Source organism: Mauremys mutica, chromosome 1, assembly GCF_020497125.1.
Source record: "Mauremys mutica isolate MM-2020 ecotype Southern chromosome 1, ASM2049712v1, whole genome shotgun sequence".
NCBI lineage: Eukaryota > Metazoa > Chordata > Testudines > Geoemydidae > Mauremys > Mauremys mutica.
This window is the reverse complement of record NC_059072.1, coordinates 85,372,147-85,516,325: the sequence shown is the minus strand read 5'-3', so window position 1 is coordinate 85,516,325 and position 144,179 is coordinate 85,372,147. Positions and strand designations below refer to the sequence as shown.

At 39.9% G+C, this 144,179-nt stretch overlaps 1 protein-coding gene across 2 annotated transcripts; it reads right to left on the bottom strand.

Annotated features, from left to right (window-relative positions):
- Nucleotides 1-81,400: 81,400 nt before the first annotated feature.
- On the bottom strand, nucleotides 81,401-143,387 carry LOC123367113 (dynein axonemal heavy chain 12-like). 2 transcript variants are annotated; one of them, XR_006578312.1, is made up of 11 exons: nucleotides 143,278-143,387; nucleotides 125,061-125,185; nucleotides 113,073-113,255; nucleotides 108,527-108,728; nucleotides 106,126-106,308; nucleotides 103,209-103,403; nucleotides 102,253-102,441; nucleotides 86,912-87,010; nucleotides 86,253-86,395; nucleotides 81,857-82,015; nucleotides 81,401-81,765 (listed from the first exon to the last, which is right to left on the bottom strand). XR_006578312.1 is itself a non-coding variant. In XM_045011151.1 (5 exons), the coding sequence occupies exons 3-5, from the start codon at nucleotides 86,324-86,326 to the stop codon at nucleotides 81,447-81,449; spliced, it is 552 nt and encodes a 183-aa protein (XP_044867086.1). In that variant the 5' UTR covers nucleotides 86,327-86,395; nucleotides 86,912-87,010; nucleotides 102,253-102,495; the 3' UTR covers nucleotides 81,401-81,446. The 2 variants fall into 2 exon arrangements, 1 of the variants encoding a protein (XP_044867086.1); XM_045011151.1 differs by lacking the exons at nucleotides 103,209-103,403; nucleotides 106,126-106,308; nucleotides 108,527-108,728; ... (1 more) ...; nucleotides 125,061-125,185; nucleotides 143,278-143,387 and having other exon boundaries at nucleotides 102,253-102,495.
- Between the last annotated feature and the right edge of the window lie 792 nt (nucleotides 143,388-144,179).

Sequence of the window (144,179 nt, the reverse complement as noted above, 5' to 3'; positions counted from 1 at the left end):
TGTCTTATTCATGGCTCCTCCACTTGAAGTGAATTGTTAATAGAGTTTCTTAATGGGTTTTGCCAATATGAAAGTTACTTGGAATACTCCCCTGAAATGTCTGTGACCTTCAGCATTCTAAGGGCTTCTCTATATGAGAAAGTTCTACTGCTTTAATTATACTAATGTAATACAAGTGGCAATACCTCCACCCCCCAAGCCTGCACACAGTTATTCTAGTATAAACGTTCTTATACCAGTATAGCTTACTCCATTTCAGGAACTGAAATAAACAATACTAGTGTAAAGCATCTTTATATCTGTAAAACTGTGTTTATGCTATGGCTTTTACTGATATAACCAGGTTAGCCAAAAAAAATCACCCCCACACCCCTCCATCCAACATAGTTATACTGGTAAAACTTTTAAGCAGGGACCATCCAAAGTTCTCCCCTGCCTTTTTACCAGTTACTTCATCATGTTCCATCTGAGGCTTTCCTGCTCTAGCATGGGAGAGCCATGTTAGGTTTAGTCTACACCTAAAATTTAGGTTGACCTAAGTATGTTTGTCAGGGGGGTGAAAAATTCACATCCCTGAGAGATGTTACACCAACGTAAGCCCCAGTAAAGACATCAACTAGGTCAACAGAAGAATTCTTCCATTGACTTAGCGACTGTTTCTCAAGTGGGTGGATGTACTACTACAATGTAAAAACCCCTTTCATTGCTGTAGCACATGTCATAATCATAGCCTTCCCTTAGACAAAAGGGTTGGAAGCAACTGCTACTAAAACATTTCCCCTTTCTGAAGTTGTAGCTCTGCCTTTGAGCATGCAACTGGATCTTTCCATTTCTTTTTGACAACAGTGGGTAAAACCATAAAAGATACATTTCATGTCGACTTCAAATGGACTTGCATGTCCTTAGCACTGCTCACCTTTGGTCCAGTGCTAGGACATTCAATTTCTGCTCTCTCAAATATACCAAAAAAAAAATCATCCTAAAGAAATCAAACCTTTCAAATGATTGCAATGCTTCTTGCACTCAGAATGTGGTCCTTTTTCATTACATGCTACAACATAAACAACCAGGTAGTACAAAAGGTGGCATTGGTTACAATATTTAACTTCTAAATACTCCCACAAAAGATCATTGTGGTAGCAGGAAACAAAAGAGTCTCTTGTCCCAGAAAGCTTGTGGGTGTCAGACAGGCAGATGGAAGACAAATGGGATGGGGGTGATTTGGTAGTTTGAGGTAACAGTAAAATGAAGTTCAGCAGAAGTCTCAGCTTGCCACTTGCATGAGTAGGGTACAGTAGTTCCAATATCTTCAGATGGCTTCCACCAAATGTGAAATAAACAGGACCAAACTTTTATTTGCAATGTTTCAATAATGATTTAATGGATGTTAAGCAAGAGTTAAAGGAATTTCTGTAAATGAAATTTTGATTTCACTCAGTAACAAATGACTTATTTCTCTTTGAGAAATAAATATTTAAGATTTTTTATTTAAGTAAATGGTTTCCATTTGTTATTAAAGTAACAGTGTGCAACTTCCATCTTTGGAACAAATTGTTTTATGTTTTCTTTTAAGGTCACCAATAATAGCTTGATATCCTTTTTTAAAACACATGAAATTACCAGATTGGTTGATAAAGGTAAATAGTGTTGATATAGTAGACTTCTGTAAGGCGTTTGACTTTGTACTGTATGAAATTGTGATTAAAACACTAGAATACAAAATGAACATGTCCCACATTAAATGATTAAAAACTGGCTAACTGAAGGTCTTAAAATGTAATTGCAAATGGAGAATCAGCATAGAGGGAGGGTTGTTTCTAATGGGGTCCCACAGTGATCAGTTCTTGGCTCTACACAAAATGTAATCAAGTTTGCAGATGACACAAAGACTGGGAGAAAGGTAAACAATGAAGAGGGCAGATCACTGATACCAAATGATCCGGACAGTTTGGTAAGCTGAGAACAAGGAAACAATGTGTTTCAATATATCTAAATGTAAATGTATACATCTAGGAACAAAGAATATAGGTCATACTTACAGGATATAAGACTCTATCCTGGAAAGCAGAGACTGAAAAAGATTTGGGGCCATGGTGGATAATCAGCAGAACATGAGGTTCCAATGCAACACTGAAGACAAAAGGTCTAATGAAATCCTTGAATACATAAACTAGGGAATCTTGAATAGGTGTAGAGAGGTTATTTTACCTCTGTATTTGGTACTGGTGCAACCAGTGCTGGAATACTGTGACCGGTTCTAGTTCTTGCCATTCAAGAAGGATGTTGATAAATTGGAGAGGGTTCAGAGTAGAGCCACAAGAATGATTAAAGGGTTGGGAAACATGCCTTAGAGTGATAGAAGCAAGGAGCTCAATCTATTTAGCTTAACAAAGAGAAGATTAAGGGTTGATTTGATTACTGTCTTAAATATCTACATGGGGAAAAATATTTGATAAGCTCTTCAGTCTAGCAGGCAAAAATATAAACGGGTTCCAATGGCTGGAAATTGAAGCTAGACAAATTCAGATTGGAAATAAGGCATACTTTTTTTTAACAGTGAGGGTAATTAACCATTGGAATAGTTTACCAAGGCTTGTGGTCGCTTTTCTATCACTGACAAATTTTAAATCACAGTTGGATTTTTTTAGACTCTATGATCTAGTTCAAAATAAATTATTATTTTGGAGGCGTTCTAAGGCCTGCGTTATAGAGGAGGACAGACTAGATGGCCACAATGGTCCCTTTTGATCTTGGAATCTATGAATTTCCTCAACATTAGACCCAAACTAAAACTCCAGATCTGAACACCTCTATCTTCCTGAAGTTTGGAGAAATTTGGATCTGGAGCTATCTTTAGGTATTGTCTACATCTATGGGCTTTTTTACTTTGATCTATTTACACGGGTCCAACTTCCTGAAGTAGATGCATTGTACCTGTGCAAAATGGAATGTACAGCATTGTAGCTTAATTTGGTAAAACCCAAGAAGAGACCCATTGACTTCAATGGGGCTACACGCAGGCATGAAGTATGCAGAATTCTGTTTGTGGAATCACATGAATTACCCATGACATACATGGGAATTACAACTTTATTCAGCACTGAAATGCAACTACATTTGGCATAGGATGCAGCAATTCAAACAAAAAGCTCCACTATAAAACTGCTTAAGACAAGAAGTGAAGAAGAATCTCTCACCTGAATGAAGTGACAATGGCATTTAGACAGACAGGCTGTAACTGCCATACACTGGAAACTGGCAAGTTCAATGGAGACAACACTCTTACTCTTCTAAAATTATCCTGGGATCTTTAAGGATCATAGATGGCCAGAAACCCAGTTCTATGCCTCATATAAAAGATGGTGCTTCCAACAGGTCAAATCCCCTAGTACCATTCTGAACTATTGGGTAAATGTGCCTCATGATGAAACAGCCACACCACTTTTTGCAGCATCTGGGTTTTTCTTGGTGCTCCACCATTCAAGTGCTGACCTCATGTGACCCTATCTAGCTAGTGAAGTCTGAGGAGAGCACAAGTTAAGATAGTTTGAAACATTATCATTACCTAAAATATCTGCCATCAATGCAAATAGAAATAGTTCAAAATAACTACGTACATTTAGGTAAGATTATCATTCTGATTAAATTTATTCAGACAATGAGTAATGGGAGAAATGGCTCCAACTATTTAATTAATGTGAGACATTTGCTTAAGTGGCGCTTATGCATAAGCTTATAAAACCTGCAGAGATATGAAGCAATATTTGATGCTTTAAAGACAGTGGTGGTAGGGGATGAATTCCACTTGAGCAGCAACTTAGATAATCCTAAAGGGAGGAAATTTCAGGCTCTTTCCAGTTTATTTTGAGACAGGAAAAGGTTATGAATATTCCCCAGCACTGTGAGAAATGACTGCATTCAACTGGACAAACAGAAGGAAATGTTGTCTATGTGAAGGCAAATGGTCTTAGTAATCATGCCAGTTATCATGTAAGGGCCAGGCACATTTCACCCCATAAACTAAGTTAAAGGTTAAACGGCCAAAGCAAATGAAGGGTAAATGGTCAGCCAGGTGTCGTACCTAGTGGTAATGGAAAGGTAACTGAGGTATTAGTATTCATTAGGTATCATGGGCTTCATTTGCAGAAATTCTGAATACCTACAACTAAAGCAAAGGGAGCTGTAAGTACTCAGCACCTCTGAGAATCAGGACTTACATATATTAGGTTTAATGATCAGATTAAAGCAGCTTTAATCAGCACTGACAATTTCATCTCATTTATAAAAGTTGCAAGCAAAATGCTACATATTGGTAGGTGATGGAGTCAAATGCTATTCACTAAGGGCCTGTCTACACAGCAAGTTACTGCCTGGCAAGGCAGGGTGTGAATCTACAGCACACCAGCTTGCCATGCAGTAACAGCCCATGTGGACACTGCTACAGCGCACTGAAAGTCCCAAATGGTTTGCAGGGTAGACAAGCCCCAAGTATAGGTAGCAATAGTATCCCTGTAATGTGGTATTCAGGTCTTTTGGTGCCCCCTGGAGGGGACCCTAAATCCCAGCCACCACCAATTCCACAGGTGTCCATAGAAAAAATCCTATGAAGGCACACAACAGCCAGGGATGTGGCAGAGTAAATTCTAGGCAGATTCAGAGGCCGTTCAGGGAAGCACATCCAGCCAGAAGCTAGTTAAGTGTAGATGAACCTATTTAGGTTCAGGATTTTTACAGCAAGGGGTGTTATCCTCTGAGATGAGAAACGAGGAGGTTCTGCTGACCAGGAGCTAGGGCAGTGAGCTCTGGAGAAATGTAGGAGCTGAACTGTCTGGTTTTCACTCTGTTCTTGTAGTTTTGAGTTTAGCGCTTGTAAAACTCTTTGCAGAGTGTGTGACTTTGCATTCAAACTGGAGCCTCAAGTGAACTTGTGCTCTCACCTTTCTGCTCCTGACCTTGTCACAAGTTTTGGCCTGGTCCTGTAGTTATATAGGCAAAATGCCCATTGCTTTCAATGGGAGTTTTGCTTATCTAGGAGATGTAGGATCAGGCCTTTTGTCTTGAGCTCTGGCTAGCGCAGAAATCCAACCAGATCTCTTTGATTTTATGCATATTTATTACATTTTCACTCACTGGACCAATAATTTAAAGAAGAATCTTGGTGTCAGTATCAGAAAAGGATACTGGACTGTACGGCATACTGTATTATTGGATACATACTCAGATGTAAAATTCATATATGGGCTCAAGTTTTGTTTATGATTTTTATGTAAGGTGCTCACAATTTACAGTTGTACTTCAGAGTAAAAGCTACCAGCTATGCACACAGTCCATTGTAGGGAGAGTTAAATAGAAAGGGAAAAGATTAACCATTCTACACAGGGAAAAATAACTTTCTTCTACATTAATTTTGATTGGACTCTTGAATTCACATTAAAATAGACAGTGGAGGGTCAGTTAAACTGTTTGAATATAACTGGAGAAAATCAGCAGTGAATATAGGAGCTATTTATTGTATCCTAGCATTTTTTTTCTTTCTTTCTTTGGTGAATAGGTGCCTAGCTTTATACGTTCAAGATTTATGTTAATCGTTTAAATCATTATAATATGGTCAAGTTGATACACACAAGCAGTGAATTAGCAGCATCCCTGTTTGGTTATTCTGTTGGGTTGAACCAGAACATTCAGATTGTCACTAATAAAGTGTAGAAAAAAGTGTTGCATTATTTTAAACTACATTGCACTACACAATACCCACCACTTATCTTTTTTCCACTACCTGCTTCAATATATTCTGAACAGGAAAGAAAGGTAAACATTCTACTAAACTTAATATATCTCTCTCCCTGGCCGGAGAGTCTTGATTGATCAGAAAGCCCTTATGAATGTTGTGGTTTGGCAGAAGACTGAAATGAAGCGGAATCATTGACTGATCCCTTTTGGTTGGTCCAAACTACAGTGTAAGACTGACAGGATGGGCATTAGTGAAAAGTATAGAAGTAGTAAAGACATAATGAGAAAAAAGGTTCAAATTTCCTTCTGCAGCTAGTCTAGCTTTACATTTCCTCTAGGATTATGTGATGGAGCAGAGCGGCCCTGCACGGGTCCCACAGGGGTTAATCCTTCCTTCCTAGCAGAGGAAGCCATGTCCCAGAAGCTCTGCTGGGCATGCTCTAACTGGAGAACAGGTATAAAAGCCTGCATAGCTGCTCCGTCTGGGCTGACTGCCAGAGGGGAAGGAGACACGCTGCCAACTGCTGAGGAGGAGCAGCCTGCACACCAGGATCTGGAGTCCAGCCAAGCCGGGATGCACCCTGATGCCCATACGGAGTATGTCACAGGAGGGGAACAGACTGGAGGACCCCCCGAAGCAGAGAACCTGGCGTTTATGGTAGGAAGTGACCCAGGGGAACTTTAGAGGCAAACGGTAGTAGAGCCACACAGATGCTCAGTGTGTTGTGGGCAGATCCCTGCCAAGCTGGTGGCAAGGAGAACTTGCCACTACCAGGGCCCCAGGAAAGGACCTGGTGGAGAGGGTGGGCCCGGATTCCCCTAACAGGCCCCTCACCACACCATGGGGATTGTATGGACTCTGGCCATTAGGCTGAATTGCTCCAATGCAGGGAGCAATTTATATGGACCCTGGCTATTGGCCACACTGCCCTGACACTTGGGGCGAGTTACCTGGACTCCAGCCGCTAGGCCCACTACCCCGACCAAAGGGTGATTGTGTGGCAGGAGAGAGAGATGGGCACATGAACTTGAGAGTGGTGAGGTTCTGACACCCCATCCCACCCCTGCCACGAAGGGGTGGGGCGGTGCCAGGCCCCCCACAGATTACAACACTTACTTCTCATTGTCTGGCTATACTGAAAGAAGGATAAAAGGCACTTGATATGGATTTAATCAATCCACAAGTTTATTATTAGATGTCTGGGACGACCCAGAAGATAAAAATGTACAGTGCAGGCAACTCCACGTTCATTCAAATAACTACCCAAGACTTCCACCAGCCCCCTTCATTTTCCATGCAGGTCCCCAGCCAGCCCATGGCTTGTACCTTACAAGCCACCCCCTCTCATAGGAGGGTTAAGGTGGGCCATAAGAAAGCTGAGTTGGCTCCTTGTCGTACCAAGCATAGGAGCTGCAACCCCCTGTCCACCCTGTTCCATTAACCAGCACCTCCTTTTCTAGTCTCTTACTAGACCACTTATCTGGTCACTGGATGCCTTCCCTATGGAGTACCTGCACTGGACATCTGCCACAAGGAGGCACCAGCAATTAGCTTGGATGCCTCCCCCGCAGACCCAGTCAGGTTCCCAGACACCTCCCAATGGCCTCTTGTATAGCAGCCCCCAAACATGTCAGCCCTCAAGTCTGAAAGTTGATCATTGAGGATGCCCACAGCTGGGTTACCAGTGAGCATGTACCACAACATCCGTCCCTCTGTGATGGGCCCTATTGGTGACCAGCTTTCCAGATCCTGATATTGGAAGAACTCATTAAAACTTCCTTCACAGTTCAGCCATGTGCCCAGAGCTAGGATCTCCATGCCCCGCCAACATCATACACCGAGGCTCCATAGCACCTGTAGCATCTGCTCAGCTTTGTTTCTAGCTCCTGGTGCCAGCTCCCAAACCCTGGCAAACTGAAAATGAGACAAGGCATCTGCTATGCCATTATTTACCCTGGGCATGTGCTTGGAAAAAAACAGATGTTCAAGCTTAAACATTGTAGCACAAATTCCCTCACTAACTTCATAACCGTGTCTGATCTGGAAGTCTGGCGATTAATAACATGTACCACTACCATGTTGTTGCACCAGAAACACATCCTTTTTTTTAGCCAACTCTGGTCCCCAGATAACAAATGCAATGAATATGGGGATGGGGGGAATATTCAGTCAATGGCAGCTGCTCTAAAAACAACCTTACTAAGAAAACTCCTGAAGACTATGGCACCTGTCAAATGCCCTCAGAGGACCATTCCAGTAGCTGGGGAATGCAGAAATCCCCCTGTGCTAGCAGTGGCATGAGGGCAAGGTTGGAGCAGCTCTGGTAGCTGCGAGGCACCCAAGGATTCCTTTATGCAGGGGGAATCCTCAAGTGGCCAGCGAAACTACTGTTACTCAGTAATCTAAGAAAACATTTGCTGCTTTGCAGCAACTATGCTACCATAATATCCTCTTCAATGAATAGGAGACATTGTAGGTTACCATAGGTAACAGAGGTACTGAATTTTTAATTTTTAATTATGCCCACTGTGTGCAGTGACTTGAATACCTGAAGGGCCAAATTTAATGACTTTAAGGGGCAAATTTCCCCTGTCTCTGCTGACCTGAGGCCTCCCTTATTTTTGGTATAGTTTTGTGCCAACAATTAAGGTCTTTATTTCTTTCTAAAGAAAATATCAGCTCTCTCTCTCTCTCTCTCTTTTATACTTCCATCCATCTCCGCAGCATCTGAGCACTTTCCACAAAAAATTGATAGCGATAGTGAAGCCCCTCAAGGACAACATGAATTTCAAAAGATTTGTCTCCAAAGTCAACACAGTTAGGGCAGAAAGAGCAAGCACAATGCTAACGCAAGCATTATGCTCCTGCATGATCCTCAAGCCCAGGATATATATTTATATAAAATTGTATTAAAAATAAAGACCAGGAACTAAATGGGAAAGATTTTTCTCCTGCTCATTTTTGTCACTTCATCCATATTAATATAAAAGAGAGCAATGTTGCTAATGAGTTATCTGACCAGCATGTTATTTTAAACTAATGCATGCTATGACATAATCAGATTGCTCCCTGAACCTGAGCTATTTTATCATACATGGGAACCGTGTTTTAGCTGGTATGATATAGATTCTGGAATGGTAATTTAATGCAATCTCTCATCTGTTTAACTGATTGCAACCATTTAGTGCAATCTTAAAGAAAGATGATTACAACTCACTGGTTCTTAATGTTTAATTTATTTACATTCATGCCTGCTAGAGCGCCATTTCATTCATCCCCTAAATGATGACATAAAATCATTGAAAAATGATGTGCAATAAACATTATTATTATACCACTGTCCTGTCTGGAAGATAACTGCTTCTATCATTCCTAACACTGATTGACCTACATGGCATAGCTCTTAAAATTCTAGCCTTTATAGGGAGGGGAAAAAGCACAGGCAGAAGATTTCTTTACTGATACTTGGCACAATAACAAATTTTTAGTTAAAATAAAATCCAAGCAGGATTGGCATGTCTGTGCTGGTAGCTACAGCAAAGCCACACACACAAAAAAAGGAGGAAAGAATAAATGTCATATTAGCTGAAAGAAAGGGTGAATTTTTGGCGCCATGACTGCATGCTAATTGGCACTTCTTGTGTTGTTGCCTGGTGCATGGGTATTCACATTAAGCTGAACAAATGCCACATTTGCATTTCCGATAAATGTTAGCATTTTTCACACGTCTCATGCATCCCTGGTTTAAATACACATACCTGAAAAGTTACCTAAATTAGTCAGCCACGATAACCTATTATCTCATTCTAATTGGCAGAATTATAGAATTTTTATAACAAGAATCTTGACTCAGCATAAAGAACCCTGCCAACAGCATTTTGGGATTAAAATGCAGCAACAAAAAGTGAAAGTGCTGGGATGGATATCTTCTAACAAAAAAGGCACACAATAGCCTCTGCCAACAAACAGAGGGTATTAAAGTTCCAGGCAGCATTCATGAGTGTAAAACTTTTTTTAAAACATAATACAGACATCATTATGTGACTTCTTTGTTAAAAAGGGCTGTCTTTTTTTCTTAGCAAAAACTTTTGCAAATTTACTGTCTCTTTCAAAATTACATCATTCTGTTTGTTATTATAATAAACATAACACATACATTTTTCTTGAAGGAATTAAGCTAAATGACTAATAAAGTACTGCATCTATTGCAGTGGCTGAAAATGCTTATATTTCAGGTTAAATGTTTTAGAAGAAATCTGAAAAATAACTAAGTATGCATAACATCTTTCTATAATATTAATATATAGACCTCACTTGAAGGCAGCTAACTTTTATGAGAAGTATTAAAACGTGAGGTTCAGCTAACAAGGGACATTGATTCCAAGTGCATCTGCGATCCAGAAACTGACAGTGAAAATGGCACTTTCTGCTTCTTTTCATTGACAAAAATAAGTTTTACTCCTATTACCCCTGCAGCACCAAGCTGGCTGATACAGAGACAGAGATAGATTCTGTTCCTTCAAGGATTCTGTGTATTCTCATCAGAATTGTTAATCAAGTTCCAATGAGTTACGTATGTGCGAAGCCCATGCTGTCAATGTGGTTGCACAGGGGTCACTGAAGGCACAATTTGGCCTGTTGAACCATTATTAATGGTAATGATGCATGAGATAGTAAGAACCCAGCCTGGCTCGGAGTCCAGGCTTAGTTTGCAGGGCTAGCAGTGAGCAAATCCATCTTGTAACTTGCAACTGAACATTTTTTTTATGAAAAACAAACAGATGAACGTGGAACCTCAAAGCGCCATTTTTACAATCACTTTTTCAGAGCAGAACCACAATTTAAGGAAAATAAAACTATCTAATCCCTTTTTAATGGTGGGTTAAATCAGGCTGGTGGCAATTTCTATTATTGGATTTCACTGATGGCATATTTAGTTGTATCTATATTTAAATCTATTTATGGCATGTCTGTGCACATGTTTGGTAGATGGAATATGGGGTTGAGGGTGGGGAAGAGAGTGAGATTATATCTGCTTCCAGATAATTCAGATTGCACAAGAACTTCAGTAGCAGTAACATCTCAATGCCAGATCCAGCACAACAGCTCAATGGTCTCTTGAAGTGTGCAACTACTGGAATTGTTCAGATGTGTGGACCAAAGTAGACCTGTCTTTTTGGGAAAGAAAAGTCAACATACCATGGATCCCCTTAAACAAGAAAGGTCCCTGGAAGGAAGTTTTGGAGTTAACTGAATGAATGCTCCGCCTCCCATGTGCCGCATGTTTCACGTATACCTCTTTTCCTCCCCTTTGCTGGTTCATGGACGAAGTGATGCCATGAACTAGCAGTCTACAGCTCGAACATATCTGCTTTTGAATAAACATAAACACCCCACACAAAGCAGTGGGTTTTCTAGCCCAACATGGATGGCCTTGGAGTGGTACTGGGGGCATTGCCTCATCACCTTTATGTTACTGTTCTTATATCCTGTATCTGATTACCTTATAATACAGGAGGTCACCCCACCCTAGGCTGTCATCTTCCTCTGAATGCCATATGGGGGTGGGGCGGGAGGAGTGGAATGAAGGCTGTACTCTTTTCCCCTTGGCTAACCACTGAAACAGAACTTAAATACCAACGTCTTTTGGATGCTGCCCTCTAAAATTTTTCTCCACCTAATGTTCCATCAACTGAGGAAGAAGATGCCTTTGCTTAAAGCATTAAAGGGTGGATTCCTTGATGTCATTCCAATGAGTCTGACTGCTATACATTGGATGGAGGGACTGGACTAGCAGATCTGGAGCTGTTGAGGTTCTTTTGGCTTTGCTAGGATTCTTGTGAGTGTATTTAAAACACAGTGAAATTTGCTTATAGGAGCCTCACATACAATTAAACATTTTGCACAATGCAATGAACTAAAATTCCAAAACTGCTTCAACACAACTCTTGCGGTATTTCCATTGCATTTGGAATGACACTTCATTCTGTTTATACTGAATTTTGACCACACTACGTAAGCTGATATAACTCTGCTTACCCCTTGGAATGCAGCATTTCAGGGGACTAGCACACCTGTCACCTTCCTCTGCTCTACTCAGCCAGAGGAAGAGCAACTAACCCAATCGTGTTGCTCCCTGAGCCAGAGGAGTTGAAAGGGATGGTTGGATAAGAGGCCCCTGCACTGGTAATCAGGCTGCTCCAGATAGAGTGAAATATAGGTTGCTTGTGATGGTAGGGGATGGGGCTCAACAGCCCTAGTGCTCACTTCTGGTTTGTCTTATGTTCCTAAAAGTTCATGCTTCAGGGCATCAACTGACCACCTGTGGGGTCAGGAAGGGATTTGTTTCCCTCCAATGTATACTGGTTTGATTGGTTTGTTAATCTCTTTCCTCTGAAACATCAGGGATGGCCATGGCTGGAAATGGACACGGGCCAGGGCTCTGAGGTGGCACAGAGCATTCTCTCTCTCAGCTACTTGCCTGGCTGGTTCTTGCTCACATGCTCAGGGTCTAGCTGATCACCATATGTGGGGTTGGGAACAAATTTTCCTCCAGGACAGATTGACAGTGACGGGGGGCGGGGAGCGTTGCCTTCCTCTGCAACATGTGGGTACAGGTCACTTGCCAGCAGGGCCGGCTCCAGGCACCAGCCCAGCAAGCAGGTGCTTGGGTGGCCAACGGTGAGGGGCGGCACGTCCGGGTCTTCAGCGGCAATTCGGCGGTGGGTGCCTCACTCCCTCTCAGAGCGAAGGACCAGCCGCTGAATTGCTGCCGAAGACTGAAGCGGTGGCGATAGAGCTGCAGATTGCAACCACGGCTTTTGTTGTTGTTGTTGTTCTTTTTGCTGCTTGGGGCAGCGAAAACCCTGGATCCGGCCCTGCTTGCCAGGAGTATCTGGGAATATCTCATTTAATCATTTCCCTGCCATCTCAGGGACCTGATGCACTTGTGCATCTCAGTCCCTCCTATTCTCTGCCTGTGGCACATCACAGTCTAGTCTCCTGTGAGCAGTAATATCTTGGTCTAATTTCAGTTTTTGGGTTAGTGTGTGAGTGCAGGGTGGTGGTGGTGGCCTGTGAGAACCAGGAGGTCAGACTAGATGATTTGATGTTCTTAAGCCCTGTGACTCTTTTTTGTGTTTAAAAATATTATTTCACTATGTAGTTTCCATTGTACCATCATTTTTGTATACTCATTATATTCAGCTTAATGGCTCAGACAGTGTAGTTTTGTGGTCCCATCATTCTAATACCAACTGGGGGAGTCTCCTCCACTCTGTTCATATGGAAATGCTGCTCATCGCCCATCCTGTTGTTCTGCCCTCTTTGAGTATTGGCCATTCTCTGCTAGCTCCAGAATAGAGTTAGAACCAACAAACCCTCCTCCCAGAACCAATTCTCTGTTCTGGCCAAACTGTGATTGCTATGTTTCACCACATACAGAGACATTAGAGAAAAACATAAATACTCTTGTTGGAAGGTTGCAATGTAACACTGCACTGTTTCTGAGAATTCAGAACAACAACACACAAGAACCTCAAAATTGAGAGAGAGAGAGAGAGAGAGAGAGAGAATACACCATCTACTCCCTAAGGCAGTGAGGTACAACTCACCCCCACCTTGCTTTAAGATGGCTCCTCCCCAAGAGGGACACTGCTCCCACATTTTGCTACAGAGATCTGTAGCCTGCAAGCTGGATCCACTCCCTTGCCCCCCCCCCACACTTGAAATGAGAGTTTACAATCCCAACACACAGTCCTCCATACACCACAGTGATTGGCAAGGAACGGAGTAGAGAGGAAGCAAAGGTAACTTGAATCTACTTTGGGACCCTCAGGTATTCTGTGGCTCTTTGAGAGCCAGTTTTGACCTCAGCATAAGTTTTGAGCAACCCCTCAGAGCAGCTGCAAAGGAAGGGGTAGTGTATGGCTGTTTCCCTGCTCTACTCCAGGGGTTGGCAACCTCTGGCACACGGCTTTCCAGGCTAAGCACCCTGGCGGGCCGGGCCAGTTTGTTTACCTGCCGCATCGGCAGGTTCAGCTGACCGCAGCTCCCACTGGCCACGGTTCGCCATCCCAGGCCAATGGGGGCTGCGGGAAGCGGTGCAGGCCGAGGGATGTGCTGGCTGCAGCTTCCCACCCCCCCCATTGGCCTGGGATAGAGAACCGTGGCCAGTGGGAGCCGCGATTGGCCGAACCTGCGGACGCGGCAGGTAAACAAACTGGCCCGGCCCGCCAGGGTGCTTACCCTGGCAAGCCGCGTGCCAGAGGTGGCCGACCCCTGCTACACCATCCAGGGATTGGCCCTTACATGGGGGTGAGGGTGAGAGGCTTCCCTGCAGCCATTTCTAACCCCTTCATGGCCAAAGTAGTGTAAAGAAAGGGTCAGGTGCCATGGGGAATTGGCACTGATGTGTTTTAGTTCTTAGAAAACAAAGGAAATTAAAGAACAAAATGGAAGGAGGAAGAGTCAGAACATGTCTCACCAGAAGTAATAAAATTGCAGAACACATTCTATTCTATTCTAGTTTTCATACAATCAACTAGCTAACCAACCCACCCCTTTTGGGCTAATTTTCTCTCATTTGATCTTTACATTCTTTTGGAAAGTTTCAGGAAACTTGGGTAGATATGCCACTTCTGCCTCATGGGGCTGGGGAAAGCTTACAGGTTTCTTTTTTGTCCAAAGCAATGTGACCTTTTTATGCTCTCCCAATAACTTCAGTGGCTTGCTTTTAAAAGTTCAAACTTGTCATGTCGTTAATCTTGGATGAGGACAAGTGCGTATGACACATTTGAAAGGAACTGGTTTAAAAATAAGAATGATATTAGCATTCAAATTACTTAACCTTTTCAGTGGCATCATATTATACTGGTGGTAATTGTACTATGCACCAGGAACCCATGAATATGAATATAATAATATGCACCACATATCTCTCTTAAATGGTTCAATTCACCACCATTCAAATGACTGGGCCAAGAGCAAAAGTCCAGAGCAGAACCAAACCCTAACTGTTTATTTTTAAATACAATCTAGCTTTTCAGTTGCAGATCATACTTTGGTTCTGCAGACCCTGGTTGAAAAAAGGGGCTGTGATGACATCAGGGGCGGTACAAAGCAAGAGAGCAGACAAGACAGGCAGCGGCTGTTATGCTTCAAGCCTGAAAAAAACCTAATTTATCATCCCCCTGCTCAAAGGCTCCACCTTGTGAAGAGAGTGGGGATTGCTTCAGGTGGCTGGGGACTCCTATTCCAACAATCTGGCCTAGGAGCTGCCAGATTGAGTTCAGGGATGAGGTGACAGGGAGCACAGAGAGTAGAGCTAGGGCAGAAGAATGTGGAACCCTGACCTTCTGTTAGATAATTACTAGACTAACTGGTTGAAAAAGACCAATTATGTTTGGCAGGAGATTTTGAAATTTTTTTTTTTGTTTTTTCTTTGAAATTTCTCATGACATTTTTCTTTTTGATGGAAAATCAAAACTGAAAAAAATGGTTTTCAAAAACGTTCTTGGTAAAAATTGCAAAAACTGAAACCCCTAAACATTACCAGAACTAGAATATTTTTAGTGAGCATTTTTGGTTTTCAGTTTCCAGTTTGTAATTGGAAAAAAATGAAAAAAATAATTGACCAAAATAAAAAAAAATCATAAAAATTCTATTTTAATCAAAAAAATGTCTTGATGAAATATTTTTGACCATCTCCAGTTAACCCACTGATCTGTTTAGTGACTGGCAGCGACACCTCTCTCTCCCCCCTTCTGCTCACCCTCCTCCTATGATTTTTGAAGCGCACCAGTCACTATTGATTACACTTTGTGCAGCACAACCAATTCCATCCATAGGACCTTCTGGGGGTGGAGGGAGAAGAAGGAGAAATGGCATGGTTGCTGGGCCTCTTCATTGGAAACCAGCATTCACATGAATAGGTGGCAAATTAGCCAACACTGGTGGTTTTCTTTAATTCCATTTCTGATTCTAGTTACATGGCAGCAATGCTATATAAATCACAACAGCAAATGGCAAGAATGGATACATATCTTAGCAATTGAAATATGCGTTAGTGCATGTGAGCTACCTTGGGAGAAATTATAAGCTGCACCATTTTATGTTGCTGAATATCCTGAAAAATGGAGAATCCAGAGTAAATACATTAAAAATATAAAACTGCATTAATTCTATTTGAAAAATATCATAGTTGATATCAATTAACAAAAACAGATACAGGCTCTACAATTAAAAGTATAGTCCAAGTACCCTTCACCCCCAGTTCAATCTTGCGTACATTTTCTATGAAAAACTAACAAATGGTGTAAATATTTTTGTCTTGATAGAGAGCAGCAGGTATGGAAGCAAAGCAGTGTCACATAAAAGCATTCCACCAAAAACCAAAACCATGGAGGAGTCTTAAAAGGAATTCATGTTAATGTTCAGTCCAGACAATATGACCCACATATTCTGTACATTGTGAGCCAGAAAACAAGTCAAATCCAAAAATGCTTTTAGTTACCATTTAATATTTCTAGAGCTAGTAATCTCTGAAACATGCAGTTTAACCAGGCTGCAACTTTGTTAAATAACAGATCTGGCAATAACTTGCCCAGTGCAGGTCATCCCTCCTTGGTAATCCATTCCACCTGGTGGAGAGCAGCCATCAGCCCCCCTCCCGTTAACCCGGTTCCCATTACCCTCACCTCACACAAGCATTAAGGGTGTGAAGAAGGAGCATAGCCCCTCAATGTACCAGACATTAGGAGCCCCAACCCCACTGGAAAGATGCCTTCTCCTAATCTGCTTCCAGTTCTGGTTTATCAAAGTATTGGACACCCCTCCCCATACACATTTGAACAATTACCTGCACTAAGCACTTGCCACCAGGAGGTACCAGGAATTTGCTTGGTTGCCTCTCCCAAGCTGTATTCCCAGCATGTTAACAATTCTTTCTCTAATAGCACCCAAAGCTATATTCACTCTCCAGTCACAGACATAGACAATCATAGACCTTTCCCATCCATATTATTTAGCCACCAGCTGATTTACCCCTCTCTTGGCCTTGTTCATCTGTGAAAGCCAGGCAGCTCCCCTGCCAGACCCTCCGCTGTGTCATCTCCAGCAAAATTACACTCAGCCCCTGGAAAATTACCTGTATCCATGCAATCTCTTTTTGTCCTAATCCTTAGCTCCACCCAAAAATATTTCTCTTCTATAATTGGGAAAAAACATGTCATATATGGTAATACTCTTTCCATTCCATTGGTATCTCAGTAGGATGTTAAACATCAGCTACTAATGTTAGATGTTTTAAAATTAGCAGGTCTGGATAACTTGCATCCAAGCAGAGGCGATGTGTACGGGGGAGATACAGATTGGCCTGCTGGGGGTGGGGAAGGAGAGGGGCTCTGTCCTTCTCTCCCTATGCCTCTCCCCCAGCACGTTGGGCCACTTTCCCTGGCAGCTGGGCGAGGAGTGGGATGGAACCGCTTCTGCCTGACAGAGCCTGCTCTGCCTCCCAGCCAGGCTCTCTCAGACAGAAGCGGCTGCATCCCACTCTCCATCCAGATGCCATGGAGAGTGGCCGAACATGCCGGAGAAGAGGCACAGGGAGAGAAGTACAGAGAGGCCCCCCCTCTGCAGGTAACATGGGGCAGGGAAAGCGCTGTGGCCCAAGGATGGGCACAGGGCTGGGGTGACTGGGTAGGGAGACACGTGGCTGTCACATGTCCTCCCCTTTAGCTTGTGGCCCCCAGCATGCGGAAGCACCAGTCATCTCTGCATCCAAGAGTTTTAAAAGAGCTGGCTGGACCGTTAAAGCAGATTTTCAGTAAGTCTTGGAACACCAGGGAAGTTCTAGAAGACTGGAAGAAAGCTAATGTTGTGCCAATATTTAAAAAGGGTAAATGGGATGACCCAGGTAATTATAAGCCTTGTCAGTCAGACACTGAGTGGAGTGGCTCATATGGGACTTCATTAATAAAGACTCAAAGGAGAGTAATATAATTAATGTCAATCAACATGGGTTGCTGAAAAACAGATATTGTCAAACTAATTTGAATTTTTATGAGATTACAAATTTGGTTGATAAAGGTAATCAAAGGTTTTGATGTAATATGCTTAGACTTCTGAAAGGCATTTGACTTGCTACAGCATGACATTGTGATTAAGAAAACTAGAAAGGTATAAAATTGATATGGCACACGTTAAATGGATTTAAAAATGTATAACTGATAGGTCTCAAAATATAACTGTAAATGGGGGATCTTTGTTGAACAGGTGTGCTTCTAGTGGGGCCCTGCAGGGATCTGTTCTAAGCCCTGTGCTATTTAACATTTTTATTAATGACCTGGAAGAAAACTTAAAATCATCACTGATAAAGTTTGAAGATGACGACCAAATTGGGGGAGTGGTCAAAATGAAGAGGGCAGGTCACTGATACAAAGCAATCTGGATCATGTGGTAAACTGGGTTCCAGAAAACAATACTTGTTTTAATATAATTAAATATAAATGTACATATCTAGGAACAAAGAACATATGCCATACCTAGAGGATGTGGGACTCTATTCTGGGAAGCAGTGAGTAAAAAAAGATTTGGGGATCATGGTGGCTAATCAGCTGAACATGTGTTAAACTTTAGCCTAAGAAGCTAATACAATTCTTGGATGCATAAACAGGGGAATCTTGAGTAGGAATAAAGAGGTTATTTTACCTCAGTATTTGATACTTGTCAGACTACTGCTGAAATACTGCATCCAGTTCTGGTGTCCACAATTCAAGAAGAATGTTGAAAAATTGTAAAAGGTTCTCAATAGAGCCACTAGAATGATTATGGGATTAGAAAACGTGCCTTCTAGTGATATACTCAAAGAGCTCAATCTATTTAACTTAACGAAGAGAAGATTAAGGGGTGACTTGATTACAGTCTATAAACAACTACATGCAGAACAAATATTTGATAATGGGCTCTTCAGTCTAGCAGAGAAAGGTGTAACATGATCCAGTGGCTGGAAGTTGAAGCAAGATAAATTCAGACTGGAAATAAGGTGAATATTTTTAACAGTGAGGGTAATTAACAACATTGGAACAACTCTCTAAGGTTGTGGTGGATTCTCCATCACTAACTATTTTAAAAATCAAGTGTTGTGAGTTGGGGGTCATCCTCCCCCCTCAGGCTCAGCGGGAGGTGACTCCTCCTCACTAGGTCATAGCAGCCAAAGTCTATCAGCAGGGGAATTAGCACATCACCAGTCTATAGCCCTAGCCCTTTGGCAATCAGTCCTTAGTCTAGCCTCCAAGCTAGGGCAGCCAGCAGATACAGTTGGGTGTTCTGGGCCCCAGGTCAAGGCAGAGCAAGGAGCAGTTTTCAGCCCAAAGCCTGCTGGCTAGGGTGGCATAGAAAATACAGTCTAGTGCTCTGGCCCTCTGGGCAGGTGTGTTGCATGGCCAGAAACGGTTAAACATCCTGCAGGATGAATGACTCAAATTAAACCCTTAAAAACATATGGGGAGATAATGTTTGTTTTTGTGTATTTACATATATATGGGAAATGGTCAATAATGTAATCAACAGTCCATCTATGCTGTATTCTGTTAATTCAGAGATCAAAAGAACTTCCTAGCATTTAAATGAACTATAAACATAGGAAATCACTGTATTAATCTCTCTTTGAAGTGTATAGCAAATCACCTGTGAATGGTGGAAAAACAGGCAATTGCCTTATGTTAATTCATATAGTTAAGTACCGGTGATGAACCTGCTTCAAAATCACCCTAATTACCTATTGTTCCCTGAGGGACTCCCACTTGTCAAAGAAGACCTGAATTGTACAAAAAATGTTTGGGTCCCAATCCTTCTTATTTCAGATCTGCTTAAGCTTCATCAGGGGAAGTTTAAGTCACCAGATTGAAATCCCAGTTATGAAGATGATATTGGACATTGGCTATAACCTATGGACTAAATTCTAAAGGAACTCTTTGCAACTACAAAGTTCACCATCTCTGCTATGAATCTGAACTTCAGGAACTGAACTCATGTCTGTATGTATTTTGATCTTTTAACCATAATCTCTCTCTTTTCTTTTTAATAAATTTTATTTTCGTTAATAAGAATTGGCTGTGAGTGTGTAGTTGGATAAGCTCTGGAATATTCATTAACTTGGGAGGTACTGTGTCTGATCTTTTGGGATTGGTAGAACCTTTCTTTTATATGATGAAATAAGATTTTCAGAAATCTTCATCATATTTGACTTGGGTACCTGGATGGAGCCCTGAGACTGGGTTTTACTTCAAGGGAACTGTGTTGTTGGCTTCTGGGCAACCAGAGAGGTAATAAAGAAGCTGTTTTATGCTGGCTTGGTAAATCTAAGTATTAAAATATCCACCAGCTTTGGGGATTATCTGCCCCATTCTTTGCACTTCACCCTATTTGAGTGACCTCAGCTGGCCCTTAATGGGACCCCGGTCACACTAGGGCAGGCTGCAATCGACAGAGTCAGGGCCCTGACCCTCTGGGTAGGACAGGGCAATAGGCAGTCATTAGCCTAGATCTCTGGCCAGCAATCAATATCATCAGAGCTCTGACTCTCTGTCTGGCGCACAGCAACAGGCAGTCTATGACCCAGCTTTTGGGCTGGGGCAGACAGCAAACACACACAGTCTGGCTCAGTCCTTTGGGCGGGGCAGAGCAACAGCAGTCTAAGGCCCAGCTCTCCAGCTAGGCAGACAGCAGACAAACACAGGCTGTTCAGCCTAAGGTGGGGAAGCTGCCACCCCAAACAGCAAAACTGGACTACTGTTTGTTTTTCCTTGCCTTCTTCCTACCTCACTCCAGGGATAGGGCTCTGTAGTTCGAGGGTCCTCTGTCTCCTGCGTACTTGGTAGCCAGCAGTCCTAGAGTACTCGTCGGACTGCAGTCCCGGCAGCTCCTTGGGTTCCTCCTCCAGGAACAGGGGTTGGTTCAGCGTGGTCCCTGTTCCAGAGGCCAGCAACAAGGTGGAGGTGTCCAACTCCTTTCCTGGCTCTCTCCCAACTGAGCTGGAGGCTCTGCTTCTTATCCTTCCTGTCCTGCCTCTCAGCTTCCAGCGCAAGGGATAATCCTGGCCTGGCTCCGCCCACCAGGAGGTGGAAAGTGGTCCCTCTCACTCAGACTTAGACAGAGGCCACTCTGCCTCTCTACATTAAGATTGGATGTTTTCCTATGCTATGGGATATATTTGGGGGAATTTCTATGGCCTGTGTTATACAGGATGTCAGACTAGATGATCACAATGGTCCCTTTTGGTCTTGGAATCTGTGAATCACTCATTACTGAATCTCCAAATGCACACTGATCCATTCACATGGCCCCTCCCTGGCCAACAAATGTAAGAGGGGCATCCATTGACCCTAGAGCATGTCCCTTCATCTATGCCAACTCACTGCTGAGGCCCAGCTGTGCTCTCCCAGTGGGAACTGGCCATCCCCCTTTGGGCCAAATGAACAATCATGTCCAGAAATCCAATCACCAACTAGTGTGACCTGTTCTCTTGGTCCTGAAAAAAGGGGTAAAGAGGAAGACTTTAGCACATTTATACCACTGAATTATCATTCCCAATAGGGACCTCCATACCCTTGTATGCATTTGGATACCACCACTGACAGCTCTCACCTTTTAATCTCCTATTCAAACCTGTGGTGTGGATGTAACCAACGCAATCTGAAATGAATGGGATACCAATTCACCAGGGGTAACCTCAACAACATGCACTCTTTGACATCACCACGAACTGAATTTTTTTTTCCCCCACAGTAACTCCTTTCCCCTGAAGAAAGAAAGGCCTGATGTCATCCCCACACTCTTGTAGTACTATGACTCACCTCACCATCCCGTAAGTGTTTTTTTTGACACTCAGAGCCAGGGTGTCCGATCCCCTCCCCTATTGCCGATGAAACACCACAGCCTGATCTGAAAGTATTCGACCTGCCACAATTCTTCACAGGGAAGAGGAAGGGCTTATAAACCTTCCCCCCTTAGGTGTGCAGGAGCCAATAGGTCAGTCAGCAACCGTGATCCCCCTCCTCCAACCCATGAGGAGGGGAAAGGAGACACAATCCTTAAAGGAACAAAAGTCTTTCTTTCCCCCGCTGACCCTGACAGAGGCTCCTCACCTGAGGTTGCAGGGGTGAGCGTTGTTCAAATAGAAGGGGAGAAATGAAATAATCTCAGCCATCTCTTAGGCCTGTGTTTATAATACATATCAAAATGACACTTCTGTGGGCAGGACAGGCTCTTGCTGTGCTATACATACATATCAGCAGGGCTACAAAGGTTATTTTTGTCTTTTCTATCAAGCTTCTTCCAGAAATGAAAGCTGGGTGGAGGTTTCATTATAATCTGTGGAGACTTCCTGCATAGTGTAATAAAATGAGACTATGGTATAATGTAACCCTTCTGCCAGCTGGTCTTGGGTTCAGTATCTAGGGGTTTCTCTTAATGATATAAAACTGAGCCAGCTCAAACCCCACCCACTAATATGGGAAAACTAAACAACACCCAAGGGTGCCTCTATGAGGCAATACCTCCCCACTGGCAAGCACTGAGTCTGTGTATAACAAAAGAAAAAAATTATTAAAAGGGAAAGGGAACTCAGCATTGTGGTGTGGGTAAACACCACAACCAGGATTCAAAAGCATGTAACCATAAGCAACATTGACCCACAGTAAATGTCCTTTGCCTCAGTTTCCTACCTTGTGATTTGAATGTCTGATGAATGAATGTCCCTTTAATATGCCACTTCCCTTTCCCTCCGCTGCACCCCACTTGCAGTTGGTCATCCTTAGTCAGCGGTGACCCAGAGTTCAGAGGTTCATTCATATGAGTTCACCTTCCACCCCTGAAAAGGGGCTTGGGGTGCCAAGCAATTCCTTTGCTGCTACCACTAGTGCCTCTGCTGCTAGCTCATTGCTGCTGTTCCCTCTGTCGCCACTTGCCACTGCCATTGCTCTCTCTGCTGCCGGTGATCACTGCCAGTTCTGTGATGCTGCCTTCTGAGGTCCTGCCACTTAGCCCGACTTTTAGGATTTCAGCTCTTAGTAATGTCACTGCATAGCAGGGAACATCGGTGCTGCTGTCTTTTCATTGTCTTTCCGTACAATGCTGCCCCTGGCTCCAACTCACAGCTTCTTATTGTTAATATTTGGGCTAAAATTTTCTACCAAGCAATCCATTTGTCCTTCTAGGTCAGGGGTTCTCAAACTGGGGGTCGTGACCCCTCAGGGTGTCATGAGGTTATTACATGGGGGGTCATGAGCTGTCAGCCTCCCTCCTAAGCCTTGCTTTGCCACCAGCATTTATAATAGTATTAAATATAAAAGAGGTGTTTTTAATTTATAAAGTGGGGGTTGCCCTCACAGGCTTGCTGTGTGAAAGGGGTCACCATTACAAAATTTTGAAAACCCTTGGGGTGCTAGGAAAACCACCTTCACCTTCTCAGCTTCTTGTTCTCTATTGCTCCTTGTACATTTTTGCAGACTCTTGCATAAACAATCTATTTAAACACACCAAGAAATAGAAACACCTATAGTAGTTTGTGATTGTGCTGGTGGTTGTGGGGTTACCTCCATTTTCTCCTCCTTTGCCTTAATATCAGCCATCTTAAATAAGATCTCTGTTAGCTGTTCCAGAACTGCTCTCAATTTATCTATATAGGGGTTTTTAGGAATAAGGGGAACTGTGAGCTACTGTTGGCAAACCTCTCTTAATCTCCCTCTTGCTCTTCTGCAAATTTCCCTCTCACTTCTTTAGCATCTCTGTCTTGCCAGTGCTCAGATTCAGCCAGTCTGTCCTGGAATAAATATACTGGGACCTTTTTATCGAGTGTCTTTTTTTCCCCCTTTGGGAAAGGAATAAGGATGGGTGACAATGAGGCACAGCCCGTCTGACTTTTGAAGCCCACACTTGTTAAAGACGCAGTGATGTCATCAACACTGCTGGTTGCCCAAAGTGGTCTGTAACATCCTGCAAAGGAATTTGCTGGTTTTCCATAAATTAATAGTGAAAATCCCTGCCGCTGGAACAGGTTCACCACACTTTTCAGCTGACTGCTCCATATGATCTTTTGCCCATCTACACGCCTACCCATCTGTTCAGATGGAATGGTGCCTGCTCACAAATTGGACAGACCCTGGCACAGAGGTGCCAGATGTCGAATGAATACCTGAATAGCGGAGAAAAGTAGCTCACAGGCACTCCTGACTGCCAGCAAGATAAGGCTGCATTACAGAAAGCACACAAAAAATCAGCTGGGGATAACGTTTCAAAAAGATATAGCTGATTTACAGGTGCAAAACAGACCATTACCCAACCAATCAGATGTGTGAGTGCATCTGCAACATTTTCAACAGAAAGTGAATACGAATTAAGACTTATTGCATGCAGAAATAAAAAAACAATATTAACTGGGTCATCCTTGGAACATTACTACCTCTATTATTTTCAACATGCATATGAATGGTGGAAGAGGCACTGACCAGTGTCCAGTTATCAGAACAAAAATTCCTTACTGAATTTGCTGAAAATCTAATGATAGGCTGCACACACCACTGGGTCCACTAGGAAGTTTTACAGCTGAACAGTGAAAACACTCTTATTTCCAGCTGCACTAGGCACCTCAGAAAAATGTTATTTGCATGCACTGCTTTGCACACCACTGCCCCTAATTGTGTGCTTAAAATTACTTTTGAAAATCCTTGCCCGTATATGTGTCAAATATTATGTAGCAGAATCCTCTCCATAGGCAATCGCGCCAGAGGGAACCTAACCACCAAGGGGTAAATTCAACAGTGCTACAAAGAAAGGCAATCTACTCCAATGTTAAGTCTGCAGCTATACCAGGCTATGATTATCTTTGTATTTCCCTTGGCACTAGATCGGGACTCTGGATATCTAGGGTCAGTTCCAGGATGTGCCACAAGCTTCCTGAATAGCCTTAGGCAAGTCACTTAATTGTTCTCTGCCTTAGTATTTCATCAGTACTATGGGATAATAATACTTCCTTTGTCTTACTTTTTTGCTGTCTGGTCTCTTTTTTGTTGTCTGGTCTCTTTTTTGTAAGCTCTTCAGGGCAGAGACTGTCTCTTACAATGCATTTCCTTAGCACAATGTGAGGTCTCTAACTGCTGCTCTAAAACAAATTGCAAATAATAATAATGAAGTGCAACTGTTAATACTAAGTGACCTACATTGGGTGGAAATTTGAGACTACTTAAGAATAGTAATTGGGTACCCTGTTAAATGTATGTTTTCTATTTTTATATCTATCTAGATACTTTCATGTTTCTTATCATGATAATATTGAGCCACATCTAAGGTGCAATAACCATTTGATAATTCATAGCAAAAATACATAGCAGTTCAGGGCAGGAAGTAAAGCAGAATAGTCAATCTACTTGAAATTGCAGGAGAAAAAAATTGGTTTGGCAGAATTGACCTAAACGACTGATTTGCTGAACAGTCTGAACTACCACTGAGTTGCACTCTTAGTATAGTGCCGAACGTAATAATCTGATCTAGAAGCGAAATTGCAAGACATGCCATAATGGCCACAGACAGTCAAGTGGTACCTCCAGCAACACCTCATATCTTCTGGGTGCAGAGAGAAGATCACACCCACTGAATTATAAGCTGCTTCATGGCTACTTAAAAACAGCTCAATAGATAATCAGATCAGATAATCAGAAATGGGACATGAGTACTTCAATGAGAAATCTCCCAAAAGAGAGCAGCTGCTGGAAATTCTGTTGATGATTCAGTGGGTGGTGATCATCTTTCTGCACCCAAAAGAAGTCGGGAATAATGTTCCTAAACTAAAGCTTAAATTTGTGTCCTCACTTTTCTTGGTCAGGGCTTTGTTTTGATCAGTCTGCCAGCAAAAGCATCAGACACCTTAGCAAGAAGCCACATAAGTAGCCATGTTAGTGAGTTTGGAATACCTTTGAATCTTTCTGAAGGTTGCAAAATCTGGTTGTTGACAGTACATATAAAAAAATCATCCAGTATTCAAACACAATCATTAATATGAATAAAACTTTAAAATGTATGCTCTGGAAACACAAATTTCAGCTAGGTATCTTCTTCAGTGTTGCAAGCTATAACTTTATTGTTTCTTCTTATGTTGACTGGATCTTTTGATTCCAAAGATACATCCATCACTTTAAATGCTGAATTGTAATTCTGAATAAAGCTAAAGAACTTAAATGTCTCCTTTAGTTTTTTGATCAAGAAAAGACAAAGGCATTTAGCTGAAACATTTGTCTTCAGAATGTAGTGTCTTTATATACTAAGTGGCATATTCTACACTCATTATGTGTGTGGAAAGAATGCTGAATATGCTCCCAAGAACAAGAGGAACAGCCATTTACCTTGTTATTTAATACAAGTCATCTTAGATTGGCTATCCCTGAAAATCAGCCCTTCCTTTTTTGGAAGCCATTCAAGTAGTTCTATTAGTAAATTTATGCTAACCTTAGTACAACTTATAACAAAATATACTCCCCTTCCCAAAGTGCTGTTTCTGATCCTTTCTCTTTTATTTTGGTGGGACCTTTAATTGTTGGTAATGGCCTGTAAGAAACAAATATTTTTCTGTGCCTACATTAATTCTGCAGGCATCAACATCCTAGTATTAGAATGACTGATGTATTGGTTTTCCCTATCATTCATGAGTAAAAGGCGAAGTTGCTTTATCATACCACAAAGTTATGTGGTTTTGGAATGCATGCACATGAGTACGCATTAATTTTATTCAACCTTGAATTGCTCCTTAGCCATATAAAGTGGGTCTTTATCTGTAGAAATGTTTGAGCTGTCAAAACATAGACTTACTCAGAATAGACATAGTAAGAAAGTAGCTTCTGTCATCAACGTCTTTGTTCATTCAATGTCTCCAGCTACACACAATGAAGATAGCTATAATTTATAGCCTATAATAAATTATATAATTTATAATTATAACAATAATAATATTAACAACATTGTTATAATAATAACAACATTTATTTTACATTTTACTTACCATAGAGAACCACAAGAGAAACCCAGGTATGTTCTGTGCCAGACCTAATAGAATACTAAAAGCACAGTACACACTAACACTAACATGAACATTCAACCTAATTGTGCTACATAATATATTGTTTCTTCTTAACTGCACCATATATTTAAGTACTCAGCTAAAGCATTTGTAAACAAAGGAATGAATAACCACAGAAGATTTTGATTCTGTCTACATCAGGAATGCCACCTCTGAAGTCACCAGTGTAACTGAAAGAAGAATCAGGCCCAATAACTCAACAAGACACCTAACATGAAGTGAGTTAGCATTCCTAATGAGAGATTTACCAAACTTCTGAACATCCACAGCAAGCTAATTCACTTCTTAAGAGATCCATCATTTTACTGTTTCATTCTAATTAGCGCAATTTGTGGTTAAGACAATATTGATTTTAGATTATAGCATCCTATTGTATTACTCTAGGCAGCATTTCCCTATTTAACTATGTCAAATGCCACTAAAACCTATTCACTAAAGAGCACTGCAAAAGCAACTTTGACAATTGAGAGAAAAATCACTTAAATTGCTGTTAATTGTTCCACCCAATAAATAAATATAGGATTTAAACTATTAAATTAGGATAGAAAGGGACAGGATGCGCATGTTTGACTTGGCTAGATGTTTTTGCTGCAGCAGTGATGGTTTCTTGGTTGTTGTTTTTTTTTTTTTTTACTATTGCTGTATCCTCTAAGATCATTGTTTGACAAATCCGCCCTGTGTTGAAGAGAAATATTTTTTTTTAGGTTCATATCCCACTGTTAAGTCCTACAGATCATGCTGATCTCAAAGATGGCAGCCTAGTATTTACTCATCAGCATTTGCAGTTGCCAGCTAGGCATGTACTTTCAACACTCCTAACATCTATTGGTACAAAATGTTTGGAGCCCATTCATAAGGGTTCTGATGGAACAGAGCATCCTTTTGGTCACAGCGTGAAGCCCTTCAAGATGCAAAGACTGGGAAGTTAGAGATTGATGTGCTTATGAATGAAAGTACAAGAACAGCACCCTGGGAGGTCAAAAAAGCAGCTGTGCTGCAGTGCATCAGGGTGATGGAAGTGCAGCTGTTTACCTCCCCAGACAGGCTTCATAGCTAGGAAATCAACTTGGGTGTGGACAGATGAAGTAGCAGAAGGCGAGTACCATGCCAAGATCAGCTCTCATTTTACACACCAGGTGCCCACTGTAAGATTGCGAGGGACCAGCACAGGCTACTTTCCCTTGCTGAGGAACAATTCCCAAATGGAGGCGGTAGGAAAGCAGACCTATTACAGCCAGAAACCCACCTCATGCATACACAGTAAGGAGGACAGCATAATTGCCCACTTGGGTGTCAGACTGCCCCAGGAGATTGGTGGGAGAGAAGTCAAGGGGAAAAAGGGTGGGAAAGGAGAAGGTGGGGAAATGAAGGAAAAAGGTTAGCATCAAGTAGGGGAGACTCTTTGGGTAGATTGTGACCTGGTTATTTGAGCACTCATGCAGAAACTAAGAATCCACATGAAAATGGAATTTTTTTCAGCGGTTCTACTTGCTTTAGTTTGCATGGTTACACACACTTGCCATATTGACTGGAATACTTTATGTTTTGTTGCAGCCAGAAAAGAAGCAGCTAGCAAAGGCAGGTTCCTTAATCTTTAGACTATTAGTGCAGCCCAGGCCATGCTTTTCTCAAACAACACATTTAGTATGGACTTATGATTGCTGCAGTATTCATAGAACCATAGAATATCAGGGTTGGAAGGGACCTTGAGAGGTCATCTAGTCCAACCCCCAACTCAAAGCAGGACCAATCCCCAACTAAATCATCCCAGCCAGGGCTTTGTCAAGCCTGACCTTAAAAACCTCTAAGGAAGGAGATTCCACCACCTCCCTAAGTAACCCATTCAAGTGCTTCACCACCCTCCTAGTGAAAAAGGTTTTCCTAATATCCACCTAAACCTCTCTCACTGTAACTTGAGACCATTACTCCTTATTCTGTCATCTGGTACCACTGAGAACAGCCTAGATCCATCCTCTTTGGAATCCCTTTTCAGGTAGTTGAAAGCAGCTATCAAATCCCTCCTCATTCTTCTCTTCTGCAGACTAAACAATCCCGGTTCCCTCAGCCTCTCCTCATCAATCATGTGCTCCAGCCCCCTAATCATTTTTGTTGCCCTCTGCTGGACTCTTTCCAATTTTTCCACCTCCTTCCTGTAGTGTGGGGCCCAAAACTGGACACAGTACTCCAGATGAGGCCTCACCAATGCCGAATAGAGGGGAATGATCACATCCCTCGATCTGCTGGCAATGCCCATACTTATACAGCCCAAAATACCATTAGCCTTTTTGGCAACAAGGGCACACTGTTGACTCATATCCAGCTTCTCGTCTACTGTAACCTCTAGGTCCTTTTCTGCAGAACTGCTACCTAGCCATTCGGTCCCTAGTCTGTAGCAGTGCATGGGATTCTTCCATCCTAAGTGCAGAACTCTGCACTTGTCCTTGTTGAACCTCATCAGATTTCTTTGGGCCCAATCCTCTAATTTGTCTAAGTCCCTCTGTATCCTATCCCTACCCTCCAGCGTATCTACCACTCCTCCCAGTTTAGTGTCATCTAGAAACTTGCTGAGGGTGCAGTCCACGCCATCCTCCAGATCATTAATGAAGATATTGAACAAAACTGGCCTCAGGACCGACCCTTGGAGCACTCTGCTTGATATCGGCTGCCAACTAGACATGGAGCCATTGATCACTACCCGTTGAGCCCAACGATCTAGTCAGCTTTCTATCCACCTTATAGGCCATTCATCTAGCCCATACTTCTTTAACTTGCTGGCAAGAATACTGTGGGATACCATATCAAAAGCTTTGCTAAAGTCAAGGAATAACACGTCCACTGCTTTCCCCTCATCCACAGAGCCAGTTATCTCATCATAGAAGGGAATTAGGTAGTCAGACATGACTTGCCCTTGGTGAATCCATGCTGACTGTTCCTGATCACTTTAATCTCCTAGAAGTGCTTCATAATTGATTCTTTGAGAACCTGCTCCATGATTTTTCCAGGGACTGAGTTGAGGCTGCCTGGCCTGTAGTTCCCCAGATCCTCCTCTTTCCCTTTTTTAAAGATGGGCACTACATTAGCCTTTTTCCAGTCATCCAGGACCTCCCCCGATCGCCATGAGCTTTCAAAGATAATGGCCAATGGCTCTGCTATCACATCCGCCAACTCCTTTAGCACCCTCAGATGCAGTGCATCTGGCCCCATGGCCTTGTGCTCGTCCAGCTCTTCTAAATAGTCCTTAACCACTTCTTTCTCCACAGAGGGCTGGTCACCAGAATAAAGAGGAAATTCTAGTCATTTGGATAATCTTTTATTTTTAATTTTTTTAACAGAGCATGCTTAATAATTATGACTGTCACCCATGTTTTCTTGTATTACATTCCATACAGAGCGGTGCACAGTTCCTGCAGTCTCCGTATCCATTGGAATAATGGGTTAAGCTCTCAATGCCTGATGGGGCAAAAACATTGTCGTGAGTGGTTTTGGGTACATGTCATCACTCTCCCCTCCCTTCCTACCTCCCTCCGTGAAAGCAACTGCAGACAATCGTTTCACACCTTTTTGCCTGGGTTACCCATGCAGACACCATAGCACAGCAAGCATGGAGCCTGCTCAGCTCACCATCACCACTGCTGTTGTGAGCACTGTAAACATCTCGCACATTATACTGCAGTTTGTGCAGAACCTGGCTAAGAGATGGCAGCACAAAGACGATTGTGATGAGGACATGGTCACAGACATTCCTGAAAGCATGGGCTGTGGCAAGTGGGACATCATGGCGGCAGTGGGGCTGGTTGATACAGTGATATGCTGATTCTGGGCCCGGCAAACAAGCACAGACTGGTGGGACCACATAGTGTTGCAGCTTTGGGATGATTCCCAGTGGGTGCAAAACTTTCACATATGTAAGGCCATTTTCCTGGAACTCTGTGAGTTGCTTTCCCCCACCCTGAAGTGCAGAAATACCAAGATGAGAGCTGCACTGACTGTTGAGAAACAAGTGGCGATATCCCTGTGGAAGCTTGCAACGCCTGACTGCTACCGGTCAGTCAGGAATCAGTTTGGAGTGGGCAAATCTACTGTGGGGACTGCTGTGATTCAAACAGCCAATGCAATCACTGACATTCTACTATCAAGGGTAATGACTCTGGGAAATGTGCAGGTCAGAGTAGATGGCTTTGCTGCAATGGGGTTCCCTAACTGTGGTGGGGCGATAGACGGAACACATATCCCTATCTTGGCACCGGACCACCTTGCCAACCAGTACATAAACTGCAAGGGGTACTTCTCAATGGTGCTGCAAGCACTGGTGGATCACAAGGGACGTTTCACCAACATCAGCGTGGGATGGCCGGGAAAGATGCATGACACTCGCATCTTTAGGAACTCCGGGCTGTTTGAGCAGCTGCAAGAAGGGACTTCTTCCCAGACCAGAAAATTACTGTTGGGGATGTTGAAATGCCAATAGTTATCCTTGGAGACCGAGCCTACCCCTTGCTCCCATGGCTCATGAAGCCATACACAGGCAGCCTGGACAGTAGTAAGGAGCAGTTCAACTATAGATAGAGCAAGTGCAGAATGGTGGTAGAATGTGCCTTTGGATGTTTAAAAGCTTGCTGGCGCTGTTTGCTGACTAGGTTAGACCTCAGTGCAACCAATATTCCCATTATTATTACTGCTCACTGTGTGCTCCATAATATCTGTGAGAGTAAGGGGGAGACATTTATGGCGGGGTGGAAGGTTGAGGCAAATCACCTGGCTGCCAATTTTGAACAGCTAGACACCAGGGCGATTAGAAGAGCACAGGTTGTCGTGCTGTGCATCAGAGAGGCTTTGAAAACCAGTTTCATGACTGGCCAGGCTACAGTGTGACAGTTGTGTGTGTTTCTCCTTGATGCAAACCCTTCCTCTTTGTTGATTTTAACTCCCTGTATGCCAACCACCCTCCCCGCATCAATCACAGCTGGCAAAGGAAATAAAGTCACTATTGTTTTGAAACCATGCATTCTTTCTTTATTAATTAAAAAAAAAAAGAAGATAACTGATAAGGTATCCCGGGTGAGGTGGGGGAGGAGGGAAGGACAAGGCCACATTGATTATTGTAGCCACACTACAAATCAAAACTCTTTGAATGACAGCCTTCTGTTGCTTGGGCCATCCTCTGGAGTGCAGTGGCTGGGTGCCCGGAGCCTCCCCTCCCACATTCTTGGGCGTCTGGGTGAGAAGGATAAGGAACTTGGGGAGGGGGGCAGGCAGCTGTACAGTGGATGCAGCAGCGGTCTGTGCTCTTGTTGGCTTTCCTGCAGTTCCATCAGATGCCTGAGCATGTCCATTTGCTCCCCCATTAGCCTCAGCATTGCATCTTACCTCTGCTCATTGCGCTCACTTAGTGCTGTCCTGGACTCTGCCACTGAATGCCTCCATGCATTCAGCTGTGCCCTATCAGTGCAGGAGGACTGCATGAGCTCAGAAAACATGTCATCGCGAGTGCATTTTTTCGCCTTCTAATCTGCGATAACCTCAGGGATGGAGATGATAGGGGGAGCATAGAAATATTTGCACCTGTGGGGGGATAAAAAGGGAGGGTAACATTTAAGATGATACATTTCTGAGAACAAAAGGGAGACTCTTTCACAGTGAATCAAGCAATTCACAGCAGACAGCACATGTGCTTTAGGTACAAGGTCGCATTTTGCCTTTTATATTGAGCGCCTGCCGTTATGGTGACACATCGCACGCAGCTGGACAACAGAATTTAGTTTCCAGGCAGCCATGGTAAGCCAAAGGGTATGCGGGTTTGGCCTTCATAACATGTGGGAATGTTTTCAAACTGCAGCACCCTCCTTTCCCATAGCAAACAATGCCGGTTTAAAAGGACGGGGCTGTGGTTTTCAGGTGGATGTGCAGCACATACTTCCCCCCACCCCTTCACATGGCTATTTGGGATGATCCCTTCACCCCTCCCACTGCCATGTGGCTAGTTTCAGGGATGATCCCTTTTAGCCAAGCACAAACAGCCCAGCATGAACAGGGTCCTTTTACTGTTCCCTTACAAAAATTCCCCTATTTCAATCAGGTGACCATGAATGATATCGCTCTCCTGAAGCTAACACAGAAAGATATAGACTGAATGTTGCTTGAATGCAACCAAAACCCAGGACCATTCGCAGCCATGCTTTGTGCTGCAATGATTCCAGACTACTTGCTACTGGCTTGGTGTGATAAAGTGTCCTACCGTGGAGGACGAAATAAGGCAGCCATCCGCAGAAACTTTCTGCAAAGGCTTTCAAAGTACTTCCAGGAGAGCTTCATGGAGATGTCCCTGGAGGATTCCTGCTCCATCCCCAGACACGTTAACAGACTTTTCCAGTGGCTGTACTGGCCACAAATGCATCCCAAGTCTTCAGGGCAAATCAAACATTAAATACTATTGCTTTTAAAACTGGTACTGTAGTTACAAATGTACACTCACCAGAGGAGCCTTCCCCTGCCTTCTGGGTCGGGGATCCTGCCTTGGGAGGGTATTGGCTCCAGGGTGATGAAAAGGTCCTGCCTGCCGGGGAGAATGGATTCACCACTTGCCTGCTGTGCATTCTCATCTGTTCATCATGCCCTGTGCGATTTTGGCATATATGTTAGCATTTCTTCTTTTTGATAGGAGTTCTGCCTGCATAGATTCTTCTTCCCATACAGCAATCAGATCCAGTGTCTCCCATTCACTCCATGCTAGAGCTTATTTGCGATTCTGGGGGGACTGCATGGTCACCTGTGCTGCTGAGCTCACCACACTGACCAAACAAGAAATTAAATTCAAAAGTTCCCGGGGCTTTTCCTGTGTAACTGGCTAGTGCATCGGAGTGGAAAGTGCTGTCCAGAGTGGTCACATTGGAGCACTCTGGGATAGCTCCCAGAAGCCAATAACATCAATTTGTGTCCACACTACCACAAACTCAACCCAGCATGGTCGATTTTAGCGCTAATCCCCTCACTAGGGAGGATTACAGAAGTTGATTTTAAGAGCCCTTTAGGTTGACGGAACAGGGTTGCTTGTGTAGACGCATTCATTATAAAATTGACCTAACACAGCTAAAATTGACCTAGCCCTGTAGTGTAGACCAGGCTAAGGGGAAGAAATTTTGGAGGCCCTGGTGTACAGCATACTGTTTCTGCATTTAGTTTTGTACTTCCTATCAGAGAGAGTGTCCTGTTTCAGAGGCTTTTGGAAGAAGGTAAAATTATTACACCAACTCTAATTATGATAACTATTAGCGATATCTTTTTTGTTGCATTTTTGATTAAGCCCACAAACACTAACACACATTACCAAACATAAAAGTTGCTGTAAGAGAGAATCTTTACTGGGTCTTCAAGTGTATTTTCATGTTGTCCACTTATAGTATTTAGGCCCAGATTTTTAAAGGTATTTAGGTGTTGCTCCACTCAGCTTTGCAAGGCCTAAGATATGGCTAAGTCCTATTTCCACAATTTACTTAGGTAGTTAGAGGCCTAGGACCCATTGAATTTCAATGATCCTCCTAAGTGCCTAGGACCCAGATCTTCCAAGATATTTAGGTGTCTAACTCCCACTGGGCCCAAGTCGCTTTTGAAAATGAGACTTATCCATCTAAATCACATAGACCTGGCAACACTGAGCAGCACAATGCCTACCTCTGGGCCTTAGATTTTAAGTTAATTGTAGCAGAGGCCAAATTTTCTCTAGCTGTAAATTGTACAGTCCCAACCACTTTTTTTTAAATGCTTGACAAAGAAATTGATATTCAGATGAAATTTTTGTATGTAGAAGTGAGGGGAATTGGCTGCTGATCTTGGATTTAAATGACCCTGGAAAAATGAGGTGGGAAAAAGGTGATGGACGTTAAAATTAAGCTATAAATTATGATGACTAAAATACTTAAAAATAACTGGGGTTAAACTTAAAAATAATTTGGGTTCACAGGGTTGAAAAAGGTTCCTAATGAGTTGTAATATAGCAATGGTGGAACAAGATGGCTGGTGCACTTGGAACAAAGAACAGGGAGAAGAGGAGCTTAGAGGAAAACACTAATGTATGTAACTTTTGGCATTTTGCTTATCTGTTTTTTGTTTTGTTTTTTGAATGTCAGTGTTTGCTTGTTTTGTCTATTTAGAGTTGTAAGTTAGAGACTGTCTTCGTTTCACTCACTTATAGGGTGCCTGAATAAGGGTCTGAATATCTGTTTGGGACTTGTAGACTGTACTGCAATATAATATAAATAATAATGACAGAATCCTTAAATGATACAGGAATGTAAATATTAAACAATATATTTTTCCAATTCATATTAAAGTATAAAAAAGCCATTGTAAAAATGCTGCCATATAACATGGATGGTACTACGCAGCAGGAACAGTCACTGAGAACTCTCACACCATTAAGTGCTATTTTATTATAACATTTAACATTAGGAAATTGTTATTCCCAGCACTAAGAAACCAATCTTGCAAGCCTGACTTCAGTGAGAAATGTACCTAGAGACAGATTGCAGGACTAAGAATAATGGGGTTAATGTGGTATTATACAATTACTTTAAACATTCCTAATATCAACAGTAAAAGGCAGGAGAGAACTGTAAATGGGCTAGACCCAATAAAATTACTTTAAAGCCATCCCAGGATAAAAGTCTATGCTTTGAAGAGGCAAACCTGGAATAAAGAGTTGCTTTCACTCCTCTGACCATACAGGTTAACAAGCCTGAAGATGATCTTTGACACCAGCTATCTTCATTTCAGTAGCATTTTTCCTTCTTCCAATTCAGCTGAAATGTCCTCAGCAGGTAAACAAATTGTCAAAATCCTAAATTGATTGCTGGACGGTAGGTGGTGTACAGTATGAATGGGTGGACTTCCAGATTAATACAGACTGGATAAAATCTTCAAAAGTGCCTAAATGATTTAGGAGACTAAGTCTCACTGACTTTCAGTTTTGCCCAGCATGGCACCCCCAGCTTCAAAGAGAGGCACTGAAGGTGACCACTATCCAATAAGGGTTGTAAAAGGATGTTCCTTTTTTATGGGATTAATTTTATCACTTGAAAATGTTCTGTCTGACAGAGCTTGAGAGAGTCAAAATACAGTGCAAATCTGTTTTTCTTGGATCAGATTGGTGAGGAGCAGAGGGTTTGGAAAGAGGTCTGGAGTGTTTCTGGGCCTGGGGTTCTACTGCATGTCCAAGAAAGCTGGTGCATCTTTCTCACTGATGGATTCAGGGAGAACCTCTCTTGCAAATTATTTCCTGTGAGAGAGAGACTCCAATGGATAGCTAACAGTGCTTCCAGGTGGACCAGCAATTGAGAAGGAATGAACTTTGTTTTATTTTCAGAATAAAGTCCAATTGCATGAGAAGATTCAGTGAATTACTAGCTATGCTTCTGGAATGATGGCACCTTTACCAGTCAATTGTCCAAATAAGGAAGGCTGTGGCTTTTTCATTGACAAAGGTCAGAAGAGTATCTTTGACACATCACTGGGGGTTGAAGCAAAGTCAAGGGACAAAGTACTGTACTGAAAATTTTCTTGAGCTAGATGGCACCTCAGGAATATCCATTGTGCTGGGGCAATTGATAGAAATGCAGAAGTTTATTGATGCTAAGATACATCTTAGTTCAACTGCAGCTTCAATTGATTGAATTATCTATACCTCATACACAAATTGAATCTCTTCAGGTCTAGGACAGAACCAGCTTCCCTTCCCTATATCCGCCATAGGAGCAGTAAACAAAAGTGTATTCCTGAGAACCAGTCCTGTTATGGTTGTCATGAGACAGGACATACTGGGTTCACATCTGTTAAATCATTAATATCCTGCCATTTTACCTCTTGCTCCTTAGAGTAGTAAAAGATGGAAAAGGCACAGGTCTCTCTCTTTGCTGGCAAAATTCAAGTCCACAAAACATCTTACATTTATCACTGACAATAGCAACAATCTTCCATTATACAATCTCAACAGAATCTCTCCAGTGGGTGAGAGGAAAGGTTTACACTTCCATGGGAAGATGTTACGGAGGAATGAAAAAGTGATTTTTCTTGTGGGGGAAAAGGGCAGAGTTAAGGAGCACAGGACTAGAAAAGCAAAAAGATACATTGCTATGAAAAAATTCTGGACAGTAGTTTCTAAAATGTTTATTTGCAAAAGTAGTAAAAAGTTGAATGAAGATTTCTGGGTGGTGAGAGAACTAAAAAGAAAAGGAGAAAGAAGAAAAATAATCTTAGATCTTACTTTTATTTCTTGTTACATTTGTGGGAAAGAGATGAAAGTCTTTTCCACAACCGTAACAAGAAAAAAAAAAAGGTAAGTCCTAAGATTAGCCAGCTGTTCCCAGGTTCAGGTTTTGTTCAGTTCAATGAATTGACTTGCTCAATTGTGACTAAAGTAGATTACTGTTAATGGGTTTCTTGGACAACAGCACATCTTGATAACATTTTAATTAAAATGAATATATGTGTAATTTGCTTTCTGGAGTCTCTTATGTGACATTTTAGAACATCTACCCTGTTAGATGCCAATTTTTTTATTAATTGGTTTATAATTGTACATGAGCGGCTGGGAAGAGAGCAACTTTTTTTTATTCTTGGTTTACTTTGATTCTTTAGTCTCAATTGCTGTCAGTGGGTGCAAGACGAATACTTTCCCCTTGCAGACAGGACACTACGTTTAACTTACTCACTGATATTGTGACTTTTCTCAGACTCAGGATGCCTCACAGCATTACAGACTCCATGTACACGGGTAGAACTTCACTCACCGTCAGAATACAAGCACCCTTGTGGAGGCTACTCCCCAGCAATTCCAACGCCACACAGTAATAATCCATAACTGTTTGGAGCCGAACATACAGACGAATACATTAACCCGTCAAACCCACATGGAGCCTTAGGGAGAAAAATCTACCTAAAATAAATTTGGCCAGGACCCCAAGGGTTATAGCCCTACTTTTTGGAAAAAAAGTTCAATGGAAACTTTACGTCTGTTCTGCTTAGGTACTTGTATGACCCTGTGACCACAATATCTGATCACTTCATTATCTTTAATGTATTTATCCTCACAACACCTGTGAGATACATAAGTACTATTCCCATTTTACAGGTGGGTAACGGCAGCACAGAGACTTGCCCACGAGAAATCTGTGCCAGAGCAGGAAACTGAAAGTGGATCTTCCAAGTGCCAATCTCATTAACCATGGCCCAACTCCCCCAACAGGGGGAGGGATAGCTCAGTGATTTGAGCATTGGCCTGCTAAACCCAGGGTTGTGAGTTCAGTCCTTGAGGGGGGCCACTTAGGGATCTGGGGCAAAAATTGGTCCTGCTAGTGAAGGCAGGGGGCTGGACTCAATGACCTTTCAAGGTCCCTTCCAGTTCTAGGAGATTGGTATGTCTCCAATTATTACCTTTAACTTTCCTTCCAATTTTAACAACTACAACTGATCAGAATCTATTTTATGTCATCCAAAGGATGCCTTTTGTAAGACACATCTAGTGAGTGTTCATCTCTTCTTGGCCTGTTCCTACAACACGACCTTTCTCCCCAGATACACAGTAAGAAAGACAAGATACAAGAGATGTGGTTTAATTTGGCCATAACTTTATTAACTTAACCCATCTGGGGAACTATCTAGTGAGAACTAGGACAGCACAAGTCATCATTCTTCCTTAATTGTTTCCACCTTTAAACATCAGCCCCCCCACCTCTAGTGCTACTCTGATCCCCAGGTTGGGAGGTGGAAGCACCAATCTGGTTGTTAGAGGGGGATCTGGCCAGAGAAACAGAGTTTATAGAGCCTCTTTCTATGTACAAGGGGGTTAATGGCTTATCTGAGTCTCACTGGCCAGATCAGCTGATCCTTCCAGCCCATTCCCAGCTCACCCTCCTCCCAAGTCTAAGGATACCATAAAAGGAACTGCTACCCTTTTTTCCCAGCACTTCAGTCAAAGACTTTGAGGTTGCCGGGGTGCATGCTTTCCCTTTCATAGTTAATTGTGTAGAGCTAAAAAAAAAAATCCTCTGAGGGTACATCTACACAGCAAGTCCCGGAGTCTGACTCTACAGACTTCGGCTTGCTCTACAGTGCTAAAAATAACTGTGTAGATGTTTGGAGTCAGGCTGGAGTTCAGGGTCTGAAGTCAGGTTGGGCAGGGGTGAGAGGTGGAAAAATCAGTCTTGAACTCCAACAGGGATAAATGCAATTTTTAAACACAATGGTTTCCTGAGGAATGATAAATTAATTGAACCCAAACATTTTTATCATGGATAATGTTTTAGGTCACTGTTTAAGAGTTTTATGATTCTAATCCTTCAGATTTGTAACCAGATCTCCTATTGAAATCAATGGGAGTGAGGTTTTCAAAAGACAGGCTGAACTCACCCTAAGATGATATCAGACTGTGTGTACATCACAGCTAAGAAATATGCAGAACACTACTCTCTGTTGTGCCCCATCATAGATGTAGGTTTTAGGTGAACAGTTTATCTTTAAAATACTTTTGAAGTGAAGCAGAAACTTTGAAGATTCTATCAGAATAAAATCATGTTCTCTATCAAACATCTGCATGTGCATTTGGCAGATGCCACACACCAATAATTTAAATTAGGGCATTTTTCATTCTTCTGCATTGTAATAATTTCAGGGCATTTTTTCCATTATATTTGTAACCTATTTATTATGTCATTTTACCACCTAATGATGATAAATGCCAACAGTTTAGCAACAGATTCGAGCAATGACAACATGCACAGTAATACAGAGTAATATTACCAGACCTGCACGTTCTAATTGAATATTTTTTCTGATCCGTACTCCATTAATCTACTTTCCTCCTGATCCATGTTTAAAGCCATGTTGCTTTTACCCTTCAAAGTGCAGGTACAAAATGTTTTAAAGAAACAGATCCTATGTCTATTGTGGAACTGGGTTTTTTCCTTATCAATATGTGCTGTTTATCTGACGATGAACCATTGAATTTCTGAGGGAGGGAAGAGCACATAACCTAGACATGGCACTTAATTGGTATGCTAGCCCACACAAAGCTATCTGCTTGCATTCAGTAACTGGCAGGGACAGAAAGCATTTCCAAGGGAAATAATATCTAGCTGTGAATGTGGGAATATGTGTGCAAGAACTGAACAGTAAACACTAGCCTTAATTTTAATATCTCACATTATGCAAAACTTAAAAAAGATGAGTGCTCTGATATTCGAGCAGACCCCTGTGGGATAGAAATGTTATCATAAGAATATGATGGGAACCAATGTCAAATACCCAACTGCTGTGAAAAGCACTGAGCATTTTAGTGGCATCAAACATTCCTGAATCACCATTTTCTTCAATAAAGGAAAGTATTTACCTATTAAGAGCAGCAAAAGTCTGTTTCACTGGGCTATATGACTGCAGGCAACAGTGCCTTTCAGGTTAGGCTTTTGATAGGTTAGCATTTAACGGCCTAAATAGCCCTTAAAAGCTGCAAGGTGGAAATGTAAAACCATAATCCAGCTCTAAATGGTCATTTTACAAATGATCAGCCAAAAGCTCAGGAGTGCCTTTAGCTGTTTATGAGGCATTCCAGTTAAAATAGTTATACTAGAAATGTGTTGAGGCTGATATCTATTTAATTTTATAGTGATTTTGTTCCTCTACAAAGAAAAAAGATGGTTAGAACTACAGGAAGAGCCACATTCTGCTCGCCTTATTCACACAAATAATCACACTGATTTACAATGGGACTGCCCATGTAAGGCAAGCAGGATGTGGCCTGAACTCTTATTGCAGTCATAACTTACCATCAATTATTTTACCTTTCAAGCAGATTCTCCTTTTGTCCTTTGAGCTAATTATGTTTTAGCCAAAATGTTACTGTTGTGTTTCCAAATAAAATATGCAGTAGACCAGTTGTTCTCAGCCAGGGGCCTGGGGCCCCCTGGGGGGCCACGAGCAGGTTTTGGGGGTGGGGGGCCTCCAAGCAAGGCCAGCATTACACTTGCTGGGGCCCAGGGCAGAAAGCTGAAGTCCCAGCGCATGGGGCTGAAGTCCAGGATCCTGAGCCCTGCCCCCCGGGGTTGAAGCCAAAGCCTGAGTAATGTAGTTTTGTGGGGGCCCCTGTGATATGGGGCCCCAGGCAATTGCCCTGCTTGCTACCCCCTAATGCCGGCCCTGACTTTTAGATACAGAAACCAGTTATTGTGGCACAGATGGGCCATGGAGTTTTTATAGCATGTTGGGGGAGGAGGGGGGCTCAGAAAGAAAAAGGTTGAGAATTCCTGCATAGACACCAGCAAAGATTGGACAACAGCAAAATGAAATGAAAGTTTAGAGCTGTAGTTTCATATTTAAGCCTAAAATAGCCTGCTGACCACCATTTTACCCTAGACTTCGAAGGAAATGGTAGGGAGAGATTTATATGCACAGAACAATTCAGACCATACATGCAAGACAGAATCTTTAGACATTCAGATATAATTATATGGAAATCCTGACACATTCCTAAAGCTATTGCAAATGTCAGCAAGTATTTATAAACTTTGGTTTGGGAGCTTTTTTTTTTTTTTGATTGTGCAACTAAAGATAATTAAGTGCTTATCTGATTGGACAGTACTTCAGACAAATGAAACAAGTAAGCACGAACTGCCTGCAATATATAACTTGTTGTTTAAAGCCTGCCTGGTGTACAGTCATACCAGCTTATGCCGTGAGCTTTCCACTTCTCACAAGCTAAGCAAGGGCAGGCTGGGGCAGTACTTGGCTAGGACACCTCTAAGAAAACCTACGTGGTGCTGTTGATGGTAGACTGACTCAGCACTTAATCCAACATAGCTGCAAACCCCACTTTTTGGAAGATCCTTACATCTGAGGTCTTTATCACTTTTGATAATTAAAAATCTCACTGTCCCTGGTTGAAAGAGTAGGGGTGTTAACCAGTGTCCTGGAAAATTCCAGTTTGGGTAGCTTCAACTCTACCTGTCTAAATTCCCTCTGGAGGTTTAGCTGAAAATGGAAAATTTGTTCCTTGATTCTTTCCTTTTTAGGCGTGGACTCTCCCCCAATCTAGCACCAGTGGGCTTTGACTCTCTATCGATTATTACTGGATGAGGAGGAGAATTGCCCTGATTTGTACACTTTTTCTTGGCGATCTTGGCCCTTCAGACTTTTTTTAATTTCCTTGGATTTTTGGGGTGGTCGGAGAACCTCCACATCCTGGGGAGAGGAGTGACTCCTTTTGGCAATGTCTAGTTCCCTTGTGGATCCCTTATGTTGGGAAGAAATATTATGAGCCTGATCCCCTTCCTCTGACATATAATTAAGAGAGGAAGGCAAGAGGTCAATTTCCAGAAGAGCCCCAACCCTCATCTTGGGAGGATAATGAGTCAGATAAAAAGGTGGGCTCTTCTCTAGGGATGATGGGAATGAGGCAGACAGCACTCTGGAATTTTTTCCCTTAGAGGAGGGTTGGTGCTTGGTATGGTTGAGGATTTCCAGCCTTACCTCTGTAGAACCACTCAACTGAGCCTTAAAACCAGAAAAAGACCAACCAGCTGAGAATTTGGACAAGTGTATCTAAAGAAGCGGCAAAGAGTTCTGTGGCACCTTATAGACTAACAAACATATTGGAGTATGAGCTTTCGTGGGTGAATACCCACTTCATCGGATGCATGTCATGCATCCGACCATGCATCTGACGAAGTGGGCATTCACCCACGAAAGCTCGTGCTCCAATACATTTGTTAGTCTATAAGGTGCCACAGAACTCTTTGCCGCTTTTACAGATCCAGACTAACACTGCTACCCCTCTGATATGTATCTAAAGAGTTTCTAACTTAAAAGATTTTTAATATTTCAGATTATTCATTTCTTTAGGAAAATCTATTAGTTGGGGGGCGGGGATCCAGGGCATCCTCAGAATCTCTTCTGATACCTAAAGCTTTGAGGAGCACCCAACAAATCTCCCACTGATTACAAGTCTAATAGATTTTAAGGCCTGAAGGGACGATTATGATCATCTTGTCTGTCATCCTGAGTATCGCAGTTCACAGAACCTCACCTATCCATTCCTGTAATAGGCACATAACCTCTGACTGAGTTACTGACATCTTGAAATCATGATGTAAAGACATCAAGTTACAAAGAACATACTCTGTAGACTCTACACTAGCAAGTGATTCATGCCCCATGTTTCAGAGGAAGGTATAAACCCACAGGTTCACTGCCAATCTGAACTTCTGAAAAAGTCTAGTGGTGATGGAAAAGATCCTAAACTGATATGATAATGGGGAGTTCTTTAGAGGATGGGTGAATAACAAACCTCTCCTTTTCTTCTAAAACTGTCCGTTAAGGTTTACTGGAGATACTCTCTGTGCACTATTTTAGAAGCGAATATTTGCCTGAGAAAAATTCAAAATGTCAGGCTGTGTCAAGGCAAAAAGGAATGGAGATAAATTGTCACCCTGCGTCATAACTTTGCTTATTGCAAACTAAGCACAAGTACAGTCCCTGTATTCCATGTAGTGCCCTGACATTTCAATAGGTTAGGTTACATCTTTGAATAAAAGAAAGTTTCCATAATTAAAGGATTATAGAGGTGACAGAAATTCTTAACCTTCTTGCAAAACACTTTTAAAAAGGCTGAAGAAATGGGAGATTAGATTTGTCTAAGCATAGATGTACTGTAGGTTATTTGTCTGATGTTTCCCTCACGCATTTTGCCATGGAATGCCCGGTAGTAAATTGGGAGAATATGCTAATCTTCAAGATAAAATAATATTGTTCCTTGAGTGATTACTTTTGAAGCCAAAGGAGCAACGTTTTCTCCTTGAACATCTGCATTGATCAAGTACTTGCATTTTACATGGTTTAAGGTATCTTCCTGTCTTGTCCAGCAGAATCCTGGGAGTATTGTGGTTTTAAAAGGCAATTTCTTTCTATTCTATGGGCATATTAACATTTAAGAGGAAAGCATCCTTATGAAGGTCTTCAGAAAATCCATTAATCCCAGACATTTTTGTCCATAGTTTCTTGCAGTGTTATCAAAGTGTCTAGCTATTGACCTATAATCCATGAATAGGATTTTTAAGAGTTCTGTTATGGTCACACTTCAGGAGACAGTGAACAGATGGGTAGGATGGTCACCTCATTGCTGTAACCTTTGCCTAACAAAGCTGATTAATTCAGCCTTTCCAGTTGATAAGGTATCAAGTGTGGTTTTGTCTACAGATAATTGACTAAGATATGAGGCAGGGAAAGTCAGAGAAAGTGGACAGCAAAGTTATCTAGGTTAAATCCTTGAGACTGAGTATTAAAAGAAGAGGTGATTTGTATGGTTCACGAAGTAAATCACCATACATTGGTGTAAGTGTATGCTTTCTTAAGTTAGTATAAATCACACAAAGGTATGGAAGGGCAGAATGATAACTAAAAAAACCCCAGAGAGAACAGGAAATGACTGTTTCCAGTTACTGGAGTTCTCCGAACACATTACCTTTCCAGCCTCACATTTCATTTATTAGCTGCAAAGGGTCCTGTGGCACCTTGTAGACTAACAGACGTATTGGAGCATGAGCTTTCGTGGGTAAATACCCACTTCATCCGGTTAGTCTATAAGGTGCCACAGGACTCTTTGCTGCTTTTACAGATCCAGACTAACACGGCTACCCCTCTGATACTTGATTTCATTTATTATTGACCATGTTTGTTATAGAGGTGCAATCTGAGAATTGGGGGGCCATTGTGTGAGGCACTGTACAAACATGTAATGAGACACAGTCCCTGTCCTAAAGATCTTACAAACAAATGTAGGGAAAAGAGAGAGAACATACAAGGAGAGTGAACAATGTGATGGCTGTAAACATCATGTTAGTTCTATGTTTGGTTGGTTGTTGTTGGTTTTTTTTGTTTGGTTGGTTGGTTTTTTCCAGGGGGTGTTTGTTTGATTATTTACATCATTTCAGTGGGATTTATGTTAGAAATGGGGTTAGCAGTTGTACGCCTCGCCTTATAAGACATGAGCCATTTATAGCAGTGGGGGGTGCATGCGTTTCCCCTCTTAAAACAATCAGGGACACTCACCTGCAAACAGACTCTCAGTTCCTCTGAACTTCAAGGGAGGCAAAATACAATAAAGCCTGAACAGGAGGGAACAGTGTAGCTCTGCAGAGGATATGTATATTCAAAGCACTCACTCATAAATAACCTTCCTATCTTCCTCATAAACTTACCTCTATGTGCCCCTTTAGACCATATTAGCTAGAATGTTCTAATCATTTTTTTATCATCAAGACAAACCCTAGGAGACTAAACAGTCACAAATCTCAGGAGGAGGGCTGAGGTCCTATCGCTGTGGAAAAAAGTTGTTCATTATAGGTGTTAATTATATCCCATTTACTGAAGGGGGAAACAGAATATTAAACTCATATCTTGGCAGATAAATGGAGGATAAACTGTTTTTGAAATATTTAGTTTTACAATATACCTTATAAATATCCAATCCTGCAAACTGCTCTGCACCAGTGACGACCTGAAGAAGAGCCCTGCGCAAGTTGGAAAGCTTGTCTCTCTCTCTCACTAACAGAAGATGGTCCAACAAAAGATGTCACCTCACCCACCTCGTCTCTGCACAGGTAGTTATTTTTTGCAAAAAATGCCATTGAACCAAAATCACAATCGCCTGTCAAAAAACAGTTTAGATGGAAACATTCTGACCAGCCCTAAAAAACAAAACACGCCTATACAAAGGCTTTGGGTGCCTGGACATGTCATTAAAGTATGATATCCCTGGGAGCACTAAAAAGCATATATTCTGAAATGGACAACAACTCAACTTGAAGTAGATGGCTTTTGCAGCATTGATGGGCTACTTCAGACCAAGAGGTCCGGGAGCAAATTCCATAGCCGTGGATACCCTGCCAGCTGCCTCTTTTATAACAAGGGGAATCCAGCTCAAGCACCATTAAGGTTATAGTGAGAGGATAAGCCATTGCCCACGTAGTTTGCTTTGCTCACCTCTGGAGTAGGAGTGGGTGCTATAATTGGATTTCTTTGGCAAGGGTTGTATTTCCCTGGCTCCATCAGACATACGCTGGCATGGATCTGAGTATTCTTTATCCATTCTGAGCAACTGCCTGGCTTTTAAATACACCCATAACATCAAAAAAAATCATAAATGCTAGCACTATTTGGCCATAAACTGCATCCTGCAAGCAAGAAAGCTTATCTGCAAACCAAGATCTTGAAACTTATACTTTATTTATTTAAGTCGCTCTTATCGCTTATATTCATATTGTACCTTACTAACTGTAACAAAGCCAATTTCCAAGACAGAGGTTAATATTTTGGCATATTGCCGTCTTCATAAGCAGAGAAATATGCAGTATTTTGAAATGTTTAACTTAGCCGTAAAAGATTTACATAACTCGATTTCATCTAGGAAAACAATAAAATGTCTTTGTCTGGCAAACATAGCTGCACTCCTTGTGTTACAAACTATTAACTCATTTGAGTCCAGTGCTGCCATCCACTGCATGTGGGCACTCCTAGGTACAAGTCAGTGGGACTTTACAGGGGGGTGCAGCAGTGTACCCATGCACTGTGAATTGTAGGATTGGCGCCTTAAAGAATGATGCCATTTAGTAGTGGATAGTTGTGTGCATGACATACCACACAGAGATTTTGTGTGTGTGTGTATGTATGTGTGTGTGTGTGTGTGTGTGTGTGTATTAAAAGGGGAATTTTAGGAACTAGAATTTCAAGAAACATGCATAGACAAGTGATGTTGGCTAGTAAGTTATGTATAACATGTTTGGAAAGGGGAGCATTTGGAGAAATTTTGTTCTCTTTACTCAAGTGAGTAATACCACCAATGTCAGTAAGGCTACGCATGTGAGTAAGGCAAGCAGGATTAAGCCCAGTGTCTTAATTTTAAAGCATGTAATAATCAAGAAATGAGCTTGAAAATTGGGGTAGACTTGAATATTTATTAGCACAATTATGTTTGCAACCATTAATATATTAACCACTGTTTTTGCTGCAATTTTCAACTCATTGGCACACAATTTTAGTAGCATCTTATCTTGGCTATTAGACAGATTCTCCTTAAATGGAAGTCATTAGCAAACACTCCATTATAATATTGTTTTGCATTATGTGCTCAGTGTATTGGTTTATTTTGTAAAGTAAATAACTACATACAAAACAAATCACCATGCATCTAGAAAAGGTGATTTAGAAGTCTGACCTAATCTAGTCCATTTTTGTATTATGTTAACAAATATTTTCAGCTTTTCAACTAAATAGTGGAGTTTATTGTAGATCATTAACTACAACAACTGATTATTCTCAGACATCCACACTAGAATATGATATTTTAATCTTCTAAATCACATCAGGAATGAAATGATTATCCTATCTAAAAATTAGTTTGAGCCATATCTTTATTGGTTCTGTGTGTGGCTCATAACTTATTTTGAATTATTAAACTCATCTAGAGTCCTACAGCAAAAGGAAAACCAGTTCAATGCCCTGTCCTGCAGTCCTCCTTCAGGCAAACCTCCCACTGATTTCAATTTTGTGAGAGATTTGCATTCTAAGTAGTTCAGGAACAGAACCATATCACTAGGCTTCCTTAGAAGAGCAACTCGAAGTTGCCAAAGATTTTTTCAGGAATGGTAATTTTCTTGGTCATTACAGCTCCTATATGATTTATTTGTCAGAGTTTCTTACAGAGAACCAAAATGATGCATGGTCTCACATTCTGAACTCCATTGAAGGACAAGTTCTCAGGTTAACAGCTACTCTTTTCTATTTCAGTGGTTTCAAACATTTCCTCGCTGGGACCCCAAAACCACCAGCTTCGGTTTCTTGCTGAGGCCCACCCATTTCTCAGCCGGTGGCTGCAAAGAACTGTGGAACTAGGGTCAAAATAAGAAAACATGGCTGTAGGGATGGAGTAGGTGGGGGCTGTTAGTGGGTGTTAGTACATCCTGGATACTATGGCTGCTGGTGGGGTTGTTGTGTAGGAATATTAAAGGGCTAAGGTTTAAGGGCATGGGAGACAGGTGGTGCTGAGTGGGAGCGGGTGCTTTCTTTTCCCCTCCTCCACCTGCTTAGCACTCAACTTTAGGTCAGTGCTGCATCAAGTAGATGTGGCACTCTCTTGAAGTGCCTCTTTTCCTCCCCTAGGGCTGAATGATGTGCAGACAGGGGAAGAGTGAATAGGTGACAGCTTCACTAGCATTAGTTAGCAGCAGTAAAGGGTCCAGGGACAGTGTGGAGCAAGTCACCCCTTCCCTGGTTCCTGCTAGGCCCTGGCACCTATAGGACTTTGGGGTTTTTTTTTGTTAATCCATGTGCTTTGAAAGACACTTGTGGGCCATGCCCTACTGACTGAGAAACACTAGGGTGACAGTCTGTGCTGTGCTATAAGAAGTGCAGCACAGAACTCACAGCCCAGGGGAGGGGAGTGGCTAATGTGGCTTTAAGCCACCTTTGAGACCTCCCAATCCTGGGCTGCTCTGGGAGCTGGAGAGACCCTGGCAAAACTTAGACAGCCTAAGTTATGGCTGTCTCCTTGGGTTGCCCCATGTGCCTCAGCACTGCCCAGAATCTCTACTACAAGCTGCAGCTCTGCCCCAACATGCCCCTAACCCCAACCTCAGAACTCCTTCCATACAAGGTCTTGTGAGGGGATCCTTGGAAGACAAACTTATGGCTGTCTTCCATAGAGCCTGCCCCAACACTCATCCTGCGAGCAGCGGCACAGGAGCCAGCAAACAGGGCTGCTAACAGGGGAGTTTGAGTGGGAGTTCCCATTGGAGGAGCAGGTGAGTGTCTTTGCGTCTGTTTGTGTAGTGTTTGTATCTCTCTGTAGAGGCCCGGAGGGGCAGACTGCTGAAGGGGCAGCCGAGCCCGGATTGGCTGAGCCCTGATTAGGGGGTGGAGCCAGGGTAGGAGGGGCCTATAAAAGCGGCCGCCCAGCCAGGCAGCGGCATAGCTGCGAGCAGCGGCACAGGAGCCAGCAAACAGGGCTGCTAACAGGGGAGTTTGAGTGGGAGTTAGTTTGCAGGGGGAGGTGGAAGGGGGCGGCACCGTGTTCCCTGTGTTCCCCAGGTAGGAATGCCGAGTGAGGCCGAGACAGCAGCAGCCATGAGCCAAGCAGCAGAGGACACACCAAGGATGAGAGCATGCAGCAGCTGCGGTATGTACCTGGTTCTAGCGGGGGACCCAGAACAGTACTATGTATGCTGGAGGAAAAGATCCAGGGCCTAGAGCTGCAGGTAGAAACCCTGATAGAGAATAGAAGGGAGTTCGAGCAGCTGATGGAGCAATGGCAAGCAGTAACTGAAGGGGAACGCCCAGGGGCACAGGGGGGAGCAGGGGCTAAGGCCAACGAGGGGAGACCACCAGACGAGGAAGATGGGCGGTGGAAGCATGTGACCGTGAGAAGCAGGCCGAGGAAAAGGAGAGCCAGTGATGGGGAAATAGAGCTAAGGAACAGGTTTGAAGGTTTGGAGAATGAGGAAGGGGTAAAGCAGATGGTAGCTGACGGTGGGAGGCCAAGGAAAAAGAGACGAGCGGCCAGTCCCATAGAAAGAGGGGAGGAGTCTATGGAGGCAGCACCAAGCTTGGGCCCAGGGAGGATACAGGATGGCTTAAGGGGAACCACAAAGGAATGGAAGGAGCTTGCAACCAGGGGGAACGGGGGATAGGTTAGAGGACCGCACTATCCCCAGGCAAAGGCAGGTCTATGTGATTGGGGATTCCATACTGCGAAGGTTGGACAGGCCTGTGACCAGGGCCGATCCGGAGAACAGAAGGGTGTGCTGTCTACCGGGCGCTAAAATACGGGATGTGGACCTGAGGTTGAAAAGGATCCTAAGAGGAGCAGGTAAGAACCCTTTGGTCATCCTTCATGTGGGAACGAATGACACTGCTAGATTCTCGCTAGAAAGGATCAAGGGAGACTATGCCAGGTTGGGTAAGACGCTCAAGGAAATTGAGGCTCAGGTGATCTTCAGTGGGATCCTACCTGTCCCTAGGGAAGGGCGCCAAAGGGGTGAGAGGATCGTGACAATTAATAGTTGGCTGAGGGAGTGGTGTTACAAGGAGGGCTTTGGGATGTATGGGCACTGGGAGGCTTTTGGAGACAGACAACTGTTCTCACGGGATGGACTCCACCTAAGTAGGGAAGGAAGTAGACTTCTAAGAGGGAGGCTGGCTCATCTGATTAAAAGAGCTTTAAACTAGACACTGGGGGGAGACGGTTGGGAGAGGTCCTGGTGCTCTCCACGCCAAATTTATACGTTGGGAGTGAGAACAACAAGATAACAACAGATATAGCCAGAGGGGGACGGTTAGGTGTAAGGAAGAGGGCGGAGACGGATACTAGATCTATGGGTCATACTGGTAGTACTGTGTCCCTACCGAGTTGGGTGAAAAGAGTGAGAGGAGCCCATCAGCAAAAATTAGGATGTTTGTTCACCAATGCGAGAAGCTTAGGTAATAAAATGGAGGAACTGGAGCTCCTGGTCCGAGAATTGAAACCGGATATCGTAGGAATAACCGAAACATGGTGGAACGGTAGCCATGACTGGAGTACAGGTATGGAAGGGTATGTGCTGTTTAGGAAAGACCGATGCAAAGGTAAAGGTGGGGGAGTAGCATTGTATATCAATAATGAGGTGAAATGTAATGAAATAACTAGCAATGCAATGGATAATACGGAGTCTGTCTGGGCAATGGTCACATTGGGGAAGAAAACTACCAGAGCCTCACCCGGGATAGTGATTGGGGTGTGCTATAGACCACCGGGATCTAGCTTGGAGACGGATAGAGAGCTCTTTAATGTTTTTAAGGAGGTAAATACTAACAGGAACTGCTTGATCATGGGGGACTTTAACTTCCCGGATATAGATTGGGAAACAAATGCTAGTAATAATAATAGGGCTCAGCTTTTCCTAGACGTGATAGCTGATGAATTCCTTCATCAAGTGGTTGCTGAACCGATGAGGGGGGATGCCATTTTAGATCTGATTTTGGTGAGTAACGAGGACCTTGTTGAGGAAATAGTTGTAGGGGACAACCTTGGCTCGAGTGATCATGAGCTAATTCGTTTCAAAATAAATGAGAGGATAATCAATATTGCATCTGAGACTAGGGTTTACGATTTCAAAAGGGCTAACTTTACTAAATTAAGGCGACTAGTTAGGGAAGTGGACTGGACTAACATATTTAGGGATCTAAAGGCAGATGACGCCTGGGGTTACTTCAGGTTGAAGTTGCAGGAGTTGTCAGAGGCATGTATCCCGAGAAAGGGAAAACGGCTCGTAGGTAGCAGTTTTAGACCGAGCTGGATGAGCAAGCGTCTTAGAGGGGTCATTAAGAAAAAACAGAAAGCGTACCAGGAGTGGAAAATGGGAGGGATCAGCAAAGAAACCTACCTTATTGAGGTCAGAGGGTGTAGGGAAGCAGTGAGAAAGGCAAAGCGACGGGTGGAGATGGACCTAGCGAAGGGGATTAAAACCAATAGCAAAAGGTTTTTTAGCCATATAAATAGGAAGAAAACCAAGAAAGAAGAAGTGGGACCGCTTAAAACTTTAAACGGAGTGGAGATTAGGGATAATCTTGGAATGGCACAATATCTGAACGAATATTTTGCCTCGGTCTTTAATGAGGCTAATGAAGGGTTAAGGAATAGTGATAGAGGGACCGATGGGAATGAAGATATGGGGGTAGACATTACAGTATCTGAGGTAGAAGCCAAACTTGAACAGCTTAACGGAAGTAAATCGGGGGGCCCCGATAATCTTCATCCTAGAATATTAAGGGAATTGGCGAGTGATATTGCTAGCCCGTTAGCGATGATTTTTAATAAATCTCTAAATTCGGGGATTGTACCGTTTGACTGGAGATTAGCTAATGTAGTTCCTATATTCAAGAAGGGGAAAAAAAGTGACCCGGGTAACTACAGGCCTGTTAGTTTAACATCTGTAGTATGCAAAATCATGGAAAAAATTTTAAAAGAGAGAGTGGTTACGGAGCATGAGGCCGATGGCAACTGGGATAGATTACAGCATGGATTTACGAAAGGTAGATCGTGCCAAACCAACCTGATCTCCTTCTTTGAGAAAGTAACAGATTTTTTAGACAAGGGAAATGCGGTGGATCTAATATATCTGGATTTCAGTAAGGCGTTTGATACGGTACCGCATGAGGAATTACTGGTTAAATTGGAAAAGATGGGGATCGAAATGAAAATCCAGAGGTGGATAAGGAGCTGGTTAAAGGGGAGACTGCAGAGGGTAGTATTGAAGGGGGAACTGTCGGGTTGGAGGGGGGTTACCAGTGGAGTTCCTCAAGGTTCGGTTTTGGGTCCGATTTTATTCAATCTATTTATTGCTGACCTGGGAACCAATAGTAGGAGTGGGCTGATAAAGTTTGCGGATGACACCAAGTTGGGAGGTATTGCCAATTCGGAAAAGGATCGGGATATCCTCCAGGGAGATTTGGATGACCTTGTAAACTGGAGTATTAGTAACAGGATGAAATTCAATAGTGAGAAGTGTAAGGTTATGCATTTAGGGATGACTAACAAGAATTTTAGTTATAAGCTGGGGATGCATCAGTTGGAAGTAACGGAGAAGGAGAGGGACCTAGGAGTCCTGGTTGATCGTAGGATGACTACGATCAACCAGTGTGATGTGGCCGTTAAAAAAGCTAATGCGGTCTTGGGATGCATTAGGCGAGGTATTTCTAGTAGGGATAAGGAGGTGCTAGTCCCGTTATATAAGGCGTTGGTGAGACCTCATTTGGAGTATTGTGTGCAGTTTTGGTCTCCCATGTTTAAGAAGGATGAATTCAAACTGGAACAGGTACAAAGAAGGGCCACTAGAATGATCAGAGGAATGGAAGGCCTGTCGTATGAAAGGAGACTTGAGGAGCTCGGTTTGTTTTCCTTAACCAAAAGAAGGATAAGAGGAGATATGATTGCACTCTTTAAATATATCAGAGGGATAAATACCAGGGAAGGAGAGGAATTATTTCAGCTCAGTGCTAATGTGGACACGAGGACAAACGGATATAAATTGTCAGTCAGGAAATTTAGGCTTGAAATTAGACGAAGGTTTCTAACCATCAGGGGAGTGCAATACTGGAACAGCCTACCGAGGGAAACAGTGGGGGCGAAGGACCTCCATGACTTTAAGATTAAGCTAGATAAGTTTATGGAGGAGATGGTATGATAGGATAACGGGCTTAGTCAATAGGTCAATTAAGTGCCACACTGGTAAATAGTACAATGGGTCAATGATATGATATTCTTAACCTTTTTCCAGAGGGTATGGCTGGAGAGTCTTGCCCGCATGCTCGGGGTTCAGCTGACCACCATATTTGGGGTCGGGAAGGAATTTTCCTCCAGGGTAGATTGGCAGTGGCCCTGGAGGTTTTTCGCCTTCCTCCGAAGCATGGGGCAGGGGTCGCTTGCTAAAGGAGTGGGTGGATCGGCTTATGTGGCCTGCATCTTGCAGGAGGTCAGACTAGATGATCATAATGGTCCCTTCTGATCTTGAATTCTATGATTCTATGATTCTATGATCCCCCGACTGGATTCTGCACTGTTAGGGTACAGCTACACAGCAATTAAATACCCTCAGCTGGCCCGGGTCAGCTCACTCGGGCTCATGGGGCTCAGGCTGCTGGGCAGTAAAACTGCTATGTAGATGTTCAGGCTCGGGCTGGAGTCTAAGCTCTAGGATCACACGAGGGGGGATATTTAATTTTTAGCCCTGAAGCTCAAGCCCTGTGAGCCTGAGTCAGCTGGCCTGGGCTGGCAGTGGCTGTGCCACGGGTCTTTTATTCCAGTGTAGATATACCCTTAGAACATATCATGTCAAACCAACCTACTGTCTTTCTTTGACAGGGTAACAGGCCTTGTGGATGGGGGGAAATGATAGATGTGGTATAATCTTGACTTTAGTAAGGCTTTTGATACTGTCTCGCATGACCTTCTCATAAACAAACTAGGGAAATACAACCTAGATGGAGCTATTATAAGGTGGGTGCATACCTAGCTGGAAAATCGTTCCCTGAGAGTAGTTATCAGTGGTTCACATTCAAGCTGGAAAGGCATATTGAGTGGGGTCCCACAGGGATCATTTCTGGGTCCGGTTCTGTTCAATATCTTCATCAATTATGTAAATAATGGCATAGAAAGTACATTAAAAAATTTGCGGACGATAGCAAGCTGGGAGGGATTGCAAGTGCTTTGGAGGATAGGATTAAAATTCAAAATGATCTTGACAAACTGGAGAAATGGTCTGAAGTAAACAGGATGAAATTCAATACTGACAAATGCCAAGTACTCCAATTAGGAAGAAACAATCAGTTGCACACACATAAAATGGGAAATGACTGACTAGGAAGGAGTACTGTAGAAAGGGATCTGGGGATCATAGTGGATCACAAGCTAAATATGAGTCAACAGTGTAACATTGTTGCAAAAAAAAGCAAACATCCTTCTGGAATGTATTAGCAGGAGTGTTGTAAACAAGACACAAGAAGTAATTCTTCTGCTCTGTGCTGATTAGGCCTCAACTGGAGAATTGTGTCCAGGTCTGGGCGCCACATTTCAGGAAAGATGTAGACAAATTGGAGAAAGTCCAGAACAAAAATGATTAAAAGTCTAGAAAACATTATCTATGAGGGAAGATTGAAAAAACTAGGCTTATTTAGCCTGGAGAAGACAAGACTATGTGGGATCATGATAACAGTTTTCAAGTACATATAAGGTTGTTACAAGAAGGAGGGAAATAATTTGTTTATATTAACCTCTAAAGATAGGACAAGAAGCAATGGGCTTAAATTGCAGCAAGAGCAGTTTAGGTTGGACATCAGGAAAAACTTCCTAACTGTCAGGGTAGTAAAGACGGGAATAAAGTGCCTACGGAGGTTGTGGAATATTTGTCATTGGAGACTTTTAAGAGCAGGTTAGACAAACACCTGTTGGGGCTGGTCTAGATAATAATCCTTACTCCTGCCATCAGTGCGGGGGACTGGAGTAGATGACTCTCGAGGTTCCTTCCAGTCCTACGATTCTATGATTCAAGTTCCCAGCCCAGTGCTTTAAATACAGGAGAACATGCTCTCTTTTCTTCCATTGGTTTGTCTCACTCACTGATCAGCCTATGCCTTGAATGAGGCATGGGTCTGAGAGAGCAATATGTGATCGTGTAATTAAATACTGTATCATAATGCATATGCACAATAATACTTACCTCTTATATAGCACTTTTCATCAATAGATCTCAAATGTGGATAAATTACTGATAACATTAATTTTGTCATTTTCCGAGCACTTGCCTTTGTAACCTTAACTTTATTTTAATATCATCTTTAGTTTATAATTTTCCAAGTTTATTTTTTTAAAGGAAACTGAAAATAAGAAATCCCATCATATAGAACCACAGTGATCCTAGTAGTGGTCATCAGCAGAGAGGAAGCCAGAACATTTAGCTTCATAGCATGGGCATCTGCCACCATAGGTGCTGACTCTGTGGGTGCTCCGGGGCTGCACCACCCATGGGGAAAATTGGTGGGTGCTCTGCACCAACTGGCAGCTCCACGCCCCGCACCCCTGCCCCAGCTCACCTCCTCCTCCCTCTGCATCCTCCCCAGCTGTTTCGCACAGCAAGCACTGGGAGGGGGAATGTGGTGCACTTGGGGAAGAGGCAGAGCCGCGGCTGGGATTTGGGGAAGGGATTGAATAGGGGCAGGGAGGGGGTGGAGTAGTGGCAGGGACTTTGGGGAAGGGGTTGGAATGGGGGTGGGGAAGGGTGGAGTTGGGTCAGGGCAAGGGGGGAGCACAAGCTTCCACTGGCATCGGACAAAGTTGGCACCTATGCCTGCCACTTGAACTAAAGGAAGAATAACTGATAACAATAGTAGGCTGTATCTTCTCTCTGCCCCACTATCTAGGGCCATGGCAGCACTTTGCCAGTGGATTACATAACTATTTGCTACCTCGGAGAGATGTGTTGGGAAGCAGGGATCCTGGTTTACATTCTTAGCTGTGGAGGGAGGGTTGCCCTAGTGGTAAGAGACAGAATACACAAGCACTTATATTTGGCATATTCATTCTGAAAGGCAGTGTAGATCAATGAACAACAGTTGCCACATTAGAAACCTGGGTTTTATTCCCAGCTCCACCAGAAACAACTTTGTGCAACCTCTCAGTTACCTTATTGTAAAATGAGTGTTACTTCCTCACTTCCTACAGTAGGTGTTATGAGGACTTGCTTGGTAATGAAGGCTGCAAAGTGCACAGAATTAACATCAGTCAGTGGAACTACTCATGGTCTCTTATCCAATGTACCTTCTACTGGGTCAAAAAGGTTGGGAAGCTGGGGGATGGGCTGCTGCACCCCAATGTGTAAATATCTTGTACCGTCCATGCAGCGAGCTCTGTGTTACTGGAGCATTTAGGGAATAGTGTGGGCATGCTCAGTGCAGGTAGACTGTTCTGAAATTTCAGCAGCTTCATCTTCAGTTTCAAATCCCGCTCCTGGAGGAGCTAGAGCTCTTCAAAGAAACTGTTGGGGAAAAATTATCTTTGACAAAACTACTTAGTTTTCATTAGGCTCTTTCTTGGAAATGACTAAATCATTTTCACTGAAACTTGAGGGAAAAAAATCAGCCTGCGGCAGAGAAGTAAAAAAGATTCAGTATGAACCATTAAAAGTCTGACAAAATTATATGCAATTTAAAACTGGAATTTATAACAGAAAGTTATCAGGTGTGCTTAACTAGAGGCATCACTCCCAGCTCCACCCGTAATACACAGGCCAGCATCTTTCTGATAGGTGTAAATAAAACTCACCACACAAATCATTGGCTCTAAAAACAGTCATGAAAGAAGAGATTGTCACATCTGCCATGCTTACCAGCATGATTCAGAGGAACTAATCTGTAAGAGTTCACTTTATAGCTCTTAGAATTGTTACAATATCATCATGTCATATGAAATGCAGGCAAGGCAACAACGCCTATCACACAGCTGGTTGCTTGTAGAACAACTCCTATCACATTGCTTTCCATTTGAAATGTGTTTTAACATACCTGTTATGTTCAATAACTCTTGGCTGATAGTTTAGGCGCAATGTGAATTTTCCAGTATATGTAGGCTTCTGTGTGCTTAAATGCTCAAAGCAGCCAAAATAGTTTGTGTGTCATGGTTTATTTCCCTTTGTTCCTCTTCAAGGTCAAACAGACACTTAATTGTATTCTTGTAGGTGAATTTTCCACCTAGCATCTTTCTTCCTGAGCCTGTGTGATGGTGTTTTTCTTGTTAATCCAACTGCTAGGAGGCAATTTCCCAACCATAAAGTGAAAATAAACTAAATTCAGCTTTTTTTTTTAATTAACTTTTAAACAATGTAATTTGAATTCCTGGTAGGTTTTCAATGAGAATAGGCTTTGCCAATGAATGTTTTCTTTAAAGATTTTACTTGCATGCCTAGATTTATAGCTTTGAATGGTCTCCACCAATTTGCTGACAGTGTATGCAAAGAAAGGAAGAAGAAGATGGTAAGAAATGGAAGAGATTAAGTGAGGTCATGCAAAGATGAAAAATGGAGAATAGAGAGAAAAAATATTTTTTTAAATCCAACCTGTGTTCCTACAAGCTTTCCAAGAAATTTATGAAATACCAATGCAATGCAATAATATGTTTAATATGCACCTGTATGTCAGGTGTCCAAAGACATTAATTTATGTTAATTATAATGAAATTATCCTCATAGGATGTGTATGATTATATTAGTAGTTTTACTTTATTCCAGTTTGGGTTCCAGTTTGCTTTCAAGCACTTTACACTCTTGTACAACATGGATATTGAATCCATTTTGACTCTGCCACCAGGCAATTTAATCCTGTAGCTACACAATGAGCTCATGAAGGTTAACAGTCATGTCAGATTTTTTTTTTCCTAGGGCATCCTCATGAACTTCCTACAGAAACAGGGAAAACAATATCACATCAAATTACAGGATATTGTTCTGCTACAATATCTAGGGGTTAGAGTCTCAATCCCTCAGACATCAACAAGTGTTTAATCATCATTTACTCATTAGTGGCTTTTTTTAATACACTATATCCCAGACAGCTACATTTTTTCTCTAAGAAACAATCCATTAGAAATTTTATTTCAGTTGTTTACTCATTCATACATGATTCAGCTCTAGGCTTTCCTTCCTCAAAGGCAAAATTGGGAAGTTGATCTAGGGATGCAAACACCACCATTTAATTCCACATGATCTATTACTGCACTTCCCCATCTGTCAAAACCACTGACTGCTGGCATTGCTTGTAAGTAGGATTTTGGAATCCAATCATGAATTTCATCTCCCCGGGGATTCCCTAATTTTCCCCAGGTCTTCCTTCCCAGCACTAGTTTAAGAGATACATTTTGCTATTGCACAAAGTTATTCATTTATAAACTGTTCTGCTTGGCTAGAAAGGCTCTCTTAATTTACTGGCCTAGAGATGAGGCATCATCCATTAAAGTTTGTCTTAACTTAATCAGATACACCCTCCCTTTGGAGTGTTTCACATAGACAGATACAGGCTTACCATGATAAATGTACTCTTGCCTAGGATGACCCCAAATGAACCACTACAAGCAATTTTATTTCTTCCTCTAATAACATGAGTGCAGTATTCAATCTTTGTTTGGTAGATTTTGAATACAGCTAAACAATGATCTATTATTTTGGTTTTCTATGCTACATAAATTGCATATGATGTGCCTAACATGGCTACTTCTCAGGACTTCATTTTCCTTTCTGTCATTTCCAACAGGTCTCCCAATATCATTATCTCCTTGGTGCTCTATTCTTCATCTTTTTATCTTTGCTACACTATTCTAAATAGTATGTATAATTGTAGATAGAACAAAATGGAACAATTGTTAGTTTTTTAAAAAAATTATAAACAAACAACAGTCATTTTTCAACAGAAGCCAGCAATTTTCCAACTCATCCTAAGGGGCTGGAAGTTTCAGTCTTTAACTTAGTGAAAAAACAAAGGCCGGATCATTCTGTCCTGTGGTAATAAAGCATGGGAGGGGGTCTGAGGAAAGCCATTTTCACAAGTAGGATGAACAATTTTGCACATCAGTGTCTCTCAATCAGCCAGCTGAAAAGGGCTGGGGGGGGCAGGGGGGCTGAAGGGGAGGAATAATCTGTTTAAAAGAAGGAAAGTATCTATCTCTGCTGACAACAAGAGATCAGTGGTGTGACGTTGCACTCCATATGATTTTATGAAAATATGCTAATGAGTGTGAATATAATGCAACTGGAATATGCTTCATGCAAAAGGTCTCTTGTAAGGTATCATTATAAAGCTTAGAGTTTACTGAGGGTGGTTATCCAATTGGTATAAAAGTATCATTCTTGTATCTGTAAAAGCAGCAAAGAGTCCTGTGGCATACATCCAATGAAGTGGGTATTCACCCACGAAAGCTCATGCTCCAATACGTCTGTTAGTCTATAAGGTGCCACAGGACTCTTTGCTGCTTTTACAGATCCAGACTAACATGGCTACCCCTCTGATTCTTGTATCTGAAACTAGAAATATGAAATATAACTCTGAGGTCCTATTGTAATTATGCAAAGGGTGGGCCATTAATGGTGGTTTGGAATCTTCATGGCTCCCATTAACCAGGACAATTGACTGTAGCTGGCTCTGTTTACTTGCACGCCTTCCTGTGAGTTAGGCTGGGAAGAATGAAGGCTTGGGGTCTCACAGGCCATGTGACCATGTCACCTGGTACTGGAATCCATCTTAAACCTGGGGCTTTTCCGTTTAGAATGAGGGATGGGGACGCAGAGAGACAAAAGATTCCCGCCTTGTGCCAAAGCTATATAAGGGGGTGGAACAGAACAAAGGAGGCTGCAGTCATGAGAAATCCCCTAGCTGCCACCTGAACTGGAACAAGAACTGTACCAGGGGAAAGGATTGGGCCCAGACTAGAAAGGAATATAGACTGTGAAAGAAGCTTATTGAACATCTTTGAGGGTGAGGTTTCATCTGTAATCAGTTTCTTACTGTGTTAGGCTTAGACTTGTGTGTTTTTGTTTTATTTTGCTTGGTAATTTACTTTGTTCTGTCTATTATTACTTGCAACCACGTAAATCCTACTTTTTATATTTAATAAAATCACTTTTGTTTATTAATTAACCCAGAGTAAGCGATTAATACCTGGGGAAGCAAACAGCTGTGCCTCTCTCTCTGTTGGTGTTATAGAGGGCGGACAATTTAGGAGTTTACCCTGTGTAAGCTTTATACAGAGAAAACGGATTTATTTGGCGTTTGGACCCCATTGGGAACTGGATATCTGGGGGCTAGAAACAGGAGCACTTTCTAAGCTGTTTTCAGTTAAGTCTGCAGCTTTTGGGGGACGTGGTTCAGACCTGGATCTGCGTTTGTAGCAGGCTAGCATGTCTGGCTCAACAAGACAGGGTACTGAAGTCTCAAGCTGTCAGGGAAAATGGGCTCAGAGGTAGTCTCAGCACATCAGGTGGCAGTCCCAAGGGTCTCTGTGACCCACCGAACAAGTCACAAATGGCATTTACAACATAGGTAGGACTGAGGCAGCAGTCTCATTGGCTAACTGTCCAGTTTGTGCAAGAATAGCTTGGCTTGAATCTGTGCTACTTGTAACTACTTAACTTTTAACTATTTTTTTACACTGTCATTTATATAGTCTAATGGGTGGACTATCATATGCCATGGCATGTCGCAGTTGGTAGATAACTCTGAACTTCTCAGTGACTAAAGGTACTAAACATCAGCACACCAGCACACCAACTGTTACATGCTATTACTCACAATGAGGACCTCCAAAGTGTTTGTAAAAGTACAGTGTTCTGTACTTATTAGACAAGCACGGTATGGCATAGCAAAATATCGCTCAACTGTAATCAGAAACAATGTATTCTGTCAGCCAGTGGTTAACCTAAGTATCTAAGGCTACATTTTATCAACTAGTTTAAATCAAAACTGATCAAAATTTGTTTTCTTCATTCAAACTTTTTGCCACCTCACAAAAGAACCCCAAAATATAGCAGTTGATTGAGAATGCACAGGAGTGGATGGGATCAAATGACAAGAGTCTGTTTTCATGTCAAGATTGCCATCCCCCCGACACAGCAGTGTGACGACACTTGAACTGTGTCTGCCTATGCTATGATTGAGTCTAGTTAGTAGTAGCAATCTCTCACTGTTATAAGGACTAAATTGGCACCAACACTAAAGGAACAAAAATCATTGTGACTGATCTGATTGGTAAGGATTCCAGTGTCTCCGCTGATTAATTTGAACAGAGAAAAAAGAAGCTAAATACTAATATTGTGTGTTGACTTGGCATTTGAATTAATCTCGGCAGGTGCTGTACAAAAAACCAGCGTTCCTGGAGAATTAATAACACATCATCATTGTAACAACTTTTTGCAAGTCTCATGAGAGTGTGTAATTAACAAGTTAAGCTGTACTTAAAATGATATAAAGTATCATTATACTCGGGATAAATAATTCCTAATTACTGAATTATTTGTCAGTAAAATTACTGAGGTAATTTTCCAAACTTTACTAATAAAAGGTTTCATGCACTGGATAGAACGAGAGCTTTCACAGTTATGAAGTATTGCCTTATAAACCTAAATCCACACTGCAAATGCTATTGGAAAAAAAAACAAAAAACAATATTAACACTGGACTAAATTCTAAGGCTTCACTCCAAAAAGAAAAGTCTCTATAAGATAGCTTACTCCATCTTCCATAGAGCAGGGGGGACACACCAGGGCTCAGGACAGAGAGAGCTTGCAGCAGCTGCTGTCTCAGCAAGCTGATCTAATTAACAAGGCAGTGTACTTAAAGGGAAATGCGCATATCTCTCTCTCACACATATGGTGTGTGTCTCTGTCTGCGATGTCTCCCCTTCCTCCATTCCTGCTGCATTGTAGAGAGAGAGTTAACCCTTGGGGGCTCACCCAATTGCTAGTTCATCATTTAGCAGTAAGGGAAATATCCCACCCTCTGACTCCTCTACCTCAACCACGCTTCACTGCCCCAGTGCTATGAACAGGATCTTATGGTCTGTTGTAAAGGTCACATCAAGTTCTTTAAATGTCACTGGTTCAAAGCATTCTGAATTGCTTGGTAAACTGGGCATAAGCAAACAATATGCATTTTAATACAGCTAAATGTACATTTAGGAACAAAGAATGTAGACCACACTTACACAGCGGGGAGGGACTCTATCTTGGGAGGCAGTGACTCAAAAAGTTTTGGGGTAATGGTGGATAATCAGCTGAAGATGAGCTCCCAGTGTGACACTATAACCAAAAGAGGTAATGCAATCCTAGGATGCATAATCACGGAACCTTGAATAGGAATGGAACGATTATTTTACCTCTGTTTGGCACTGGTACGGCTGCTGCTGGAATACTGTGTCCTGTTCTGGTGCACACATTTCAAAAAGGATGTTGATAAATGAGAGAAGATTCAGAAAGGAGCCACAAGAATGATTAAAGGATTAGAAATCCCAGCTTGTAGTGATAGTCTCAAGGAGCTGTATCTATTTAGCTTACAAAAGATGTTAATGTGGATTTCAATTTATAAGTAAGGCCATGATTTTGTCATGCATATTTTTAATAAAAGTCATGGAGGAATACTTCCAAAAGTGGGAGCTGAGAACAAATCCAAGCAAAGCTGCAGTCTCTACTTTCCACCTTGACAATTGAATCGCACAAAACACTCGGTCAAGTTTTTTGGTGAAGCTATGCGTTTTGACCCAAAGCCAACATATCTTGGTGTCATTTTTGACTGTACACTGACCTTTCATGAGCACCTCAAGAGAGCAGCCTCTAAAGTGAAGACTCATGTCTCTGATAGCAGGATGCCCCCCCTCCCTTGCCAAATTTCAAATCACTGCTCCAAAGCATGGAAGCACTAGAGCATCTGAATGAAATGCTTGTAAGACATTTTTTAAGATGGGAGGAAACAATGTATTGGTCCCCAAACTCATTCTTTGAAATGTCTGAACCATTTTTGCTAAACTACAAGAAATTTAAAAATAAATCAGCATCAGGCAGACACTGAACATGGAAAATTTCAGCCTAAAAAGTTAAAAGTTAGCAAAGTTATTAGCAACTGAAAAAAGAGTCTTATAATGTAAAGTGTCAGGCAACCTTAACGAAAGGCTTTGCTACCTGTGCCGCTTATCCTTATACCAAGACTTAGCTCTTATATAGTGCTTTTCAGCCTTCGATTTCAAATCCCTTAATACACAATTGTGTGGCCCCTACTGGTTGGGATATGTTTTCACTACAAAAAAGGCGTGTTCTTAACTTGGTTAGTGATACCCGTAGAATTCTTTACAAGACTTGTGAGAGATGGCAGGTAACTTCCTCAGTGGAGAACTGCAGAGACAATTTCATGAGGGTGAAGCATGAGACTCAAATAGTTTATTAATGTTAGAAAATCCTTGAGACTGAGATTAGTCCTTCTCCACACCACCGTCGGGGAGTTTCGTCATTGAAATGCACGTTAACAAGACTCTAGTGTCAATTTGTCTGTGCGCTCGCCACGGAGCTCCAGTATGCCTGTCTCCGAGCAGCACTCTGAAGCAGAGCAGTATGTACAGTTAGGCATCCTCCGTATCTGCAAGTTTTTAATAGAACAAGACTTCACAGCTGAAGGGAGAGCAGGAGCTCTTTCCCCAGCTGCTCCTCATTACCTGATGTTAAATGTATTTTGATGATGCACTGGCTCATCAGTGTTGAGCTGGTAAATACAAGTGACCTTCAGCCCATCTTGCAACATCTAAGCTGGACCCATTACATTGTCTACATAAACACTTGACATTAAGTCACCTACTTCTTCCAGTGACAACAGAGGACAGCAGAAAATTGAAGTTAAAAATTGTTATTAACCTACTGGATTCACAGACACATATGCGCCTCCCCCAAGCATTCATTTGACAGGAAGCCTGGAAAATACCAGTCATGTAAGGGTTAAGAACATTTCTGACAACATATAGCGAAGTTCAATTCTTCTATCAGCACCAAGTGATAGGAATATAAATGTCTGGGCATCTTAAGATGACCTCTCTTCATATGTTCTATTGAAATGATAGAGAACTGCATCGATACACCAGGGGATGTTTAGAAGGAATGTGACACTACCGGTAAAAATGTGAACTGAAACAAAAATTACTCAAGAAAGAAGCATCTACAACCTTTGTTTCAAAGAATCTACATTAAGCCCGAAGAGAGCAAATAATAAGCAATGAAAGGAGTCTTTGTTATGCAGTGATTTCAAAGCTCTGCCAAAATGTCAAATAATCCATTTAATCAATCAGAAAATTAAAGAATGTTGTAAATTCTCAAGGTAGCTTGAGGTTATAGCTCTGCCAAGTAATTCCACTACTTGCATCAAGCTTATGTCACAATAGCAATTATTTAATAATTCATTTTTGTCTAACTGCACTGATGTAAAAATACAATTCAGTTTCCAGATTATTTGCAGCTGTGCTCATATTTGAATCCAGCACACGCTACTCTAAGGAGAGTTTACATCAGCTGCTTGGACCACTGCTGTAATGAATTAGATTTTTTATTAGCAAACCACACCCATCAGAAGTGCTTGTTAACTGAAGAGAACAAGAAAAGTATTCCTTAAAACATAGCTTCAGGTGATCATATTACAGAAGGGAGGCATAATCTGTTTTGTCAATGTGGGCTTGATCCTGTGCCTTTTGAAATCAGTGGTAAACACCCATTCTACCCTAGGACCAGGCCCTCTATGAATGCTTACATTCCCAAATAATTTACTCATTTATTTTAAGAAAGAATGTATATCTGAGTCTTGTAACTGTCAGAATCCTAAACTAGCCTTTATACAATACTCCGAGTAATACTTTTAATATGCAGCGAGCCCCCCAACTTGGTAAGGCAACTCCCATCTTTTCATGTGCTGTGTATTTATACCTCCCTACTGTATTTTCCACTCCATGCATCTGATGAAGTGGGTTTTAGCCCACAAAATCTTATGCCCAAATAAATTTGTTAGTCTCTAAAGTGCCACAAGGACTCCTCATTGTTTTTGCTGATACAGACTAATACGGCTACCACTCTGAAACTTTTGAGAAATCTCCTGAAAGGAACTAGCCTCAAATAAATATTTATTGGCATATAAACAATTTTTATTTTCATATGTATTTTTTAGTTTATTTTTGCACTATCCCAAAGGGCAAATTGTACAGACTGGTTCCCAAAGTGTACTGTTGCTTCTAACATCCCCAGTACAGTTACAGTTCTAATTTGTCAAACCTTTAGTTAAATACAAATAATCTATTAAATAAAAAGGGTCAATGAGCAGTTCAGATTCAGTAGTATATATAAATTATCATAACTGTTGACCACACAAATACTCCGCTATTATTACCACAAAATGAAATTTCCAGCCTACTTTTCCCAGGTCTTTCCCCCCGCCAGCCCCCTTCAACTTTAAATTAGGTTTTGTTATCCAAACATTTCTGAATATGTTTCCAGGGACTTTCTATTTGAACGTGTATTTGTTAGTTGCATGGAACACACACACTGTCTTCGTATTACAAGATGGGTATAATCAATCTTTCCTCCCACACACAAAAAACCAAAATGGCACTACAGTCAGAAAAGAGCCATACATTCTGACAATTGCATAACTCTGCTTGAATTTTTAAGGGAAACCATTTCAAAACCAAACAAAGCCTGACCTGAGTTCATAGCAAAACTCATACTCTGTCCCAATGGCAAAAATGAAAGTGAACCTAAAACTGTAAGGGTACGTTTATACTTACCGCGCGGGTCGACGCGGCGAGTTCGACTTCTCGGAGTTCGAACTATCGCGTCTGATCTAGACGCGATAGTTCGAACTCTGGAAGCGCCGCGGTCGACTCCGGTACTCCACCGCAGCAGGAGGAGTTGGCGGAGTCGACCTTGGAGCCGCGGAGTTCGCTTCCGCGGCGTCTGGACGGGTAAGTCATTCGAACTAGGGTAGTTCGAATTCAGCTACGTTATTCACGTAGCTGAATTCGCGTACCCTAGTTCGACCCCGCGGCTGTGTGTAGACCAGGGCTTAAATACATGCACTGAACATATTTAATAGCAATATACCCCCTGTCCTATAGTGTTAGTAGAGAATGGGATTGTCTCTATAAAAAGTCAAAATAAATGTTAATTGAAAAATAACAAATGCACACGTGGTGATAAAAGTTGTTCATGCCTACTCAAGCAATGATCATTTGAAAATATATTTGCAACTGATCCTGCTCCACTGAAGTCAATAGCAAAAACTTCTATTAACTACAGTGGTTCCCAAACCTTTTTAGTTGGAAGCAAACTTGCTACAGGATGGTTGCTCCCCCATTCCATCTATAGAATCCCTCTCCCCATACTCTTATCTGATCCAGCTACTGTGCCTCTACCTTTTAATGTCCATTCCCACCCTCTCATTTCCCTTTATGTTTCTATTCGTTTTTCACCTCTCATTTTTAATTCATTTTTCATGTCTTTCTTTCTGTTTCCCCCTCCCCACCCATTCTCTCATGACCAGCTTTGTGCTGCTCAAGCTGGGGTGGCACCAGGGCCGACTCCAGGCACCAGCACAGCAAGCAGGTGCTTGGGGCGGCCAATGGAAAGGGGCGGCACGTCCGTGTCTTCGGCGGCAATTTGGCAGCAGGTCCCTCAGTCCTTCTCAGAGCGAAGGACCCGCTGCCAAATTGCCTCCGAAGAATGAAGCGGCACGGTAGAGCTGCCGCCGAAGTGCTGCCGACTGCGGCTTTATCTTTTTTTTTTCTGCTTCGCTGCTTGGGGCAGCAAAAAAGCTGGAGCTGGCCCTAGGGAACATTCACTGGTAGCTCTCCAGGGAGCTGTGTGCTGTGCATTGTGAGAGCAGAGATACAAAGTTCAGGCTGGTGAACTGCTTCATGATCTTGTAGCCCCATAAATGTGATCTGCTCCTGCGTCTAGTTTTATTAGGGACCTCCATAGCAGCCACAGTGAGTGTTACAGAAGCACATTTGTAGGGGCCAGGTGGACTGGATCCAGAGCCATGCAGCTTTCCCCAACTCCACTGCTCCTTTCCTCTGCCTTACATCCCTACAGCTCTCTCTCACTTAACCCCACATCTTTTGGACTAGTCTGGCTTCCACCAGGGAAGCCCACTACTTTGATGATATAAAAAATGACTTACAGTAATCTGTTGAAACTGTACATACAAGTTGAGAGCTACTTAGGGCTGTCTTATGCTTACACATCACAACTTTTCCAATAATTCATGCCAAATTTGTTTAGTTTGGCCTGTTCTTGCTTTGATTACATGTAGACACAAACAATCTCTTAAAACTGACAATTTTCTTCAAATGCATATTTGTTTCCAGCTGGAAGAATAGCAAAAACAAACGAGAAGCACTTTTACATTTTCCTCATTCTAATTACTTGGAAAACTAACATTGAATATGAGGCATAGAATCAGAACTGAAAGGGACCTCGAGAGGTCATCTAGTGCAGTCCCCTGCACTCAAGGCAGGACTAAGTATTATCTAGACCATCTTTGACAGGTGCTCTTTAAAATCCCCAAATGATGGAGATTCCACAACTTCCCTAGGCAATTTATTCTAGTGCTTAACCACTCTGACAGTTAGGAAATTTTTCCTAATGTCCAGCCTAAACCTCCCTTGCTGCAATTTAAGCCCATTGCTTCTTGTCCTATCCTCGGAGGTTAAGTAGTATAATTTTTCTCCCTCCTCCTTGTAACGACCTTTTATGTACTTGAAAACTGTTATGTCCCCTCCCCATCAATGAGAGCAGGTAAGAACAATACCTGTTATCCCAAATGAAGTTTTATAGTCTTTATGAGCTAACCAGTCGTCTGTAGGGGTTGTTCTGATGGTACTTTGATACAGTTTCAGAAGTAACCTAGAAGTATTATAATGTAAATGACATCATAGTGAGAGTTTTAGTTTTATGTGATACATGAGCAGATAGTTGAGGTGTAGCAATCTAGAAAGAAAAGCTTCACATCTCTATTCAGAGGAAGGAAATACTAAAATTAACTGCAATACTTCCTAAGTAGTCAAATTATAAGCTGGGTGGATTGATTTAAATCAAAATGATTTTAATCATGATTTAAATCAGCAAGCAGGGGGCCTTGATTTAAATAATTGATTTTAATCTCATTCTGTATATTGACTTTTTAATTATTTCCCTAAAAAAAGGTTCATTCTCATTGGCTGGAATAATCCTTAAAACATGTTGATTTGGAATCAAATATAGCATTTACAGTAAATTTGATGTTTCTTTTTGTTAACTAGAATATACCTTGTCCATACGCATTTCTTTAAGCAATCACCTAGCTTAACATACATGTAAAATTAATCTGAATACATTTGTTTATGTCTGAAACCAGGGGAGAGAAATGGACAGGGGGCTGCAGACAGGCGAGTTTGAGAAGGAGTTTGACAGAGGGAGGCCTACGATGGTTAGGAAGACCTGCAACACCTGTGCCAGCACTGCTTCTGTCTCCTCCACCTGCGCCTGTAGCCAGACAGAGCGCCTGAGCATGGATGCTTCTACCCAGATCCTGGTGTGGTTTTGCAGAGTCTGTGATTTGCAATTTCCACTTACTGATATCCTGGCTGTTGGGACCATCCAATGTGAAAGGTGCCTGCTGGTGAAATCTCTCAGGCAGCAGATGGGGGAGCTACAGGAGGAGGTGGAGCATCCAAATCCACGAGCAATTCCTGGACAGTGTCCATGTGGAGACAGCTGAGGTAGCTGTCGCAGCACACAGGACTGCTGACACACCACTGGTGGAGGAGGAGATGGCTCAGAGTTACTGGGAGCTGGTTACTTCTGGCAGCAGGCAGTGCACCAACCCTGCCCCAAACCCTCTTGCTGTGGTAATAGGAAACCGTTATGCTCTTCTTGATACAGGAGAGAAGGAGAAGCCTTGTACCCCTAGGGCTGGGAAGATTGCTGCCACCACTGCGAATAGGAAACGTAGGGTAGTGGTGGTCAGAGACTCTCTTCTGAGGGGGACAGAGGCGCCCATCTGTCACCCTGACATTTCATCTAGGGAGGTATGCTGCCTGCCGGGGGTCCGTATCCGAGATGTTACGGAGGCATTGTCGAGGATTATCCAGCCCTCTGACTACTACCCCATGCTACTCATCCATGTGGGCACAAATGATACTGCGAGGTGTGACACTGAGTGGATCAAGAGTGACTACAGGGCTCTGGGAGTACAGATGAAGATGTTTGGAGCGCAGGTGGTATTCCCTTAGATTCTTCCTGTCAAAGGTAGGGGCCCGGGCAGAGACAGGTGCATCGTGGAGGTGAATGCCTGGCTGCGAAGATGGTGTCGCCAGGAGGGCTTTGGCTTCCTCAACCATGGGATGCTATTCCAGGAAGGACTGCTGGGCAGAGATGGCATTCACCTTTCGAGGAGGGGAAAGACCCTATTTGAACACAGACTGGCTAACCTAGTGAGGAGGGCTTTAAACTAGGTTTGATGGGGACAGGTGAGCAAAGCCCACAGGTAAGTGGAGAACATGGAGTCCTGGGAGATGGGTCGGAAATAGGAGGGAGCATGGACCATAATGGCAGAGAGAAAGGAGGGTCAGGGCAAAACTGGGAGGCAGGATCAAATCAGTATCTTAGATGCCTATATACAAATGCGAGAAGTATGGGTAATAAGCAGGAAGTGCTAATAAATAAATACAACTATGACATTGTTTGCATCACCGAAACCTGGTGGGATAATACACGATTGGAATGTTGGTGTGGATGGGTACAGCTTGCTCAGGAAGGATAGACGGGGGAAAAGGGAGGAAGTGTTGCCTTATATATTAAACACGTACACACTTGGACTGAGGCGGAGACGGACATAGGACACGGAAGTGTTGAGAGTCTCTGGGTTAGGCTAAAAGGGGTAAAAAACAAGGGTTATGTCATGCTAGGAGTCTACTACAGGCCACCTAACCAGGTGGAAAAGGTAGATGAGGCTTTTTTTTTAAACAACTAACAAAATCATCCAAAGCCCAAGATTTGGTAGTGATGGGGGACTTCAACTATCCAGATATATGTTGGGAAAATAACACTGTGGGGCACAGACCATCCAATAAGTTCTTGGACTGCATTGCAGACAACTTTTTATTTCAGAAGGTTGAAAAAGCTACTAGGGGGGAAGCTGTTCTAGACTTGATTTTAACAAATAGGGAGGAACTTGTTGAGAATTTGAAAGTAGAAGGCAGCTTGGGTGAAACTGGTCATGAAATCATAGAGTTCACAATTCTAAGGAAGGGTAGAAGGGAGTACAGCAAAATAGAGACAATGGATTTCAGGAAGGAGGATTTTGGTAAACTCAGAGAGCTGATAGGTAAAGTCCCATGGGAATCAAAACTGAGGGGAAAAACAACCGAGGAGAGTTGGCAGTTTTTCAAAGGGACACTATTAAGGGCTCAAAAGCAAGCTATTCCGCTCGCTAGGAAAGATAGAAAATGTGGCAAAAGACCACCCTGGCTTAACCACAAGATCCTGCATGATCTAAAAAATAAAAAGGAGTCATATAAAAAATGGAAACTAGGACAGATTACAAAGGATGAATATAGGCAAACAACACAGGAATGCAGGGGCAAGATTAGAAAGGCAAAGGCACAAAATGAGCTCAAACTAGCTACAGGAATAAAGGGAAACAAGAAGACTTTTTATCAATACATTAGAAGCAAGAGGAAGACCAAGGACAGGGTAGGCCCACTGCTCAGTGAGGAGGGAGACACAGTAACAGGAAACTTGGTAATGGCAGAGATGACTTCTTTGTTTCGGTCTTCACCGAGAAGTCTGAAGGAACGCCTAACATAGTGAAGGAGGTAGGTTTAGAAGATAAAATAAAAAAAGAACAAGTTAAAATCACTTAGAAAAGTTAGATGCCTGCAAGTCACCAGGGCCTGATAAATGCATCCTAGAATACTCAAGGAGCTAATAGAGGAGGTATAGTCTCTAGCTATTATCTTTGGAAAATCATGGGAGACAGGAGAGATTCCAGAAGACTGGAAAAGGGCAAATATAGTGCACATCTATAAAAAGGGAACTAAGAACAACCCAGGAAACTACAGACCAGTTGGTTTAACTTCTGTGCCAGAGAAGATAATGGAGCAAGTAATTAAGGAAATAATCTGCAAACACTTGGAAGGAAGTAAGGTGATAGGGAATAACCAGCATGGATTTGTAAAGAACAAATAATGTCAAACCAATCTGATAGTTTTCTTTGATAGGATAACATGTCTTGTGGATAAGGGTGAAGCGGTGGATCTGGTATACCTAGACTTTAGTAAGGAATTTGATACAGTCTCGCATGATATTCTTATCAATAAATTAGGCAAATACAACTTAGATGGGGCTACTATAAGGTGGGTGCATAACTGGCTGGATAACCGTCTCAGAGAGTAGTTATTAATGGTTCCCAATCCTGCTGGAAAGGTGTAACAAGTGGGGTTCCACAGGGGTCTGTTTTGGGACCGGCTCTGTTCAACATCTTCATCAACGACTTAGATCTTAGCATAGAAATTATGCTTATTAAGTTTGCAGATGATACCAAACTGGGAGGGTTGCAAATCAAGTTTATCAAAACGTTTTATGTTTAAAACTAACTGATTTATTAAACACAAGAAATATTAACTATGGTTTGTGAATTGACAAATTGTTTCTGGTCACCATGGGCCAGATTTTCAAATGATTTTAGATGTCTAAAAAAAGCAGACAGTTGCTTAACACCCATTGAAACAAATAGGAATTAGGTGCCTATCCTGCTTCTTAAGTGCTTTTGAAAATCCCACTAGGCACCTATCTGCATCTTTAGGTGTCTATATTCCTTTCCATCTTCCATTACAAAAGATACTGGATACTGAAATCAGCCCCAGAAGAGCAAGAGAGAAAGACACATTCTGGCATCTGATGAGATGGGCTATAAATCCAAAGACTACATTCCGACTCTTAAAAACTAACGTTTGGTCTGTGTTAAATTATGACTGTGAAACACAGACGTTCAAACAATCAGTAATAAAGAAATTACAATCCTTTGAATTATGGTGCTATAGAAGAATTCTGAAAACATCACAGAGAGACACATAACCAACAAAAAAGTACTGGAGATGTTTGGGACTTGGCAAATGCTAGTCAGAGATCTTATGAAAAGAAAGATTTGATTTGCAGGACATATTTTAAGGAGTTCAAGCAGATGAGGAATGTTTACAGGCACTAGAAGGGAAAATTGATGGCAGAAGAAGACAAGGCAGAAAACAAGGTCTTGGATGGACATGTAGTATCTTGGGTGGATCAAAATGACTAGTAACCCACAAAACGTAACAGAGAATTGTACAGAATGGCCTACCACAGTTGGAAACCTCTAGTAATGAAGATGTCACATAAGAAGATGATCCTTTTGAATATCTGGCCTCATGTCCTTCAAGTTTTCAAAATTACTGGTTTTCATCCTCTACCAGACAGCTTTTATTCATAAATTGGAAGAGGAAAACAAGCTTTCCTGCCTTTTCAGCTCCAAATTGGTTTCTCAACTTTGAATGAATTAATCCAAATGATGAAAATACTCTCTCTAAAACTGCTAGCTAAACTGAAACTAAAAGCAGTTGAGGCAAAAGATTTTCTACAGAACAGAAACTGAAAGTACTTAAATTTGGAAAAATGTAAATACCAACATTTGCTCCATTGTAAAGACTGAAAATAATAAATATATTTAATATAATACATAACATTGTGAAATCTTTATAAGGCTTAAGTTGTCCTCAAAAGTAAAAGATGTTTTCCTCTATTTTTGTATATAATTAAAAAAGCAATACCCCTTAACTTATTAAAATTTGAGGATGGTTCATTCATGCAGCATTTTTAATGGTTATTTATTTACATTATTTTAATAGATTATGGTAAATTTAGACCCTAACATAGGTTGTGATCATTTCAAATTTAATTTTAAATGGGATTATTTATATAAAGATATTAAATAAAACATTGATTTAAATTAAAGAAATCATTGATTTGTATCCACTCTGTGAAGTGGTAATTCACGAAGATTACAGAGTAGCTATACATATTATATACCATGCATATTATTTTAGAAAATGATTTAAGCAACATAAAGCTACACTGTTAAATAATGCCAAGAGCAGTGTCATATCAAGCTCACAATGTAGCAACCACTCAAATTAAACCCATTAATGAATAAAAGTCACTGAATAAACAAATCATAAAACTTCAGATCAGTATTTTAAATACGGTATATATATTATTATTATCAGTCATATAACTGAGATACCATATGAACATTTTGTTATATAGTGAAGTGCCTAGTTTTCCAGTATCTAGCCAGTATAGGAGTTTGGATGGGTTGGGGGGATGGAAATTATTCCAGGAAAGACACAGGTAATGATAGCAGGGCAATGAAATAACAAGGTAGTATCAATGGCCAGAAGTTGCCTCTTCAGTCTGCATTTATATGGATATTTGCAATGCACACCCCCTCTCTCAGTATGGTCCTTCAAGCCATTAACAATGCCTTTGTTACATCCAGCTTGGATAACTGTAATATATTCTATATGTGGTTACCCTGAAAGGCTGCTCTGAAGCTACGGCTAGTGCAGAATGCAACTGCCCTTTATTTAGTGGTGTTGGTGTGATATTTCACTCCATATGATTTTATGAAAATATGCTAATGCATGTGAATATGATGTAACTGGAATATGTTTCATGCAAAAGGTCTCTTGTAAGGTATCATTACAAAGCTTATAATCTACTGAGTGTGGTTATCCTATTTGTATAAATGTATCGTTCTTGTATCTGAAACTAGAAATATCAAATATAACTCTGAGGGCCTACTGTAATTATGCAAAGGGTGGGCCATTAATGGTGGTTTGGAATCTTCATGGCTCCCATTAACCAGGACAATTGACTGTAGCTGGCTCTGTTTACTTGCAAGCCTTCCTGTGAGTTAGGCCGGGAAGAATGAAGGCTTGGGGTCTCACAGGCCATGTGACCATGTCACCTGGTACTGGAATATATCTTAAACCTGGGGCTTTTCCATTTAGACGGAGGGGTGGGGACCCAAAGAGACAAAATATTCCCACCTTGTGCCAAAGCTATATGGAACAGAACAAAGGAGGCTGCAGTCATGAGAAATCCCCTAGCTACCACCTGAGCTGGAACAAGAACTGTACCAGGGGAAAGGATTGGGCCCAGACTAGAAAGGAGTCAAGTCTGTGAAAGAAGCTTATTGAAACATCTCTGAGGGTGAGGTTTCATCTGTAATCAGTTTCTTAATGTATTAGGCTTAGACTTGCATGTTTTATTTTATTTTGCTTGGTAACTTACTTCATTCTGTCTTTTATTACTTGGAATCACTTAAATCCTACTTTTTATACTTAATAACATCACTTTTGCTTATTAATTAACCCAAGTCAAACAATAATACCTCGGGGAACAGACAGCTGTGCATATCTCTCTATCAGTGTTATAGAGGGTGAACAATTTATGAGTTTACCCTGTATAAGCTTTATACAGAGTAAAATGTATTTATTTGGGGTTTTGACCCCATTGGGAACTGGATATCTGGGTGCTGGAGACAGGAGAACTTCTTAACCTGTTTTCAGTTAAGCCTGCAGCTTTTGGGGAATGTGGGTCTGTGTTTGCAGCAGGCTAGCATGTCTGGCTCAACAAGACAGGGTACTGAACTCCGAAGCTGGCAGGGAAAACGGGCTCAGAAGTAGTCTCAGCACATGAGGTGGCAGTTTACAAGGGGGTTTCTGTAACCCAACCCCTCACTGTTGGCCTCAGAGAGTACATTACACTTTCTTTCAGAGATCTATATTGGCTTGTTCTTCACTTCCATGTGAACTTCATGCTGTTTTTAGTGATCAGAAAGACCTACAGGATAGTGTTTAAATCTTGGATACCTATAAGATTACCTATCACAGGGTTTCTCAAACAGGGGTCGCCGGAGGTGCCGCTTCCAGCAGCTCCCATTGGCCCGGAGCAGCGATCCGCGGCCAGTGGAAGCCGCGATGGGCCGGACCTGCGGATGTGGCAGGTAAACACACCAGCCCAGCCCGCCAAGGGCTTTCCCTACACAAGCGGCGACCCTTGTTTGAGAAACTCTGACCCATCATGAATGCTGGATTATGACTTATTTGCGTATTTTGAACAGCATGAAATATTGTTGATATTAAATCATTATTAATAATAAATATCCTGATAGGCCACACTAGGTAAGAAACACATACTGGACTCTATTAGCATGCAGAACTTGCATTTACATCAACAGATTTTCTGTGAGCAAAATAAATACAGACTATAGCTAAACGTCTTTATATTTCAGATCCGCAGTAATTTTTTTTAAATTAAACTGTTTCTACTGGAGAAGGCTGGAAAGCTCTAGCCTAAGTAATATTTTTCCTGGGTTCAGGCTCAGCAATTAAACTACATGTAATAGACAGAATGTGTACACTTATGGTATAAAAAACAACGTTCAACACTTTACTGGAGGAACAACTTTCAGTCAGCTTTGAATTTAACATTTCACCCCAACGACAAAACATTCCTTTTTTCTGACAAGAGACCACATTTCAGAAAATTGACTTGCTACTCAAATTGACACAGAGGAAAATACTTTATTTGCCATCAGGCAAGGTGTTGCTTAGGACTGGAACACTGAGCCCTTAGAGTGCAGAATTAAAAGATGGATTCTGATGCAGGCCTAAAGGATTCATGAACAAACAAATCCCTTCCCATGGGGGAACCAAACAAATATCCACATCCTTGCCAGACATGTAGGGGGGAATAATTTGGTGAGAATAGTGAATTCTATACCGTAGTTACCCACTTCCTCTCTTCCACTCCCCACAATCCCCTCTGAATAGATTACTAAGGTATCCCCAAATTGTCCAGTTTGAACTTAATTAAAACCTACATCTACAAGACAACCAATATTTTGCTAATTCCTGGGACAGTCACTTAAAATCAGTTTCACTCCCTATCCACAGGTGAGTTATTTATAAACCACAATCACAAACAAGTAAATACAAGAGACTCTCTGCTAGTGTAACTCTATTGACATCAATGGAGTTATGCCAGCAGACAATTTGGCCCATGTATGTTACAGAAAGGGAAAGGTGCCATAGTGAAAAGGTACTATAGGGTCATTCGGGTAGCTTGGTCACAGGAAGTAGTTTAAGATTAATGTTGTTTCATCATTTTATAACTCTCTTGGCATTCCTCTGTATTTATTTCTGTGGACAGCTTTGTAACTTTAATATGGGGGAACACACCATAGATTTTCTTTAGGTAAATCCAGGAAGCCACACTCTCACTTTTTAAATCTTGTGCTATGTCTCAAATGGCACACACAAACCTGGCAAGGTGAAACCTTCTACCACTTATAGGAAAAACACTGTCTTCTTCCTATTGCATAAACCTGCTCCATGTGTCAAGAAATGTATATGCATTTTTCTGAGAGTATTTGTATCCCCTTCTGTGCTCAATCCACAGAGGCCAAGAGCCTGTTACAGACCCCAGTTGTAGAGTCTGCCCCTTTAGCTCAAGCTGCAGGTACTTTCCACTCTGGAAGTCCTGAGTTCAGCCCCTCTTGTTGACAAAAGATGGAGAGAGGCCATTACATGTAGTGGGGTTTATACTGCACTCAAAGCAGAAAGTGTCAAGCTTGGATTACCATAGTTTTGCACTGCACCAGATTGCCTATTTAAAAATGACATATTTTTACTCAACAAATCTGTACCCTGTGTGTTTTCAGAGTCACGTGTACTTAACTTAATGACAAAAATAAGAGTTCATGGCTTTTCACCCTGTAGAGCCAAAACAGCTAAGAGAGACTGATCTGGATTCTGTTCATTCTTGTGAGAGTCATCAACAGATTTATTTATGAAGTTCCAATTAGTCACACCTGTGCAAACCCACTGAGAGCAATGTTTTTGCATAAGCATTGCTGAGGATATAATTTGAAGACAATGGTGGTAGGGGGTTGCACTGCTGTAATTGAGGGCATGATTTAGCCTAAGAAACCCTTTGTTACTGGTGATGCTGTGTGTGTGAAAAGGAAAATAATCTGCTTTATTTTCAGATCCCAAGTTCAGTCTGCAGGGTTGGCAGTTAGAAAAAATATATTTTTTCTTGAAAACTGAGCACATTTAGATCTTGAAATCATTTGGAGGCAATACATATAGAGCTCTATAATGTCATTTGTAGAGTTAATTTTCAGAGTATAAGCACATATACATTAAGAAAGTCTGCCCTGTGATACTGAAAATGAAAACAAATCCTCAAACCGCATATTATTTAGAAGTGACAAAAATGAAATTCAACTACAATTTATTCTTAGGCAGGGAATAGGGAGGAAGAAAGACAAAGAGGCTAATATGTTAATAGTTAGTCCATTTGATACAATCTTCTCCCAGATTACCAAAAATGAGCTGCCATATCCATATTCTGAAAACATTTGGAGGTAAATGATGAAGACAATTTTTATCTGTATAATTTTTCTTCTATTTTGGTTAACAAGCTCAGTTTACAGTCTAGGTAGTACAACCTCTATAATCTTGGAAGCAATTTCATTAAAACACAAGGAAGCAGATATTTTGCCTTTTAATAGAGGTCTGATTGTAACTTGCTTTGCAAATTCCGCAACTATTGCTCCACAAGACAGTAATGATATAAACAACCTCTAAGATCTTTGTAAACCAAAACGATAATTACCAAATTCAAACTGCACTCGTGATTTAATTAAGGTTAAAATATTTGGGGTGTTATTTTATTCACACTGACAATTATTTGTAAAAAAAAACCCATGTAAGTTACAAGTGAGAAACCCATTGAAATACAGGGGGAAATATCTTTTCTATTTAATTGTCTCCAGTGTTTTATATCAGAAGAAGATTTGCCTATTTATAATTAATGGAAGTATATCCCTTTTTGAAAACAGACAAGAAATCTACAGTTTTTCAGAGAAATAAAAGAGGCAAAGTAACAAAAATATTTTTATTAACGTGCATTAGAGAAAGAATACAGAAAGAAGACTGTAAAAATAAATTAGTTATATAAGAATGCCTCACATTCACAAAAGTGTCCCACAGACAAAATGACACCCAAGACAGAAAGATATACAAAGATTGACAAAACTTGGATAGTGAAGCAATATATGGGATGTTGGCACTATTATGAATATTCTCACAGGTGATTTTTCTGCCCTTGGAGCTATAATCCCTTATTTTATTTCCGGAATAGGAAAAGAAGAGAATGTATACTTTGAGAAAGTCATGTCAATAGAAAAAGAATTATTATTTACATGCTAGCTCATCATTCAGGTCTATTATTGAGTGTGGGAGTAAAAAAAACCTGGACCATGGACTAATGGGATACCTTAGTTTGTTTCATTCTTAATTTAGGTAGCAATAACATGAATTTGGAAATTCACAAGTTGGGTTTTTGTTTTGTTCTGTTGTTTTTACAGTATTAACTAATTAGTTTAGTGTTTCATGTACAGTGTTATCTTGAGTAGAAAATAAAAAAAGTATAAACAATTTAAACATTTAACACTGATGTAAAGGTGATATCAACCTGTTATAAACTAATTTCCTTACTTGCCAAACTACATGGGTGAGGGATGAAGAAATAAAATGCAAACATGGTCATCAACATGGTGACATACTAAATCATTTTCCAACAATTTTCAATAGCTCTACAACTATACCTTTTTCTATACTCATGGCCCCATCTTAGTTGATGATTTTTCACAGTGTATTTCATGGCTTCCATCCCTACATGAGACTTTATTACTATCACATAGGAATAAAAAGCCATAAAACACTAGAGTGAATTTATCTTGATCAGATGCAATACTTATTTTCTTCACATGATTTCACAACCATTTCACAACTAACCAATAATTTCATGCTACATTACTGAACATTTTAAACTACATTTCAATGACGAGAAACACACTGAAATTGTTACATCACAAATTAACAGAACTTTAGCCTTTAAAGACATTCCTACCTACAAAGATCAGGAAACAATCACAACACAAAACCAAGTAAGTCACTGAAAAAGACAGGACACCACAGAAAAAGATCACTTCCACATACATCTTTAAACACAGACAGAAAGACAAGAGACAAGAGAAGCACTGGCACAAATCAAAACTATGAGAAACACTACCAGAATCCTTTGTTTAAAAAAATCCTTTCCCAAAGTAGCTTCCTGGCATGACCATCGCAAGGATGGACTTTGCATTGTAAAGAATTCAGACACCAGCACCATGGAATCACTAGACATCTGAGCTTAATTGGGGAAAACAAGCAATTTTCCCCATTATGGCACTTTACAGGCACAATCACAGGGCCAGTAATGTGGCAAACTGATCTCTAGAACTTATACATCCTGCCTATGATAAGTTTACTAGGCATCCAATGCTCATATTTCTACAGATCAAATACCGAATAAGACAAATTATAATGTACTATTATATTCTAAACCAGACTGATTCTCTAGGTCCTGGGCTGAATACCATTAGTTATTAATGTAATTACTATTCATCTTCTGATTATCTTATTACTACTAATTGGCCAAGTTGAATCACAAGTCTCTAGGGTCATAGAAATGTCAATACAATAATTTAACTGCCTTTCATGGCCTTTTGAAAATAATTTTGCTTGTATATATACAAGCATACTAAGCAATATCCAAAGTGTCTGAAAAGGCTAAGAGTATATACTTTAACTAAAATATTTTACATTAACCCAATTAAAGTAAAACAAATATTAATTTTTATTTACAGTTGACATTAGACCTAAAAATTAACTCAGTTTTATTTATATACTCCTATCCTTGCTTGCCTATCAAATCCTATTTCTTGGATAGTACAATGTAGATAGCACAGGAAAGAGCAGAAAATTATTAAATGAAAGGAAGTGCATAAATAAATTCAATTATCATGCATAAAACATGCAAATGATTTAAAGACTGCATATGAAACTGTATTTTATATTCATCAATCTCAGGTTGCACTTTTGAGTGAGAAAGAGATGCTAATTGGGTCCAGATTAATGCACTCCCAAACCTTTCCATTTGTTTTTAGGTGAGGGTTAAATGAGATGTATTAAAATAAACACAGCTGCTCATCTCCCTCTCTCTCTCTCTCTCTTTTGTTGGAGAGACAGAGAGAACTAAACAACATACTGCAGGTTTTTCAGTATGGTGAGATCTGCCTTTCCTAGGTTCCTCATAACTGCATATCTCATACCTACCACAGCACTCTAGCTCCAATGTTTTTCCAAAGAACATAACATTGTACTGAAAATGAGTACAAAAATAAAGTGTAATAATTTTCTTTGGAGAGTAGGGAAGGAAGTATTTGTGCCTAAATAGGCTCTGTCCTTACCCTCCCCTGACTAACCGTGATGAACTGTTTTAAATTGCGTGCAGTCACTTTAAAAAAGATTAATTCTAAGTTGGCATGGTGATATGTGGCTCAGTTATGTGGGAAACATGGACTCATGAGAGGACTTGAGCTGTTTTGTTTTGCTCACCCAGCCAGCAGAAACTCGGCACATAACAGAAGTAATACTCTTAGCGAAAGTTCACTCTCAGTTCCTTTGACAAATTTTTCCTCCTCCCCCGCACCAAAGAATCCACCTTGGAAAGAACATTCTGTGTGTGTTTTTTGTTTTTGTTTTGTTTTTCCTTTTCTCCCTTTCTAGTATAAGGTATTGCTTTTCTCAGTTGTATACCCTGGTTGGCTGATAGCCTGAAGCGAAGAGAGGCAAGAGGTAAAGGGACAGATTTAATGGGGCAAAAGCAGTGCCTGCAATGACAACAGAAAGGAAAGATGTGTACCTGGGGCTGATTCTGTCTTGAAAGAAGGAAGGAGGGATTGGAAGTGGACTTGGCCTAGAATTGTATATCAGAGGAAGGACCCACTTTGATTGTGTAACAGAGGAAGGTAAAAATAAAGCAAACGATAAAGGTCATCAAACTAATTTCACACTGAAACGGATTAATTTGGATCATAGGCCCAAAGGGAAACATTAGTATATTGTCAAATAAATATTTCTCTTCCCTTTGCTTAATATGTATTGAAAATTAAGATTTTTTTAGGGGAAGGGGGCGTGTAAAAAATCTCTTCACGTTCCTTTAAACTACTTTGTAAAAAAATCTATCTTTCCAAACTATAAAGATTACAGGGAGAAGACAACAAAAATACATATACATAGACTTGAACATATAGTCACATTTATGCTTTCAGACAAACACACTTTTATTAAGTGTCTCACACACTGATAACCTCTTTATTAAAATTAATTTTTGCATGTTTGCACATGTCAATTAGTTGTAATAAATAACAACAATAAGGCTGATATTCAATCTGTCAAATAATCTGATAAATTCTCAGAGAGCTATTTACTTAGGAAATATGCTTATGATATTCCTTGCTCCTAAAAGAGAAAATGATTATACAGTAACTAAACCCTAAGTAAGAGCTAAAGATATTCACCTCATGAAGCCATTTCTCAACTAGCCCCTTGGCACTTGCTGGAATTATACGCAGCACGAGCTCTACTTTTTCATTTTCTGCTGACTCCATGTGAGTAATTTCTTTCTCATGATTAAAAGTGAGCTTGGCAATTCCTTCAAAGCATTTCTTTAGGTGTGGTTGGTCTCGGAGTGGATCCTTTGTCTCAGAAAGGATTTCTAAGAGCTCATCGTTGCACAGAAAGAAAAACCTAAAGGTGATGAAAAACGAACTTTATAGATATTTATATAAACACATTTTATACCAATGCCCACAGCCAACAGATGAAATGGACTGTTTACCTTAGAAAGAATAGTCTTTTCTTCTCCAAATAATCATTCAGGCCTTTCTGAATGTCATCCAAAAGCGATTCTGCCTCCTTCAACTTATCCAGCATCTGGGGCTGTGAGATAACCCTCATGCCATTGGCCTCCTTCACTGACTCCTTCATTATTAGCCTCCTGGTGGGTGAGATAGAATACAGTGAATGTAATAACCATACTTCACACAACAGGCTCTCTCTCTCTTTTAAATTGAAAATCCCCTTATTACAAAACAAGGGGTGTTCTTTTTCTTCTACCTTTAAGTAGGACTGCCACATTCATTGCTTTTTACAAAAACGCAGCTGCTTTTTAAGCTACAGATAAATAGAATCTGCTAGGCGGTAATTCCACTCAGTCTGAATGCATTATTTTCTAAGACACTTTGGTGAGGGACTTTTTATTATAAACTGGAATGAACAAGGAAAGTCCTTTTCTCATCTAATTATGACTGTGCTTTGTTCTGTACTATTAACCTACAATGCCAGATTGATCTGCTATTTTTTTGCTTCAGCCAGTTCAATAAATCAACATGTTTTTCTGGCAAATTACAGAGCTAATTATTAAGACTTCATGGATTAATGATAAAAATAGAAATAGCATAAGACAATAGAGAATGCTGTATCAACAACAAAGCCAGACAACACATCAGTCCTTTGCTGTGCACAGTGCAATCTCATGTTTTAGCATCACTGATTAGTATAGATGGATGCTATTTGAACACAATCTACAGAATTTTCTTTCAATAAAATATTGATCCACTAGGTATATTCTTCTCTGGACTGAAGAAAAAAGGTAAAACTGAAATGCATTATTTTGCATATATGTATGACTGTCCATCATTTTATCGCTGCCACCATCACATCTCACTATTGTAAATCAGGAACAAAAAAATAAAATCAGCTCCGGTAATATACTAAAATAAATGAAAATCAAGACTACTTTTATTGTTTTTTTCCTTAAGAATATATTTATATAATTTGGGATTTATAATAATACTATGAAAATATATTCACTGAATTTAAAGAATGGCTTAGTTTCGAAAGAAAAGTTTGCTATTTCCAAATAATGCACTTAAATAGGCCATGACCCAAGGCTCCTGAAACCTAATTGATCCAGAATGTTTTACTTTGACAAATTAAAAATATATAACTGCATTTCAAGTGCACAAAAATAAATTCTACTCTAGTACTGGCAATAAGTCAAAGCTGCTGCTACACAAACACCTCCAATAAATGAAATTTACAGATTTAGACATCACCGCAAGTTTTCTTTTATGCAACAGACAGTGTCAACAACTGACAAAATGTGATGAATTGTGTGAAAATGAATGAGAAATCCTTTCTACTTATTAGTGTAAGTTTATTTTAAATTCTTATGAGGCTGAAAACTTTCAGAGTGGTAGGAAAAGTTCAAAAACCCCTCAGAACTGTATCTGCACAACATTCATGGTTATAAAAACAAGCTTGATAACACACATGTGCAGTAAAAGAAAACTCATATTGTGACAGGCTTAAAATCTTATATTCACTCAAAATAATGCCACCCCGATGTATTACAGTTTAAAATATTATGAGAGGGATCATAATAAATAACTGAGTTGTTGCCTACATTTTTCAAAGCACATATTGCAAGACGATATATAAATACAGCCAACAGTGGTGACCTTACTTTGAGATTCTAAAGCTTGCTACTGCCATAAGGCATTTCTCAGTGTTCTGATATTCTTGGCAAACAATGGGTCCTTTAGGTTGCTGGTCTCAGTATCAGGAGGCAAATCTAATGCTATAGTACCAAGAGAAGCCTAATTTGCTCAGAATAAAGAATAGCAAAGCCTTTCCATGAAGAAATAAACCTAAGTGTATTACAGAAGCTTCAAAGCTGTGAGATTAAACAAACATATCATCATAAAAATCAATTTAGCTGACTTCACTGAGCAAATATTATCTTAAATGAGGAAGACATTCAGTTGTATTTGTTTTTTAAAAGTTTCAGTTTAATAGCAATTAGTTTAGGGTGGTAAAATACATGTTCTCTCTGTGTGTATGTGCCTGTGTGTGTGTGTACACATTTATAAGAACTGTATTTGATGTTATATTTGTAGCAAGGATATTCACCACAGAGTCTAGATTTAGATGAGATAAACTTTGCAGCGAAAAGAAAAAGTAAGATGCCACTGTGTAATCTTGTTTCCTTACAAAATAATTTTGGACTATCCATGTATCCAGCCTTCTTTTCTTAGACAGGAAATCAAGACCGTAAAACAATTACCATGGAAAGAAGGAAGTTTTACTCAACGGGGAGCGTTATTTTGTTCAAACTACTTTCAAAATGTAAGAATCAGTGTGAGTGGACTATTCTCATCATGTTTTCTGACTGTTTTCCAGAGTAATTTGGAAATAAGTGTGTCCTACAGATTAAAATATAGCCCACATATCTCTAACATTGCAAACATCAGTAGTATGCAAGCAACTGGATTAAAAATAAGGTGTAAAATCTCCAATTTTTCCACAAAGCCTCAGCTAAGCTATAGAGAATGAACTGGTTACTCTATACTCTACACTAGTCCAGACTAAGCCCCATTTAGTAGAAATTGACAGATGCCAAAACATCGAGTGCTCATTGCAGTGATAGTTTTTAGATACTGACCACAGTTTACTAGATTCCATTTTGAGACCATTAAACATATGTTATAGGACATAAAACCATAGTAAGATTTGACTTGCGGTTGTAATGGTGAAATGTGAATACTCTTTTGACACGTCGAAAGAGGCTTCAAAACACAATTGATTATTAATCATGTTTATTAAAGCAGTGCCTCAGGGCCAATCAAGAATGAGGTCCCATTGTGCAAGGCACTGTACAAACACAGAGCACAGACAGTCCCCGCCCCAAAGAGACAAGACACAGTGTGGGGAAAAGGGGGATCACACACAAGGGAATGAACTATGTGATGCCAGCAAAAGATTCGTTATAGCAATGAAAAGTTTAGGGCGAGGCTTTTTTTTTTGTTTGTTTTTTAATTTAAGAAAACGTTTCATGTGAAATACTTTAGAAAAATCATGTTCCTCAAAGAAAAATACACACTTTTCCTTATAGTGACTTCATATTTTTTCTTCAGACTTTCACTTGATGTTCTTATTTACCCACGAAAGCTCATGCTCCAATACATCTGTTAGTCTATAAGGTGCCACAGGACTCTTTGTTGCTTTTTTATTTTTTTTTAAGTTATCTTGTTTGCAAAAAAGGGAAGTAGATTAAACAATTGGACATGCAAAATATTTTCTTACAAATCAAGAATGCTTTATAATACTACTCTACTCTTCTATATTGCCTTCCAATGGAGGATCTCAAACCATTTCAAAAATATTAAATAAGTAAGTCTCGCTACAACCCTTTGAGGCATGGGAGCATTATAATAATAAAAATAGTAATAAGAGTAATAGCAACAGTAATGATAATAATAACTATATACATCAGTAAAAGTATTATCCCTGTTTTTACTGATGGAAATACCATGCCATAGAATGACTAAATGATTTAACTAAGACACACAACCACAGACCTATATACAAGACACAGATTTCCAAATTCCTAGTCCTGTGCTTTATTCAGTAGACCGTGTTTCCCTTCACTTCAGAAAAAATCACCAAGATCTCCTAAAGCAGTGGCTGTCAGCCTTTCCAGACTACTGTACCCCTTTCAGGAGTCTGATTTGTCTTGCGTACCCCCAGGTTTCACCTCACTTATAAACTACTTGCTTACAAAATCTGACATAAAATACAAAAGTGCTATTACTGAAAAAATGCTTACAGTCTCATTTTTACCGTATAATTATAAAATAAATCAATTGGAATGTAAATATTGTACTTATATTTCAATGTATAGTATATAGAGCAGTATAAACAAGTCATTGTATGAAATTTTAGTTTGCACTGACTTCGCTAGTGCTTTTTATGTAGCCTGTTGTAAAACCAGGCAGATATCTAGATGAGCTGATGTACCCTATGGAAGACCACTGCATACCCCCATGGGTTTACTAACACTGGATGAGAACCACTGTCCTAAAGAACGCCTCAGAAAAAATCATGGTATAAAGTTTGGAAGACTACTGTTCTATACTATGCATATATAGAACTAGCTATATTTACATTCAAGAGAAAGTCTATCATGACTGAAAATTAAGGTAAGAGTAGTAAGTGTTTTAGACTGATACAATTAAAGATTAAGCAAAGCTAAGGAGGACCTACTGCAATAAGGGCCCAGTTCTTCATACCCACTTGCATGCAGAATTTTCATTGAGTCTAAAAAGCAGCTCTGGAAACAGAGGATGTGGAGAGGGAATCAGACCCTAAGTAGCTAACAACAACAAACTTACCAGTTCCTACTGACAACTTCAAAGTGCTTTCCTTCTACCGATATTTGGTTACATGTATCTTGTGAGCAAAACATGGGTTCCTGGCATCACCAGGGCCTTTTGAACTTGCAGCCAGGTTTCCATAATCTCCTGCATTAGTCGCGCTGGAGACAACAAACATGAAATTTCATTTGTTGCAAGCAATGAGGAATGTACGTGTTCCCTTACCACATCCAATAAATGCCACTTATACCACATATTAAAAATAAAGTGAGCTGTTACCAGATATAAAATCACTCAACACCACTATATTCTTACAAAGTTAAAAGAAAGTGGTCTCAACTTCTGTTTTCGGCTCTACTTTGTGAAGCATAATGAAGAATGGGCCAGCACAGCTGCCTGTTTGTGAGTCTCACTTGGATGATTCACTTACTTACCGGATGACTGTGTCTATTGCATTTGGGCTCACATAATAAAAACTAAAGTGAAATCAATTTAACATAAAGAACTTTATGCTGCATTCTACACAGTGCAAGTAGCACCGCAAACTTTGAAAAGTTGTATATAATGAAAATTACTGAAGCATAAATCACATAGGGTGGTGAAAACTGAGAAGTAGCATGGAGATGAAATCTAAAAGCTAATTAAATTCAACAAGAGCTTCTCAAAAGGCAACATACCAGCTTAGCCTCCCATGCTAATATTTCGTTTTTGAAGGGTGCAATAAATGGAGGGCCTTTCATGGCTGTAGTTTTCACAATGTGATCCTCCAGCAGAACCTGAGAGGGGAGAAAAAAAGATTAGATGCATGGATTACAGTACTGAATGGATGCCAAGGCCATGATAAAAAGAATAGATAAGTTAGGGCTTCTGAGGAGCTAAATTTGAAGCCAACCAGCAAAACGGATTGAACCTTATTACCTCTAGTCACTGAGAAATTCCCCAGACAGTTGGATGTAATTTGAAAAGGTCAGAAAAAAATTTCCTGCACAGTATTACGGCTTCATGGTTTAAGGGTGTACATTTGTGAGATGCCTGCTCTAATCATTTTTATCGACTTGGTATAGAGAGATAGACTGACATACGAGGAGGCAAGACAGATGGATCAGATAAGACCTACCATTTGTTTCCTATTCTAAAATATCTTACAGTTTTAGGTAACTTTTTAGTTTGAACCATTTCAGCTTGTCCTTTGCTTTATTGAGAGAATATGCCTTATTTCTCTACGGCACACAAAAAGGGAGAGAATGCATATGTCTCCTACAGAACCTGGTGTAATTTTTTTGTATTTGTATTCAGTGAACTCCCTATGAATTGGAAATATACAACTGAAGCCCAGTAAGTACAATAAGATTTTCTGGACAATTTTAGGTAGATTTTATTTTTGTTTGTTTGTTTTTGCTTTAAGGTGACAGTCCTCTCTGCAAAAGATTATAACAATGACCTTCAACATATTCATAGTACAAGCTTTGTTAGCAATATGGCTGTTTTGCAAAAAAACAATCAAAACATTTAATTCTTTGGTTTAGCATACACAAGAGGCTTGTAATCAATATGAACATTTGCTAACATTACACAGTCCATTTTTCATGCAATTAATATGACAGGCGATTTACCACCACAAAAGTGGTATTATTCACCCAAACCCTGAAAAAGTTTTAATTTACATTACACTTTCTTTCACTAAGAAGTCATTCATCTTCCAGTCATAACACAAACACTATTCACTGTGCACTTGCTTGGCATCCACTGCAGAGACATTTTTAACAGGCTTTAAAGTACGGCTGTGAGAGTTCATCTACTGTATTATGTTTATGGGACCTACTTAAAGGCTCACTAAAACTGTTTCCACTTTGATAGGGAAGATATTTCCATATGGCCATATTCCCTCCCCTTAAGCCCAAAACATTCAGAACAACAAGAAATTGCAACTGAGAGTAGCATACATCATCAGACCAACAAAACCTTTAAAGCAAGTCAGAAAGGGTTAGTTGTAGCAAGGAATGAAAAGGACTGTGAATTGTTCTGCTAATGGAAGTTGATACTCTCTGCTGAACTGGGGCTGTTCCTTAGAGGAAAAGAGATACATGGGTTCCTAAACACAACACTTTTGTCAATAATTTAGGAAGCTTCAAAGGAAGACAAACATTCTTGCATATACTGGAGGAAACAAATCACATACTAGGGTTTAAAACAACTTAATTGGACTCCTCAAATTCAGTCTTAAAACTTAAATTAGTATTTTATTAGCTACTGTTGTCTTCTGGGTCTATGGAATACGATGAGAATCTAATACTTTAATGGGAGAGACGTGTAAAGGCATGGGAGCCCCCCCAACATTCTTTGTGGGCTACATACCAACAGTATTTTGATTTTCTCTAACATTATTTTGCAAACAGAAGGACTACACAGAAATTAAGTGTGTTACTCTCTTGCTTTGAGCTCAGCCAATGATGAGGTCATCTAGCCTAGAAATTTCTCCACAAGAAAGCTCCTGCATGCTGAAAATTAGGACTATTTAGATATCACAATTTGAGGAGCCAAGTCTCAATTTTTTAAAAGAGTGTCTTGTCTACATATTTTAATGCCATATGTAAAAGCAGCAAAGAGTCTTGTGGCACCTTATAGACTAACGTTTTGGAGCATGAGCTTTCGTGGGTGAATACCCACTTAGTTATGCTGGCTGTCCCTACTTGGGGACCACCTTCTAGCCTACTTCTTCTGGTTCCAGTACATTTGTCTTGACTCCTCCAACAAGCAGTGTTAGTAGCTGCGAAGAACAACAACTTCTAGAGGAGCAATTCCGTGCACTAGATGTATTAAAAGAGCTAATGGCATTCACTATTTTTAGAATTATTTGTTTTGAGAGCTTTGATACCATCAGTAATGAGGTACTGACTTGTCTTTGGACTTCAGCAGGAATAAGTTGTGCAGCACATTTATAGTGTTGTTCTTTTCTTGTTGAGCATTCCCCAGAAGGCGGTGTGGGGCAATTGCTCCTATTCCTGAAAGGGCACTGTTATGTGGAGTTGCATACAGTCCTATCTCTCCTATTTCCACAGGTATTTGGCACAAGATAGGCTTATGGCATTTTCAGTACGCTGCCAGCACCGATCTTTCTCTTTCTCAACTGAGCAAGCTAGCCATTGGGAGACATGGATGGGAGCCATCTTGCTGAAGCTTGATCCAAAGAAGACTGAAGTGATGCCATCTCTCTAGGCTTTTACATACTTGCCCATTGCCATTGTATCTGAGTGCCCCCATACTGAGAGAAGCAACCAGAATAAATGGTGAGGGTGAAACTGTGCCTGCCATTTGTGATTCACACTGTGATCCCAGTGTTGAGGACTGGAAGTTGAACTCAGCAAAGTTCAAACTGGAAAATGTGACTCCTTAACAGTGGGCTTAATCCATCACTGGGATAGATTACTAAAATTTGTGGAAGATTTTCAATTAGTTTGATTCTTTAAATCAAGATTGAATGTCTTTATTTTTAAAAGATATGCTCTAATTCCGACGCAGAAATCAGATTGGTCCCTTCTCGACTTAAAATCTGTGAATCTGGGAGCAAAGTTAGATCCCCAGATGCTGCCAGATGATCATATAGGATCAATGGTCAGGCATGCTTTTTTCACCTGTCAGGCCAGGAAACTGCAACCATTTATTTCACATGCAGACCTTGTGATCTATGCCTTTGTCTCCTGAAGACTGGATTACTGAAATGTGTGCTGCATAGCACTTCACTTTTAATCAATCCATAAACTGAAAGTGGTGGAGGTGGTGAAAGTGAAGGTCTGTTTAGTAGGTGTGCTTCCTATTGGCTACACATCACACCAGTGCTTGGCAATCTGCATTCGCCGATTACTGGTTTCCAGATGGAGTTTAAGGCATTGGTTTTAACCTATGAAGTCCTAAATGGCTTGGGACCTTCCTACTTGAGGGATTGCCTCTGTCCTTTTGATCAGTAGAGATTCCTGAGCTGGATCTATCTTGATTACCGCGTCCTCTATGAGAGACCTGTGGGTTGGAACCAACTTCCTCCACTGCTCTAGCCCAGTCAATGTTGTTCACTACAAAGAATATCCACTTACTCTGCATGTAGAGGCAGGGGGCTGAGGGTTATGTGTGGGTGGAGAATCTTTGTTGAGAGTTGACTCTGATGATCAGGGTTAGCTGTTAGGTGCTAGTTTTATTATTTCTCTCTTGTTAAAATCCTATAGATGGAAATAAATAAATGGCAAACCCTTTCAAAATAAAATGAAAAGTGCTCAAGGAAAGCACAGAAGAGACATGCAGCTCTGGGTATTATATTGGGAATAGCTCAACCAGACTTGACGCCTTCAAAATATGTCCATTCAAATATTCACCATCACCAAACCTTTCTATTTTAAAAATCACTCTAAGAAACACAGCTTTTTGAATCCCTGGTTATTTTTTATCCGTGATAGTTGACTGCTCTGAAAAAAAGTTATCATTCACTGGTTAGCTGTAATGTTTATGTTTTAAACAGCAACTCACTCTTAAAAATAAATTACATCTTCCTAAAGACAGATAATAAAAGTAGTTAGAAAAAGCTGGTGGACTTATTGTGTATAAAAATTTCATTTTACCAAATCTCTCATGTGAGCACTGATTCAGCTCAGGCACTGATATCATTAGAATTAACTTTCAACAAATTAGGTTTGGGAACAATGAAATGCAATTAAAATATTGTATGTGCTTCAGCGGGAGCTGATAATGTTTCATGCATGTTTAGAGGGGAAAAAAACCGAGAGAAACCTCTCTCCTCCAGTCATTAAAGGAACTAATTAAAGCTCTTCTAACAAGGTAAAATAAGATTTTGTACACAGTTTCTTCAGCATTTCAATTTAAGATTCATATGCTTTTATATGCATACCACAGCTGTGAGAACAAGAATTCCTCCATCCATGTAAGATGAAAAACTAAAATAAACACCTTTCCAATGTATTTTCATTTTGTTAAGGACTTTCTCCAAAGCATGTTCTTTACTGGCTTGGGGGCTAAAATGGCTTAAACCTTCCAAATACTTTTCAAGGGCAATCTCTAAAACTTCCTCCAGAGAAAATTCTTCCTGGAGGGTCATGTTGAATCCAACCTAAGTAGCACAAATTGAAACTATAACGTCTTAGCATGAAAACAATTGAAACTCTCTTCAATCTAAAAAATAGTTACTACCAAATACAATTGACAGAGAAAAAACTTCAGAGATTCACTGCTTTTCACTGAAAGCAAAGAAACCCCCAAAATGTAAGACCAGAAAATAGACTAGCTAAGGAAAAAAATCCTATATGGAGATCTGAAGTTTGGCCCTAAATTTGACCAACTGACAGGTAAATCATTTTGCCCATTCATTGTGGGCCACATTTTCAGAGACCTCAACTCAGCCTCTAAATTTATGCACCCAAACTCGCACAATTATTTACACAGGGAAATAATGTAGTTTGTGAATGCAAACTGGATGTTCAGCTACCCAGTCTGTGTGCCTCTATCTCAATTGTATGTCTAAATTCTATTTGCCTATGCAAGTGAATGTGAATAATGGCAGATGAACATTTAGAGGCCATTTAAAATTATCTCTCGGGACTATGGGTTTGCATCTTCACCATGTGGAAAAAAATCTACAGCTTCAAAAATGATAGAAATTACTGGGCTTTGTGCTCTATTGTGAGGGAACCTGAAATGACAAATTTTAAATTATTCTTACACTATGAAATGTTTCACTCACACTGCCACTGCCTTACAAATGTTTTTAAAAATTCATTTTTCCAATTCTAAGCCTACTTTAGCTACCTGGAATTGGGTTATTAGTTCTATCAAAGTCCAAACGATAACATTTTACATCACATATAGTATTATTTACACTTGTGCAGCCTGAAATGCCTGTCTTTTCTAAAATCATTTGTGGTTGTGTAGTTTTGACTCAAATTCATGGGTCAGATTTTTCAAACACTCCCTGCATTGGCCTAATTCTGCTCCCATTGAAGTCAGCAGAATTCTTACCCTGGGAGAAGAGCACATGACTGTGACATGCACCTTGAATAAGGCACAGAATAAATACATGTGGTAAAAATGAGGCCCTAATTTTATTAACTCTTAACATCCAATTAGAATCAGAAAATGCTCAATCACCTCTTCACCCCTATGCTAGCAAGCAGATAAATACAACTGCACTCCAAAACTGGCCTGTACACCAACTGCAGGACCTGCAAAACATCAAAGAGGGAGCAAGCCAGCTGCACCCCTGCAATGATAAGGAAATTGGCCTTGCAGCCAAATTCCTACCTCACAGTGAAGTGATGGCTGAACTGATGAAGGGAGGCCTTAGAATGCACAAATCCTAGAGAAACACCCTGCTTAATATACCAAGCCCTCCAGCTGCCAGAGCCTAATGGGTCTGTCAACCTGCCAGCTGGACTTTGCAAACTCCTATATGCTGGACTCCTGAAAATGTTATGATAGAAACATTTAATCTCACTGTTTTCAAGACTTAGAAGTTAACTGTAGAACCATTTACCCCATAGCTGTGGCAAAGAGACCTTTTTGATCCCAACCTTTTTCTATCGTCTAATATTAGTGGAGGAATTTGATGTCGATGACTTCATTTCTTTAATACTGCTGAAATACATTGCTTTTTGTGCCTTCTCAGTTGATAAAACATTGGCTCCTGGTTTAGTTGTATCATTATTTCGACAATTGTAATATTTATTTCCTTTTAGCCAGCCACCCTTTTTTCTTCATGCACAGCCTCCAATCTTACTAGTATTACATTATTTAATATTTGTATTACAACAGCACCCAGAGGCAATGATCAGGATCAGGGAGCTGTTGTACTTTGTACTGTACAAACAGAAGTAGACATGGTTCTTGCCCTGAAGAGCTTGCGATGAAATTTTAAATGATGCTGTTAGATAATTTTCCTATTGTTCTTGCTATTCTCATGTCAGTCCATTATTTGTTCATGTACAGTATATTTGTTGCTGACACGCAAGCATGAAGTTTAAAGTGGTACCGCTGGCATTTAAAGATATTTATACCTCTGTTATATATCTCCCCATTTATGTGAATTATCGTTATTTTTTATTTTTTGTATTTCAGCAGTGCCTAGAGCCCCCTACCTAGATTACTGGCCCATGGTAGCAGTGTACAAACTCATTAAAATATATCCTTTTTTTCAACCAGCTCTAACAAAGAGCTTACAACTTAAATAGACAAGACAAAGAAAGGATAGAAGTGAAAAAGAGAGGTAGTGAAGTGACTTGCCCAAAGTCCCTTTTTAACTGAATGAAGGAGATGCCCTGCAGGGAAAAATAGTATGTGATCATGTAACTAACGACCATATAATGCATATGCACAAGGTGCAGAATTAATGTTGCATATGTTTATTATGTGTTACTACACTCGAGTCCAATTGTACAGGCCATAGAGGGAGATAATTATAATCAACCGCATTTAGAAATATTTACAAATTAACAAAAACAGTTTGTCTCTATATTATAATGCCCAGATTTTGTGTTTGACATCTCAGGGCCCGATAAGGTTAGAAGCAAGTATTTTGCATTCCATTGGGAATCTCTTTTTTCTACTTTCTAAAGATATAATTCTCACTTGGTAGGCCTGGTGGGTGGAGAGATATTGGATTTTATAAGTGTAATTGATTCAGACCTGAACATTTCCTCATCCTGCTCCCGAGCCCAATATAACTAAGGAGGGGGAGATCCCCATGTAAGGGGGAAGGAAAAACACTTCTCTGGCAGGTTATTTTGTGAAAAGAAAATGGTTGCTCTGGAGCATTGGAATGTTAGTAGTCCTAATTAGATGAACTAGAGGAAAAAGGGCAGGTGAGGTGCTTAAAGGGACAGCATAAACACAATTTTTCACATGGTTGCTACCATCACATATATGTTGAGGGTGGGTGGGGGTGAACATAGGTATATCACAGAGAGAGAGGAGAACATTTGCAAGCACATGTTTGTGAGCACGTACACACACACACAGTACACTAGTGTAAAATAGCAAAACTATGTAGACAGTTCTTTCATCATTCTAAACACACCATAGCATAATTGAATCTATGCTTGCAATATTGTTTTTGAAATTCTGTCATTTCAGAAAATTACAATTATACTAAAATGGAAAAGTTTGAGCCTATCACGGTATAAAAATGCTACATCAGAACTTGCTCACAACTGAAAAGAAGTTCTTTACAGAGATATGGTATGTAAATCTCTATAGTCTGATCAGCTACTAAAATGAAAATTCAAAGCATATGCTAACAAACACAGCCAGCTCTAATCTCAATTCACTGAGCTGACAGAGGAAACATTTCAAGTGTTTCATTATTAGACATTTCAGTCTATGGATTTCTGAAAGAAAGAAAGAAAGAAAGAAAGAAAGAAAGAAAGAAAGAAAGAAGTTGGGGTAGTGAAGGGAACAATAGGAAACAAGACCCAAGATAAAGACTGGAGTGGTTTTACGTGAAGTCTTGAAGATGAGGATGCAAAATTTGAACTTAATATGGTATGCAAAGGAGAGCCAAATAGACTGATTAAAGAGGGCAATTGTGGCACATTTAGTTACATAACTAGTTTACTTTGTATTAGACCTTTAAATACATATGAACACTGCTGCCTACAGACACAGGGAGCCACTGTGAAAGGCAGAGTTGATGCAGAGTCTTAGGAGACACATTCTCTCATGGAGACTATTTTTGTTCTTTCTTCCTGTTTTCCATAATCTAAAACAAAAGTATGTTTAGATTGAAAGCATATGTTTCCCTCTGTGTACAGAAATGCAACATGAATGGTGTGGTTCGATCAAGGGCTGAAGAAGATAATTTTAGAAACTATCTTTTGAGCTGGTTGTGAGGTCAAAGAGGACAGAGATGAAGAAGTTGCAGCAATCAAGATGTGAGATAACCAAGACATGGACAAATGTTTCATTTGCACAGAGTTGGACCAACATTATGCAGATGATACACAGCTCTACTTATCCTTCACTCTATATGACCATACCATCAAGATGGCCCAAAGCTTGGACAAGATTAGCTCCTGGATGAAGAACAGGTGGCTGAAGCAGGTTACACCAGTGGACAGAGAAAAGCATTTGGAATAGTGTGCAGTCATGGTGCAGTCTCTTCTCTTTGAGTGCACATGCTCCTAGTTGGTCAAATCACTCCATAGTTTAAGAGAATTCCTGGATTCAGCATTGATGCTAAGCACTCACATGGCAGCATCCCAAAACAACACTTTCTATCATCTGCATCTGGCCAGGAGATTGTCTGATCCTTGGCCTCAGTTACACATGCCTTCATCACCTCCCATCTGAACCACAAAGATGCAATACACCTGGGCATAAAGCCATCAGCCCACAGGAAACTCCAACTAGTCCAGAATATTGCAGTGAGTAACTTCAGCAATACAGGGTATCGTAGGCACCCATCCTCCATTCCCTACACTGAATATCGAGTCAAGTTCAAGGTCTTGGTCCTTAACTTCAGGGTGCTCAATGGTCTGGGCCCTGCATTTTTAAGCTCCAGGATGAGGACCATGGTCAACAACTCTCCTGGGAAGAGGATGAGTGAAAGAATGATGTTAGTCATGCCATTGAATTCACTAGTGGAAGGCACCCAGAGACTATGGTGGTGGGGCAAGCATAAGAACCTATATAAAACAGGCAGAAAGGAGGATTTGGGAGTAAAGGAGGGTACCCAGAACAGAGGCCACTTTTTCCTCTTTGATATTCTGATCTCCCTTGGCTTTCCTGGCCCCTTACTCTCCAATCTCTCAGATCACTCTGCAGAAAGATTAAGGAGAATGAGTACAGAGTAGAGGCCCTCAGACTTGTCCAGGAAGAGGTAACCAAATATTTCACTGACAGACATTTCAGTAGAACATAAGGAATGCCAGGAGGGAATCAGGAGAAAAGGAAATGCTTTGTGACAAGGTCAGTACCTTCTTTTAAAACTATTAAGGTGCTAGCTAGCAGAAACAAACAGCAATAATACTGGTAAATCAAGACAGAGATTATGCATTGCCTGACAAGGAGTTTAAAGATGAAGGGAGGAGCAGCAGCAGTTTAACAGACAGGTGGGTTCAAAGCTCAGCATTTGGAGGAGGGATACTACTCTGAGGGTAAGGAGAATGGAGAGAAGATGCTGAGAGGATTAGGATGAAGGAGAGGGATGTGGTTAGTTAGTGAGGAGATAAGGTCAGGGGCATGTAAAGGAAATGGGGTGAAAGTAATTGTGAGATAGCGCAAGGTTAGCAACTGGAGTGAAAGGAGAAACACAGTATTGAACGATGTTTCCAATCTTCTTAATGAAGTTGGTGAGATCCTGGGAAAGGAGGGGCACAGGTCTGAGGATGGACTCGAAGGCATAGAACTCCATATAGGGAAAAGGAGAAGTGTTGTTAAACAGACATACTCAGTATTATGCAATACTCAGTATTATGCACCTCTCAAACATACCTGGAGAAAGGATGGTGATAAAAACAAAGACAGGAAATAAAATTTTAAAAGTCCTTATTTTTAATTATGTAATTTTATATATTAAACCCAAGAGTAAGAAACATGGAAGTGCCTAAAATTATATAAATTGCAGGAGGACTATCTCTATTCCCTCACATTAGCAAGAAGAACCTATGTGTTTGCTTTGGAAAAAGACAAATTTAGACCCTTATAAAAAGACCCTTATAAATTTAGGAGACAATCCCATGGAAAAATTAATCCACAGGGACACAGCTGTTATTCTTTTTGATACTTCACTGTGGAACAAGTTATTAATAAATCTACAACAAATAGATGATGATGGATTAACCTGTGTGTTGAAGATCTGAAAGGTTAAAAACAGAGGAGTTGTTCTATGTTGTATGTTACCAATGAAAGCAAAAGCTCAATACCTATAGCCTTTGCATGAACAGCTGTAGGGCCCAGCTTTCCATGGTGTTGAGTGCCCTCAACTCTAATTGTTCTCAGGAAGTGCTCAGCACCTTGAAGGTTTGGGCCATTAATGAATTAAAAATTAAATACAGAAAAGCCTTTATCACTTTTGTCTATCCTGCTGCTAATGAATAATTATTTCCAACAGTATATTTTTGAGTGCTATGGTTCAATCTAATTTGAAATTACTCTTGTAATAATGCTTTCAACACTTCCCTCAAAAGACTTCTTCACAGGTTAACTAACCTCACCATTTGGAAATATCCCCCAACATCTGTCTAAAAAGGTACTTCTATCTGATTGCCATATACAATACTCAGACATTTCATCCTAAGCTTTCTGAGATGCATTTGTCTTGGTGAGCCATGGATGAAAAGTAGTCACTGATATAGCAGAGTACTGGCCTATTTCTAGTTCTGAAGATCACAACCAAGGCAGTGTATTGGCACAGAAGAGGCCTGAGACCCAGAGCGGGAGATCAGAACACAGTTACAGTAATGCAGCTGCTAGATAACAAATACAGATCATTATGGTCAGATCCTCCTGTGCACAGAAGGGATGAAGAAGGCTGTTTTCTGCAACTGATGCAGGCTGGTCTCCTGTACTATATAAGGAGTCAAGCAGGGCTCTGAGAATGCACATTGCTCAGTGAACGGATTGCATTTTGCAGGAAAATTGCCAGGTTCAATTCTCTGAAGGAGCCATTGATAATTTCCATTAGCAATGTACATACTTGTTCTTTCCTGGCATTCACCAGCCTGGACGAGCACTGATGTGTTTTAAAGGTGGTGGGTCAAATATTCCTAAATCTTCTTGAGCTTCACCTCACATGATGGGAGCAAACTGCACTGGGGATGGTGGCTGGTTATTGCCAAAGGGTCTGTTATGGCTCTGTAAATTCCTGTCATATTTGATTTATCTCCCCTGCAAAGTAACATAAGAGCTCTTCACAGCAGTGGCACCAGTTAGGAGAGGCTGCGGGAGGGGGAAAAACATCTCAACTTCCTCCAAGTTTTTGCACTTGCTCAAAGTTCCACAGGCTGCAGAGCTGGGGGGCCAAGGTCCACCGCTTTAAAGCAGCGTTCCCATGCTAAATCAGTACAGCTGCTGCTGGAATGGTCGGAGCATCACTCCATCTTGCATGGTCACAACACCACTGAAATTTGACTCAGCTGCCCCTCCATACAGATGGAGGAGATGCCAAGCTAAATTGCACTGCAGCCTGATGCACAGGATCTCAACACCTCTTAAATTTGGTCTGGCTGCCAGTTTGGCCAGATGACAGAGGGGCAGCTAGGCCAACTGGTGTTGCAACTTGGCACACGGGGAGTCTTTTCCAATACAGCAGAGCACAGGGAAGCCTTTGAGAACTCGACTCCAGGGGGCACAGACTCACACACTGTGTGGATAAGAGAGTCCTTGTGGGAGGTGCGGGGGGGGGGGGGCAGAAGAAAAAAACCAGAATGGGGTCCCTGGTGCGGGGAGGGCTGGAATTTTCCCCCCTCCCCAAGAAATATCTGAATTTGCAGTAGTTAGTGCTTGGGTCAAGTATCTATATTATAGAGTCTGGACTGAAGAGCCACTTCACTATACAGAATAGGTTAGCTAGTCATGATTTTGGAGTGATGGTGGTGGAGTAGAATTTTTGCTTCACTTCTATTACTGCAGTGGCACAGACTTGGCTTGCATCATTAGCGTTCTACTCTTTTGCCTCAGTAATTTGTCAGTGGAAATCTTCATGGTTGGTGAGAAAGGAGGGCCTTGCAGCTGGATAATTTGCATTTCTAGAAAATATTACAAGATAGATAGATTCAAGAACCTTCAGGGTGAACCAGCTTTGTTGATCTTCTCTGCTAATGGAAGGGGGAAAGTAATGATCTCCATCTAGATGAGGTAGTGATTCTAGGCTAAAAGATCAGTCCAGCATCTTAAACATATACGACCAGATATATTTTGTGTGAAACCTATTGGCTCCTTGCAGGAGTGGAGTCCAGATGCTAGAGTCTACATGGTGGCAATCACCAAGAACAATGTACTGGGGGTTTACAGGTTTTGGGTTTTGTATGCATTTTAAGACAAAGTGAAAGTACATATTTAAACTTGCCAGACAAGTTTAGAGTATTATCTTTCAACTCAGTCTCTTAATTTTTCATACATACACATTTATTGTTAAAGCAGCAAAGAATCCTGTGGCACCTTATAGACTAACAGACGTTTTGCAGCATGAGCTTTCGTGGGTGAATGCCCACTTCGTCGGATGCAAGACATCTCTTGCATCCAACGAAGTGGGCATTCACCCACGAAAGCTCATGCTGCAAAACGTCTGTTAGTCTATAAGGCACCACAGGATTCTTTGCTGCTTTTACAGAACCAGACTAACACGGCTACCTCTCTGATTTATTGTTAAGTTGCTTGTAAAATACTCAGTATATTAAGCACACGCTGAGGAAAAGTATAGGAAGTAATAATTAGATATGCTGGTTTTATGTGAGGAGAGCCTACCTAAGTAAAAGAAGGCTTGACTGAAGTTTCCTGGTACAACATCTAGTAAATTATTAGAACATATAGTGACGTAGATAATGCCTGCCTGGTTGACAACATAATTAGTAGCACACGTTTACTTGTGCAAAAGCAAGACTGTTGTACCTTTGAAAATAATATTGTGCATCCAATACACATACAATACTAGAGACAAATTTTGCTCTCCATTACACTGTTGTAAATCTGGAGTAACTTCATTGAAATGAATGGAGGTACTCTATATTTACCCTGGTGTAACAGAGAACAAAATCTGGCTCACTCGCCAGGAATAATAATTTGGCAACAATTTTTAAAAATACAACCCTACATGTGTAAATATACTAGTCCTATTATCAAGGTTGAGAAATTATGGCAGAGATGTCTAAATCTGTCAGGCCATTACAACTGTAATACTTCTTTTCATATTAATAATATGGCACAATATTTGTAATCTGTGCTTTGAGAAAGCTTATGAAGAAATTTTTGGGCTTTGTATTGAAGCTGATGGGGCCCCATTACAGACTTGCTGACATTTTAGCTCTCGCGCAAACATAATAATAAATAGGCTGGAGAATGCGCCTATAGAGTACACACATTATTCTAAGATTCATTCTTCACTTTGGTTTAAGTCATTCCATATGTGCTTAATGCTCTTTGGTACTAGACTGCAGCATAGTTACATTGTAGTATCCACTATAACTAGTGGACAATACATTGTCTGAATACCAGATTTTGCATTGTTGAAATTAAAATAAAATAACATAAAATACTCTTGTGTGTGACTTTTGTAATATAGTTTAATGTAATCCCATTTCAGGGTCTACAACTGAAATCAGTCACCCATGTTGTCATTACTGGTATTCTACCATTTTGTTTCTCAGGAACACAAACTGTGGTATGAGAAAGGGGCTCATATTTATAATATTAGGGGTTTCTGCTCCAATGTATATATGTAACTCCTACTAACAGTAATGGTAGTTATTCTCATGATCAATGGAAGAGAACCTCAGACAAAAGGTAAGCAAAGAAATAATGAATTTTCACTTGTTTGTGATATTAATTCTTCAATACTCTGTCCCATGACAACAATTTAAAAGACAAAGAATGTGTATTTGCTAGCACACAGAACTCTTAGACTGAAAGCTGACAGGTTGTTGTTGCAAAAAATGAAAAAAAAAATTCATTGAGAGCAGCCTGTTTAAACTTTCTGTTACATGGTGTGATTAAATTTACTAACTGGTTTTATTAAATTTGCAAGATAGTATATTTATCTTCATTTTGGGGACAGTGGGTGGATAAAATTTGCAACTACATTGGTCAAAAAATAGACCAGTCTCAATGCACTGGGTTGGCATATGGTCAAAGCACAGAGTGAGTTTCTCTCTCTCTCTCTCTCCCCCTCACACACACACACACAAACACACACCATGAATGTTGCCAATAGAGTAAAATTTTCACATTAATACTGGAAGCAACTCAAAAGAACCCCGGCCGACATCCCATCTGTTCCCAGGAATTAAATTTAGAAATCATATGTAATATAGACATTTCTGTCTGAATATTATAAAGCTCTGACACATCCAGGCTTTCATTAAAAAGCTCTGAGATGTGACATGAATAACAATTTGTCTTAGTTAATTAGTATTTTCAGTTTAGCATATTCACTTTCAGACGTATTGCTGTTTGCACATGGTAATTTAGGTAAACAGATCCCATCCACAGCTGCATCAATTAACACTGCTAATCAAAACTGAATTCAGGTAATTAGGCACATTTATGCAAAAAGTGTGTAATTTGGGGGGAAAGCTAGATTCTTCAGTAATATTCCAATAAGCATGAGTCTCTTTTTGCAGATAAGATGAGGAAATAAAAGGTAAATCAGCACTAATACATACCTGATGCAGCCTCAGTGAAAAGTATCTAAATTAAATCTCTCTGTTTAATTGGCCTGTATTTTCAGAAATAGGACTGTATTTTTTGTATAAATGTATTTCTCAATGTTTCCATATAGAACAGTTGTTTCATGTCTGAGTAGAGGTTTAATGATCATCAGACAGGACTTGCAAGGTTAATGTTTCTTCAAATATTTGTGTATTTATGGGCTATGCTGGTCAAACATGCTCTCATATCCTGTCTAGCAATTTCTTAATGAAAATGCCCTCAGCGCACTTTCATTTTATTTTCTTCAGAGAAGGTATATGTTAGTTATCTGAAAGAAAACACCACTCTCTTTACTCCCATTCATGGAAGAGCTCTCTTCCCATGTTCATCTCATCTTAACAGTGTAAAATAGTAAATACCAAATTACATCAAAATACTCCCTGGCACAAATTACTTAACTTTTAAATTTCTACAGCTCTGTTTTCAAAGCCACTTACTAAATACCAGTTCCCCTGGGTTTTTTTCTACATTTTCACCAAACAACATTTAGTAAAACACAGGGACAACTGTATATTAATGTCAAAGGCAATATTTAATTTGTACTAGACAATACATTCAAAATAGGAACACACATTATGACAATAAACACATAGTCTTTTACCTTTTGACTCATCATATTCCAGAGTCGTGGCTAAATCCCAGGTGTACACAGAGCTTTTATAAGTGACATGTTGATTTTAAATTTTTCAGCTTTTGTTTTCATAGTTGTGGGCACTTTCAAAAGGCTATGCAAGTCTAGTTGACAAAATAGCTTTGTCAGTTTGTAGCTAGTCTTCCATAAATTCTGAACCTGATGAAAAAAAATTGACAAAGGGAATTATTGATTTTTAACAGATGTCTAAAATTAATCTACCATTTTGCCTACCTCAGGCTAATTCTTGTTCTCATAAGAGACCAATATAAAGCAAAATTGATTTCTCTTCAAAATAGCATGTTATCTTTTCTTAGACTACAGCAGATCTCTCCTATCCTGTAGCTCAGAAATACTCACTTTCAAATAAACTTTTTAACATCCACAATGTATACTATGAATATTATAAAATTATTCATTTCTACTAAAATATTTATGTTACTATATTAACTCTTTGTAATTATCAGTGTAAAGACTAACCCAATAAAGGCTTTGAAAATGCACAGCATTTATTTGAATCAGAACACACACACACATACACTGTACTGCATAATTTGTTGTTGTGTAGAACTTATGAAAATGATAAATTTTCAAGTACCATAGTTAAATGGGTTAACAAACCTCCAGTTTTAATTTAGCTGTCTGAGTTGAATACCACTAAAATGTATTAATACATTATCGAGTGCACCTCATCCACCTCACAAAGAATTCAAAAGAAAACAAATTAAAGTGTATGGTAGAAAATAGGATTTTGAAGTATTTGGCTGTTAAAATATCAATTAACCACACTGACTGCTGTTACTATGATCAAATCTTGGAATTTAGGATAAGGCAATTTCTAACTTTTACCAGAAGAAACTAAAAGCATATAAAGTTCCCCCTGCCATCCTGTCTGAAGGCAGTATGAAGCAACGATATAACCTCACCTCTTTTCCACTTCCTCTGCATTGACTTGTAAGAGAAGGACATTCACCCACTTGACATACAAATGTTAAACTGAACAGCAGTTGTCGTCCATAGTCTCTCAAATAGTTCCTTTACATTGACATACAGTGTATTTCATCAAAACAGCTGATTTGACCTGTCTCTGAAAGAACTTCCTTCTACTTGATTAATGTTTTCTTAAGAGAGCAAAACAAAAGCTGTAGTCACTAATGCTGCTTTAAACAGTACACACTGTAGCGAAAACACTACAGTAGCAACATAAAACCCAACTGGTGTTTTCCCCCACCCTAAGTCATTACAGAGCTGGTTTTGATGGAATGTATGCAAGTACTGTACACAGTTGGCTTGGCTGTTATGCCCTGACTACATCAGTAAATATAAACAAATACAGTTCAGAGCTTCTCTTCACTGAGCACCATCACGGCACAATTCACCTTTCATTGGAAAAGTTAATACTCTATTAGAATACCAATATTTGTTGCATTTTGCATTTATTAATAGGTATTGAGATTTACTGAAATTTAAGCTGGTATTAACTAATATTGATCAAAGAATTATTGCTTATTTGCATAAGTAAAAGAGGTTCACATTGACGTTGACTAGGACATGAAGAATTTCTCACACATGCACGCTTAATTCATCTCCCTCTCATTTATCACTTAATTTTACAATATGGGAGGGAATGGGCATATTTAATGGTAATGAAAAGAAAAAATGCATGAGATTATAGAGGTACCTTTTATTAGCAAAATGTGATGGATACCTAGTGTTAAAAGAAACCTTATTAAAGAAACTCAGGTCTGAGAAGACCAAGCTTGTTCAATTTACAGTAGGTAGTACTAAATATCATACTCTATGTATTTAAATGAATTCGGACATTATAATTTCAATATTTATTTGGTATACCTAGTGTGGATTTGATTATTCATGATATTTCAATACAAATTAGTTTTGCGAACATGGGATCGTTATTTTTATACAGTGAGTTTGAGAACGGCAGAGGCAAAAGCTGATAGCTAACAATTAGTAACCTACACCCTCACAAAAGAGAGACAATGAGTTGTTTATAAATGTGGATTGGAATGCAAGTCCCATAATTAAGAATCAGGCAATGATCCTTTTAGCAAATGGATCTCTTAGTTAAACATGCTGCTAATCCAAGCCTCAAGGTATAATTCATTACTCTGGAGGATCCCCTCTATATTTTTGCCAGCTGTTCCATCTAGGTCACTCCACCACCAGTGTAGTTTTCATCTCTGCCTCACTTTCTCCGTGGGGTCCCACAAGCAGAAGCCTGTCTTTCTGAAGGTTGTTTAAAGTGTAAATGAAAAGACTAGACAGCAGTGAGCTGCTACCTCAGGCTCTTTAATTTCTGTACTACAATGCCTTGGACTGCTGTACCTTGGCAGTTTCAGTATGAGTTCTTCTTTGATGAAAGAGAGGAAAAAATGAATATGGAATGGAGATAGCACATTTATTATAATTTTAATAGTGTAGAGCTATAGACAAGGATAGGAACTTTTTACTATGCACTGAGTCACTAAGGGCTGGGTTAGTGAAGTGGCCCTTACACAGCTGATCCAGATACCTGCACTGTGGCTAGCCATGCAGGGGGAGAAGCAGGTGGCCTGGAGGGAACAGAATAGGGAAGGGAATGGGGGAAGACTTGAGCCCTGCAATCTACTGGCACACCAGGGAACCTAAAATGCACTGGATGTTAACCTAGTACAGTTTACTCCTTCTCCAGATGAGTGGGGGGAACTGGGAGGGAAACAGTGACCTTTTGAGGGTTTGTCTACACACAAACTGGATCCAAAATAACTGTACTGGTTTTAATTCACACATCCTGATATTTTGGTGAAAGCCTCTTATCCAACATGTGAACATCCCACATGCAGATTTATACCGAAACAATGGAAGGTATGAATTTAAATGGATTGAATTATTTTGGTTCCAGTTTTGTGGCAGCAAGCCCTCAGACAATCACTATCTTCCTCCCGAACTGCTTTGGGGCAGCCCAGCAATACATAGATCCTTACTGGGGGTGATTTGTTAAGACACAATTTAGCCATAAATGACTACAAAATTATTCACTAACTTGGAGTTACTGTTTATTTAAAAACTAAATAAGAAGAACAAGTCAGATAGTTCTGAAGCCATTTCTGAGCCAAAGAATGCAAAGAAGGTATGTAAAAATCAAGACATTACCGTTTTATACAAATAAAGTAATAGGGTTTAAAACTCTTTGTAACACGTAATTTTAATGTAAAACTAACCCAATGCAAAACCAAAATCTATCAGAAATTACATTGGAGACTGCTGAAATTTTCTAAGGCAGTACAGTGGTCCTTGTAACCCAACCCACAATCCTGCAAACAGTTAAGCAAACACAAAAAATTTTATGCATGTGACCAGTCCCATTGGTTTCAATGAACTACTCAAGTAACACATGTGGTTAAGTGCAAATGTACTTTTGAGATCAATCCTGCCATATGATTTTGGCCTCTTTGGAACTTAAGCATATTCTTAATATTAAACAATGTGAGTAATACCACTGAAGTCAAAGCATCTAAGCATGTGAGTATATCTTAACTTCAATGGGACTACTCATATGCTTACATTTAAGCAGGCGCTCATGTGTTTATTGATCTAAAACCAGATTTCTCAGTCCCCTGCAGGATCAAGATCGAAATGCTTGTGTGTTAGATAAAAGTAAATTTATTACTTACAGATCAATCTTGCAAAGGGTTGCGCAGGTCAGCAACATTACTTATGAGAGTAGTCCTGTTAACTTCAATAGGACTACTCACAAGAGTAATGTTGCTTACTTGTGTAAAGTCTTTGTTGGATCAAGTTCTAAGGGAGACAAAACACATCAATATGACTTATATATCATACCTCTTTAATGAGTTCCCATTTTTTTCCATTGATACCATCTAGCTCCTGCATGTAAAGATTAGCTTCAGACAGTGGTTCTTTATTCAGGAATTCCTTTACCATGACAGCCACATCAGTTCTGCACTTTGCCACTGGACTAGTTTTGCGAGAACTAAATCCTCCTCTTTCTGCAATCGCATCTCACTGACATGCAAAAATGAAAATTAAAACATTTTTTTTAAAATCGTGAATGACATACCACTCTTTTCTGTGTTTGCATTTAAATTGGACAGAATAATTTAGCCCTGGCTTTTAATTTAAGAAGGGTTAATCACCCTAGCAAAGGTCAATAAAACTTTAATCTACAATAAAATTGCTGCAGCTCCAGTCACCTGCAGGACATTTATTATATTCTTATTTCCATGCAAAAGAATGCATTACTAATCTTCTAACTCTTTACATTAGCACATTCACCATTAACATTTTACTAACATTATTAATTCCTCTAAAACTATTACAAGAGTTCATTTCTTCACATCTCAGGAGATAATCCTGTTAAAAACCAGGCACATCTGCTGCGACATTGCTTTAGTGGACCCCTCTAATCCTCATAGAGGTTTGATACTCCAACTGAGTTCTAACAATGCACAAAGTCTCAATTACATAAAATATTATGGGGTTTAGGTTAAAACAACAATACACTGTTTTAGCAACTTAATCTTGCCTATTGTCTGCAATTACATCACTAATCTATTTTGCTGCTATTCACTACATTTCCTATTCGAAACAAAATATTGATTTGTAATTTTTTTAAACTGCTCTTGAAAAGCAATAAAAATACCAGGCTACGTTAAAACCACTGACAATAGGAAATTGATGATAGGAATAACATTTTCCAGCCAGATCAATGTCCTATTTTGATAGGAAGGCATTGTCCATTAAAAATGAGGGTTTCAGTTGCCACTTCTTATTTTGTCTATTAATTAAAAGTAATATCTTACTGCATTTAGTTTGGCTGAGGACTGCAAAATATCTCTCTAAAATTACATTTTAGAATTATATTTCATTATTAATGATTTTAACGTATCTTGAAAACCATACAAGACTTAGCTGCTAACAGAAAGGGACTGCATAGATATTTCCATTTTTTATCCAAAATAAAAGTCAATCATATTAGCTAATTTGTAATGCAATCCTTCCAGTTTCTAGTCAAACAATATCATTTGAATGCTCCTAACTGTAAAGGTAAAATTTACCTTAAGTATGTAGAAGTCCAAAAGAACACCTAATGAAGACTTGATATAAAACTAGAGTGCATCACAAGGAATTCACTTCCAAAATTCCGGAAATTGACGTTGAAAAGTTACAATTACTTGTACATACAAAGAGTAATAAGCAAAAGGCTCCTACACTGGCCTTACTAATCCCTGAGAGGAAGTGGAGGAACCTTTGTATACTACCCCATTTATATTTCATATTTATTGTTTAACTATAACAATAGCATTGTCACACACTGTAATATAAATATAATATTCTTTTACCTCCCAGTATTTCCTTTTCTGTCTCTCTCTCTTCCTCTTTTGTTTTTTTTATATGGCACACAGACACACATACACAAACGCTCCTGTCACTGTCAATATTCACACTCATTAGCAATATGTCAGGCTGGCATTTTCAACACATACTCTGGCACATAACTGAACAACCAAGTAGAGCACACAAATAAATAAAAATACAGTTGCAAAGAAGAAAAGGCTCAATGGAATAATTTTTAACTCTGAGAATCAAGCAAATATAGAAAAGAATAAGTGAAATGCTTACACAGTGTTTTATAAATGCAATGTGAATTGGGTCTCTAGATAGCAGCTCAGACATTGTTCTCAGTTTTTACATATAGACTTAAATACAAAGGTATATTTTAGCAATACCATCTATTTAGCAACAACATTCCTTAACATTAAATTACAAATGGAAGAGCCCTGTGCTGTAACTGTTTCCTTTCATCTTTTAATCAGATTCAAACTAAAATAAAAACCTTAAGGAAATATCACAAAATACAAATTGAACAATATTTTTAGTTTCTAAATGATAAGCTGCCAACATTTTTGTAATACCTATAACTGAGAAAATCAGCAATGACAACAACCACATTCACGGTTTTGACAAACCATGTCTGATAAGATAATGAGTAGTATAAAAATAAGTTGCACAGTGCCAGACTATATTTTTGATTATTCATCTTTTTATTTTTGGGTAAGATTTATTCTTGGTTTCTATTATAACTGCTTTAAAAATCCAGTGATAAAACAACCAAATTTCTCCATGTGGCACCATGAAATGACACCTCAAAGTCATAAGAACATTTGCCTAAATTAACGAGAGACAATTAGAGCAAGTGCTAATGTGCAAAGAACAAACATACCTTTAGCTGTACAAGTGCACCCCTTCTCAGCACATCTACATAGTTCTGCAGCTCCCGAGTGCAAAAGTCGACTCTGCAATGCTTATGATCTTGTGACAATGGCATCACACTGCTGGTAAATTTTTCGATTATACTTCTCAGACGTGGTAGCAACTTTGTTAATTATGATATTAGCCAGCTGGCGGGTATGATCAATCATCCACTGTAAGAAAGCCAGACAACGAGACATCTAATCATTGCAACCAGAGCAGATAAATTTTGTTCCTTTCTTATACGTGTCACAGATTCTATCCCTCCTGACCCTCTACACAGCCATCGACTGTCAAATTTAGATTCAGCAAGCTCCCAGCTTTTCTTTATCCCTGCCTTAGATCTGAAACTCCTGGTTATCAGGAAGACAAGCGTCACCAGCTGTCTCAGAGCAGGAAGGCAATCAGGTGAATAGTACTTATTATCTTTCATTGCTTTCTGAGGAGTGACAAGATTGATTTGGGACCAAAAGCACATCCATATCTCTAGCACAGTGACTAGGGCTTCAAGTTCTGACTGTGGTGCATATGTAAAGCTGCAGTGAGGAACTTCAACCCTGACCTTATTAATAATGTATCTTGAAAGTTTAAAGAATCGAAAAAAATAATTTGAAAATTTACAAAACTCCCTTTTTTACAGCTACACTGGATATTCCCTTCCATCCTCCCCCCAAAAATATGGGTAGGATGACTGCACTGTTACCCAAGGGACTGTGTTTCACAGTTGGATAGCCTTAATTGGGCCCATAGAAGCAGTTAGCTGCCATTAAAGGCTTCTCTGTAGACATCATCCTTCTCAACTAGTTTGATTGTCTATAAATTCCGATTAGTGGAGCCTACACTGTGAGAAGGTTAAAAAATGCAAATAAATTATAACCTCATAATATAAAAGCATCCTAACTAAATTTAATCTGATAGTTAATTTCAGCCTTGCTCTAGGAAGCAACACTATGTTTGACCTTTTTTATTTACTAGAAAATTGGACAGCTTTGCATCCTGGCTTCAAGATTGTTGTTAAAAACTAAGCATATTGTGAAGTACCAAAACGTGAATTAAATAATGTGGAATTGAAAAAGTAAACAGTATACAAGTAGTGAAAATAAAAAAAACTAATACTAAATACGGTTGTACAATAATAAAGGTATGGTGATATTACATTTAACAAATTAGGCGTAAGTACTATCCATGATGATGGTCAATTTATAATGACATGCAAACATTTTTGTGGACTCTTCTTTTTATTTTGTACCATTTACATAGGAACTATAGTAAACCTCTAGGACGGACTTCAGTTTTGGCTGAACTGTTTGCAGTGAACATTTGACTATTTGGATCAGAGCCGGTTTTCCAAAAAACATATCCTTTCAGAGCTCATGTACTTAGCTTTGTTTATTCACTTTCAGTGATCATATTGAAAGTCATTTCTTTGTTTATCTTTAAAGTTTTCAAAGATTGATAAAAATGGCACACACTTTTGATCATCAGGGAGAAAATAGCTGCGGATAGAACATGTAACAGCTTATGAGAGTATCAGGTATAATCTGGTTATGCTGTCTTGAAATTACAATGCTATCAGAGCTTGCTTTGTCCTTCTAAGTGTGAAATTCTGCTTTTATGCAACTCTCTGATGTGCAGAGTTTAAGGGCTCTGGATGTAACGATCATTTAGATATATCTCAATAATCAAAACACAAATTGCCCAAATTGATCCTTATAATAGAATTTTATTCTGCTATTTATTGGACTAAAAGTAGGCAGGAAAATATTTACAGCCATACAAAATGCTGAAACAGGGACCTCTGCTTATAGAGGTAAACCTTGAAGTAAATGGCAAAACTCCTTTTGACTTCAGTGGAGCCAGGATTTCACTCGTTATTTAAGAAACCATTTGTGCACTATGTCTTTTATTATTTATATGTATTTCCCTACTGCATATAGGGCCTAATCAGTATCAGACCCTACTGTTCTAGGCACTGTACAAATATGAAGATGAGACCGGCTCTAGACCCAGCATACAGCTTGGGTTTAAGACCAGATGCAATAAGCGAGTGTAACAAAGAAACAGGGGGAGCGGTGGGAGGCTGCGGCAACAATAATATTACTTTATTTTATTCTTTGCACAGATGAGCTATATGCACCATATGTTGGTAGCTAAGTCTTTCTCATTTTTAATAATATGAAATATGCAAACATATCGGTAGTGGCATCCCCACTTGGCTACTTTCCTAGGCATTGTCAGCTGTCTGTATACTGTAGGCATCACAGCAGAAGTGAGGAGGGATGTGACGGAGAATAGGTAGTGGTCTAATTGCTTAATTTGGGAGAGCTGTACCATCTATAAAGGGCAGCATGACAGAATGATCAAAGTAATACATGACTGGCATTTAAGTTTGGCCATTGTGTATAAATGTGACAAACTTTTTGATTTTTTTCATTCACTGCACAACTGAACTCTAAGGCTCAAATTCTCAAAGGGGCAAAGGAAGTTAGGCACCCAACTGCTATTGAAAATTAGTGGGATTTAGGCTTTTAACTCCCTTAAGCCTTTGAAAATCTCAGTCTCAGTTGTTCTTCCTATTGACATCTAATATCAAATTGTATCTCAAGAAAATAGCAAATTGGCAAGGAGTGTATGGGGCTTGGGGCGAGTTCACAAAGGGGATGCACAAGGAGGAAGCAGAGGAAGAGCACTTAGTAGAAGGTGCTAGACATTATGCCTAGAACAGGAGGAGAAAGAAGTATGGTGGAGTAAAGGGCACAGAAGATGCACAGCAAGAAAAGAATTAAAGAACAGACTCTAAGGAAAGAATCCTCAACCAGGAGGAAGCCGCAGCATAATTACTGTGCAGCAGCTCCAGGTTCAGAGAGTGGAAGACACATCCACTAACATCTCACAGGGACCATAATTGTGACCGCCCAGATCCAACGGAGACACCCGCTTTGAGCAAAACACACTCCCGAACTTTCCACAGAGATTGTTGTAGCAAGCAAGGTCCCAGATCACAAAGAAAAGGCAAAACAAGATTAAACAACTTTATGAAGGTGCAGGAACAACCAACCAAAGCAAAAAAGCTGTGATGAGTATTTTAAGTTGTTTGGATCAAGATACCTGTCAAAACTGCACTGCACAAGCCAGTTTAATATAAGAGCATTTTCTTTTAAATAAAATAAATGTACTTGGTGGTTTAACTGTAAAAAGATAACTATAATAAACTTCCATTTGTTACAACTCAACACTGTATTACAGAATATTAAGTGAAATGTAAATGATATAAAATGAAGTATGTAAATGCTATATTCAAATAAAAATGAAAAATGTAATTAAGGGAAAGCTCTTAATATTCAAATACAGTAGTTTTATAAATTATGTCTTTTTGTGTCAAGTGTCTGCCAATTAATAAGGACCCTAAGATGCTTGACTATGATAAAAGGTACAGAGGGGAGCAGAGGAGCCATATAAGGGCAAGAAGCCAACGAAGCATGGTGAACTCTGTAGATTTGGAGGAACATATGGGGCAGGAGCACAGGCAGATCTAAGAAGGAAACATCTCTTCATGGTAAATGTCTTTCCAACCCATCAGGAGTTAGAACAGCTCAGTGCTGCATTAATTCCCTCCTTTAAAGTTGCTATCCTCTGTGTGCAACTGCAGGGAAACAACCTATTAGAGGTGGTCAGGACTTTTTTGAAAAAAGTTGTGTTTTGTTGTCAGAAAATGCCAATACACCGAAATCAAGTTTTGTAAAAGCAGCAAAGAGTCCTGTGGCACCTTATAGACTAACAGACATATTGGAGCATGAGCTTTCGTGGGTGAATACCCACTTCGTCGGATGCAAGTTTTGTAGAAATGTATTCGTTTTGACAAAATTTTCATAGGCAAGGCTTCTCAGGTTCAGGATAGAATTTCTGGTCAAAGTGAGACAGATGGCGACCCACCTCAGAATAGTCAATAGCCAGTGGGTAGGGCATTCACCTAGGATGTGGGAGACCCATATTTAAGTCCCTGCTCTCAGGGTCTCATCTTTCCCTTATATTGCTCTGTACCTTATAGCTATTCCAGGGTGGGTCTCTGTGACACACACCCAAATGCACACACTTTTTCATGAAAAATTTCAAAAGATCTGTTTCATTCTAGAACAAGAATAAATGTTAAAATCGACATTTTTTTAAAACAGAACTATTATTTTTCAGCCATCCCTAGAGCCTATAGCAGTTTGGTTCCTGAGTGAGCCAAGAATCAGGCTTTTGTGGGGGGGAGGGTATGCAAGGTATAAAAATGGATATTGTTTTTTTACTACTGCAGATCATGAATCATCTTGCATGACAAAATGTATGTATATTTTATTGAACAGAATGAAAACTTCAAATTTTTTACAAAACTCAACCACCTCTGAAATAAATCACACTTGGCATCTTCAATCATAAGCGCTGTGAGGGAGGCTATATGTTTGGCTAGCACCTAGCCCATTGTGGGCATTACTGTAATACAGATAAATTATAAGAAAAATAATAATACTTACATTCTAGGGTTTGTTTTTATAATGGCAAAAGACTCAACTTTATTCAGTAAGAAGATTGTTGGCTTGAAGGGCTTTGATTTTATTGGGCTGTAGCCAAGATGATAAAGGAAAAGATGAGTCTGAGAGCGGTGAGAAGAGCTTCCTTTGCCTCTGTCAGCCACTGCCTTTCTTGTATTGATAAACCTGTTGAAGAGATTTCCTTGGTTACTCTGGATATTCAAACACTGTTTGCACCAGACACAATATCAAGTTCTACTACACTGAAGCAGACTACGAGCACCAACTGTACTACCCATTCTGGCTTGCAGGCATAGGATAGGCCCCATCTATCCAGGAGGTGGATGGGCTGATGTCTATTCAGCCGGTAGAAACAACGTACACCTTTTCCCCAACAGGGCAAACAAGCAATCTCACTCCCACTGTACTTATCTGCAGAACCACTTTCTTGCCTAAGTCACTGCATAATGCAAGAAGGATTTTAATAAACCCTCACTATGGCAGAGAAAGACAAAACTCAGTAACAACTGCACACAAGAAAGCAGACAAGTCAGCACATACCTGTGTTATAGGAAGATTCCATGTGATACAAAAAATGAATTGATGCCTACTAAAATAAACACATCCAAGCCAGAAAAGAGAACTCTACCTCTGATTCTGCAGACATCAAACAGTCTTGCACAAAACAGACGCTACCTGTGCCTTATACAATGAAGAGTGGATGGAAAAGATTTGCATCATCCTCAGGAAGAAGAAATTATGCTTTCCACACAGGGGAAACTTTTATCGGGAATCAAGCATCAGTCCAAGTCAACTTGTCACAGTCCTATGACCGGAGGCACTGGCATTACTTCTTCCTATAATGGTAGGGCTTACAGCATTGTGTGTGGATTGGTGGCTGGAGAGTCATTCTCCCATGCCCTTCCCCACAACTTTTGGGTTCTGGCACACTTCGTAAAACCTGTGAGCCTCTCCTGATTAAAGGCCAGGCCCACAGCCATTGATAAGAAACTGGAAAGAATTATACTATGTGATGGTAAATATGCACGGTGAACAATAGCTGCACCTAACCTAAATTAAATGGATATTTTTACAGAGATAATGAATATAACCCATTTTGTTGGGGAAAAATACTGAGCTGTTCAAGCAACATAATATTCTATTTTAGATATATTACTTAATTTTCAAAGCAGCATTTTATATTTTTCCAAAAATAAAGGTGCATTTTACAACAGAAGCCTCTTCTCAAAGAAGACATTTTATCTCTACTAAACTGGAACATGCATAATAATACAACAGAAACATGTTCTAGTACATGACTGTTAATAAAACAGTTGAAAGAACACATCTGCAGTGTTCTGAAGCAAATCAGTATAAATTGAAATACCCAAACCATCAGGAAACAAAAAAGTATTAGAACAGCACATCTGTTGTTCACAAGGATTATCCTCTGAAGAGAAAGCCGAGAAAGCCCAACTACTAATATTTAGGACCTGGATGCACCTAAAGCTTCATCTCAATGAAAGCATCAATCTGCCCAGCTCTGACCAGTCAGGGACTTAATAATTTGCCAAGTTATTTTAATGGACTTCTTAATTTTAAGTCTATTATTTAATTTCCTTAAAGATAATATACTGCACCTGATTAATCTCAGAGAAGTTAGAGCAGCAGCACCAAAGGCACAAAAACGACCAAATGGGACAACTCAGTAGCTATTTTCTTGAAAGCCTCATTTTCCTTTTCATAAACTCTAAAATGAGGCTCACAGAGAATGAACACATCTAAGTTACTCTTAGTGACTGGGGCCAGCAAGCATTTGTAAGATTCCAAGGTCAAGCAGTAACTAAAAGATAATCAAACCATAAAAGGAACAAAATTGGTTGAAAGATGATTATTATACTGTGGGAAAATACACATTTTTTAAGCATGTCTAATTTCAAAATAACCACATTACAGCACTTTCTTTTCTACAGACAACTATTCTTATGATGGGGGGAGGGATAGATCAGTGGTTTGTGCATTAGCTTGCTAAATCCAGGATTGTGAGATCAATTCTTGAGGGGGCCATTTAGGGAGTGGGGGCAAAAATCAGTCTGGGGATTGGTCCTGCTTTGAGCAGGGGGTGGACCAGATGACCTCCTGAGGTCCCTTCCAACCCTGATATTCTATGATCAGCTCTACCTATCCATGACACAATGACCTCAAGTAAGCACAAAGCAAAATATGATTATCTACAAAAATTCAGATATTTTATATATATATATACACATAAGCATTCAGAAACATCTGTGATGTCTGACCAGTTTTATAAATGTGTGTACTGCATTCAAGGTCCTGGCATACATATAATGGACGGTTCATACGTATGTACTATGTGGCTGAGATTTTCAGAACCATCTAGAAGATTTGGATAACCAACATCCATTAGTATTAAAGCAACAGGTGTCCTAATCAGTTAGGTGTAAGCTATATTTTTAGGGGAAAACATATCTGAAAAAACAGTAAAAGTTTTAATTTAATTAATTTATTTGTGGTGTATAAAAATGAACTGTTCACAATATCTCATGTACAAAAATTTAAAGAAGTATCAATATTCAGTTGATATACTATAGTATAGTATACTATATTATACTATACTATAGGCAACATTACTGAAGGACTAACCCATTAGTCCTAAAAAAATCCCCCGCTCAGACAGGAGCCTGGGACTTTACAGATAGAGCTGACGGCTGGGCTTTGTCAGACCAACCGAGGAAATGAACTTCAGCATTGGGAGCACTCCACTAAGAAATTCAGTCCCCAGTTGTTGCCTATTTCCAAGAGATTTCTTAAATCAAACTAGGTTTATCATTCTGTGTGGGTGGACAAAAGCAGTAAGTTCATTTCCCTGTAGGTGAGACCTGACTTCAGGTCATTCAAACATTTTTGTATATGCTGTTTGTGATACATATTTAGGACAGTGCATGACAATCAAATATGCCAGTAAACCTCTCATGAGAAAAGACCCTTTGATAACTCTCTTGAGCTTTTGCCTGTGGAAACCCAACAGCTCTTTGCTCACTTGTAAAAAGCTCTTGCAGCACTGTACATTACCCACGCACACAACAACTGGACTGTCACAACTGAACATTGACTAAATATTATAGAAAACAAAAGAATTCACAAACTCTCTGGTGTAAACATAAGAATCAAACATACAATTACAAAATGCTACACTTCTACAGACTTTCAGTTGAACTAAAAGAATAATCTAAATTGCACATTTCTTGGTTTCATTAAAACAACAAAAGGAATCCCCTATTGTCCGTTGTACTTGAAGCTAAAAAAATGCTACCAATTATATGCAATTTAACAGAGCTACTACATGGTTTTATGAATATTTTTAATCAGAATTGTGTGACGTAGATTAAAGCCATGATTCAGAAAAGCGTCCCTATTCAAGACAACACTTAAGCACTTGCTTAATTTTAAGCACATGTTTAAGTGTTGTCCTGAATAGGGAAGGACTTACATCTAAGTGCTGTACTGAATTAGGGCCTATAGCCTCAAATGTTAATGGGAAATCTCAAGAATGCATTATATGATATTAGTTCTAGTTATACTTCTAAATACTCTTAGAAATCCAAACTTACGAGACTTTTTAGTTCGAGTGGTGGGCTTTTCCAAATGTGTGTGAAATTACATCTTCTTCCCTTTCAGTATTGGGTCTGTTAATTACACACATTGTATACAATAATTTTCAAATTTGTAAAGATGTTTATGTCTCATTTAAAGATTTTGATCAAGTCTCTGGAAATGTTTCTAAATAAACATGGTTGTCTTGGTCTTCCTCTGTATTTTTAAATACAAATACCAACTTAATTATCATTATATTAAAATTATGCAATCAAGTTCATTGCACATAAAAAGGAATGCCAAAAAAGGAGAACAAAGTGAAATTGATGGATTCAAGTGGAAAAAATAAATAAATAAATAAATCACTAGCTGGAGTTGTGAAGATCATGCATTAAGATGAAAGATGAAACAGATGCAATACACAGAAAGATCAAAGAGCTCTATCAATTCATTCTGAGAGTCAAAATCCAGCTGAGCATCAGAGCTCTGTCCGCATAATAAGAAAGGTTGACTAAAACATAAGGATTAAACAGATGAGCTGTCTCCTGTGAACGCACGGCAGAGAAGCCCTGCTGAGCCACTTTTAAAGACACTCTGGAATTGTACACCTGCTACTCCACAGTCAAGCCAACAGGAAGCCAGGCTGGCAGGAAAAAAAAATCCCCTAATGGACTAAATAGCTATCTTTAGGAGAAGGAAAAATGTCCCAAATGCACACTTTTGATAAGAAATTTTCAGCTCAGGAAAATTGCAATTTATAGATTTGTTCTTTTTACCTTTAGAGTTAGTTGGTTTACCAAACATTTTCATTAAAACATGGGTTTAAAGCAAATATTACCATCATCTTCACATTCACTTATAAAGGAAACAAAAGCCTACTAAGTATTGTTCCTGTGATAGAAGCCTAAGAAACCACATAATAGGGTTAGCCTAGGACTATGTACAGAAATATCAGCAACAATATTTCTAGTTTAGAATCCATTTGCTTACTCTGTAAATATGATGCTAAGTGGCAAAACTACCAATGACTTCTTTGGGGCAGAATGAAACTTCAAGATCACTGAAAAATGACCTAATTTCATATAAAGGAATCATTTTAAATAGTAACATACATAGTCCCCTTTCTTGTCTTAACCATCAGATAGACTAAAAAAATAAAAATTAAAAAATTAAAAATTCCTGCATAGGACACTGATTATTTTGCTCTTATTTTTTCTCATTGGTAATGAGAAATAAAACCAGGAAAAATATTATAATGTTAAATAGTGGTCATGACAACAAACCAATTAAGATAACATTTTTCAAGTGATGCTGGGATAGAAACTAGATTAATTTTAGTATTAAAAACCTAATTTTAAACTATTTCCTATATTGTCCACTACTTTTAGTTCCAAACGCAATCCCTATATATAAAAAATTAAGTAGTAACAATAATTTCAATACTTGGAACAAAGGGTAAATTGCTGAGGCTTTACAAATTTGTGGCATCATTAACATGCTATTCCCGGTCTTAGAGTAAAGCCTGCAATCCATAAACTGAAAGTGAGTATTGTACAAAGCAAAATAAACTTACAATAAACTTTTTTAAGGCTTTGATTTTATTTTCACCAACTTTTCAATTAGATTTCAACTGATTGCCATAGATGGCTTCTCTCCCTTTTTTTCTTTTATATAAATGTCACTAACCTGTTTGGCCTATGAGTGTTATTTACAATCACATCTTTCACTCTTGTTTTAGCTGACAGGACAATCTCTTCATGGATCTGTGTAGAGCTGATATATTTGATTTCTAGGTTATCTACTGCCTGCAGATACAGGCACTTCGATTGTTTACAATGCAGGAGTAATTGGTAACAGCTAAATAACTCCACAGAGACTGATTTAAGAGTGCTTCACCTATTACATGAATGCCGGGCTTGATCCTGCAGTCCCTATTCTGGCAAAACTCCCATTGACTCCAATGCAAAACATAATTAATTTTAAAAAAAAGAAAGAATGAATGAATACAACAATAAGTTAATTATCAATCACACACATTCATTATTCATAACTTTACTTACGGTATGTAAAATGGATTTATATTCACAAAACAAATTAAAATAAATGACCTGCAGTTTCCAAAATTTCACCAGATTTCAAAATATGGCTGTAAAAATAAGCAGCTTCTGTATGAAACCAATAAATAAAATGGAATATTGACAGTTTATTTCAGAACACAGCCCCAAAATTAAAATGTTCATGACAAATTACAGCAAAAACAGCTGCAAAGGATTAGATGGCCCTATCCTCATTCTTCAATAGTTTTGGGGTACGTTTCTATCAGATCCCTTAAACACAGAATATGGTTTTTTACACCTCTTATTATTGAAATACCTACATTATTCAGTTTCAGTTGAATTATTCCAAGCGTCAGATTCTATGGGTAGTAGATAACACTTCTTTTTTGGCCATTTAATGTATTGCTTCTTTATTGCAGGTATTAGTTCGAAATTAAATTTTAAAAATAACTTAAAAATTGTCACTGAGGCATAAGCAGCTAAATATATTGCACTGCTTTTGTTAAAAAACAGTCTCTATTTTAAAGGGGAGTAATAGAGCTTATTTTAACTTTCACTCTCTGTAGCCATTTTATGACCACCAAATTTATTGCTTCACAAAATGGTGTGGATATGCAATTTTTTGAAGACATTATATTAAGAGGCTATTAAAATAAAAAAGGGAACATAACATATTGTACTGTATTATCTGAGAAACAGTAGGTGATCATGTAATTACAGACTGCATAGTAACATGTATATTTAAGGAGGGATAAACTAAGATTGTGCCTGCAACCTCAATATAATCATTTCCTGAGTTTTCAGAGCGTAAACTTGCAATGTTCATGTACCCCTAACATCATCATATAATTGACTAGTTTATGTTTTTCGGGCTGGGAGGGGGGTGTATTTTAAAGAAAAAGATTTCCTAATTTTGGCTTAGTAGAAGATTATATCTGGCTACTTTTACCACTGAAATATCCATCCATTGCATCCTGTCTTTCTTCTGGTGTAGACAGACAATGGATAAATTCTTTCACTCTTCTCTCCTCTGAAAACAGCAGGACCTTCTTGTTTAAACTTAAAAAAAAATCCCCTTTGGGCAGAGACCAGGCTTGGAAAATGTCAATCTAATACGTGAAAAGAGTGGCTAAACACATAAACTGGCTTCATTGTTCTTTTTAATTATTACTGAAGTCCCAAATAGGGGTGTTAGGAATAGTGGGTGTTCAGCTCTTGGCATCTGCTACTTATTGACAACCAAATTTTCCATTATAAAATTATATTTGTGGCAATTTCTTCAACAGATGGGGAAAATCTGACATGTGACTCTTTCAATGGTAGTTCCTCTACAGCAAAAGAATTTGAACTTGTTAGTTTTAAAGTTATTATGTTTTGACTATATTGTGAACAACAAAAAAGAAAATCGGAATCCACTTTTTAATACTAAAAATTGGAGAAACATTGTTCATCCATATACCATAGCAGGCTTTTCTTTTTTTATATTTGGTATCTGACTATAATCCATCTACGTACCAATGCTTTTTTTAAAAATGCACATTGATTTTGTTTGACAGAAAGTAAGAGCCATGATTAGCTTTCAGTTTGTTAGATAGGCAAGACTATATATTTTTTGAAACCTCATGTTTTCCTGTGTCATATGTGCAAAATGTGAAAGTTCATAATTTGCTTGCACTATGACCAAGTGTGCCCCTGGATATCACACACATCCTTTTGAAAATTTAGCTCAGTCTCTAGATTTGTAAATGTAAAACTTTATTCAAGTACAGTTGTTATTCTTTACATGTTTTTCAGTGATAAAATAATAAAGTTTACTGCAAACTACAGTAATAAAAACACTTTTAATAAAGGGGGAAGTAGCCATTAACTAGTGTGACTTTTTCCCCCTTGTCTTATTTTCAGCCTGTGATTCTCAGCTAAAATGCTATTCAAACCTCATTTTTTAAAAATGTGTATGTATAGGAAAAGATAAAATATTTTCTAAAATGGAAATAAGAAGGATGAATATACAATCATTTTAAACATGTTTTTACTTTTACAAAAGGTAATCAATAAGAGATTATTAGCAAATACTACATTACTGGACTAAGACAACCAAACAAATAATACACACGTGAAATTTCAAATCCTGTGAAGAGCCTCACCTAAATGCCCAGCATAAGTTTTGTTGGTATTATAATTCACTTTACTGTGGCGTCAGTGCCATGAATAAGCTAACTTTGTGTCAGATTTAGATGCCCAACCTCATTTATACACCTTGCCCCGCTGTGGCTCCACTGAAGTTAATAAGGGAGTAAATTGCTAAAATGTGAGGGTATAAGGGTTCAAAGTTAACATGACAATCAGTATCTAAGAACATTTGTCTACGGTAAATGGAAAAAGCCTTAAAGGAATTGGTAGTTCTTTTTATGCTTAAAATGAATCACACAGCACAAAACGCTCAAAATTTCCTCACTTTTTCAGATTTATTTTGTATCAATAAAGATACGACTTTGATCCTACATTATATAATTACGTGTGCTTTAACAGACAAAGAAGATTTTGAAGTCACGTTTAAGTTTGGGCTCCTAAAGATTGCAAATGATTTCAGACACCAGCTGCTATAAATACATTTAAGCTCGCCTCCCCACTCAGCAATGACCATGCATCTACAGTTTCATTATCTCAAAAATGCTTTGGCTTCATCAGCAACAGATGAATTCATTAATTTCTTTATTAATTCAAATGATTTTTTTCAATTTTTATATGCCCCAAGGTTGTCTCTGCAAGATCAGCTCCCTCTGTGTTCCATAAAATTGTAATCAATCTCTATTATAGTCATGAAAATGGTATTTGTCACTTTGCTGAGAAAAAAATAATCAATATGTCTTGCAGGGCAGAACAGGCATTTAATACAGCGAATTGATGCCTGTTAGAGAAATTTAGCTTGCCAGCCGTTTGGGACAAGCTAATAGAAATCCAGAAAATTCACCCAAGGTTGACAGATGAATATACAGACATGCAACAAAAATTAATATTTGGGCACTTTGAATGGTCTGTCATTTCATATGTTGGAGAGAACATAGATTTAGACACTTAAATCTCAAAGACAAAACCCCAAAAACATGTACATAAAAGGAATTTTTGACTCTGTTATCATTTTCTTATTGTATCAATACTGGAAGAATAAATAGTCTCCTCTACTTTAAAGCATAACTCCAGACAAGAGACTGTATCAAAAGCACTGTTGAGTTTTAAGCAGTAAGACAATACAAAGATTGTGTGGTGGCACTGAATACCTGAACACTTTGGAGTGCACTGTAAAGCATCAAACAGAGCAAAGAGAGGCCTGCGTATTGATGAAATAGCAACATTCTGCACTGTGGCACTGTTCAAAGTCTTCTGGTGGACAATATGAAAAATCCACAAGTAAAATTGTTGTAACTTAAAGTTCTAGAAAAGGTCAAGCTGTAAGTTTAATAATAACTAGTGTCAAATTCTCAAAAGACAATATGTAAAACACTCCTTAATTTTAACAAAGGTATCAATAACTACTTTAGGAATGGGGTCTCCCTTCTTCCCTCCCTTCTACTGCCATCTGCAGAACTGTCAAAAACACGTCACCCTTGATTATGCCTGTCTGTTTAATTCCCTTGTTTTGTTGTTTTTAATAAATAATGTTTAAAGTTGCAGCATACAAAGCAAAAACTGCAACTGCGTGGAACATTGCATTTATGTGAAACTATATTTGATTTTCAATGTATATTAATCTGCCTCATCCTTTGCTTTACTCTATCAGGCTATTATTGCCATCCTGTTTAATACTGAAAGTTGTATTTCAGGTTGTAATCATGTTAGAGATTTTGTGCCTCGTAGTTAAGTTTGTACAGTGGGTTAAATGTTAGTAGAATTAGTAATGTATTTGGAGGAAAGTGTTTTTGTCTCCTTGTATGGCCACTAAAATGAAGAAGAAGAATGTATGTGATGGCATAAAGAAACCTACCAGAAAATACTGCCAGAGTTGGAGTGATGGCAACCTGATATCCTCTACAATGGTTATGATTTGTGAGTTTACAGTTTAAAGCCCCCCAAATGAGAAATGGGCAGACTTCTGAGTATGGGCATGGGGGTCTGTCTAGGCACATGCACTTGCAGGATTGAGGCCTAAATCAGCTATACAGGCCTGAGTAGGCTGAATGCATGAGGCAGTCTGTTATGAGGAACTGAGGATCTCTTTAATTGCTTTAATTGTATTATGTCTTCTTTTATCATTAAATCTGCTTCTGCAAAAAAAAAACTCATTAGAAGGTGCAAGCATTCCATTTATGGCAAATCTGAAGCATCATCCCATACATCGCAGGAAGACAAGACAAGACCCCAGGAATGTGGTTTAACCAGGCTGCAACTTTTAAGTAACACATCTGGGAACTATCTGGCATTAACTTGCCCAATGCAGGTAATTCTTTTGTAATTTGTTTCATCTGGTGGAGATCTGATAGCAGCTAGCCTGAGACCCCATCATCCTCCCTTTGTATGAGGGCTAAGGATGGTGGGGAAGAGGGGGCTATCTCCCTACTGTAGCCAGACATTAGGAACCCAATTCCCCACTTTCTTTAGGAGATGTCTTCTAATCTGCTTCCAATTCCAGCTCAGGGAACCAGACCCCCTTCTGACCAAGTAACTGCATTGGGCACCTACTAAGTTGCAACAAAATAAATTTTACAACCTAACCTAGCCACTGGGTCCCTGGGCCGCTGAGAGGAAGATGAAAAAACCTCACACCACTCTGGCCAACCTGGTAGTCAAGGGATAAATTCATTCCCAGCACCCAAATGGTTACTAGCATGATACCACAGCAAGGCCACCAAAACCAGTGCTATTCTAATCCAATGGGGGAGGTTTTCTTCCCTGTGCAAGTGGTGCTGCTGGGGCACGAGGAAGGGTCTATTAGCCCTGAGTGGGAGCCAGGAGGCTTATGCTGCTCCAGCCAATGAACCACAGGATCCCACTCCTCAACTCTAGACAAGGGGCACAATCCTGTAAGGGAACAACAGTTTTCTACCCTCAGCGGGCCCAGACGAAGCCCCACACCTCCAAATCTGCCAGGCGAGAGGCATTTGTGCTAAAACCACATCATAAACGTCCTTAATTATTATTTTTTTTAATATATTCATAGAATGAATACTTTAAATGTGAGTCTCCTATGACCCCTCTTCTCTTCACCTTTGTGTCAGAAATACTCAAAGACACCTGTACATGTTAGGCCTGATCCTTCTACTATTGAAATCAATGGGAAAATCTTCTACTGAGTTCAATGAGGATAAGATTGGGCAAAAAAAGTATCTGACAATATGGATATGCCCCTTTTTTCATATTTATTTATTTATTTATTTATTTATTTGTTAAAGCTAGTTTTTTGTTCTCATTTTGTAAAAGAATTTGATCCTAAGGCTGAAAACACATCGGTCAAGTTTCTTTGTAGCCAAGTAATAAAAAGTTCTTGAAAAATCAATTTACATTGAACATGATAATTGACCATTAAATAGTGCAGTTCTCGCAGGAAGCTAAAAATAATTCAATTAAAAATATCTCTGCATTCTTAAACAACAGAAGTCAAACTAAACAGAAATCTAGCAACACTGACATATGTTTCCCCCCAAGCAATCTGTGTAGTTTCTATTTTACAAATGAGCTTCACCTGCTATTGTACATGCAGTGGCAAGCTACTGGTAAGGATGACAGAAGTTAGTGTTGCATGACACTGTCAACATTTATATTTATGCTTTGCATAAGAGCAAACATTTGTAATTCAGCCTGGGAAAGCTGAAGTTTTATTACAGAAGTGTTGCTACAGATAGTTCAAAACATAAGTTATTCCTATCTACATTGTCAGGTCTGCTGTGTGTCAGATTTACACATATGGTCATATACAATCCCTTCAAAGATAGACATAAATTTGCATTCAGCTGTCTTTCCCCTTGCCCCCTTGCACTTTTGTCCAAAATGTAAATCTTCTCAAACAAACCAGCATTTGAAGGACTTGCACACATCCTGTATTCCTTATAAATGGATAAGATGGATCTTTATATGTTTCAGTTGCAGAGATATGAGAGTAATAAAGGTATTAAGTATTAATATTTTTATAATCAGTATGCTAGGCCCTGAGGGAAATATTCCCATTGATTTTTCCTTGGGCTTATTGACATAATTTGCACACTACTGATAACTGAGTTTTACCTGTTTGAAAGCATAAATCCCACTGAGAAAAGGGAAAAGGGTATTTTTCAATTAAACTATCTTACATGAGCTTACTGACAAAGTGAAATAAATTTGAACATACCATGAAGATTAAAATAAGATGAGCTTTAACTGGATGTCCTCAGTTTTCAGATGGATAATCCCCTCATTCTCATTTCATCTGCCATATTCTTCATTCATCTCAACGAGGTCAGCCAAAGATTCGTCCTAAGTAGAGCGGACACATATGTTACAACAACACAGGCAAAGAAGTGGCTCATCTTTTTTCTTCGTCTTTCCCTGGGTATAAAGCAGTATAGTGAAATGTGATATCATTGCAATGTTTCTAGAGCTTGTTAGGTAACAATGCAAATACCCTCTGCAGGAGTTACAATCTATTTAAAGAGTTTTCTTCTCTTATTTTATAAGAGAATCTAATATACCTTGTTTTCTCTGTATTATTAAATTCTTTCAACTTCTAGGTCATCTATTTCTCAACAAGAGCAATGAAATTATAACATAAGGGCTTGATTCTGCTTCCATTACAGTCAATAAAAAACTCCTGTTGGTATGAATAAAGCAGACTTCATGCCTAAAGTTTTTTTCAAAAGGTAGCCAAAGTGGCTTAGAAAGTGTTCAAGCTTAAACTTACATTTTTCAACATTTGGCTTGATTCTAAATGAGCAGCAGCCATGATCATCAAACAAGGAGTGTCTTACAAAGTCTTCAGCCCCACTCAATTTACAATAGCAAGCATGCTACAGATTCAGAGAGTGCATCCTGCTCAGTTTATTTCCAATGGAGAAAAGTGGACATCTTATTTTCTCATACTCTATTTATTTCATGTGACTTTAATATTCTAAAATGGAGGTTTTCCTGCTAAAAACAACAGCCCTGCCTCACTATTTTACTCCGTCAAGAAGTCCTTATTCCCCATTTTACTATTGACCAGGTAGAGCCCAGTCACAGCTGGTAACAACTTTTGATCACTACCAGTCTGGGTTGGATCTGAACTTGTGATACATAAATCAAAGACTCCTGTAGCCTATCCCTGAGTCATTAGTTTCCCTTTTGCTTACTATTTATTAACATAGCCTATTCACAGGTAGAAAGAGTACTTTATGTATAAAATTAAAACCTATGAAAACCATTTTCGATTACGCTTTTTACATATTGTATACGAAGCTAGGTATAATTGTGACTAGTCCTTTTAAATAATTTATTTGAGCAATTTATTACTTTCTCCATTTAGGGTCAGGTTCTGTCACCCCTACCCCCAATGAAAAGGGCCCTGCTCCACTACAAGTCAAATAAATGAAATAAATGTGACTGCTTACAGAGTGAAGAGGAGCAAAGGGAACAGAATTTCATTTTTTGTGTAATTCCACCCACAGAAACAGAGAGTAAGAAAGATTGGTGACAAAATCCCCAGCAAAGCATAACCCAAACCAGATTAGGCTGACTGTCTCTCAGACTATGACAATAAATATCACTCAGTTTTCCCCCAGCCTGAGTTTTCCTTTTCCTACATGTTCCACCCAATCAAAAAGTTTCATAGTTAAGAATGATACTTCTTTTCCTATGTTTTGTCATTTTGTGTTAAGTCCATTGCAAACTCAATTTACTGGCTTGAGGCCAAAGGGTACTGAAAGATGGATAAGCAATATCACTGATATTTCACTGCAATGACACACACAGCAGAACTTCACTTATCCACACTAGCAGGGGACATACCAGTACAGATTAGTTAGGATGCAGAATGGCGACTGCTGAGAGTGCCAGTGGTATGGATGACGCTCATTTCTCCACAGAGAAGAACACACATTTCCTTCAATATCTCTTCCTGGCACTCAGCAAAGACCTGAAATAGGGTTTCTCTATGTACAATTGATCCTCCCTTCCTTCTCTGGTATGTGCTACTGCTCAAAGAGGCAGGATGAGGCTTTCTGGTCCCACGGTGGCCACAGGAATTGGCCAGCAACACTGAGCTAAGTGGGCAAACTTTAGAGAGAGACTGCTACAACCCCATGCCCCTCCTTTGCAGCAGTGGCTCTTAAAAAACCTGTTTCCATTGCCACCTCAGTTCTTCCTTCAGCATGGAGTCCAGATGTGGGAAGATATTATATCTAGTCACAAGTCCTGTTGCTGATATGAAAACAGAACAGCTCCCAACTCTTCCCCCAGGGTGCAGCTTTAATCTCTTCCTGTGGTAGGACTCAATGCCCTGGGCAGAATGGTGGACCCTAAAATAACTGCCATCACCATGAGTGAAGAGAAGAGGGGCAGGGCAGCAACATCAGCCTTTGTGTAGACCTTCATGCACCAGGCCACAAACTGGTTTCTGAGGCCACAGTAGGAACGCTATAAGGCTGCTCCATCTGCCTGAGCAACAGCAGCACCACTAAACTGAGAGAAGGCCAGAGTCAGAGGAAGAAGAGCCAAATCTAAATAGAAAAAAATCACTACAGGGCTTATAGGGAACTTGACATGACCAAAGCTGACCCTACATATGGCAGCAAAACTTTACATTAGGTGCTCCAGTAAACTGCAAACCTGGAAATCTGCTTTCATTGTGGCATTGTGGCTTGCCAAAGAATACAGTAGGTGAGCTTTTTGATGTTGCTGGTATTGACTACAGAAATAAGAAAACCTCTCCCACTCTTATCCACAAACTGAACGAGTAAGATATTATTTATACAACTGAAATTAGGACCAGTCTGTTATTCATGCTGTATGTGGATGCAGACCAACGAAACCCAACTAAGTACGAGACACTACAGTTGACATCTTTCACCCTCTCACTGTGTTTCATTTTTTGAACAACATGGATTGAAATCCTAACCACACCCTTTAAAATGGGGCAGCCAGATGAAAATCACAGGTTAATACAGCTGTCTGACAAAGCCATTACCTTCTTTATTATTAAATGAAGTTGTGTGGAGTGCTGACACGCAAGGAAAGTTCTGATTTGCAGATAAAGAAGTGATTCAAACTGTTTTGAAATGTATGAAAAAGACATTGTATCCTCCCCCTGCTTACTTACTCCATACTCTATGAATTTTCTGAAAATGTACAATATGCTAATTAATGTATGAGTTAAAGTTAATTAAAAACTGGGTCCTTTAGGAATTTTCTTTTATATAGTTAAAAATAACTAATGTGCAAAGGCTATATTTGAAAAAAATAGGTTGCAATTAAACTAAGTTATTAATGATTCTTTTTTCTACTTGTCATGATTATTTAGGCTGCAGATAGGATCTGATCAACAACCATTGTGATAGTATAGGTAATTGACCCAGTCTCCACCCTTCCTCTATAGCTAATTTGCATGCAACAATTCTATTGATTATAATGAGTCAGTAGTATAAGAGACTGGATTTACGACTCAAGGATTCTCACTGGTCAATTACTTGGCCCAGTCATCACTGCTTTTTAAGGGTATGTCTACACAGCAAAGAAAAACCCATGGCTGGCTCTAGAATCCCGAGGGGTAGAAGAGTCCCAGAGCTCAGACTGCGGCTTGAGTCCAGAAGGCTACACAGCAGTGAAACAGCCCCACAGCCCGAGCCAGAGTCAGCTGGCACAGGCCAACCATGGGTTTTCCTTTGCTCTGTAGACAGACCCTAAGTGTTCAATGGCTGCATGCTAGCTTGGACATCAGTGTTTGAAAGGCTCCTCATGGCACTGTTGCCTTGGCTCCACTGTGTACTGCCAACAACATTGCTGGGGAAATGGAGACAGAAGCATAGGGGAAAGACATTCGGACTGAGGGAATTGGCTCCCTCTGCCCTTCTTTCACGTAGCACTGGTCTCACTCAGAAAGTCCTCTAAGCCAACAAGTCAATTGCAAGATTCATTAGTACACTTGGGCTGCTTTGTGCTGCTCTGTTTTACAGTGAAATTGCTCTTAAAAGTTAAAATTAATAAAGAATTTAAGGTTGGTATTACATGTCTTCAAACCAGTCAAAATGTCACATGATAGTATTCTTTTTCGGGCTATTGTTTAGTGTTCATTTATGCAACTTTTAACAATTAATAAACACTCCTCAGGGTATCTAAAAGACAGAAACTATGTTAAAGTGGAGTTATGGTTGAGAGTACATATCAATAATGTCAAATTTAAAAAAAAGCAACAGGGATGTAATAATAATCCCCAAACCCAGCATTACAATCCCAGGATTTTCAGAGTTAAATTAAGTTAAAATAAAGAAATACAAACAGGTTAAGAAAAGCACAATCAAACAACTTAAACTTTGCCCTAAAGTGATATCCTGAAGAGGAAAATATGAAAAAATGAATATAAATTTAAGAATTAGTTTAATCTATTCTGGGACCACCACCACTGAATGCCTTAATCATAATTATATGATAATTGCATGGCATCAGTAAAGGGCAGAGTTAAATTTTTGGGGGTGTCTTGACTCTGCATTTCTATAGTATTTGGATTTCTTGTAAGTATAACCTCAATTCTGAATTTCCTGGGTTTGTAATGCTTGGTTTTGAGGTAATTACACCATACATCCAATGTTTTTAACCCTTACATTACTGATACATACACTCAACATTAATGCCATTTTAAGGTTTGTTGTTGGTTTTTGATGCTGGGTGTGGGTGTGCACGCATGCGTGTGTCTTGGAATAGAAAATTATAGAAGTCATAATAAAAATATTTGTTACAATGATTTACCTGAAACAGTGAAACAACACAAACAGAGCACATACATAAATTTGTAAGTGAAAAAAAGCTCTACACAGGCAGAGATATGTTATACAATTATAGCACTTTACTGTATTCCCTTAATGTAAAAAGCAGTCATTACATTTACATATGTCCTTCATTGTTGTACTACAGGTTTGTTTTATTTATTCTAAAGAGGAGAAGGTTGCTAGAAGTTATGTACTGTGCTTGTGATGAAGTCTTGAAATCCTAGTATACTATACTTATCTTTCATGATGACTTTTGATACGATTGCTCTAGTAAACTGCTAATTATATTATTCCTCTATATTAAACCCTTAAAAAATCTAACTATAGTCTTTAAAAAAGAAAAACATTTAACCCCCCCCCCAACCCACACACACAACACACACACCCTGTTATGGGGCAGCTGCCCTTTATGGGGCACTAGGGCTCAGCCTTCCTGTGACTGCCATGTGAAGGCCTCACCTGGGAATAGCTGACTGCCACAGGTGGCTGATTAGCAAATGAGCCCCTAGAACTAATAAAGTTTACCAAAGCTCGGTGAAGCGGGGACTCCCAAGGGAAACAGGAGGCTGTTGTGGAGAGGAGATCCCAAGAGATGCCTGAGTAAAAGGGCCAAGCAGGGAATCCGGAGGGTGAGTTCTCCAGGTAACCCACTAGAATGGGGAGCCTATAAGAGGTGCTTGTAGAGTGGGGAGCTTCCTAAACAGAGACTGCATATGGCAGGCATCCAAGAGGGCATGGTCTGAGCCAGGGGTCTTGCAGACACTGGCCAGCAGCCCAGCCTGGCAAGGATCACCTGCTGTCCCTGGAAGAGTCGCAGTAGATGGCCCTGCCTGGACCCCTGACTCCAGAGCAGGATCTTACTCCACAAGAAGCAAGAGGTCTAATACCAGGGGAAAGACTGGAACTAAGAGAACCCCTAGTGAAAAGTCTGGATAGAGGTGAACACTAGACTCAGTTCAGGGACAAATGTACAAAGAATGACTGGGTCACCCAGCTAAAATGCGGGAGTGAGCATTTTGTTTATGGCTTTCCTTGGCTTTTCTGTTAAGAAATGAAACCCTCCAACACGTAGTGCTCTTTAGCATCTAACAGTCAGTCTGGACGTGTTGATACCCTGGATAAGGGAAAAATCAAGTAAGGACTCACCTGCAACACCATGACTGCCTTTAAGGGGCACCCTGGGTCAGCCTGGGACGATGACACCCCTGCTATCACTGCTGCTGGTTGGGCCTCTCTTTCCTTAAAAGGTCTATTTGCCCCAGCCCCAGAAACTGCTCTCAGCTGCTGACTTGCTTTACTGTGGTAGTGGATGTTACTGATAGGGAGATTTAAAAAATGCTTATGACACCCAGGGATAAAAGGCGCAGATGAGGGTTTTTCTTTTGTTTCTTAGCAACACCTCCTAAGAAGAGATCAAATGGCAGCCAGTGGAGGTCATAGAGGTTGCTTCCCTGTGTGTTACTCTGAGTGAGGATGAAATCAAACTGGGGAAGTGACAGGAAGGAGCTCTGGGGAGGGGGACAAGAAACTGTTAGGTGGTGACTGGTCATCATTCTGCCTGTTGGAGCGAGTGAGCAGTAGGAACCCAGAATCTGCCCTGTCATAGGCTGAGCCATAGAAGTAGCAGTACAGAAGCATGTGCAAGAAATATATATGAACAATGTTGGGGAGGAAGAACCTAAATTAGATGGTCATGTAAAAAAACTGAACGACAGAGACAATTTATGGTGGCTAGTCTGGATGAAAAAGTGATTATCAAGAGAGAAGAGCTAACCACCCTTAGAGAAACTGCTTGGGAGACTGGAATTCTCCCTATGGAGTGTGAAGAAGAGAACAGATGAGGAGAAGACTGGAATACATGGAGAAGGCCAATTATCTATGCTAAGCATGGCACTGAAGTCATATATGTAATATGACTGACTGACCCATGTAATAATGATTCTACTTTGTTCTGTCTACTGAAATATTGACTTTTACAGCACATGCTGAAAAATCAATATTCCACTAAATGTAACTAAATGGCTGTAGCAGAGTAGAGCCCTGCCCACCACCTTAACACAGAAAACTTGCATCCAAAAACTGGAGTTTGAGATAACAGAGAAGGTAAAAAGATAGGGACGAGATGTTGTAAATGTGGGGAAATCATGAGGAAAAAGGAGAAAACTGAGGGTGGTAAAACTGAAAGGGGGAAAAAAAGGACATTGTATTTGATGTAGCCTATAAAGCAGTGACTCTGAAAAGGATTTAGGAGACATAGTTGACAAACAACTAAACATGAGCTCCTACTGTGAAGCTGTTGCAAAACGGGCTAATGCCATCCTTGGAGATATAAATAGGGATGTAATGAGTAAGAAAAGGAAGATGATTTTACTGCTGTATGCAGTGCTGGTGAGACATACTAGAATAATATGTCCAGTGCCGGTATCTATATTTTAAAAAGGATTTTGAAACACTGAAAGGAATTCAGAAAAAAAGCCATAAAAATCATTTAGGACTGAAAAAATACCTTACAGTGAGAAAATGAAGGTCCTCGGTTTGTTTAGCTTATAAAAAAGACAAATGACTTATTACAGTGTGCGAGTACCTTCACGGGGAAAAAAATTCCAGCTATTAAAGAGCTCTTTAACCTGGCAAAAAAAGCACAATAAGAACCAAGGGATGGAAATTAAAAGCAGATAAATTCAAATCAGAGATAAGGCACTGATTTTTAACAAGGAGGGCGATTAACCATTGGAACAAACTACCAAGAGTCTGAATGCTTTCCTGGAAGGTATGGTTTAATCAAAACACAAATTATTGAGCTTAGCACAAGACTATCTAGGTGAAAATTCATGACCTGTATTATACAGAAGGTCAAACTGGATGTTCTAATGGTTCTTTCTGGCCCTAAAATCTATGAATAATAAGGGACAGATGTAAGGTGAGATTTTTTTTGAAGAAGCTGAATGGAAACAGAGTTCAAGAAAAGGAAAACTTTATTTTAAAGCTTAATGTAAACATGCTGTGCTATACAGTTTGGAATTCAGATAATTGGCTTTTTTTGACACGACTTATTATTTAGCCTGTCCCTTGTATTGAATATCCCATTATATACACAAAGGTGTGGAGTTGCTGGTACTGTCTTTATATTCAATAACATTGTAGTCTCATGTACATATCCGACTGGCATGGAAATTGAAAAAAGGGAAGAAATGACTAAGGAAAAATAAAAATGAAGGATGGAAAGGAGGAACTACTACTAGCCTAACTTACACATACTCATGTTATTAAAGATGCAGCAGTGATGAGGGAGAATATTTTGCAGCCATTTTGTCTGTAATCAAAATTGAAGGAGAAAAATTATTTGGCAAATCTAGTAATTCCAATATATGAAAGAATTCCTGACTTTTTTCAACTCAGTCAGTCCATTCCTGATCTTTTCCATAAGAACATCACTGGTACTCACTGGACTGAAAAGAGCAGAGAAAGCCAAACAAAAACAAATGTTAAGTTAGTTATGCCCATAGTTCAGCTCACCAGTATTACAGTATATACACAGCTAAGGTACAGGAGCTAGTGGTGCAATGACTGCATATACACTGAGCATTGTCAGAAATTCTCCTACTATTGCTCCAGCACTGATGGGAATATTAGCACTGATGGGAGTGACACAGTAGACTGATCACAGGCATGTGTATCACTATGCCATCTAACTCTAGTCAGGGCAGATCTAATTGACATGCTGGTTGAAAATGCCAGAAAATGCTCAGTGAGGAAAAGGCCAGTGACTTAATACAGCCATCTTTCAGCTATGCAGAACAAGATTCAAATTTAGTTTACTTCATAAACATTTATAGAAATGTGTCAGACTTTTAAAAACCTCAAATTTCTTTTTGAAAGTTTTCTGAAAATGCCCCCCATATGGGAAAATTATTTCTCTCTAATTTTGCTTCTCTGAAGTTGTCATTTTACTGGTCTTGTGCACTTAGTGTGATAGGAGGAAGCTCCTACAGTACGTTCACCCTTTGGAGTGCTTAAGTTAGTTCTGGGTCTTTAGTGGCAAAGGTGAATGAAAAATCAGATTTATATGCATGAAGCTGCCATTGAACTCCTGGATGCCTGATTCACCAGGCTATAGCAACAGCAGCCATCATTTGTGTGTTTTCATTTTGTCATTCGCTTCACTTCACGCAGTGCTCCAGTGATTAAAACGTTGCTCATTATGGCAATATGCAACTTGGCAATCTGCTAGGTCACTTTACGCAAGTACCGAATGAGGAGGAAAGGAAGAGTGCCCTATCTATGTCCATGGTGGCCTCTAAAATCAACTTAAATACCACCAAATCCAAAAAATAATGGCAGTACATAAACATATTTGAACAAAGCTTTTAAATACCAGGCCATCTGCTTGACAGGAAATATTGCTCTTGGTGGAAATATTGTTCTCACTAAACCAAATAAATAGTAGAATATGGGGTTTTCTCCAATTAATTTAGTCAAAACAGACCTACATATTATATATACAGACAATTAAATTCCTTCCAAATTAGGTTATCTATGTTTTGTTTATTTCTATTCCCAAACATTCATCAGAGATCCCAAAGTCTTTCCTGTTAAACTGAAATCTCTGGTGCAACTCTAACTGTGGTCTCACGACCACACGTGTATGCAGAATAGCAAAGGCCAGGACTTCATGCAGATATGGGTGATACTGTCTAGCCCCATCAGGCTATTTATTTTTTTTAAGATTATGTTTTGCTCCTGGCTTGAAGGAGGATCAGGAACAAATCTTATCAGTGGCCAGAGGCACAATGAGCATTTCACAGCAACAGGTAGCCCCAGTGGAGGACCAGACTGGTGGTATTCTGTATGATCATATCTAGATTTCAACCTAGGTGGTTATTATTTATATTATTATTTAGGTATTAAAATTTGTACTTGAATAGGAAATAAATTACAGCAAGGTCCGTGTTCTAACTGTCAGTCTGAGACTGATGGTGGCCGTGACATCTTAATTTAGATTACAGTAATGATAAACCTAGACATAAGGTCAAGTGATTATCATACACATTAAAAATAAAAGAATAATAGCCAGAAATCCTTGCATAATAACCCCAATTAGAATAAGCAAATACAGAAAAATACTAGTAGGCAGTGACAGCAGCAAAAATAATTTTAATTTACTTAATAGAATGAGAAACCCCATCTTGAAACTGGCACAATCATATTTTCTTACTGGAAATCCAAATGTAAAGGTGTAGATGTCCGTGGACAAGTGATTAGAATTGTTCCTCCGGAGCCTGGCTCCCTCATGAGGGAGAGGTAAAGAGCTCCCTATCCCCGGAGCATAATTTAGAACCCAAATAAACACACACACACACACACACACACACACACACACACACACACACACACGGGAGAATGAGCATAAAGTAAGTCACTGGAAAATATTCAAGTATGAAGGCTGAGGAGAAGGCATGAGGGCAATTATTAATCTTGTCAAATTATAAGTTTAGAGGAGCAAAATAACAGGCAAATAATTTTTCCTTGTCTAAAGATAAAATATTCCTGTTCTTGGAGAGGAGATTAAAAAGTACGAGGGACAGTCTCCACAAACAAATTCTCTGAACTGGAAAGACCCTAATTCCTAGGCAGTTTCATATATCCAGCTGAATGCTGAAATTCCTTCCACAGACAGGATATGGGGGAGTTAGGGGAAAAAACTGAATAGATGGTGAAGCAGGTAGCCAAACCAGGACCGGTAAGATAAAGAGAAGTATACATATGAATATATTATGCATGGTAAGTCAGATAAATAAAAGGCTATAGTCTTCTTTACATTAGTACCAAGTCATTCGCGCCAAACATTAACAGGAAATCCTGTAGACTTCTTCTTACTAGTTACCATAAAAGCTGGCAGACTCAGCCCAGATAACAAGAGAAGATCCTCAAACTAGGACATTAACCTAATAAAGCATATAGGTCAAGTCCCACACACACCTTCGATTGGAACACTGGTTTCAAAATTACAGCAATCCTCAGCTATCCATAGGGAATTGAGCATGCACTGGAGACTTTGTTTTCCCAAGGTAATGACAAACTCGTCAGCTGAAGAAGATCAACACTAGATTTGATTCCACCTGCAATAATACATAAACAAATAGTTGGAAGTATTGAAAATGTCCTCAACAAGTACCTCTGGGTTTCCATTTGACTGCTTTACATCTCAATGAATTAAGACAGATCTAAATGCTGACCATGCAAGCCTTCCACCTCCAAGATAAAATTCATTGGCATGGTCTTCAGGCTGCAGGCTTGTCAGGCTACAGCATTGTGAAAACCAATCAGTTAGTTTTTCAGAAGTGTTTTTTTATGACAATTACAGTGCCTATGGAACATCTGTCAATAGAAACATAGACCTGTCCTCAGTCAGTACACTTACTGTGAAAGGGGGAGAAGCTAGGTTAATCCAAACTGCCTTTTTCTTGATAAATAAAACAAAGTGGATATAGGGTCAAGCTTGTTACTTCCATCGATGCAGGAAGGGACAAATGGTAAGTTCTCTCTGGTTGAATTTAAGTCAGTGATGTTCACTGAGGCATTGTCACAAGTCTTCCATTCCGCAACCTCCCTTTGGAACCTGTGTCCTTCCTGGTTTCTGGTCAGTGAGGAAAGAACTTGGGCCATTACTAGTCATGACTCTCAATTCCTCCCCAAGGGAGGGTAGGGTGTCATCTTTTCTTAAGGAAGTTGTTGTATGACCTTTGCTCAAGAAACCATCACTTGATGCTGGAAATCTGGCCAACAATCATCCACTATCTAATCTTCTATTTTTATTTAAGACTGTAGAGAAAATTGTGGGAGATAACTATTAACGCCTTTAGATGCCTCACATGACCCCTTTTTATTCTGAGTACAGACATGAAAAAGAGGACAGAAACGGAGGTGGTGGTGTAAATGGAAGATCCTGCAGCCTGGGTACAGATGATGATTGAGTGTCCACGCTGCTATTTTTAGATCTATCAGGCGCACACAATAGCAATGATCACAAAGTTCTGATAACTCACATGAAGAGCATACCAAGTATGGACACAACTTCTCTGGGGCAGCTCAGTTTCTTTGTGGTAGTTTTCCCAGGAAGTGGCCTTGTGCGATTGCTCTTCATCTTTAGGGGAACTATCATCTGGATTTTCATAGCATCTCATCTTGTCTCCCCTGTTGAGAGGGTGAGTGAGGATGTATGGGCTGCAGAGCTATCAACATGGTGATGATGTCAAAGTGTATCAATCTCACCTAACCTAGACACTGCTGTTGAATCTCTGATCCAGTGTTTGGTTGAGATTAGGAAATGGATTAAACTTCTGGTTGAAATCATTGGCAACTGGTTGAAACTCAGTCCAGATAAGGTAATGCTGGTAACTTGCAGGAAGCAGCCTGTAGATATGGCAAAGATACCTTCCATATTATACTGAGCATGTTTGCCTATTTTATACTGAGGATGTGTCTCAGCCATTTGTTAATAGAATTCAAACTGCTGGGATTGTTAGATTTCAAAATGCTGCTAGATTAACACACAGAAGCAGTTTAAAAAATGACCATTTTTCATCGTCACTTGGCCAGGAGAATGTGACCACTTCTTTCAGATGTAGATTCTTGCTACTCTGATGCATAACTTTGTCACCTGGAGATTAGACCACTGCAATGTGCTCTTCTTCCAACTTTATCTTAAATCAACCCAGAAACTGAAACTAGTGTGAAATGTGGCAGCCTGCTTATTAAGTGATGTAATTCTCTGAATTGGCTACCTATTGCTTTCTAGGTGGATATTTAAGGCATCACCTTGGGTTTATAAAGTTCTAAATGACTTGCAACCTGCCTACTTGAGAGAACACCCTCTCCCCCTATGCAATGCTGCAGCGTGTAAATGTGTTCAAGTTGAAGCTTCTTTGGTATAATAAAAGAGAGAGAGCTGCTGGCAGTGTGCTTCCCAGGCTGGGCCCTCAATTTTGAAATTTACTATCATCCTTCGTCTGAAATAGTCAGGATCTGCTAGTCTCCATGGCAAGTTGCAACACCCATCTATTGATCCATCTAATCCCTTATCCACTGACAATGATCGTTCAAGAAGGTTAACTAAATTCACTCTAGTTTAAAATTGGGATCTCTCGTAGTTAATATAAAATATAAACATCTCCTCATGAGTACATTCTACAAATATGTAATGAAAGTGCACAGTAAATACATGCTGGAACATAAATGAGATGTCCTTATATTGTGTTTCATGCTGCACTTGTATGATATAACACCAAATAATTTAATAACAGTAATTAAATGCCTGTCTTAATTTTCATGGTACTGTGGCAACTGTACTCCCAATAACCTTGGAATTCATCATAGTGGTGTAGTCCAAAAAACCAACCCACACACAACCAACTCCTGCTGCTTCACAGGGATCCCTCCAGGTACTGATGTGATTCTGGCACTGGAGATTAGCTAATTACTATATTATTAGGTTTCCAAAATCTTGTATGTTATTGGAAGCCCTTTATTTGCTTCATGAAAAGAAACTGAACATTAACAACATCTATAAAAAAAAACCCTAGACTTTTTTTCTCCCTGTTTAAGGCTTCTCCCATCTAATGGGGCCCCAAGTGAAAGTTCTTGTTATAAAAGTGCTACAGCACTAGCCCATGGCAACAGCAGCAAAGTGCCATTTGTAACTGTGCTTCTTCAAAGGATCGAAGTTTAAAGGAGCAGGAGGCACACACCCCACCTTTCTAGTCCCACGGCATTTCAGGCCCATTGGTCTGACTGGAAATCCAAAGGTAACAGGTTCTTTCTAATTAAAAACACCGATAGGCTTTGCATAGCCTTTCCCACCCACACCTAAAGACATCTGGAGCTAGTACATGGGAGAGACAATGCTATGATTCCTATTCTGAAATGCTTTACTCATCTCACATGCTGCAAGTAAAATGGACTGGGTTTGCACAATACTAGTCAGTTTAACTTACAGCTGGTGTCAAAGGACATGTACATCAACAAAGGACACCAGCACCATTTTCCCACCGTCCAGCTGTTGGGCAGAACCAAAAAGGCAGAGAGATTAAAAAAAAAAAAGACTATGCATAGGCTGCGGGTGGCTAGGGCTAGAGATCTATTTTTGAGCCACCCTGCCCACCCATGCACCCGCCCAGCTCAGCAGGTGAAGCCCCACGTCTGGTGGTGCCAGGGCCAGGAAGGCAGTAGGAAGGGTGTCACAGTCCTGCCTCCATGCTGGATTCCATTTCCCAGCAGGTATAGACATAGGCGGCGACTTCCCCTCTTTCACATGGGGGCCCGACCCCCACTTTGCCCCTGCCTCTTTGCACCCCTTCCCCGCCCCCATTCCAACCCCTTCCCCAAAGTCCCTGCCCCAACTCCACCTCCTCCCTGCCAATATTCCAACTCCTTTCCCAAATCCCCGCCCTGGCCCTGCTTCTTCCCTGCCTTCTCCCGTGAGTGCGCCACGTTCCCGCTCCTCCCCCTCCCTCCCGGAATGTGCTAACGCTGCCAAACAGCTGTTTGGTGGAGACCGGGGTGTGGGGGGAAGTGCTGGGAGGTAGGCAGAGGAGCAGGGGACATGGCGCGCTCAGGGGCGGAGGAGGAGGTGTAGCGGGGTAGGAGAGGGGAGCTTGGCTGCTGGTGGGTCCAGCCCCAGCACACCCACAGAATCGGCGCCTATGGATTTAGATAGATCTGCCATTCTGAAAGCGGCACTGGGTCCTGGCTCCTGAGTGGCATTTCCCAGGAAGATTTGCTGGGATGGAGCAAGAGTCCTGGGGGCAATGGGGATCCTGAGGTGATGGGCAGGAGGACAGTTCCATGGGAATGGGGGAGATCCTGAGACTCCATATCTGGCAGTGCCGGAGCCAGGAAGACAGAGCGGCAGAGCATCACAAGTGGAGGGCCCTGCCTTCCTGCAGACATGTGCATCAAGTGATGCTGAGGTGGACTCCTCCAAATTTGAGAGCAGCAAGAGTCAACAGGCTGGAGCAGAGAGCCAGGCCCTGCCCTGTGGCACAGGAGCCGTTGGCTGCAGCGTGAGTGCCAGGTGGATTCAGCCCCTCTCTCCCCCAGCCCCCGAATATTTTCACCAGCCTCTTATTAGACTAAGATAGATGGATGCAGAAAGAAGAATGGGCAGACACTTAGAAAGAACATAAGGGGGAAAGAACAACAGTGATCGTCAAAAAGCATTCCTCTTCCCTCACTTCTAGCTTTGGGATTCCTAGAGCTGCCATTCCAAAGACTATGCTGATTACTTAAGTTTAGACATAGGATGTCACAATTTGCCTTTTCACACTGAACTGGACTTTGGCACTGCACTACAACTGGATTAGTTCATCCCATGACTTGATTAAATAAATTAAACTATTCTAAATAATACCAGGGTATTTACTGTCAAATCACATTTCAAAAGAATGACGTTTTAATTAATTTTGTAACAGAGGACAATGGGTAAAGTGCCTAACTGACTTAAGAGCCTAAGTTCCTTTTTCAGACAAGATCAAGGCACTTAGGAGCCACAGTTTCATTGACTGCCAGTGAAATTTGTGTGGCCCCTAAAGGGCTCAGGGTAAGGGACTGTTTAATTGTGGTGTAGATGTTCGGGCTCACACTGGAGCGTGAGCTCTGGGACCCTGCCCCCTTGGTGTCCGAGCGTCCAGGCTCCAGCCCAAGCTCAAATGCCTGCACCACAATTAAACAGCCCCTTAGCCCAAGCCCTGAATCAGCTGGCACGGGCCAGCCACAGGTGTTTAATTGCAGTGTAGTAGACACCCATGTTTTTCATGTTCTCTGTGTATATATATCTTCCTACTGTATTTTCCACTGCATGCATCCAGTGAAGTGGGCTTTAGCTCACGAAAGCTAATGCCCAAATAAATGTGTTAATCTCTAAGGTGCCACAAGTACTCTTCATTCTTTAAGCCTGGACTAGTTTACCTGGCTGAGGGCATAGGTTAAAACAGAGCCTGGTCTCTAACTCAGGCTGGAACCCACTCATTTTGAAGCGAGGATGCACACATCATCACTTGAGTGCTGATAGTCCTCCAATGCCTTCCCACAATTCCCCCCAAGTTCTTCCACAATTGACTGGGAAAGAATCCTAGAGCATCTCAACACAGAGAACCATGGGATATGACTCTGGACACACAGGCAAATGCAGAAACAGTGAGAGCACAGTAACACATGTAAGGATTTGCTGCAGGGACACTTGCATCAGGCTAAGTTAACTCGGGTGCTAAGGGCCACATGCCAATTACCCGGGTTAATTATGCACTGAAGCCATAACCTAAGTCACTTTTGAAAATGGGCCTTAGGCTCTAAGTCACTGAAATGCTTTTGAAAATTCTACACTATACCAGTATGCAAGCATGGTTTAAAATACACAGAGGTTTTATTTGCAAATATGAGCCTTTGACAACTGAGGCATTTAAAAGGACACTGCGAAATAGTTAAAACCCAAAGTTTAAGCTTTAAAAATATTACAAAAGTTAATATAAATAAAAAATGTATCCTTTTTTTTAAAAATTGTGTTTGGATTTGAACATTTTCTTGCAATGTTTGCACTGAAAAAAAAATTAGTAAATTGTATTAGTGAAACTGGATAAGAACATTTTTCTCCTGCCAGAGTGAAGTATAAAAAGTAAATACACAGCAAAAAAGGCAGAAGAGTAAATTAGATCATAAAATTTAATCTAAGGCAAATACAAGTTTTACCTGCTTAATTTCTAACCTAGTAAGGCAGAAAAATAGCACATTATATATTATATTCCATTATATTATTTTTTCCTACTAACACTCCCAAATGTCACCTACTGTACTGGATCCTTTCTAAATTATGTTGTTTCTGCAACGAAAGCTGTGTCTCAATATCTTGATTACCAGTAATTATAGACTGAGTGGTAAAAATAAATGTTTGTACAACCATGGCCCTTCCTGGAAATTCCCCAAAACCTCAATGATTAAAAAATGTCATTAAAAACAATATTGTGATTCATTTCAATATACATGATTACACTGAATACAATATATATATTTTTTCCTGAAGTGCACTTTTTACCTAATTACCTAAGACATTATGATCAAGGCCCAGAAATTTCAATAACCTGAATTCTATTACAATTAGACAACATAATAGTAATGCAATATGAAGATTTACTACGTTAACATTTCTGAACAATATTAGTGCCATATAATGTTAAACATTAAATATGAAGACAATCTAATATAGTTCAAAAAATAATCAGTCCCATCTGAGAGACATGTCAGTGAAAATAGATTGCTTGTAAGCGAGAGTCAGAAGGATAAGAATATTGAGGCCTAGAGACTCCCATTTGCTTTATATTTCGCACACATTAGGTCTCCTTGCTCCATTGCCCGTTGTTAAATATTACTGGACAAATTTGCTAGCCTTTATTCTAAGAGTTGGCCACTACAGCATTAAATGCTAATTCAATAAATAGACAGCCTGACATTATAATCTACCATTACATGATGTTTTGATGTTAACTTTAAAACACGTCCACATATGTCATTGTCAGGCATATAGTATATGTATACTTATCAGTTTCATATTTAATCCACTATCCATTCTTCTGTTTATAGCTATTGATTAGTAGTGATTTTTTCACAAGAATAATGCTAATCTTGCTTGATGTTTCCTCTAAACTATTTTATCTTATACTGTTTTTCACTTGCATGACATAGAACATTATGTACATCATCATGCATTGTGCACTACTAGTCAAAGCTGCAGATTAAGCCTATGCAATACAAAACAGAAATATATGAATGAGATAATGCATTCATATGACATCGAACACTTCCAATCATTTATGACTGCAGAGCTGCTGTATGCATTTCATATTCCACATTTTACAGTTGCCTGTGGAAATAAGGAAATGCAAAACTAGCGGAAAAAATAAATAAAATAAAACTGTTTCCTAAGGGACATTACAGTCTCACCTTATTGTCCTGAGGCATCAGGAATTCTGTATTGTCTGTTTTTTTTTTATAATGCAACAATAGTCTTTCAACAATTCTTCCTGCAGGATAAATGCTCTTTTTTGGCAACTAAAGACATGTGATTAACTAGCTCATAGGCTAAAACCTGACAGAGGTTCTCAATATTTACCAGTCTGTCCATCTGGTACCTCGAGAAGAAGTAATATATGGGTTATATATCTATTCAAAGAGGTTTTTATATCCTCCCACAAAGTCATTACTTTAGTAATATGAACTTTGCTCTCTTGCTCATAATATAATGAAACCATTCTGTTACTAATTTAATTCCTATTTAGCTTCGATAAGACAATTTTCTATACCTGGAAGCTGCAAACTAACTAGAATGCTCAACGGGATAACAAGACTTTACTGACATACTTGCATTAAAATAGACAGCATGTGCATCTCTTGAGAGTAGAAAAGCACTTTGCGCTTTAATCTGCACAGCTTTTGCTATTCCTTATATTGTTTTTTGAAGAAAAACATTTTGACACTTCCACTTTTTTCATTAAAAATGTATAATTTGAATAAAGGAGCATTATAACTTTTCATCTGTATGTAACTGAACCTAAATCGGTCTCTTACCTTGTAGGGAAATTGAACAGCTTCATGGATGGAACAGGATGAGTGATGTATAAAATGTTCTTCAGCTAACTTTGTGCATGATTTACTCTTTCATGCCAGGAAAACTTCTCTCTATTATCATTTTCAGAAAGCTAAAAAAGATGATGATATATTCAGTACAATACCCAATTAAATTACTAGAAAACCAAAGGAAAAAATTAGGGCTGTCAAGCGATTAAAAAAATTAATCAAGATTAAGCTCACTGTTATACAATAATAGAATACCATTTATTTAAATATTTTTGGATGTTTTCTACATTTTCAAATATATTGATTTAAATTACAATACAGAATACAAAGTATACAGTGCTCATTTTATATTGATTTTTAATTACAAATATTTGCACTGTATAAAACAAAAGAAATGGTATATTTCAATTCACCTCATATAAGTACTGTAGTGCAATCTCTTTATCATGAACTTACAAATGTAGAATTAGGTACAAAAATAACTGCATTCAAAAATAAAACTATGTAAAACTTTAGAGCCTACAAGTCCACTCGGTCCTACTTCAGCCAATCGCTCAGACAAACAAGTTTTATTACATTTACAGGAGATAATGCTGCCCGCTTCTTGTTTACAACGTCACCTGAAAGTGAGAACGGGCGTTTGCATGGCACAGTTGTAACCGGCGTCACAAGATATTTATGTGCAGGATGCGCTAAAGATTCATATATCCCTTCATGCTTCAACCACAATTCCAGAGGACATGCATTCATGCTGACGATGGGTTCAGCTCGATAATGATCCAAAGCAGAGCAGACCGATGCATGTTCATTTTCATCATCTGAGTCAGATGCCACCAGCAGAAGGCTGATTTTCTTTTTTGGTGGTTTGGGTTCTGTAGTTTCTGCATCAAAAT

Excerpts from the sequence above, each read along its gene's own strand:
- LOC123367113 (XM_045011151.1), bottom strand. The coding sequence starts at position 86,326 with ATGTTTTGCTCACAAGATACATGTAACCAAATATCGGTAGAAGGAAAG. Across the intron at positions 82,016-86,252 it reads GAAGTTGTCAGTAGGAACTG|GAGGCTAATAATGAAGGAGT; the intron begins GTAAGTTTGTTG and ends CTCACCCACCAG. Across the intron at positions 81,766-81,856 it reads AAAAGACTATTCTTTCTAAG|GTTTTTCTTTCTGTGCAACG; the intron begins GTAAACAGTCCA and ends CATCACCTTTAG.